The sequence below is a fragment of the Anguilla rostrata genome, chromosome 3 (genome assembly GCF_018555375.3).
Source record: "Anguilla rostrata isolate EN2019 chromosome 3, ASM1855537v3, whole genome shotgun sequence".
In the NCBI taxonomy this organism is placed as follows: domain Eukaryota; kingdom Metazoa; phylum Chordata; class Actinopteri; order Anguilliformes; family Anguillidae; genus Anguilla; species Anguilla rostrata.
The window spans coordinates 49,569,432-49,691,327 of record NC_057935.1 but is presented as its reverse complement, the minus strand read 5'-3'; the positions used below and the strand labels follow the sequence as shown (position 1 = coordinate 49,691,327).

At 45.8% G+C, this 121,896-nt stretch overlaps 3 protein-coding genes across 8 annotated transcripts; 1 reads left to right on the top strand and 2 right to left on the bottom strand.

The window, feature by feature from the left end:
* Positions 1–22,792: 22,792 nt before the first annotated feature.
* Positions 22,793–38,144, bottom strand: slc26a2 (solute carrier family 26 member 2). Of its 3 annotated transcripts, none has more exons than XM_064328050.1 (4): positions 37,996–38,144; positions 28,391–29,007; positions 27,301–28,040; positions 22,793–26,765 (listed from the first exon to the last, which is right to left on the bottom strand). In XM_064328050.1, exons 2-4 carry the CDS (start codon positions 28,982–28,984, stop codon positions 25,964–25,966), a joined length of 2,136 nt encoding a protein of 711 aa, XP_064184120.1. In that variant the 5' UTR covers positions 28,985–29,007; positions 37,996–38,144; the 3' UTR covers positions 22,793–25,963. The 3 variants fall into 3 exon arrangements, with proteins under 3 accessions (XP_064184120.1, XP_064184118.1, XP_064184119.1); XM_064328048.1 differs by lacking the exon at positions 37,996–38,144 and adding an exon at positions 37,450–37,603; XM_064328049.1 differs by lacking the exon at positions 37,996–38,144 and adding an exon at positions 29,130–29,245.
* Positions 38,145–40,222: 2,078 nt separating this feature from the next.
* pde6a (phosphodiesterase 6A, cGMP-specific, rod, alpha) lies at positions 40,223–58,162 on the top strand. 3 transcript variants are annotated; one of them, XM_064328046.1, is made up of 23 exons: positions 40,243–40,298; positions 40,389–40,877; positions 43,395–43,547; positions 44,051–44,140; positions 44,385–44,525; positions 45,634–45,708; positions 45,997–46,061; positions 46,251–46,317; positions 46,587–46,634; positions 47,071–47,220; positions 47,711–47,854; positions 48,372–48,437; positions 48,526–48,672; positions 49,740–49,847; positions 51,546–51,655; positions 51,930–52,017; positions 52,279–52,379; positions 52,833–52,940; positions 53,316–53,379; positions 55,389–55,463; positions 55,920–56,003; positions 56,300–56,465; positions 57,580–58,162. In XM_064328046.1, the coding sequence occupies exons 2-23, from the start codon at positions 40,404–40,406 to the stop codon at positions 57,627–57,629; spliced, it is 2,574 nt and encodes an 857-aa protein (XP_064184116.1). In that variant the 5' UTR covers positions 40,243–40,298; positions 40,389–40,403; the 3' UTR covers positions 57,630–58,162. The 3 variants fall into 3 exon arrangements, with proteins under 3 accessions (XP_064184115.1, XP_064184116.1, XP_064184117.1); XM_064328045.1 differs by having other exon boundaries at positions 40,223–40,877; XM_064328047.1 differs by lacking the exons at positions 40,243–40,298; positions 40,389–40,877; positions 43,395–43,547; ... (4 more) ...; positions 46,251–46,317; positions 46,587–46,634 and adding an exon at positions 46,699–46,800.
* A 3,447-nt stretch (positions 58,163–61,609) lies between these two features.
* On the bottom strand, positions 61,610–118,562 carry ppargc1b (peroxisome proliferator-activated receptor gamma, coactivator 1 beta). 2 transcript variants are annotated; one of them, XM_064328043.1, is made up of 12 exons: positions 118,404–118,562; positions 76,885–77,070; positions 75,700–75,924; positions 73,027–73,149; positions 71,162–72,101; positions 70,843–70,888; positions 70,266–70,330; positions 68,856–69,405; positions 68,446–68,497; positions 68,029–68,147; positions 67,788–67,918; positions 61,610–67,386 (listed from the first exon to the last, which is right to left on the bottom strand). In XM_064328043.1, the coding sequence occupies exons 1-12, from the start codon at positions 118,482–118,484 to the stop codon at positions 67,295–67,297; spliced, it is 2,610 nt and encodes an 869-aa protein (XP_064184113.1). In that variant the 5' UTR covers positions 118,485–118,562; the 3' UTR covers positions 61,610–67,294. The 2 variants fall into 2 exon arrangements, with proteins under 2 accessions (XP_064184113.1, XP_064184114.1); XM_064328044.1 differs by lacking the exon at positions 118,404–118,562 and adding an exon at positions 83,313–88,296.
* Between the last annotated feature and the right edge of the window lie 3,334 nt (positions 118,563–121,896).

The following is a 121,896-nucleotide window of genomic DNA, read 5'->3' as shown; positions in this document are numbered from 1 at the left end:
TTGTTCTAACGTTGAACATATTGAATTTTATGGTTCTCATCTGCCTTCCCTTCACTATTGATAATTGGTGTGATAAATCCTATCATAACCTGTAAGTTTGGCCATGTTTCAATTCTATATGTAAGTATGACCTGGTCCGAGACTGACTTATTTTTGGAGGATTTTGGAATATATGCTTCAGTTAACATGTATTACGTAATGTATGCCATATTTATGACTTTCGTTCAGGAAAATTTAGTTTCTCCTTACCAGTTTTTTCATATTTTTGTTCATAAGTGGAACATTAGCAACCTGGCATTTCTGATCTGGCATATCACTTTCAAGGACAAACAGAAAAGGACATGTGCGAACATTTGTGGCCAATAGAAAATTTGTCACTGGGCACCTTCTATTTAATATGTTATAACCATCTACCCCATGTTTTGTCCACTTAAAAAGGGGGGGGGGAGGTCCTCTGTGGATAAATAAACAATTATAAAGAATAATTTACAAAACAAAATGAACGTGAATTCCAAAAATAAAATAAAAAATCAGTATAAAATAAACAGGTGGAGGCACAAATTTTTCTATTTGTGCTTTATTCTGTATAAAGTAATAAAACACCCAACATTTTGCCTGATTAACTCACAGACCAAAATGTGTAAATCAGTACTAAATCTTAATATTAATGCAGGCTCTCACAATTAACAGATATTTAAATCATCAGTGAACTAAATAATAAATGTAATAATTAAGAAGTCTTAAATACATTGGGTAGATATATGAATATAAATCATACATGGACAATAACAGGTGTTGAGTTTTTCATATTTGAGAGTAACCTTTCAAATAAACAACTGATGTTTGCATGCCAGCACCACAAAATAATTTCAGTTAAAAAGTAAATGAAAAACACAGAATTTGCTGTTCTTGAAGACTGAGGGCTATATTTTAACGATCGAATCGCACGGTCTAAAGCGCATGGCGCAAGTGCATTTAGGGCATGTCCAAATCCACTTTTGCTAGTTTAACGGCAGATGATCTGAGTGCAAAGTAAAGCGCATGGTTCAAATGGGTTGTACTTAGTCTCTTAATTAATCATAGGTGTGTTTTGGGCATAACATGAAATAAACCAATCAGAGTGTCATCTCCCATTCCTTTTAAAAGCTCAGACTCCTACTGTAGAAACAGATGACAACTTAATATCAAAACTGCAAATTAAGATATTTCAATAAAAATTAAGGGGGCAATTACATTTATCAAATTAAATGCATTCATTTAAAGGGTACATCACAGTGCACAGTGCAACTATCACGTAATTAATATTAATCTGACACCTTTGAAAATGAATTTTGTTATTGAGTTAAATTTCTATTTTGCATCTTTAGCAACTGCGCATAACACATTTTTAGGTTATACATGCTTTAGCACCTTTTTTGCACTGCATGTAATTACAGTTTCCCTGTTCTTTCCTGTGGCGTATAGGGTCTCACTGTTTTATTAATTCATTAGTCTGGGAAAAAATATCTGATTGAAAGATGCATCACTCCACCTTTCTGAAGATTCATTATACCTAGTCTTTCAGGTAGATCCAATCTGAGCGTCACAGCTGAACCCGGTTGATCAATGCACTTGCCTACACAGACTATTTTCCCTCCGCGCACTTCATCCAATTTGTTTCCTATTTTTCTTGCAGAAATAAACTTTTTTCCCAGAACCAGAATTGTCAGATGGAACAGAAGTGGAATGCTGTGTGTAGCAATATCCTGTCTTACATTGCCATGGGGTACCATCAATCATTTTGAGTTTGCACTCCCTGCCCTATGCCATTAGGAGCACAGAAAACAGAATCCGTTGAGACAAGGCACTAATGGTAACCACTTGAGTTGTTTTTTTGTTTTTTTTAACCACATAGGCATTTATTAAACCATGTCAAGCGAAACATTGATTTATTTTAGACATTCTCCAAGTGCAAAAACATAATAATCGTGTGTGATATATAGTTTTAAAGCTGAGTTTAGCAATGAAATTGTGACTTTTTATTTTTATTTTTTTATGGTTCACAATTCAACTTTGTTCCATTTTAAATGACACCACAGGTAAATTCTAGATTTATAGACATGGTATCGACTGACATACTGTAAACAAGGCAGTTTGACCACCACATGCAAGCATTACTTTGGAATGGAGATCATGTTTATGCTTTTTCATATATATTTTGGACTCATTTATCTTCATAGATTCATAACTGGAGCGGCAATGCAGTCCTACATTTGTATTTATAGAGGGCTGAAAAGCTAACAAAAGATGATTCATTTATGAAAGGTCAGAGCCCAGATGAATTAATCAACATCAGCAATAACGCAGAGTGCAGCTGGCTGTTTCAGAAATGTGTCCACGGTTGGAAAGAAATCATGTGCGTCACTTGTGTGAGAGCTCAACATGCTAGTAGTGCGGTTCATTGCCCACAAGACTGAAGATAACAAAGAAAAGCCATAGCGGCCATAGCTAGCTAGCGAGTAACAACAGGAGAAGTAAGATTATAAAATGTAAAGCACACTAGACAGATATTTTATAAACTAATTTCCTGAACTACAGTGTTTCCTGCCCCACCACCATCGCCTGCTGCCCACAGTTGTTCACATACACACCTCCTACAATGGAAAAACATTGTATTTCTGCCTGCTACTGTATATCACCCCCTGCTGTCTGCCAGTGGCAAGCTCTGATCAAATGTATGCTAAGCAATTATCTTAAACATCATTCTACCTCCAGCATAAAAACGGTGATGCACAACTGTGCGCGCCTCACTGCAGCATAAAATAAATGAGCATGCATTGTTGCCTTTAATAGTACTAAATTATCAAGAAAATGTGTCAGAGATAAGTGGCTTTACCTTGATCAAAAGCAGCAGGCTATCCCATAGAGTTAAAATTTTGCATATGCATAATTTATTCATTTATGCATCTGAAGTTTTACAGGATCTGTACAATCACATTTAGTTATTACTGTTTATTATTATTAATAAAGCCATTCGAAAAAAAATGTATACTTATCTTTTCCAAACTTATAAAGAGGATAATATAATTTTTTTATTTGAATGTAAAGTAAAATATGTAGAGCAAAGCTGAAAACTGATGTGGTGTTTCCCTTCTGTTAGGAATACTGACTTTTCACTTTTGATAGACACCTCACTAAATGGACTGTTTGTTACTTATAGCAGCTAGCAAAACACAGAGAATCATGTGGAAAATGATTGACATCAACAACACCAAATTAAGAGAAAACTAAGTGCAAAGGATTCCTGAATGACTATTGTGAGTATGTACCTCACAAGCATCTCACTTATAATGTAATGCTGCATTATCATCACCATACATCTGTGTGATCTGCTTTCTTTTTCTTAAAGTTTTCTTTCTGCTGGTGAGCCATGAGATAACATTATGTGGCAAAAACACACTCTTTCCAAAGCCATTCACACCAATCAAATGAAATCCTTCACCAGTGACAGAATACATGGAGTTATGTAACACATTTAACATATGTTAAAGATATGTTATTGTATGTTAATTCAGCTGGTGGGCGGCTCATCCTTAATCGCTACCCTAGTATATATGGTTGGGCCCCATGATCTGGTGTAGAATACAGACTGTACCATTACTGACTATAGCTGCCAGCTCCTCAGGGTGGCACGCAGTTGGATCTAGCTAGCATCATTCAGGTATTGGGAGGTTTCAGTTTGCGGGGATGATAAGGTCTCATTGTGCACCAGCAACCCCTGCTGGCCAGTCAGATATCCGCAAGTCCATCTGTGAAACTGCAGGTGAAGTGTGTTTCTTTAACTCATGCCTGTGTGAGCCTGACCAGCAAAGTGCAGTGTGAGTAGAGGTGGAGGAGTACTGTAAGTGTGGTGGTGTAATAGTGTGGGGAACGTTAGGCCCCTTAACACCAACTAGGCATCATTTAAATGCTGCCGCACACCAAAGCATTGTTGCTGACCACGTGCATCCTTTTATGGCCACAGCCTACCCTTTTTCAAAGGGATACGTCCAGCAAGATAAAGCACACATCATCTCAAGTTGGTTCCACAAACAAGACAGTGACTTCAGTTTGCTCCAATGGCCTGAACAGTCCCCCGAACTCAATCCAATAGAGCACCTTTGGGATGAGGTGGAATGGGAGGTTTGCATCATAAATGTGTGGCCAAAAAAATCTGCCAGAACAGTGTAATGCTATCGAGTCAGCATGGACCAAAATCCCTCATGCTGCAAAGAATTCAGGTTGTTCTGGAGGCAAAAAAACTCAATACTAGATATATGTACCTAATTAAGTGACCACTAAGTGTATACTTTAGGGCCAATGAGATGAATTTTTTTTTTTTAAATTCTGTTGGTTCTTGTAATTCACACTTAAGTACATAAAAGTACATAAGTAAGGCAGGTATTGAGGTTAAGATATTACTGTAGATATATAGAGATTTTAGCTGTAATTCCTGTTTTGAGTTCAGATTGTTTATAAACACTCTCTAGTCTGGCCCACCATATATCTCATACCACAGTTGTTTCTGCAGTTTTGCTTTTGACCTAATAAATGGTATTAGGCCTCATTTTGTATATTAAAATTATTTTATATGAATATGTTTTTTATAGAAACAAAAGATGGCTATATTGAGCTAAGGTGAATGTAAGGATGTAAAAGCATGAAAGATTTAACATAATTTTATTTGTGGCTCATTGTTTTCCAGTCCCTTTTAAAGATAACCCCAGGCCACTGAAAAATCTATTGTTGTATCATTGCAAGGTCACTGGGTTAGTTGGGGATAAATACCCCTTTGGGGTGGCTGCTACCACATTTATTTTTATGGCAAGTTACAGCTGACCTTTTTCAGTTTACCCGTAACTTCATGTTCATGTCCAGGAAGAGAACAAACAAAACGTCAATATCATAGAAGTATCCTCTGAATACCCCAACAAGTGATGGCTTTCCCTCATTTTTATTATTCCCATAGAGAGAACACGCCATATACTTTTTAAGAATGAAAGTTTTGATGTGGGCCAAAATGTGTGGCTCTTGTTTGAACAGTAATTTCACTTCCTTTGTACACTTCCTTTGTTCCTTTGGCTCTACTGTAGTGAAATGGGAAAGGAAAGACATACTATTTCAGAAAATATTGACATAAGAATCCCTCCATCAAGCATTTTCTGTACAAATGGGAACTTGTTAAATGTAATTGAGCACAAAATTTCTGAGGATTGCCAAACATTGTGTGGCTGAGTGGACAATTCTTACCTGATGCGTGATTCCTGTCAAGATTCTGGTTCTTCCCTTTACATATAGACAGAAAACCCTCAGTATTTTGGTTGAACAGCCTGCTAAAGCCTCTACTCACCATCCTCATTTTAAAAACACTTTGAAATACATACCCACGTTATCACCTATTGAATATTTACGGTATAGTATGACCTTGTGATTCCCATTTTTTTTTTTATATGCCAATATTTTGAGTGTTCAAGCTTCACATATCTAAGGTTATATCGCTGTTATCTAATTTAATTTAACTTACATTCAACCTGTTGGGAGAAACAGCTTTTAGAATGATATTAATGCAGGGGAATCAACCTCAGCAAATGACTTTTGTACAGTACATACAGCATTGTTGAATACTCATTGAGATCACTCTTTTGGAGGAAAACCATTGCAAAGTGTAGTATGTGTAATAACATTATTTGCTGGTACAGTGTATGGAAGGGTAATATGCTTGCAAAGCATACATGCATAATAAAAATCTGAGTGTGCATCCACGTAAATGTGATACCAGCAATACAGTTTACCCGATGAATCAGCTAGAACTTCAAAAGGGCCCTGTCCTGCTCTATAGTCAATGAATAAGTGTAGTTACAGATCTTGCTCTTGCTTTGTTTTTCTGTAAAGTTGAGAAATGTAGCGACAACCCTTACTTTAAAATGCAGCACTACAGTCATTAATCTCATTTATGCTTGTGAACTACAAACAGAAGAAGCAGAGAACTAAAAACCAATAATGGCCCTGGATTAGCTGTTCATCCACTTACCAGTTTCTGTCAGAATCAGCACATCACCAGCTCATTCCTTATTCAAGGTGTCTAATGTGGTGACCCTACTTCTGCAAACTTTAAATGCTTGTCATTCTTACATGGACTGTATTGCATTATGGTGATCATAATAGAAGTTATATATATATATTTATTTTATTTCTTTAAATTATTAATTCATTCATTTTTGATGCACAATTAATTGCTCAAATACGCAACTTCCAGATGCAATGGAAGAGAAGGGGCAATGCTTATTTAAACCATGTGTGTGTTGTTTCAGACCGCCGAAGGAAACCTCGGAATACGTATCTCGTAAAGTTAAGTTTTCTTTGTCTTACATTTCAAGCTCTCCAGACATCAATGTTCTCAAAAACAGAGCTATCATTACTTGAATGGTCTCGTGTGATCAATATTCCCCCCGGTCCGCTCCATCCCGATGCCACATGATGCAGCGGCAAACTAGGCCCCATGTGAAGCACTGACAGCAGGTGACAGAGTGGTCTCTTGCCAGTCGCTGGGATGGATTCGTGCTGAAAATATATTGACAGGGAATCATGTTTTTCGTCGGCTTTAGGGGACCTGACAGTGGAACTTTGGGGGTTCAGTCTCTGTAATTACTGTAGCTTGAAAGGGCAATTGCGTGCTGGATCTCTTGTGGCCGTTTCTCATACTGAGATTCATCTCGTCAGAACAAGAATTGGAATAATTCCAAACAAAGATATATTATATATATATATATATATATCCAGCTTAAGGAAATTATGTGTATCACACTGCAATCATTGAACATTGCAGTGACCCTCGCAGCCAAGCAATACAATTTCTGTTAACCCAGGATCATGATTGTAATTTTACATATCCCAGAGGTTTAAATATGGCAGATCACATGTACTCTTGGTGGGGAAATCACTGATGTAATTTGAAAATATGCTAAAAAGTTTAAAGCAAATAAAATAAGAGAACTTGGTGAAAATTAACATTGTTTGTTGTTATAAATAATTGCTTTGTTCTGTCCTCTGAAGCTCACACACCTCTGTTTGTGTGGCATTATGTAAAATAGACTGACACTTTCACAGGCTTCCCAGGTCTATAATCACTAATGTTCATAGTTAATCGGTAAAAGATGTGTATGTATAATTAAACAGATATCTGAACTGCCACTCCACTGTGAAATCTCCCATGTTAATATCTCCCATGTTAATAATGCAAACACATGTTTCCACTGGTCTATACATTTCTTGTGAGGAGTTCTAAAAACTCTGTCACGTGGCTCACATGCTAATGCCACATGCAGCTAGTGGAATGTACATAATTCCATATTCATGAGACTGATTTTTATTTAACTTGCCAGTGTAAATGCTGCTTGCTCTACTTATTAGAGTGGCTTTCTGTGACAGACTGTGGGTGATCTCTGAGTGAGAATTTCGCACACAGGATGATAGAAATACTCATTGGCTTATTTACCATGCATAAAATCAAGCTGTAAATAGCTATAAAATCATAGAATAGTACAAAGCAGCTGTGAGCAGCGACATAGAAAATATATATTTACAAAAACAAAAAACATGTTCTGCACTATCAGTATAAATAACTCTGTCAATCTTCGAAATGGCTTCTAAATGGCAAGTGAAAGAGAAAAAATGATCAATTATCTGACTATCGCTTCCTGTTTGTGCAGCCCATATGTCAAGAGACACTCCCTCAAGATGTTAGGAATATGCTGTGCGTTGACATCATCGCCAGGAAGGGACAGTTAGCCCCAGCCCCTAAAATATGTCCTCGCTATGCAGAAACACACCTGAGAGTCCCCGGAAAGCTGTCTCTTTGTCAGGAGGGGGACCTGATGGTGCTTTCTTCCTCACGGTTGCTGTCAACATAAGTCACTAAGCTGCTGCTTTCATTTACATATAAACGACCCCTGCCTACTGCGCTGGGCCACAAGATAATTGGGACAGAAATAACACACCACCCTGAGAAGGGGGCAGATCATGGGGCTGTCTTACTGAGAGCTTGTCTATAATCACAAATTACCCGGTGTCTATATATATTCTGCACATTTTGAAGTGAACCATTCAAGATGATTAATCTTCCAGTGTTTTGGCATTTGGTAGTCTTTGCCACGCCAGGCAGCCACAGTGCATCAATCATAGACGGAATTTATCCTGCTAAATTGGATGCATTTAAAATTTTGCCTCAAATAGCCCCTGTTAATTCAGGCATGCATTTTACGGGGAAGGGTTTTTGCCAGGAAAATAATTGCACCTTGACCTAACTATTCATAGTTCTCAGACTCTAAAAAGAAAAGTCTGACACTGACAGTGTGACTAAACGGTACATTTCCTTCGAAGGTAAATGAATAAGGTCGGCCGCTGACTGTTTTTCTGCAAATGGAACCCACGGGCTAGAGGATGACAGCACTCCCAGTCCAAGCGCTCCAGGTCGGTGATGTGGGTCCAGCGACATTCACTTTGCACCGTGCTCCGGAGGAAACAGAGGTGTAAATGCAGGCTGTGGTGGCCTGACCTTTTTGCAACTTACTCGGTCATCTGCAGGAAGGGTAGAAGCCCAGTCATGGCCGGCAGTAAATTAGCCAGGGTTCACAGAGGACCCTGCCGTAGTCAGCTCAGGAGGCGTGGCCACGCCAGGAAACTCGGTCTGCCAAAGAGCCGACCCAACAGGCCACACCAGGGCTTATGCACAACTCAGTGCTCAAGTGCACATCGGGATAATTTCGTGCACATGGAACAGTGTGTGCGCACAATAGAGTGCCAGCTCCTCAAGGGAAGGAAGTTTAAAATCCTGAAGGTTTTCTCTGATCCATGAAAGGCCAGAATTACTCTGCATGCTCCCTGAATACCTGAGCCGATCTTATCTTACCGCTTACAGAGGAGTTCTCTCCCCGCCAGCTTCCTTTACACAAGAAGTCTTAGTATCCATGGAAACAGCTTGAACTCCTTGCTACCCAAAAGTGGTATGACGCAAAAACCCTCCCTCTCCAGGCCAGTGTAATCTGCCACCTCATTCCGTCAGGAGAAAAAACGGTCTTTGTGGAACTGGTAATTTATTTTGCCCTCAAAGGCAGAATTATGTAGTGAGGGGTGGATTGTGGCAGTGGAAACGGTCTTTTTAATTTCAATGGTTCAGAAGAAGAATAAATGAGGACGAGACCATGAACTTTTAAAGGGCCATGACCCTGCCTGGAAAATATTCTCTCTAACACAAAACCTGAATAAATGTGTCATTTTTTTGAGAAGGCACACAACAGGGAAAAGAAAACCTTGGCTCTCTACTGCATTGTGACGCATTAGCAGGCCAACCATTTATGCCTACAGTAAGCACAGAGGGAAATCCAGCCAAATCCAGTTTGGGTGTGCCCAAGTCAAACAATGGACCAGTTAAGGCAGAAATGGTTGAGAAGAGGTTACAAATACCTGTGCTGTAGCATAAGGGGTCACATTGCACGTAAAACTGTTCCTACTTTACTTTATTTTTTACTTTTCCATAACTCGCCCAAGGTCACTCAGTTCTTCATATTTACCACTGGATGTTTCTGTGGCAGGAATTGGACCCACATTGCCATGTAGTAACAGTCTAGGGTCATTCCATGGTGACTGAACAATGGGTACAAAGGGACACATCTTACAACTCCCGAGAGATCATAGTGAAAATGCATCTGTACAAAGCAAACGGGGCATTTCTCAAAGGTCCTGCTGTTACAGTGTTACATTATTTCAGGCAAGTTGAACCGAGTGTGAATGGGCTCACACTGATTCCCTCACTGTGGGCCGGGAAGAAGTGGGTAGAGGGACAAGTCTGGTGTTGGGTGATGGTTGCACAAAGTAGCACTGACAGTTGTCTCCTTGGAGTCTCAACCATGGCTCTCTTGTCATAAACGACGATGCATATTTGAGTTGGTGTCTGAGTAACGCAGTCCATCACATGGGCTGCGTACAGTATGCACAACTGTGAAGACAAAACTGTCATTTTCAAAAGACTTTGTTTACTTATTGCCAATTTCACTCAAAATAGACACATAATATGTAATGTGAGTCCCATGTACACAAATGGTGATTCTATAGTTTATTAACCTCCTTCCAATACTTATTTTTGGATTAGTGAGTCATAAGAATGGCTTTTCTCTTCAGAAGTAACTTATTAAATTATTTCTTAGCCAGTGCTGATGTTCAAAATAAACCAGAGGCCTCTTTAAGGCTAGAATTACAGATGAACAATTTCACTTATGAAAACTGGACATTCTGCATTATTTCTACCAGAAAAAAAGTCAGGTTGAGTCAGATTCCCCTCTAAATCTTTGCTTACTTCCAGTGAACCGAGAGCTGAGGCAACGTGAAAAACCTCTGTGGCCTTATAGGCATGGGGCTGCTCAGCCATGCTTTCTACAAATGATTTAAACTGACTTCAGTCTAGGTAATTAAATTATAATAATTAAAATTGCTTTAACAATAAGGTTTGTAAAACATTGAAAGGAAATGCACTGGTATGATGTTAAAGGTCAATAATTGAAAATAAATTGCAGGTGAAAAAACTGATTGAGGCTGAGTACTACTAATAGGCATATCGCGTGTTAATGGGATTTTCTAATTGTTTACACTCACACCATAGAAACACCCTTCTGTTTTTGCTAAAGGCTTGAATGCTATGACTAATTTATTTTTGGAGCCACAAACATTGCCAAAACATTTATTGTTTCACTATACCTAGTGTATTATTTGATCATCCACAGCATTCTTGTTAAAAAGCTCTTTTTTATATTTTTCATCTCTCTTTTGGCAAAGTGGCAACTGAATTCAAGGTGGCCACTTCATGTAATTACCGAATAACACTCAAAGCATCTTTACAGATGGCTCATGCTTCTGAAGCACATACAGTAGATCAGGATCCCGGACAGTAAAATGTGTTTTTCTATTATTTGCACTTTATGTTCTTTTCTGGAAATCCTTTTGGCTTTTATGAGCACTATGTGGTGATTTAAGGATCAAGCCCGAGGTCTTTGCCAAGCTTGATAATGTCTGACTCACAGATTTCTATCCCGTGAAGGCCACACATTGAAGTGGATGACACATCTCCTGTGCTTTTGACGTTGATTGGCAATTCAGCTGCTGAGACAAATGTGAGCCAGGAAGTAAATGATGTGACTTTTTACCAAGGTTTACCTTGGCTGCCCAATCAGATGATGTTACAGAATGTGCCCACCTGAGGCTGGTGTTAAAACATGCAGCCTCACAGGCAGGTAATTAGTCAAATTATGACTTGATGGCTGATGCTCATTTTTTGTGGAAGAGGCTGGAGACATGCGATGGGGGGGGGGGGGGGGTTGCCTTCTATACTGCAGCCTCAGAGTCCACTATCAGGACAAGAAATGCATGTTGTTGATAACCCATAGCTGGATTTGCTGTCAACCACAACTGTAAGAAACCCAAAGTAGCCCCACAGTTATGCCTTATCCATATCCAGCTCTGATGCAAAGAGGCAAGAATTACACCTGAACGGCATGGTGCCACAATGGTTAGCGCTGTGGTCCCACAAGAATGTGGTCCTGGGTTCAGGTCCTCCCTGTGTGGTGTTCTCCCCATGTTCACGTGGGTTTCCTCCGGGTACTCCGGTTTCCTCCCACACTGACATGCATGTCATTGGCCTCAGAACTAGAGTCGGTCCCTGGACACTGCACCGTGGCTGCCCACTGCTTCTAAGTAACTAGGATGGGTTAATACTGAAGTCAAATTACCACACGGGGTTCAATAAAGTATATCTTATCTTACTTTATATATGATGAGAAATCCATATAATTCTGTAAATCCTGTATGTCCATATAATTTGAAAAATGGACATTCTATCGAGATTGCTCCGAGTTACTGCAGCACATTTTTTGGACAAAAAATTGCTGCGGGTTTTGTTCACTGGATCCTTGCCGTGAAAAAGACAGCGAATTTACAGTGATTCGTGTTGTGTTGGATTTCCAAAATGTATAGTTGGTCAGGATCCCTCAAGCTTGTTTTGCCACCCCACATGTAATAGTACGAAATAACGAACCGTTGTCGCTAAAACATTGGCACTGTAAAATATTTTCTAGAGATAGAACAGTGAGTTTTAATACTTTTAACTGGTACATTACGTGACTAGACTGAGGTTAAAACTAAAATTAATTTTGTAACATCTGCCAGCAACCTCAAGCCTGACAATATTTGCCTCCTGTTTAAATTATAAATACATTATTTGCAATATAATTAGTGAATGTGTATGGTGATTTTCTGCAGCAAGCATTTATGTCAAGCATACGGCAAATTTAATTTACCACAGAAAAAAATTATTTAATGGTTGCTTATTTCTGCTCTGGTCCTCATCGTTCTAACCATGGATGTCAGCAATATCTGTTTGTTGAAGACGTATGACGTAAATAACATTAGGAGCATCACTGTAGGCTTCCCTGACCAGAGGAGAGTCGAAAAAAAGAGCAGAGAGAACAAAGAAGGAAGGAAGGGGGCAGGTGTATGGTGCGAGAGAGAAGAGGAGATGACAGAGGCAGGGTAGAGGGTAGAGGGAGAATGAGAGAGGGGCTTTGAGAGAAGCAGGTCAAGGGGAGAGCAGGATGGGATGAAGAGACAGTTTCAGTGGCACTACAACTACCAGAGGTCAGCACAGGTATGCCGCACGACCCAATCTTGAGTTTATTTCCAATATACCCAGGCCAAACCCTCCCTCCTCCCCACCCCAAATCTGCCTCCCTGTCCTCTGAGGACAGACAGCTGTTACACTCTTCCCAATGGGCCAGAGCTGGCCAGCTGGAGAGAACACCCTGAGCCCCACAGCCATGGGGAATTACAGAAAACACCGCTGCTGCCCACATCTCCCATCATGCAGTGCAAGCAGACCTCAGATGTTGTAGGCAGACAGAAATTACAAAAACACACATGCTTCAGTCACTGTGGGGCATATGGCTCAGTACAGCTTCACCCTGATCAATCTGCTTTGTTGAGAGCAGGAGGGTAAGGGTGTTCGGGTTAACATCTCAGTGTTTGAGAATGCGCCATCCAAGGTGCTCTGTTATTTTCCACCTTATCTCTCGCCATATTAAATATTTATGAGTAGACATTAATGTGCGAAAACTCACCCAAGTAGAATAGTATTAGCAGTATATTTCCTCAACCCAAAGCCCTTAGCCTGTCAATAACAAAATAAATAAATGCATAAATAAACAAAATAGTAAAAATAATGACAGCAAATGATAAGGAAATGCAATGGAGCTGGTGCTGGTACTCCAAATGAAAATGTCATAATGTCAATGACTTGTATGGTTGTGGAGCAGACAGTTCAATTACAGAGTTCTCCAGAATGGTTTGGTTTAATGAAACAGATGTCACTGTTGTGAAATTTGAGTCATGGTCCCACTTTCTTATGCCCTGTAGTCCTCATTGGGATTTTGCATTGCAAATAGAGTGGCACAATATCAAAATATGACAATATGAATGGCCATATAACAAACATTAGGATGAACAACCATGTACTTTTGACACATTCAGTAGGCCTACTTTTTATGTAGATCGCAGGAACTAAAACCTGTAGTACACTTAATGGGTACAAATATTAATTGAAAAAAAAAATGTACTTTATTGAACTATCAGGTCTGTTTGCTTAGAGCTTGACAATACTGCATGTTACAACAGCAGTCATTACCTGGAATGTACATAACACAATAAATAAATCTTCAATAACTGAAAAGCTTACTTGCCACAAAATTATATGAAATTAACATTATCCAGATATAAATGAAACCTTAACTCAAAAGCATAATTTCCACAGAATAATCTGCAATAAAAACTGCATGACAAGAATGAGAAAAGTCATTCATGATTTAATTGGTGCCAAAAGAAATGTGTTTTAGGTTACTTCCAGTATTTTGACTACAGAGGTTGATAGTGCCAGTGATATGGGAATTTAAATGTAACCTGGTTATAGGGAAGTTATAAAAGGCTTAACAGATTTAATAACTGCTTATTAAGGCTTAATGTACCTATTCAATGTAAACATGTTGCATTGCACCATGCAAAATAGTTGACTAGTATCAACACAGAGCCAACTACCAATTGCCTAAAAGGTGGCCCAACACCTGACTCTGCAGAAATGTAACACAGCCCAGTGACTTCTGTTAGACTTCTGTTTTGCTGACAGTGTATTGTATTCTGTTAGAGGAGTTTTACTTCTGTTTGTTTTCATCTTTTTTTCCATTACCCTATTATTAAGCAATATCTATTTCCTTTACTTAGCTAGGTAGAGCTAATGTAAGCTAATTAACACACACATTAACGTTACCGTATAATTAGTAGCAGAAAGCCAGCAATACAGTTTTAGCTTTTTTGTAAAAGGTACTTAGTAGTCAAATAGAACATTATTGTGCTTCAAGGGTACATTTGTGAAATCTGTTCCTTAAAGAACAAAAATATACATCCAGGGTTCCTTCATTCCTGAGAGTGTACTACAGTATATTTCTATTTTCTGGTGTCGCTAGGAACTTTTAAGTCTAGGTTGAGGGATTTGATGTTTTATTTAAACTGCTTGCCCCTGCGTGGTCCTGTACTGGAATGATGGGTTTCCAATTTTTCTGTTGTGTTTTCTCCTGGTTTTAATATATTTACCTTGTGTTCTGTCATTTTTATTGTCTGTCATTTTTTGTCAGTCTGCAACCATGTTGTATGTGCTACTGCTTGTCTTGGAAATGACACTCATGAAAAAAAAGATTTGTAATCTCAATGAGGTTTCACTGGTTAAATAAATGTTGAATTAAATAAATAAATAAAATACATTTTTTTAAAAAAGCATGACCCCTCATTTTAATTCTTAAAATATGCTCTGTTTGCCAGAGCCAGCCACTAAAGTAAAAATATTCCACGGATAAGACATTGCATGTGATTTTCATGTCTACCCATAGTCTATGTCTGTGTGTAAGACTTGCCTGTTGTGTCATATTGCGTTTGCAAACATAGTGCGCAGTAGAGAAACCTGGAAGCAGCAAGCCTCCTGAGTGTATGTTCTTTTGAAGTGCTGCCAGTTTGATTCATGGGTTCTTACATTTCGTATAGAGATGGGACTTATGGGAAATCTTAAAAGACTTGTAAAGGCATCTTTCATCATCTTCAGTGCAGCAGCAAAATTAAGATTACATTTTTGAGACAGGAGATTTCTACATGTTCACAACCAGATTGATGTTCTGGTGCATTTGAATTGACTGCATCCCACCTAAACCAGGGAGAAAAATATGTATCTTCTCAATTAACTGAGATTTGCCTGAACCTCGTATTTTTTACGATTGAGGACAGGGGGAAATGAATGGTTATGTTGTTCAACTTTATATAAAGTTATCTGTCACTTGAACATAGACTGATTTTGGGCACATGCCTTTTGTTTGCAGTTGATGAATATGATAAAGGAAACAATCATAACAATCATAAGCACAGTGATGTGCTTGCCTTACTGAATTTACTCAGGTGTGATGCCTCAGGTAGTGAATGTGTTGCATGGAATCAGAATTCAAAAGGTTAAGGATTCCTTGAAACCAAACAGCTCAGAGCATAAAATGTAATATCCCTACAAAAAACTTCAAAATTATTACACAACACTTCCAGTTCCAAGAAAAGAAGTCCTTTACAACTCTTAATTGCCATAATCACCCCCTTGCTGGTATGCATGAATGCTGGAACCTAAATACATAAATAACATTAAAAGGATTCTGTAATGAATATCCAAAATAAATGGCTATTAAGAAGTTTTGCTGAATAAGTGGTCTGAATTTTAAAGAGTTTCAAGCAACAAACATTTGCTGATTTCAGCTATTCGTTTCTAAACTCATTTTAAAACTTAAACCTTGCCGCTTTTTGCCAGAGCCAACCGCAAACATGATGAATATTCCAGGGATAAGGCAGTGCATGATATTTATGAATCTGTCCTGGTGATGCCTGTGGGTCCAGCTGGCCACATACAGTAGTTATCCGATTGGCAGGTGTCTGAAATATTAATCTGTCATTGAATTAAATTATTAACAAGAATTCAAATACACCCCTTCTTAACCTATGATTCTAATGCAACACAGAAGAACAACGTTGGTAAAGTCTGTAGGCAGCAGAGTTTACATACAGCATTAAGCTCCCAAATACAGAATTATTGGTTATTTTGGAGCTACTTATGTGGTGTACAGACTTTATTACCATTACCTATATCATAATACTTTGAAGAAAATATTTGCCGCAAACAACATATCTGTCCCACATACATCAAGGATTAGCTACAAGGTTGATTGTAGCCTACGACAAACATCTCATTCCTTCACTTTTTTAATTTTGTTGTTCCTTGTGGTGTCTTCCGGTTCTGGCGGCCAACACTGTTTATTGATGGTTTTTCTTGATTACAGGTTGAATTTGTTGATTAATTTAAAGTGCATTAAAAGCTAATCCTGTTCAGTAATCAAATTATATGCTTCATTTTAGTCTAAGCATTAAAAGTGTATTCTGTTCAGTAATCAATTAATCATGCTTTTATTTTAGTCAGTTATCATCATATGAATATTATAATCAGAATTGAAATATTCACATAAAAACTGAAAAAGTTTTTATTTGTGACATATTATTATGGTCAACAACTCCTTTGTCTATTGGAGATTAATAATATTGTATCACTTAGTGAGTGAAGATACAAAATATCAATTTTCTTTTTTTACCTATTATACTTGTTGTATTCTTTCTTTCAAAATGGAGGTGCCCTTTCCTATAGCGAGGTAGATGAGGTTTGTGCTGGAAGAGTTGAAAACAGAAAAAAAAAGATACACCTGCATTGCTGATGTGGAAACTCAGCAAATATAAGTATTCAACTTCGGTGAAAAGCTAAGTCACCAATTAAAAACTGGCTGCAACTTCTAAAATGGAACCAGGAAGGAAGTGCTTAGACTGTGGACTAGTCTCCCTAGTGATAAATGGTCTCTAGGGGAACTGTAGTGTGATTTGCTTTGATGGGGGAGACAGAAGAAAGGAAGCCACTCATCAAGGCAACCCCCTGATGTGAAATTATGGGCTGCACTTTGTGTTTTATTTTTTGAACAATGTTCTGAAACTATGATTCAGAAAATCACGGCAGTACTGTATATACTCATCGGAACAATAGCTTTGGTGTGCTATTGGTCCCAGTGCATGCCTATTTGAGAATGAAGTGTCTGTGCTGGAGGAAAGAACTGTGCTTCATACTGGTTCTCTTGCAATGATCAATGAAATCCACTGGGTAATTTCAGAGCGAAAGACTCGAAATTCAGCTGAGGAGATCACTCTCACGGTTCTTTCACAAAATCAGCCCAAGAGATTTGGAGCAGCTGTTTAAAGTATCTGAGACAATAGCCGGTAATTCATTGAGTAATCAACTGTTGTTAAACGGCTCGGCGAAGGCACATCTGCAGCTCAAATGGAAGACACAGCACAGCCTTGATATTGAGATTAATTTGTCACTTTTAAGTAGGACACATTGTGCTCTCTGTTTGGGAACAGTTTATAAATTCAAAATGATATACAGGTGTGTCATACATATACAAACACGAGAGCAGAAACGTCAGGGTAGTTCGAGCCTCCAGTGAAAGTTTCCGACAAAGTGTGCAAGACAGCGATATCCATGTCAGCATTCGAAAAAATATGGCTTGGCAGACATGGACAGGATGGAATATCCTACCCTGTTACCGAGAACGGGAGACAGTCACTATCTCTCCACACACCTGCTGATGCCAATGAGGCTCTAGGAACGTGAAAGAGTGACAGTCACAGGTAGTGTCTGAGATGGTGGGAAATTAAGGAGTCTCCTGACAGCCAACAAACTTGTCTATACTTTTTTATGGCATTGTGAAGTGTGAAGGAGCTGCAAACGCGTGCTGAACACTAAGCTTGATCAGAAAAAAACCGCTAGGCAGAGTGTTTAAGGAAATGAATATACGTCCATGATGACTAGAAGCAGCTATAGCGTTATATGATAATATGTTAATAATATTGTTTTTCTCTAATATGCGTATAAAAAATAATATTTATTGTCACACACTGCATGACACCTCTAGGAGGGACAGAATAGGAGGACACAGAGCCTTGGTAATTCTTGGTAAATCTTCACTGTTCACCTTGACAGGATCCAGGCCGGCACAAATAATGAATTCTATTTACAAAGGCAAAATAAACTAAAACACCACAAAAGCTTTTCAGTTTTCAGCTCAGTTTCTGTGTCTTGCACTCTCTGCGTGTGAATGCTGGTCTTAGACACCTACTGTGAAAAGAAGCACACTTTTAAAGCTTGGGTAGATTAGCTAACACAAGTCTGGTTCCAATTGCCCTGATTTCCACTCCAAGACAAAGCCCTGCCATAATTATGCAATCAAAACATCTCTTGAATTAATTGTACATTTAAATATATCTAATGGGGTCGACTAGATCACAAATATTGTTTCTGGTTGAAGAGTGTCATTATTTCAAGATCTCTGAAAATTTTTAAACAGTGCAAAGGTCTACACTTTTGAAAACCACTGTGTGTGTGCTTGTGTGTGTCTGTCTGTGTACAGCCTAAAAGTATTAGGCCACCTGTGGTTTAAAAAATAAAAAAAATAAAAAAACTTAAGTATAGAAGAATTCAAAGTACAAACATTATTTTTTTTTCAAGTTGTACCTACAATAACACAAAAAGATGAGTTTTACTTAAAAATCTTAGACATGGCTTTTATCAAAATAGCCTCCTTTGGCTTTCATTACAATTAAAGAAATTATTGTAAGTTTATCTAATCATTTTGTACATGTAGAGCGGGAGGGAGGAGGAGGTGCAGTTTAATTAAATGAAATGTTATCTACCTAAGTTTTTCTTTTATATTAACCTCAGCAAGCCTAATCCCATTGGCTTGTAGTGCAAGTAAAATAGCATTAAAGAAAGCAGTGCAAGAAATATGGCAAAGAAGGTAGCATTAGGCTTAGATGTGAGAGGCCAAGTGAACACATTGTGGCAAGGTTATTCCCTGCAAGAAATAGTAAAGAAGCTTAAGATTTCCAGGTGCAGTGTTCTGTACACACTCAGAAGGGCCCAGCTGGTGGGCAGTAATGTTAACAGGAGAAGACCAGGAAGATCAAGAGGCAGTAGACAAATATCTTGTGGGGTCTGGCATTAGAAACCGCTGTAAAATTGCACCATAACTACAGAAAGAACTATTGAGAGAAACCAGTTCCCCCGACTACAGGGAAACAGCAGCTGGTCTGAAAAGATCTGCTGGTCTAAAAGGATGTGCATCTGCCTTTTCCCAATCTTTTTGGCCCAGTGGTGATGGGGCTTTGCCCACTGGAGTCTTTTCTTCTTGTTAACAGTACAGAGCAAGGGCTTTTTCACAGATACACATCCTTTTAGACCAGCAGATCGTACATGTAGTTGACGTTTCACTGTAGTCATGGGGACTGGTGTCTTTCTAGTTTCATTGAGTTCTTCCTGTAGTTGATGGTGTCTCTTGCTAGACAACACAAGATATTTGTCTTCTGCCTCTTGATCTTCCTGGTCTTCTCCTATTAACATTACTCCCTATCAGCTGGAGTCTTATGGGTAAGTACTGAACACAGCACCTGGAAATCTTAAACTTATTTGCAGTTTCTCATTGGGAATAACCTTCTTGCCAAAATCTTTACTTGGCCCGTCTAAGCCTAACTCCTTTTTGACGTGTTTATTGCAAATTTAGTTCCTGTTTTACTTGTACTACTGGCTAAAGGTATTAGGCTACCTAGGTTTTTTTTTTTTAAACTTAAGGTAGATAATATAATTGCCCCTCCATCTCCCTCCCACCCATCCAACTCCCACTTTCCAAAATGATTGGATAGACTTCTAATAATTAATTTAATTGTAATTAAAGCCAAAGGAGGCTTTTTTGAGGAAATTCGTGTCTAAGGTTAATTTTATGTAAAACTCATCTTTTTGTGTTATTGTTGGTAGTAACTGAAATAAGTTAGTATATATGAATTAAGGTGGCCTAATACTTTTGGCCTGTACTGTGTATATATTTAGACAAAACATTTTTTGTTTTTGGCTTTGCTCTGTACACCAGCAAATCGGATTTGAACAATAAATACGAGGTTAAAGTGCAGACTGTCAGCTTTTAGTATCAAAAAAGCTCAAAAGCAAACAAAACAAACAAAAATAAGAAAAAATAAAACAGTAATAAGCCAAACCATAGGCTCACCAAAATCAACTGTTTGGAACATCATTAAGAAGAACTCCCAAGCACCCGCTTGACAGATCCGAAACACTCTTCAGGAGGCAGGAGTGGATGCTTCAGTGAGTTCACTTTACAGTATATGTATATATGCAACACTGCTGCAGTGCCTCCATGATTGCTGTCCCAGTTTGAAGAGATCCAGGAGAGAGAGGCACACAGAGCTCATCTGTTTCCCCTGTGGCATCACACATTTTCTGCCCTCATGCAGGGGTCTCCATGTGACAGTCATCTGCTTTGAGTTCAGCTATTAAACATGCACTACATGGCCAAAAGTATGTGTATGCCTGTTCATCCAAGATCTCATTCAAAATTATGGCCATTAATATGGAGTTGGTCCACCCGTTGCTGATATAACAACCTCTATTCTTCTGGGAAGGCTTTATACTAGGTGCTGGAGCATTGCTGCAGGGATTTGCTTCCATTCTGCCAGAAGAGCATTAGCGAGGTCGGGCACTGATTGGCAGATTTGGCTTGGCTCGCAGTTGGTTTTCAAATTGATCCCAAAGGTGTTGGATGGGGTTGAGGTCAGGGCTCTGTGCAGGGCAGTCAAGTTCTTCAACACTGATTGTTGACAAATTTACATATGTAACGATGTGGTCAATGCAGTTTTTCGTTTTTCAACACCTTGAAATGATTGTTTTTAATGTATTGTCTTCAGTGTAAAGTGAAAATCAATTTATATTTACTGTTTATAGCCCCAAGCAAATTCTGTCTATTTTAACTATAACAATGCAACAAGCGTGAATTGGTAGATAAAGAAAATGTCAGGAGCGATTTTAAATCATCCTGGCCTGGCACACACACGCATACACACACACAGATCACAGCTCATGTTTTATGAACATTTTTCATTTTAAAAAGTTTACAAAATGGAGTTTACAAAATGGAGACACTGCATACACGTACACTCAGTTTCAATAGTGGGTTGATTTTACAGTAAATTCTGCGTACCTGAATGATTATAACTTGTTCGGCCATCCTCAGAATCATGGCGCACTCTGGTGGTAAGACTAGATCATTACAAGAATGAAAATGACATTAGTCAACTAGGGTCCTAGTTGAGTTCATATATAAGTACTATATAAATGTAGTACTTCGGTGAATTATTTAGGAAAATTATTTATTTTGTGGAAATATTGTGAGGTTCTGCTGGGACATGCTGTACATCAGCTGAGCAGCTTGGGCTTCTCTATTCCTTTAAACCAATAATGGAGGACATTAAAAGGGTAAATGTACATTCCACTCTGCACCCAGGTAACAACACTGTCTCTGTGTGTTTAAGAGTGTTAAGCCAGTAATTAAACTCAAACAATTACAAGTGGATAACATCGACTCCTTTAATTAGAGCCAAACAACTGGAGCCCCGAGCAGGCTGAGGAGACGGTTAGTATTCAGAACTCCAGGCTCTGCTGTGAGGAGACAGCACCAGGTGTCTGTGAGGGACAACTGAGAGAGGGTAAGGAGATCTCAAGATGTCCTCACCGCTGCCTCCACACCCTTGGGTCTCTTCTGCTGAGCACAAATGCAGTGACATATCCATGGGAAGCATTGTACATTGTGAAGAATCTACATAAGATTATCCTCTCTTACCTGGTATACAGTATCCTGCAATAAGGACGTTCACGTTGAGAATAAGGCTGGAAGCATACTTGATTTAAATTACGCAAAAGTGTACGCGAAATGGCTGTCATGCGTATCCTGCGTTCATTCAGAGCGTCCTTTGTGCATGTCCTCAAAAATTAGCACGATGATTCCGTAAGGTGCAATACCCACGTAAACCTCAAGGGCAGTATACATCTTATGCCTAGTGATGTGACTGGCGCTGGGAAGCCAGGAAGGATGGCTAAATCATTTGACAAGAAGCCATGATCTGCCTCCTAGTGGGTGTATCTTTTAAACTTCCAGTGAGACAGAAAGTAAGCAGACAAGTATGTAAACAATGTCACCTGGAACGCAACCATTTCACGTAGCATAAGATTATTCATGTTTCCAGCCTAAGCCTTTCCTAGTGTGATCAACACAGGCAAAAAACTGTTTCTAAACTTAAGTGTTTCAGTGAGGCATTTCCAAGATTGATGAAAGAGAACGTATTTTAATCATAAACTAGTAGGTCTACGCATGAAAGTAAGCCGTGTGCTGGATATTAAAGAGTTTAGTCAGTATTTATTCCACTTCACCCTATGAGACAAAAAATGAGAAGGCATGATGTGTGAAATGGCTGGTATAGTAAAGTATGTGTCCACAGCAATATACAGGGAGCTCCATAATGTTTGGGACAATATGTAAAATTGTGGAGTACAGGGTTATATCAAGAAAAAATATGTCTTTGTACCAAATTTTATGCAGCTCACGGTATATTTTAATTTAGTGTTTTCTGTCTTTACTGACTTGTCTAAAAAATGTAAAATATAGCAGTATAGTGGTCCCAGTGGCAGACTTAATTAAAAGTGTCAGGAAAAAAAGACTGTCAGTTGTTATCTGAAGCAGACAGATTTGCTTTATTTGCCAAAAGTGGAAGAAGAAATACCACAAAGTGTACAGCACTTGCATCATGAGGCATTGCACAGTATTTGAGTAAACTGCTCTTATGCAAGGGAACAAAAATCATTTCACAAATGTAACTTCCCATAATCATGGAAAATTGCCTCAAGTAAACCGATGTGCAAATCTCATTTTGTGAAAGGCGAAAGGTCACAAATTAAGCCAGAAAATAATTGGGAGGAACAACACACAAGATTCAGAATTCAGAACCCCCATCGGCCACACGCACCCTACTGAGACAAAGCCAGTAGCATTCCACTGCTGTAGACTCCCAATCAGAGCTGGCTAACGACACAGCCCAGGCTCAAAGCTGTGCTGTTTATGCTGTAGGGCCCAGCCTGTGTTCACACCAAACACCATCACCAACTGAGCCACTCAGGAGGCTGAAATTGTGCGTTTTCTTTGATTGGTTCCCTTAAAATAGATATTTCACTCACATCCAAGAACAGGTTTTTGACTGCCTTTGTTTTTTGTTTGTTGGTTTGTTTGTTTGCTTGTGTTGGCAAAAAAAGTTACCATACAGGAACAGTGATTACTGATCCTTAATAAGATTAGTCTTATCACATACCTCAAACTATACATGACTACTATTATTTTTTGGTTTAAAAAAAAGGCACACAGCAGTAAAATAACAAACGCTGAGGTATAGTAAGCCCACACACAGGGGCTGATGGGTAATGACCCATGGATATAAGCTACATCCAGCTCATCAGGAAAGTTGTGATTCACATTGTAATGGCAAAGAAAGTCATTGTACTGTAACAGAAATTATAGCAGAGATCATTCATGAGCCAGAAGCTCTGCTTTAAAAGTGGCCAAACTGCCTCTCCTTCTACTAAGCCTACACATGCATTTTACTGGACGGAGTCACCAGCTCTGGAAGAGCTGTGATAGGACGGAAACTTTATCCAAGTTACGCTTTAGGATTTTTTTTTAAAGATGGCTTCGAGGATTAAACACAAAACATTGTCTGCAGCTAAAATTTACATGACAGATTTACCAGTTTATCCACCCTCTTCCGTGACTACTCTCCAGGAAAGTCGATAACCTGGTTATCTGTTCCCATCACAAAAACCTTTCTGGCTGCTGCACACTAGTCTGCCCACATGACTAAATGCAAAGTTGTTAACTTTTGGCCTCCTTGAATAGGTACAATTTCAATATAAACCGCCATTTAGTGACTTACGAAAAACTACATTTCTGAATAACTGAAATGCCAAAACGAGGGCAGGGACACATCTACAGTGCCATATAACCGGTCATCGTGTATAACTGAATTAAATATCACAACGCTACACTACACACTATAACACTAGTACACAGACAATGGGTGGAATTCAGTTAACAACTTTGCTCAACTGTGAGAAAGCGCATGAGTTTCTTTATTTCTAAACTCACGGAACCATTTGTGAGGAAAAACAAACACTGAAAATGAAACACTCAAACAAAATCGAAATGAAATACAAATGTTGATGGAGCCCAGGCCATACCGCTTAAAAGAGTCCAGCAAGCCTGGAAATCTACCCTCCTCCTCCAGGCGATGATGTGAGCTGGCCTGTTGATAAGCTTAGACTTCCTCTTCTCCGGTCAATTACTGAGCTCAGTAATTATGTGGAAGAATTTCCTGCGAACTTAGAAATCTGGTGTTCATGTGTGGGGACAATTGTTCCTTTAACAGGTGTTAAAACCAAGCGATTCTCTATTGACTATTATTGTAACACTTCTATTATAACACTAATATTATCACTTCTCAACGTCCAAATTCTCATTGGTTGCTTTTTCATAGTCTCAATCTATTCAGATAGTTACTGTATACCCATAGTGTGCTTTTATAATTTTGTGTTTAAGTGTTCAAAGAACTATCTGTGGGAAAAAAACTGGGCTGTTTTATGCCAGCATTTGAATTTCAATAGCCTGCTGAAATCTCTCATTGGTAGTAAAGTCAGCTTGCATATATTGGAGAATGTTGTGGTTCTCAGCTAGCACGTGGCTTAGAATGTCCCATTGTCCATGGAAGCACAAGCCTCTCCCTTTGAGTAAACATCTACCTTTGCATAGTCATGAGCTATAACGCTCCTACATGAAAGAGCAGCTCTTACTTCCTTTTTAAAGTTTAATCAAGGCTGCCGCTGGGCAAGTACCATTCTCAGATCCTCAGCAATATTTTGATCGGTTTAGAGCTTTTAGAAGACATTAGACAAAGCAGGCGTAAAGTCAGCTCCTTCCAAGGCAAGGCCATGTAACAGCTAAAGCAATAAGGCACTTCTTTTCAAGCCTGGTATAAAAATATGACCAACTGCATAGTACAAGCCTAGTAGGCAAATATACATGAAACTGTGTAACTGTGTAAAAATAGCTTACGTAAAAAAAACTAAATACAAATTCTATCTCTACACTAAAAAATAATAGTCATATCCCATTATATTGATTAAAATAACATATAAAAGGCAAATGACTAATTATTTGATCAAGAAATCAAGCAGATAACAGGCTTCTGTTTAAATACAGAAAAGACTTAAAGGCTATATATTCCCTTTTGGCTTTAACAAGATTACATTTGTCATAAATATCAAAAAGATTCCTGATTTTTCTCGACTAATCTACTGAGCCACAGTGGACTCTGTTCTACGTACATTCAGCATAGTAATGAGGTCAACTACATCTCGCTTTCAGCGACTTTCCTTTGGGTTTTAAGAGGCTGCCTAATGAGGGAACCTCAAAAGACTACACAAACAAGTTTCAAACAAGAGGAGATGATTATCAAAGAGCACGATGATGAAGTAACAGACCGACACCGTCTTTAAATAAAGCTGCCTGATTCAATAGCAATTAGTGACCGCTGCCCTAATGGAGTAAAGAAGAGGAGGCACTGCTGCAGTGAACCAGCCCTTTCAGTTTCACTGAAACCAGGAAACATCTCAGATGTCAGCTCAAACCGCCAACCTCATACCGCCAACAAATTCACATTCATTTTTTTAGGAATCAGATCCTTCAATGACACAACACAGAAGCTACAGTAATAACAACTCGCACTTTTGGAAATAGCCAGTGATATTGACAAATCAAAAACACAAGTACATTTCCCCGTTTTCCAACCCCCTTCACAAAAGAGATGCATCGCAGTCTCCGTTCTGACAGGGAAGGCTACGGGCGTAGCCGACGGCGTCGTCGATGGTGAAGAACACCTTCTCCGCGTCGCCGCCGGCGCGCTCCAGGTAGCCCCCCCTGTGAAGCGAGTCCAGCACCGAGGTATTGCACCGGGCCAACAGCATCCGCACGCCCAGCTCCCTGTAGTCCTTCTGCAGCTCCTTCATCGCGCCCACCCCGGCCGTGTCCAGGAAGAGGACGGGCCCGCAGTCTATCACCAGCGTGTGCAAGCCAGCGCCCTGGGGGAGGAAGATTTTGGTGGACACCTGCGCGTCGCCGCCCTGCGCGTCCACGTTCCCGGACTCCGCGTTGGTGTCCGCCTCCCGCTTCCTCTTCTGCTTCTCCTGCTTCCTGCGCCTGGCCTTCTCCTGGACCGGGTCCAGGCCCGCGCAGCGGTACAGGGCCTTCTTGAACAGCGTCTGGTTGGCGTAGTAGACCGGCGCCTCGTAGCGGAACACCAGGATTCCCGGGAGGGTCTTCAGGTCTTTGTAGGCGGCCGTGTCCTCGTACAGGTCCAGGTGTCCCGTCTGGCCCAGCTGCAGGGCGGGGGCCCGCTGGGTGCGCCCCAGGACGCAGAACGCCGAAAACAGCACCCCCACCAGCAGGCCCAGCTCCGTGTTCACCAGGGCCGACGTTCCCATGGTCACCAGCCAGATGGTGGCGTCCACGTGGTTCTCCCTCCACATGCGGGGGATGTCAGCGAACTTGCGCAGCGCCCCCCGGAGATTGACAACAATAATGACAGCCAGCACACACCTACAAATAAGAAAAACACTAGCTAAAGTATTGGGTAGCTAAAGTATCGACCAGATAACAAAGCATACGGCTTCTCAGTTTCCCAAGCCAAAACAGTTAATGTACTGTTGCTAGCTAATGTAAAGAAGTTACTGGTGTGGCAGTGGAGAAAATCTGATTTTGAATTTATACAATATGTTGTCAAGTAACATCCTATTAGGAAAATTGACGTCAGCAGCAGCGCGCTTTGGAATCAACCCCAAATTGTAATAAATATTCATATTTATTCAAGTTCAATGTTGACTTGTAAGACTGTGAAAACCTCTAGACTGGTTGTTTTAAGACCAGTACCCTAGTTTTATGATTTGGGGTACAAATAAATAAATGCTAACGATATTCATTCATTACATGGTATTAATTCACTCATGACTAAAAAAACTTATTTGACAAGGGTATCCATTCCAACCAACACCATTTTTGGGCAGCAGTCAAAAACAGAGTGAACATCCATAAAAAAACACAAAATGGCAACTGTGCCTAGGAGGGATATACTTACTTCTGCAGTGAATAGAAGAGGGGGGCGATAACCAACAGGACCAGAAGCAGCACCAGTGCGGTCACCAATCCCGACACCTGAGTCTGGCAGCCGGTGGACTCCTTGACCAGCGTCTTGGTCAGCGCGGCGCTGGTGGTGAAACAGCGGAAGAAGGACGGCAGGATGTTGCAGAAGCCGATGGCGTACATCTCCTGGTTGGCGTCCACCAAGTAGCCGTGCTTCTTGGCGAACATCTCGGAGAGGGAGACGGTGATGGCGAAGCCCACGATGGCTATGGAGAGGGCGTCCAGCGCCACGTTGGGGATGAGCGACCAGCTGGGGAGCTGGGGCGGCAGGAAGCCGGTGGGGATGGTGCCGGACACGTCGGAGCCGAAGCGCTCCTGGAAGCGGCCGTAGTGCGAGGCCAGCGTGGCGCCGATGACCACGAAGAGCTCGAAGGGGATGGGCGCCTTCAGACGGGCCTTGAAGCGGTCGTTCAGCTCCTTGCTGGGCACCAGCACCAGCAGGCACACCAGGCTGGTGACCAGGTCGCACACGTTGGTCTGCCCGATGTTCCGGAACAGGCTGACCCAGGTCTGCACCAGCGAGCCCAGGCCATGGGCGCGAGGTAGCTTGAGCCCCAGCAGGTACTTCACCTGGGAGGTGAGGATTGTGAGGGAGGCCCCCGTGGCGAAGCCGCTGAGCAGGGAGTCCGACAGGTACACGGACACGAAGCCCACCTGGAGGAGTCCCATCAACACCTGCGGGGAAAGGTGGCCGCGTTCCAATTACCACCAGACCAAAGTTTTCCTACGCCTTAACTACCTAAAATGTTGCATTCTAGCAACATTTTTTTTCTCACAAAAACAACTGGCAACTGTACAAATGTTATCATAATTAGGTCTTTGAGATTTCAGGCATCACAACTCCAAGCATAAGTGAGAATATAGAACACTATTTTAATCATTTGTTATATTAAATAAATAGCAGAATGGGAACCTTTAAAATGTCCTTATTAAGATGTAAATGCCTAAAAAAAAACCAAAGACTTTGGTTCTGATCCATTATATATTTTTGAATTGAAACACTCGAGACTTCAGCCAGTTCCTACCTGATAGACCCCGGCGGTGAAGGTGACGGTGGCCCCCACCATGATGGCGTAGCAGCTTCGGTCGCAGATTGGCCCGGTCAGGTTCCCCGCCCCAGCCAGGGCCGTCTGATTGGTTTCGCCGAGGTAGCCTGCCAGCATGAGCTCCCTGTCCACCACCTGCCCCACCAGCAGACAGAGGACCCCGAAGATGCCCACAGAGATGTGCCTGGAGGTGCCCAGGAGGGTGTAGATGATGCTGGAGAAGAAGGAGGTGTAGAGGCCGTACACGGGGTCCTGGCCCGCCAGCAGGGAGTACGCGATGGACTGGGGCACCAGCAGGATGCCCACGATGAGCCCCGACATCATGTCGCCCACCAGCCAGTCCCTCGGCCGGTAGCCGGGGAGCCAGCTCAGGATGGGGAAGAAGCCCAGCACCAGAGCCTTGGCTCGGTCCGCGCTGCACGCGCACCGCTTCCCCGCCTCCCGCCGGGCCAGCTTCTTCCAGCCCTCCCTCCTCTTCTCCCGCTCCTCCAAAACGAACGGCACGTACGCGCCAGGCACCGCCGGGCTCTCCGCCGGGCTCTCCGCCAGAGCCTCGCTCTCCTCTCCGGCCATCTTACCCCGCTCCCGAAGTCTTCCTGGCAAAAAAAGAGAGAGAGGCGATGAGGAACACAAAGTTCTGATCGCACAGCTGCGCCCCGCTAACAGGTGGCAGTGAGCATATCTCATCACAGGCTGACAGTTTTACCGCGTACCCTACCTGCTGTTGTACCTATGGCTCTGCGAGCGGTCAAATATGAAGGTCGCAGTCCTCTCAGCCAACAAAGCTATTACTGCATCGCCCGAGTCACTCAGTTATAGCAAGACCAGCACCTTGTGCAATATCCACAATTACAACGAAAACAGAAGTGACAGGACTCCTACGTGAAATGTGATGAAATACGTGACTTTGTTTGCATAATAAATAAATACATAGTAAAAATGATAAATGAAATAATAAATACATGTATTTTTTAAAAAGTGAAATACTGTGGAGAAAATATTCCGGTGGCAGGCAGAATGGAAAAGACACATCACATACACCTCTTAAAATACAGTATGTTCCTCAATTCAATCACAGCCTATTCTTCAGTACACAAAGCCACAGAACTACTCTCACTGTAAAAGAGCCTTCTTAGACCTCTGTTCCTGGCAACACCCAATATTTTCTTCATAATTATCATTAATGATCTGTTAAAACACGGGTCCAAGTTCAAAAAATGACTCGCGAGTTGAAAGAAAGTACCTATACGTGGATAATTCCACAACTGTGCTAACATGAAGAAAGAAAGCCATTGATTTTCTGGATGTTTGGAAGTAAGGTTACTAATCTGATGATGCGCTGAAATGAAAATGTCACCCATCGTTTTTTAGGTCTAATGATAATGAAATTCACACTTGTCCACTACATCTACAAATAGTGGGCTACAGTTAGACACTGCTTCCTCAATATTTCAAGGGTACTCTTTTTAAAGGGCACATTACATCTACAAAAAATATAGTTTAGTTTTAAAACTAAATAATTCATAATAATCATGATAACGATTCATTAATTAATAATCAATGATAAATTATTTAAAAAATGATTTATGTAAAATATTCAAATTAATGTAACAATTACAAAGGGGCTTATTAGTTGAAATCATAATTTATTATAAATCATGGCAGAGTGATCTCTATATGCCTTTGAGGAGCTTGTTATCTGAGGTCCTAGTTGTTTTTACTATATTCCTAAGAGCTAAGTCCTTTATTAGTGTGGTTGCCTTAGGGCAACTACACTATTATTATTGCACATATTATTTATTTATTATTATTATTATTCCACCCATTTTTTGGACCGCTACTCCTCCCAGAGTTTTCGCACCACATACATGTGCAATATGTCAAATCGAGCGGCCTGATCGGGAATGGTGTGCTATTACTTTGTGGAAAGTTTGGGTGAACGGTTTTTGAAATATTTGAATTTTTGTGGGCAATTTTTCCCATAGAGAATGAATGGCGGAATGTTCACCTTTGTGATGTCACAATGCTCTATCTTCTCACCCTTGTGATGTCACAATGGTCTGTCTTCTAGCAGCAGTACTCTGGTCTCTCTCTAGATTTGAATATTCTGCCATTCATATCTATAGGGAAAAAATGTCCACAAATTGTGCAATGCCTCATTGGCCATGGTAGAAAGTCCCATGTCCATTGGTGTAGATCAGCCTCGCCCCCCTTCCTGATTGGCCGATGTTTGATATTCCATATCTTTTGATCCGTTTATCATAGAGAACTATGGGTCACGACTTTGGACTCAGTAAAGACCTAGCAACCGCCTCAAACTCCATAGCAACCCCCTAGCAATATCCTAGCAACCGGCTCGAACTCCATAGCAACGACCTAGCAACACCATAACAACCAGCTAGAAGACCCTAGCAACCGTCTAGAATTCCATAGCAACCACCTGGAACACCATAGCAAATGCCTAGCAATGCCCTAGCAACCGGCTATAACTCCATAGCAACCACCTAGCAACATCCTAGCAACCACTTAGAATACCCTAGCAAGCACCTAGCAACACCCTAGCAACCACCAGGAACACCATAGCAACCACCTAGCAACACCCTAGCAACAATCTGGAACACCATAACAACTGCCTAGCAACACCCTTGCAACCACATGGAACACCATAGCAACGACCTAGCAACAACCTAGCAACCACCTAGAACTCCATAGCAACCACCTAGCAACACCCTAGCAACCGCCTAGAACTCCATAGCAACCACCTAGCAACACCATAGCAACCGCCTAGAACTCCATAGCAACCACCTAGCAACACCCTAGCAACCACCTAGAACTCCATAGCAACCACCTAGCAACACCCTAGCAACCGCCTAGAACTCCATAGCAACCACCTAGAAACACCCTAGCAACCGCCTAGAACTCCATAGCAACCGCCTAGCAACACCCTAGCAACCACCTAGAACTCCATAGCAACCACCTAGCAACACCCTAGCAACCGCCTAGAACTCCATAGCAACCACCTAGCAACACCCTACCAACACCCTAGCAACCACCTAGAACTCCATAGCAACCACCTAGCAACACACTAGCAACGGCCTAGAACTCCATAGCAACCACCTAGCAACACCATAGCAACCACCTAGAACTCCATAGCAACCACCTAGCAACATCCTAGCAACCACTTCGAATACCCTAGCAACCCCGTAGCAACACCCTAGCGAACACCTAGAACTCCATAGCAACCACCTAGCAACACCCTAGCAACCGCCTAGAACTCCATAGCAACCACCTAGCAACACCATAGCAACCGCCTAGAACTCCATAGCAACCACCTAGCAACACCCTAGCAACCACCTAGAACTCCATAGCAACCACCTAGCAACACCCTAGCAACCGCCTAGAACTCCATAGCAACCACCTAGCAAAACCATAGCAACTGCCTAGAACTCCATAGCAACCACCTAGCAACCCATAGCAACGGCCTAGAACTCCATAGCAACCACCTAGCAACACCCTAGCAACCACCTAGCAACACCATAGCAACCACCTAGAACTCCATAGCAACCACCTAGCAACACCCTAGCAACCACCTGGAACACCATAGCAACCACCTAGCAACACCCTAGCAACCACCTGTAACACCAGAACAACTGCCTAGCAACACTATAGCAACAACCTAGCAACATGCTAGCAACCACCTAGCAACACCCTAGCAACACCCTAGCAACCGCCTATAACTCCATAGCAACCACCTAGCAACATCCTAGCAGCCACCTGGAATACCCTAGCAACACCCTAGCAACTGCCTATAACTCCATAGCAAACCATAGCAACAACCTAGCAACATGCTAGCAACCACCTAGCAACACCCTAGCAACACCCTAGCAACCGCCTAAAACTCCATAGCAACCACCTAGCAACATCCTGGCAGCCACCTGGAATACCCTAGCAACACCCTAGCAACTGCCTATAACTCCATAGCACCATAACAACTGCCTAGCAACACCCTAGCAACCGCCTATAACTCCATAGCAACCACCTACCAACCACTTAGCATACCCTAGCAACCACCTAGCAATGCCCTAGCAACCACCTGGAGCTCATTAGCAACCACCTGAAACTCCATAGCAACCACCTAGCACCACCCTAGCGACCGCCTAGAATTCCATGAAACCACTTAGAACTCCATAGAACCACCTAGCAAAACCCTAGCAACTGCCTCAGACATCATAGCAACTACCTACCACTGTTCACTCCGTTCAGCACAAAGTCGACTTTTCGTTGGCGGCAACCACACTTCACAATTTCTGCAGGAATTGTCTAGTTGGTATTACTTCAGTTTCAAGGTGTGTTTACATTTTGTGTGTGTGATTACAGATATTTAGATAATTCAAGTTTCACAATGGCTGGTGTAGGGGCACAAATGAGTTTGTGGTTAAAATAAAATACACTTAAGATAACTCAAAATCAGACTGAACAGTGATGGCATGTCTCCAGCGGTTGTATATCACCCAGCAGGCTCAGGTGAAGGTCAGGGACCAAATCATTAGCAGCAATAAAATGTTAGATTTGGACAAGGGATGATGTGTGGGAACAATTCTTTATAAAATTAATTGGGCCAAAATGGCAGCGGGGTAAGTTCCTTGCTACGTCAGGCTTCCAGGCCACCGGTGAACACTGCAGCAAAGTACCTGCTGGATGATTCAGACAGGATTGTTCAGAGCCACCAGATGGTTAGCATTAACACCGATTAGGGGCTAGAGGACATTTCCCCAGTAAGGAAACTGGGGAGCAAACATAAATATGTCACCTGTCAAAGTTACGGAGCACTGAAGTGACAGCATAATTTCCATCCTGCAATCTGCCTACACTTCCTCCTTTTTCTCTCTCATCTTCCTCTTTTTCATCCTTTATTTCCCACACTGCTACCAATGCAACAACAGCGTTTACCAACATAAATATCACAGTTGCATTATAACAAAGTGTACCTATGTAAACATAAAGGTCACATCACCTAAAAGGCCATCTTTGTAAAATGAGACTACTCCCTTCTGTTTTCTGGGACAAACCCCCAGGATATCCTTCACAGCTGACTAATGGCTATTGATTCTGAGTTTAGATAGAGGGGATCAACAACACATTCTGATTATGAGCTGTGCCTGAAAGATTTACCATTCCACTAAAATAGGGCCTGGGTGTATTTTATGGTGGGTCCACAGCGATGCACTGTCCAATTTCTACTTTGTATTTGACTTTGTACCTGAACTATCCAATGCTCTTATCTTCAACTCGCTGCTCATTATAACCTGTAATCATGCATTGCGAAAATGAATCATAATCCAATTATTCTGTAATGGGGACAGCCGTAGGTAGCCTCAGTGCAATGAACCCTGGGATAATGGTCTGCAGATTTTTTTTTTTGTTTTTAGCACCGCCCACAAAATATTCAGCACAAAATCTGTCTTTTTGTCTTATCTTAGGTCCTGACTGACTTTCAATCTCAACAGTTAAGGGTTAATTTATTTAACTAATGGGTTATTCATAAAAATAACATCTGCATCAATTCACTGCAAAAAATATGAGAATGAATAACAATGTCTATGCTTACCAATTTACTGTATTAAGGTGTTTATAGCAAATGTGCATAAATGCTTAAACTGGACTTAATCCAAATGTCTCAGAAATCGAAAAGAAAACAAAGATTTGAATGTTAAATGATAAAATGGAGTGCTCGGTTTATTCCCAGACATTCAGGTGGCTGCTGTTTATTTTGTGCCAGACAGACAGCAATCTCCCTTGTTATACGGAGAAGATTAGTGGATCTTAAAACTCCTTTAAGAGTCTTTCAGGGATTTAGGCAGGTAGTGTGTTAGAAGTAACCTCAATACAAAATGATTTAACCCAATAGTTTACAAAAATGCCTACTTTATGTAGTTTTCAGCTTTGTCCTGAATTAGCAAGAGAAAAAATAACCACACTTAGAAACAAGGTTGATTATAAAGTGATTCCATGTCGGGTAAAAAAATACTGCTCTGTCCTCTGTGCTCTAAAACTGCAACAGGGGATGTCAAACCTTATGAGGGTTGTTCTCATTCCGTAACACCCTCATATCAAATCAGATAAATATTGGTAGGTTTATACACTTGAGCATCAGACTTTATTTGTGGTTTTTGAACACAATCCTTAATGATTTGTGTTGTCAAGATATTTGTGCAGTTTGTAAGATATGGGATCTCAGTTTAAATTCAATATAGCCCCTTTAATTGTCATATATCTCATAGGTAATACAATATAAGAGTACATTTTCAGGGTAGCCAAGATTGGCACATAGACCTCATAAATACAAAAATATCAATCCAGTTATAAACAAATCATGGTAACAATATTTTTGGTGATATTCACAAGAAAAATCACATGTTGAGATAGGAAAGTAGTTCAGTCTGAGAACTTTCATATTTTAAGACATTGTAGTAGACTTGCAAATGTTATCTCATTGTGAAATGCTTTCAAATGATTTTTTTCAATCATAATACATTTTCAATGCATATTTTAATCTACACTTTGGACACTTGAGGCGGTGTAATTTAAGAGAGCTTCAGAGGTGATATGCTATTAGTACTTCTGTTTAAATAACTTATCTATCCAATTTGAGCAGTTACTTGTAGTTTAATTGAACAACATCCTTTCTTGCAATGACTAGTAGACCTTTATGAAAGTTGTTCTGAGAAGTAATTTGGATTATACCGATTACACAGTTGTTATGTTAACAGCATTATCAAATGCCAACATGGTCACATTGAGCTCATAAATAAAAGAATATCCCTTTATAGATAGATATCCCTTTATAGATAGACAGACCACAATACTTCACATGCAATATAATCATGCGACACCACATTATTAGCACTTAGACTTTTATCCATTCTTTATATTAAAAAGTTTCATTTTTGTGCATTGACTCCTATAATTGCTAGTCACAATAAGCATGGCATTGCAAATTGTTGCATTAATGTTGTCTTAATGGCTTAGTTTTGGCACAATGCAAATACACTATATGACCAAAAGTATCTGGACACCCCTCGGTCTGAGGCGGTTGGGAAAGGCACATGATTCAGCATGACAGTGCCTCCAAGCACACAGCAAGGTCCATATAGAAATGGTTCTGTTGAGAACAGTGAGGAAGATCTTGGTCTGCACAGAGCCCTGACCCATCCTGACCCCATCCAACACCTTTGGGATCAATTGGAAAGCCAACTGCGAGCCAGGCCTAATCGCCCAATCAGTGCCAAACCTCACTAATGCTCTTCTGGCTGAATGGAAGCAAATCCCTGCAGCAGTGCTCCAACATCTAGTAAAAAGTCTTCCCAGAAGAGTGAAGGTTGTAATAGCAGCACAGAGTGGACCAACTCCATATTAATGGCCAGAATTTTGGATGAGATGTTGGATGTCAAGTGTCCACACACTTTTGGCCATGTAGTGTATCTTGAAATATCAGCCTAATGCTGATTCTAGTATGTTACATTTTTTCTGACTTAATTTATGCACCATTTGAATATTCTATGCTACAGTTTGCGATTATGAAGCACTGACCCTGCCACAATAGATGTACAGTATGCTATGAAATCTAAACAAAATGCATACTTTACTATTTGCTCCAATATAGAGCTTTTATTATGATACAAGGTTAAAAGTAAAATACCGGGGATGTAAATACGCAGTTTGTCCAGAACAAACATGACATGTTTGATATGATTCTTATATGATGAGCCAGTGGGTGAAATCATAATCAAAGCATAAGAATCCAAATTGTCCTAAATGAATTATATCTGATTGTATATGCAATATTTGATAGTGATCATTTTTATCAATGAGCAAGACAGACCAAGAAGCAAGCAACAGCTCCAATGTGCCTTGGCATAGATTCTACAAGTCTCTGGAACTCTACTGGAGGGATGGAACACCATTCTTCCTAAATATATTCATTTGGTGTTTTGATGTTGGTGGTGGAGAGAGCTGTCTAACACGTTGGTCCAAAATCTCCCATAGGTGTTCAATTGGGTTGAGATCTGGTGACTGCAAAGGCCATAGCATATGACTCACATCATATCATGCACATCATAATTAATTGTTTTAACATTGTGAAAAGCCGTGAGTATTAAGTCATGAAATCACCCAAACAAGTAAAGAAAATCATTAGTTTCTAGTTTCCAAATTAAGTTTCCAGATATCATTAACCAACAGAGTGGTAATATTTATTAACCAAAAGGTCCTTCAGGAACCAAGTGGAAAATCTTCTTTAGGTTTACGTGTATTTAAATTATCTTCTAAGTGTCGTTTTTATGTAGTCATCGATTAATAAGAAATTTGGCAAAACATTAGATAAGATTGTCCAAAGATTCAATGTTTGGTTTCTGCAAAATTAAAATGAGTAAAGCAGGACGTAGGCCTGGTAATGTTCCCCAAATGTAATTCTACCAGGATAAAACCGTCTCTACCAAAATGTTCATGAGCCAAAATAGTCTATCACAAAGCCAGACTGTATTACCGTGCCGCATGACAGCGTACAGCCCATTTTGGGAGTTCCGTACAGTAAATTACGCAGACGGGAGGGGGCGTTCAAAACAGACTGATATTTATATTCCAAGACAGAGGTACTATTCAGCAGTCTGTTTAAGACTTGTAGTGATTTATTCACTGTCAAGCCGTTACTTGAGCTAGCTAAGTTAGCTAAGAAACTAAAATCACCCAATGGTTTATTTTTTAGGTCTAACGTTTTCCAATGAGTAAACTCTGTGAACATCGGGCGTGTTGTCTGGAAACTACACTAGATTTAACTCACTACTTTGTTACCTGTCAAACTGGTATACTTGACAGATCACGAACTGTAGATAGCCAGCTATCTAGCGTTTGCAACCCTGCAACGTGTACAACTTTGTTCCTGCTTGCTGTTAGCTAGTATGTATTAAGGATGCTCCCAAAATCGCTCCAAAAATCGTAACTTTACCTATGTCGGTTGAAGACAGTTGGTGGTAACTCACCTCCGTCTTTATGCTGTTACAGTTTGATGATTAACTTTTCGGAAATAAAGTCATTGGCTACTTTATTTCAATCCACCGTATCATCACTGTGCCGACCATACAGCGTATGGTGTTGACTCCACTACTGTCGAACACGAAATCAGTGACAGCTGAAGTAAACTCGGAAATACCCCTATCACGTGATATGAGTGTTCACATAAACAAAGACCTGCCAACTTTTAACTTACCTTTTCACGTATCCTACAACCAAAGAATTCAAATGGGATACCTCCGCTTCTTTCTCTCTAGTACAATGTAAAATAGAACAGTAGTGTGACGAGTTTTTTTGGAAAGATCTAAATGAACGAAACGACATTAATGTAGCACATTAACGTAAAAATAGATATTTTTAGTGTTGAAAGAAAATAGCATTTATGAACATAATATTTCTCAAATCGGACAATAATAAAAAAGGAAATGTATATGCAGAATACCGTAATTTATTACGTGATTTTCAGAAAGGTTTTGTCTTGTTTTGCTCCCAAGAACGGGCAGCCGTGTATTTACCTGTAGCTATTAGCCTGCTGACGTTGTTTTGAACCAATGAAGAACATAGTTCAGCGCGACCTTAAACCCAATGTTTCAGATATCAGATGTCAAAATGTCCATCTGTCAGTCACCGCCGAGCTCTTGCCTCAACCCCATTTCAGTACTTCCGAGAATGCAAGGATGCAGGTGGTCAAAGGGTAGGCAACATTAAATTATCCTCCTGGGGCTGACACATGGAGTTATAACTCTACCCTGTATTATTAACTATGTTCATTAATTTGGGGGTGTGTGTCACTGAAATGTACTGTTAACGTATTCCGTGTACAATTCAGACACTGTTAAATAAAATGATCGCTGCAATATCACAGGCAATGCCACTTTTAGAACCTTGTAAAGTTAGTAATAGGAATATTGTCATGTTCCTGTCTGCGTTTTCCCTGTTGGGCCGCCAGATGGCGGCACTTCTGTTTTGTGTCATGCTCCCCCTGTGTTAATTGTATTATTGTTTCCAATTGTCCAATCATGTTCATGTTACGTTTCCTTCCCTCTGTGACCTGATTTCATGGTGCTCCTTCTCGTCATGACTTTTATTAAGTTTCCTCCTTGATCAGGTCGATCCTTGTGTTATTTTGATTGTTTGTCAATAATCCATGTGTTCTACTTATGCCACTGTGTTCTGGTGTTTTTGAGTTTGCATTTTCTTGTTCTGTGTTGTAATTTCCTTGTTTGTTGAAGTCGCCATAGGTTTGTTTCCCTTTGTCCCTTTTCAAGTAAGTCTTGTTTCCATTTTGGTTTTTGATTTGACTGTGCTACCACGATCACAATGCTTGCAGACACAACTTAGTTGTGGGGCAAATGAACTATGGAGTGGCTACTTATAGCATGAACAACATGCATGGCCTTAAGTTGCATTTACAAATGGTTGTAAGTCTTGCATTGACTATATGCCAAATATGTTATTGATTTCCAGGACTATATAATAGGTTTTCAAGACAGACTAATGGCATCGGGCATGAATTTCCATTTATTGTTTCTGCAGCCATATTATATATGTCATATGACAATAGCATTTTTTATATTACCTACTGCAAAGGGTTGTCTAACAAAGGAAGTATGGTTAATATAAATAAAAAAAACCTATCTGAGAATCCTGAAAGAATACCAGTCCTGGCCATCCACAGAAAGATGAACGGTTATAGCAATGCTTTAACCAACACCCTGGTCCAAAATAAACAGACACAATGGAGGTGTTAGGGTGGCTAAATGTAGCAGGGTTGAAAGTTCTCTTCATGCCAGAACGAAGGATACATTTTATGAACAAAGATATATTGTCCCCACTCTGTCTGCCTTGCTTAGTCTGATTGTGTAGCTGTTGAAGCTGTAATAACAACTGTAATGTGAATATCACTGCCATAGTTTACATAAGCTTTGACAAGAAAACCTTATCCAACATATAGTACATAATTCAGTTAATTTCAGACTCAACGCATTGTTTTGAACGCCATAGGGATCTGAGATGTGATGTTTTACACTTGATTGATAGGTCCAAAATAAAAAGAACAGAAATCAGCCAGGTGTCTGTGCATGCATAAAAAACATATAGGGCATGATTTACTTAGAGCTTTAGCATGTGCAAAAATCTCTAGTTCATGTAAAACAAACAACATGACCAGTGGCCATGGTATTTGGTATTTATCTTGCACTAATCATTGGTTGTGTTATTCGTTTTGTGTGTGCTAAAAGGATTTGCACACGCAAACGCTCTTAGTAAATCAGGCCCATAGTAGGAAAATAGATAAATAAATAAAGGGGAAGGGGTGAAAGAAACTTCAATTTTTTATCTGCTTCATGAAAGTCATTTTCTCTTTCATCTTTCTGAGTAGTATTTTTAAGTGATCACATTTATCATTCATTTTTGTACTGAAAGAATAATTATACTTAATTACCTTCCTGTTCATCTTTTTTATTTTATTTTATTCTTTAAACCACCTCTGCTGTGGCAGTGTTATTTCACAGCTATAGATGATAGATGATAGCAACATTTCCACCCTGCACAACCTCCCCCCCCCCCCCCCCCCCACCGCACCTCCCACCAACTCCTTGCTTTTCAAGTGTTCCAATTTTGATTAGCACTGTGAATTCAATAATCCAAATACAGTATGTAATTAGATACAGGATTATAAACCCACATGACCATGCTAAAACAATCCCTTTAATCCCGGCTCTCTGTCAGCTACCTGCATACTAGGTGCTGAGAATAACACAGAGAGATGATCAGAGTGAGCAACTGAATACAGTGGCTGCTCTTGGGAAGAATCAGGGTTTGTTGGGAGATATATTTGTGGTGTGTTTCACTGTCATTTTCCACCTCCGTATTTAAATTCCATATTCGAACTATTTATTTTGAGCAGCAGCTACTCCAAAAAATGGCAGCAGTGGACAAAGACGTGGCGGAGAAGTTTTTGGACAGCAACCCTGCCTTCGCCAAGGAGTACTACGATCTCAAATTCAGGCCGAAGATCATCTCAGATCTCCTGGGGAGCAGACGGTCGGAGGTGGACATCAGCCAGTTCCACAACCTGACCAGCGTGGAGGAGAGCGAGATCATGTTCGACCTGGTGCGGGACCTCCAGGAGAACCTGCAGATGGAGCGGGCCATCTTCAACCTCATGCGCCACCTCAGCTTCATGATGCGGGCCGACCGCATGAGCCTCTTCATGTACCGCATGCGGAACGGCACGGCCGAGCTGGCCACGCGCCTCTTCAACGTCCACAAGGACGCCGCGCTCGACGAGTGCCTGGTGCCGCCCGACAGCGAGATCGTCTACCCGCTGGACACCGGGATCGTGGGCCACGTGGCCTGCACCAAGAAGACCGTCAACGTGCCCGATGTGACACAGGTAACCGCTCTTAGATTCCGACAGTGGATGTATCTCACTTTGCAGCCTGGTGGACATTTTTTACTGTCGGGGACACATTTTAATCAGGTTTACAAGTCTATGTATACATACATACATACATGCATACATATTACTATGAAATTTATTTTATTGAATAGTGGATTATAGATGACAATCTGAAACGATTTTGCTGGTAATTATGGACTTATTCAGCAATTCAGTGCTCTGCCGCCAGGAGACAGCATAGTCCCACTAGGATTCTGAGTTCCTGCAAAGCCAAGATAATCTCATTACTCCCAGCAGCTACGCTGTATGAAGAGAGATGTGCATGGGCACATTTAACAATATACTGGTTCATTACGGCCATTACGTACACTTTACTGCACCCTCATAACATTTGGGTTCATCACACTGCATGTCTTCACCATAAAATATTGCCAGGGGGACTCTGATTACCGTGTCTGACAGGGATTCTCCCACAGCAATGTTACGAGTGCTCTACTGTGAGAAAAAAGCCTTTCCAGCAGGTCGTTTAGGATTAGTGACATCATTGCCTTCTTCGTCCAGATAAGCATCATACAGGTATCATCATTGCTGAAGAGGAGAGGGTGTTGGGGGTCGGGGGAAGGGGTGAAACTGTTTCTTTATGAGAGATTTATTTTATTACATTCCAAACGTTAATGTTATTTAATGGGAACCTAAAAGGAGAAAATTGATTTCTTAGAAATAAAACACAGTGTGGAAAAAAGGAAGAGGATTTGTTTGAGGAAATAATTTATTTCTTGCATAAGAATTATATTACACAAAGTTGGCAGTCTTCACCAGTGTGTTTTGATTCAGTTGGCAATAGAAGTCCAGCCCAAGATGTGTTAATCTCCCGTGCTTACTGAACTGGTCTAACTTAAAGCCACAAATAATGATGGAGGGCATGTAAGCCTGTGGCGTTTTTGCCCATGTTTCACACCCTGGTTTCTCACTGGAAAATCAAAAATTATTTTTCATTGTTTCAGTATATATATTAAAAATTGTAGAAAATGAATAGGCCTATCCCCTAAAACCCAAGGAAGCACAAAGCATGTCTTTTTCTCCATCCTTCCTCTGACAGAGGGTGATTTATGAGATGAAAACCACTCCCATTCTAAATTCTGAAATTACCGTTTGTCATCGTTTGTGCAGTGGGGTGACAGTTTCTCAAAGTATTACCCATCTCTATTTCAGGGCTTTAACCAAAATCTTCAGGTATTTATGAAGCATATGATTGGGCCTATTTAAATTGTACCGTGCCTTGAATATGTTTTTTGTGTTATAAATGTGTGTATGATAAATATCCATCGGAGAAATCTTGGATAGGCACTATTCTCCACCTCTAAAGGTTGATTTCTGTTTCATTTTCAGTCAGCTGCACTACAATTAACCTCCTATCATTTATTTGACAAACAGTGCATCTGTGAAGATCCAGTGTCAATATTACAAAATATTCAACCCCACTAGGTGAAGCGAAAGAGGCAAATAAGAAAAAGCCGTCTGTTTACATGGATACAAAACACAGTGTTCACAGACTATAGCATGTGATTTAATCAGGCATACCTTTAAAACCAATTATTATTGATTTATGATTCTTTTCACAGTACCGCCCTTGACCCTGAGCCCAAACGTCCTGTCCAAGCACTCACAAGAAAATAAAAGGTTCCATTATGAGGCTTTTAAAAACACTGTGCCCACGAATTGGATCTGTGCCATCCTAGCATTGGCTCCATCAGCGTTAATGTTTTCATGCTAATAGAGATGCACAGTTCCGAGCGATGTTTTAAAAGTCTTGTAAAGGTTCCTACTGAATATTCAATTAGATACATTTCCTAGTAAATGAGAAAAGGTAATAGAGTCTTAGTCCTCCATATTTTCCCACTCTTGTGGACTAGCATGGCAGTAGCAATAGTCCATCTGCAAGCCCGGCAGGATTAAATTGTGTCACTCCCCCACCCCCAAATGCCTTCTGGGAAACTGGGTGTTACTGGGAAGGCTGGGGATTACTGTCCCCATAATCTCAGTTGAATTAGAGTGATCCGGGATTATTTCTAAAGGTCACTCCTATGTTTCACGTCAGCAGAACACCGCATCTCACATGTTCACTCATTCCACTGTAATAAAACTTAGCAAAGAAGAGACAGACATATTAAGTCCGAGTCTGTGTACAGAAAAATGTAATATCACAATATCATCAAATGAAATGACATTAAATTCAGTAAGAATATTAGTTGTATTGTATAGGTACAAATATTCTAACCACGATTGTTGCATTTTTTCGTTTTTCTTTTATTTGCCTATTTTTATTTTTGAATACACTTATGGGATTACGGGACTCAAATACCAATTACCCAGACTCTGGAGGATGCAAAGCATTCTTTGAAAATATCTTTTAAGTGTTACTCAGTGTAAGTTCTATGTCCCATTTTGGACTCTATGGCATAATCAGTTAGCCCAGAGAGTAAGGGTTTTTGACACGTCTTTGTTTTTCAGAATAGCAACTTCAGCGATTTTGTGGACACACTCACGGAATATCAGACCAAGAATGTCCTGGCCACGCCCATCATGAATGGAAAAGACATGGTGGCTGTCATCATGGCTGTGAACAAGATTGGGGGGCCACACTTCACCAAACAGGATGAGGAGGTACTATTCTAATGAGGCCCCCACCCCTCCCCCCAACTCTCACCACAACCCACTGATGCCAACCCCAACCCCAGACTGCATGTGTTTGCTGTGTGTTCCACAGAATCCCTCCTTATTTTTTCCCCATGCCAGAGCAAAACAACTATTCCAAGAATGTCCCGGTCATGTCCGTCGGCTTTCAGTTTTCATTGTGAATGAAATATGTTTCATCAGATGAAAAAAAACAAAACATTTCTGGCTTAAATGTGTGGCTGCTGGCTTAAAATAATATGATTGCCAAGAAATGTGTGACAATTACTTAGAGGAAAATACAATACATTTTTAATTGGTAGAATGTGCTAAGTACAGATAAACAACTTCATTGCAAAGTTCTGCTATATGGCAGTCTTTGTTACAACAGACAATGTTACATTTTGCCATTAAAATGAATGTCCACTTGTCCACTAATTAACATTGAGTAGATGAGGACCGAAATTGTAAGAAGGCTTTGTTGTCCCTTATAGACCCTGATGAAGTACATTAATTTTGCCAATCTGGTGCTGAGAGTCTTCCACCTCAATTACCTTCACAACTGTGAGACCAGAAGAGGGCAGGTAAGATGCTTCTTTATTGTTGCAACTAGTCACCAAAGAAAATGTGAATTTATCATTCAAGGCCATGCTTTGGAAAGTGGATGAATACGTTCATATTAAAAAATTGCATCAAGTATGCATTATAATATGGATGGATGCAATGTTTCTGAGCAGAGTGGCAGAAATATTGTGATATATGTGATATATCATGATATACGCCATGTTGCTTTGAACTTTGGGCTGCTTGGCGCTTCGTCCTCCGCAGGTGCTGCTGTGGTCTGCCAGCAAGGTGTTCGAGGAGCTGACCGACATCGAGCGACAGTTCCACAAGGCCCTCTACACAGTCAGAGCCTTCCTCAACTGTGAGCGCTATTCCGTAGGACTCCTGGACATGACCAAGACAAAGGTGACTGCGTCTCAACAGTACTTGCAGTCTGGCTGCCAGCGATGGTCGGGTATCCATGGCAGCAATCCAGAATCGAATCCTCAAAATAATGAATCACCGCAGTACGCGGCAGAAAGTCAGTGCTGTGCGTTTCGGTGCACTTTCAAATCTACCATCACTCCTCTCAGCCACTCCCGTATATGGAAACTTCAGAGAAGACAGACATGAATTTATCTGCTTCACAAAAGCATGAGCAGCGTCCCTCCAAAAAAATCATTCAGATTCGATTGTTATTTTGGCATCTTTTAGACATTTGCCCTATTATTTATTTGCTTTAACTTAAAACTGTTATTTTGTCAAGAAATTGTATCGGCTGATCTGTCCTATGAAAGCCAATAAGGTTCAGCATTGTTTTTTTCTTGAAAAAATCTACTGTTAAATCGACTGGAATGGGGTGAATTTTATGTAATTTTTTCTTTTTGCATTTAAGACCTGCATTCGAAATGTTAAAAATGTGAAAGAAAACTATTCACTTCACAGAATCCCTTACCTACAGTATAAGCACTGTTATTAGGGTTAGGAAAACTAACATATGACTGAAGTTAAAGGGAAAACACTACCATCATTTAAAAATGGTGTGAATAATGTGATAGTGTCTGTGCTGTGCTGTGCTGTGTGTGTGTGTGTGCGAGTTTATTTTATTTATACTGTTAAAAAATCTCCATTGAGATTGGCATCTCTTTTTCACAGTTGAGGTGGCAAGAAAGCAGCATACAAATACATAAATGCACAAGACTCCAGACAACAATATTTGAAATGACAATACAGTAAAATAGTGACACGAAAATGAATCAAATAAACCTTAGGCTCTCATGTGTGAAAACAGCTACACTCCTCAATTCATATTCCATGAATGAATCATTTGAAATCAGTAAAAGGTATTTGTAGGGCCAGTTTTATCTTATCTTGTAAAACATTCCAACGCCAAGGCGCACAATAAGTACAAGCTGTTAATCATTCAGAAACGAAGATGTTAAAAAGGTAAGTGTGTATGTCTGCGCCTTAATGTGTGTGCGTGCAGGTCTGTGTGTGTCTTGGTATCCCTCTAACATCCCTTGTGTGTTCACAGGAATTCTTTGACCTCTGGCCAGTGTTGATGGGGGAGGTTCCTCCCTATGATGGGCCTAAGACTCCGGATGGCAGAGTGAGTGATTCTTTCCTCCTCACTCACTGACTGTAAATGAACATGCACATTCATTTAACTTAATGATCATGGAAGGTATTTTACTCCATCTATGCGTTTTGCTCTTAGGCATAACCCTACATCGTAACACAAATAATGATACAATAAATTTAAAAAGTGGATATTTCCAATGCTATAATGTGGAGGTGTCTGTCAATCTAGAGAACCACTACCACTGTTCCAATTCAATATTTGAAATGCACTGGATAGAGACCAGTTTTGACTTACACAAAATAAATTTCCTTTCAGGAAATTATATTCTACAAAGTAATCGATTACATATTGCATGGAAAAGAGGAGATCAAAGTCATTCCGTGAGTCATCAAATAGTATTTGCCGTTATCATTTTCTGATCGTATTCTCTTGCTGTTTAATTAAAGTTCAGTAGATGTATGTTGTGCCCCTTAAGCCTCCGGTAATTAGTTGTCTGCCCTGGCCGGTGCTTAAATCTTGATATCCTTTTTTTCTTCGGTACCAATAGGCTGTTCTCTTGTGGTTTTCAGGAGCCCCCCAGCGGACCACTGGGCCCTGTGCAGCGGCCTGCCCACATACGTGGCCGAGAATGGACTGGTGAGAGGCGTCCCCGGCGGGAGGAGCGCTCTCTGAACGCAGCCTGACAGGGCGGCCTCACGGTCTGACGGCCGTAACAGGCCATTATGCAGCCGTCAGGCGCGCAGAGCTGGGAAACGGCGTGCGCTCGCCCAAACCGAAATCGTAGATAATTGCAAAATTTCTGAATGCTGTAATTAATTTTTCCTTCTTTTTTTTTCTTTTTCTTTTTCTCAGAGTGTGCTTAATCACAGACTTCTCCTTTTTTTCTTCCTGTTTCTGCACCGCAGATTTGCAACATAATGAATGCCGGGCAGGACGATTTCTTTGAATTTCAAGTAATGTCCTCAGACATCCCGTTCTCCTCCACACGCCATTGATTCGGCTCTGTAATCCACTCTCGACCAATGATTGAAAGAAAGGGCCAGGTCTAAAGTGTTCTCAGAGGCAAACAACGCAGCTGTGCAGACCCAAAATAAAACAATGTTCCTCTCAACAATTCTGGTCAGAATAATTAGAAGTGCTGCAGAGAACAAATCGATCAACGAGGCTTATGTTAGTCCCATAAAATAAGAGGAATTAAATACATTCTCAGAACACCATTTGGCCAATATTGATATTGTGGCTTCAGTCACAACACCTCAACTATGGACATTAGATAAACTGAGGTGTAAAATCCATACATGCCTAAGTGAGACAAGGCTGTTGCATAGAAATGAATTGTGATGAAATGTGGGTGAAGTGGCATTTAGTGAGCGACTCTCCTCTCATCAGAAAGGACCTCTGGAGGACTCAGGCTGGACCATTAAGAATGTGCTGTCTTTGCCCATCGTCAACAAGAAAGAAGAGATTGTGGGCGTGGCCACCTTTTACAACAGGAAGGATGGGAAGCCCTTTGATGAGATGGATGAAACACTCATGGAGGTGCTTCAGTGATACTGACAACATGCAGTCATTGGTCCTCACATACAAAAATTGATACATAAATTAGGCACCCATTTTTACTACATAATAGTATTGATTGTACCCATCTTTGATAAACTATATGACCAAAAGTATCTGGATACCCCTTGGTCTGGGGCTGTTTTTCATGGTTTGGGTTAGGCCTGTAGGTTTGCATTTCAAATGTAAATTGGCACTCCTGATTCTACTATTTAGCAGCTCAACAAGATCTCTATTTGTTCAATGAGGTGTGCTCTGTTTTGGTTGGAGTGAAAACCTACAGGACAGTAGATCTCCAGGAATCAAGGTTGGGTAGCCTTGCTCTATATAAACATTTAGCAGAGGGCAATGGAATAGTCACTTTCAAATATCCTTCCCATCACATGTTGTTCTGTTTTTTGACCCGTGGTCAGAGGACCAGATTTCTGTGAGGTAAACTTTTAGAAAACTCACAGTGTTCTTGTCGTTTCAGTCTCTGACACAGTTCCTTGGCTGGTCGGTGCTGAACACGGACACGTATGATAAGATGAATAAACTGGAAAATCGCAAGGACATCTTCCAGGACATGGTCCTCTATCATGTCAAGTGCAGGAAAGATGAGATTCAGAACATCCTGGTAGGTTAATTTGTAAAGCGTATATTGCACAATGGATAGTACCATGTCATTTCTGCTGATTTAATGTTACCTTGAACATATAATGCATTCATAAATTCCCCCACACTGTCAATGGTGTAAAGATAACATGCGGAATTATGATTGAACACATAAAATTAAAGATAATCCAGGGTTTGGCAGACAGGAAATTCAAACAGTCTGAAAACAAAATGTGATTCAGTTGAGCTGCCAGCTGTCCTGTATTAGCCGAGATGTCCCACGTTTCGGAGTGTCCACGTGGGACATCCTTCTGTCACGTGTTTTGTTTTTTTTTAGCTTTGGACTTTCCAAATTTGGGAAACAATTAATTTTCTGAACAACCAGCATTTCCTCATATCGGTTGAGTGACATTACCCATAATCTGCCTCCCTAATGGTCACAATATTGTCACCCTTGTATGCTATTTAGTGTCCCATAATTGGGCAACAGAAACTGGCAACCCCAGGGACAAAGCTAATTGTGTGTCACCTGTATCTAGAATACAAGAGAGTTGTACAACAAGGAGCCTAATGACTGCGAAGAAGATGAGCTTGAAGCAATCTTGGTAAGGGATGTTTGCAACTGCTTCACATCTGCAATTTGCCTCAACCTCCCCCACAGACCATGCCAAACTAATTTTCATCCTTCCCCAGGAAGAACAGCTTCCAGATTCAGAAGAGTCAGAGATCTTTGAGTTCCATTTCTGTGACTTTGACTTCACGGAGCTGGACCTGGTCAAGTGCGGAATTAAGATGTACTACGAACTGGGCGTAGTGGACAAGTTCCATATCCCTAGAGAGGTGAGGTGAGGTTGGGGTGTCAGTGAATATGTGTCCTGTTTGCAGTCTGGGACTCAGACTAATCCTGCCTACACGTTTCACTTCTGGCACCAAAACAAGGCAGGTGTTGGATAATGTTATTAGAGATCTGCACTATGGTTGGCTAAGGCTTTCACAACCTGCCAATTGCTAGGCAACCATTACTGTCTTGCACTATAGGAAAAATATTTTGAGATCAAAATATCACCTCATTACTGAAAGGGAGTCAGTCCTTCAAATCATACTGAACAGTATTTCACCTTTTCTTTTGCATATATATATATATATATATATATACACACTCACCGGCCACTTCATTAGGTGACAGGAGTGGCACCCAGTGTGGTCTTCTGCTGCTGTAGTCCATCTGCTTCAAGGTTTGACGTGGTGTGTGTTCAGAGATGCTCTTTTGCATACCTTGGTTGTAACGAGTGGTTATTTGAGTTACTGTTGCCTTTCTATCAGCTCGAACCAGTCTGGCCATTCTCCTCTGACCTCTGCCATCAACAAGGCATTTTCGCCCAGAGAACTGCCGCTCACTGGATATTTTCTCTTTTTCGGACCATTCTCTGTAAACCCTAGAGATGGTTGTGCGTGAAAATCCCAGTAGATCAGCAGTTTCTGAAATACTCAAACCAGCCGGTCTGGCACCAACAACCATGCCACGTTCAAAGTCACTTAAATCACCTTTCTTCCCCATTCTGATGCTTGGTTTGAACTTCAGCAGATCGTCTTGACCATGTCTACATGCCTAAATGCATTGAGTTGCTGCCATGTGATTGGCTGATTAGATATTTGTGTTAATGGGTGCAGTTTACAGTTGAACAGGTGTACCTAATGAAGTGACCGGTGAGTGTATATATATATATACATAGTTTCTTGTCTGAGATTTAGTTTTTTTCCGGAAAGTATTTGAATCTCATAACTGTCAAGGAAGTTTTTAGGTGGTAATATGACAATATGCATGTTAATATGCTTCAGGAGATGGTCAGTTTCAAGAATGAGAAATCTGTGTGGTTGTTGATGCTGAGAGACTGTGCTTCCCTCAGACTCTGGTGAGGTTCATGTACTCCCTCAGCAAGGGCTACAGGAAGATCACCTACCACAACTGGAGGCATGGTTTCAACGTGGGGCAGACCATGTTCACGCTGCTTATGGTAAGTTGAACCTCCATGCAGCCTTCTGGGGTTACCCTCTCATGTCTGTAAGACTGTGAGGGTGGCTGACAGATCTTTTGGACTTTCTTGTTACTTAAACTCCCCTGTCCCACCGGAAAGGACAAAAATACACTAAATTGTATTTTGTTACAAAATGCAAAACACTCAAAAATGTATCCATGAGCGACAATAAAAAATGGTAGGAGCATAGGTTGCTTGGCAGGTTGCACAGAGGAATGAACCACACAAAAAAGATACTGTACATGCACATAAATATTTCAAATACATTTGTGTGTACATGTATTTTAAATCCTCCCAGTCTGGAAAGACTTTGAGCACAAGCTGAGCCCTTCAGCTTAATAATAGCTAGATTTTTTAAAACTGATTTTAACCGTGCCTCTGTACTGGAGAGGTAACTGCAGGTCTTCAACCTGTCTGAATTTATACACTTTTTAACTTTTTAAAACTCCTCACTGGTTTCTTGTGGCTGCTTGCATTCAATTCAGTTCACACCGATTGGCATGCCAAGTTGCAAATGGTACTTCCCCTTTCTATCTTCAGACAATGATACCCTGTACCCTCCAATCAATTCTGTCCTTTCAGCATCCTCTTGCCAGCTGCCTGTCCCCATCTCTTTGAGCGCCTGCCAGCCACCCCTTGCCGTGCCCGCTGTTCTCTGCCCTGATCCCCTGATGGTGGAATGACTTTCCCCATCAGTCACAAAGGCAGATTCACTGGATGTTTTCTGCAAATATCTAAAAAACTCACCTTCTCAGGCAACTCCTCAATGTTTCTATTTAGGGCTAACTTTATCTCATTGGTTTTGACACACATGCACAATGAAGGTGGCACTTATATGATTGTAACTTTACATATCTGTAGGTCTTATGGAGTTGGCTTACCATGTGAAATGCACTATTGTAAGTCACTTGGGCTAAAAGCATCTGAATGACTAAATTGTGAATTAATTTTTTTTACAGCCAACTGGCTCCCTCCTGCCAGTATAGAGTGGGCTTAAGCTGGCTAGGGCTGGTGTTATGTGACATAAGCACTCCGAGCTGCTCTCCAGACACCTGTCATCAGTGTAATGCGCCTCTCCTCAGCACTTGCTTACCTGGCGTGCTGCGTGTCTTGCAGTGTGGAAAGGTCACTGGCACAGACTCATTGGTCATCCCTGTGTGGGAGCAAGGTTCACAGTGCAAGGACAGCATAGTTCAATTGATGTTTCTTTAAACAAGAGAGAAGAGGGAATAAGCATCGGGGCCGACTGCCTGGCACACAAGTGTTACAGGTGGTCGTATCGTCTGTGGCAGGCTGGGATTCTGCGCCATGTTCTCCGTGTCGTATTGCCGCAGAAATCAAGAGCACCCTCACCTCATGACCTCTCGAGTAATTCCAGGCTGGAACACTTCCTTCCTCTCGATCTGGGCTTTATTTTCTTCCTCTCCTAATAACTCACCGAGGATGTAACAGGGACAGGCTCATTATGAACACCCTGCTGCTGTGATACCATGCTTCATTTGGCATAACGAGCTCTCTGGAGGAACTGTGTGTGTGTGTGTGTGTGCATGTGTGTGTGTGTGTGTGTGTGAGAGAGAGAGAGAGAGAGGGGTACAGGCCCGGCTCTCATGGCGAGTCTCAGGTGCACCTCCATACTGATCTGTGGGGGCCTCCATCACTCTTGCCTCTTTTCATTAGACAGGCGACCTGAAGCGTTACTACACTGACCTGGAGGCCATGGCCATGGTTACTGCCGGTTTCTGCCATGACATTGACCACCGAGGAACAAATAACCTCTATCAGATGAAGTAAGCAGGGGACCCTAATGTTCACTAATAGAATGCCCTATGATTCTACCTTAGCCTGCGCATTCAGTAAGAAATGTGCTTTTAATCATGTCTTATCATCACTGATATATGGCACTCTCATATCTCGAATCCAGGTGTGTTTTAGCTGAGCACATAAAACCCCCCACCTCTGACATTAACTGACCTCTTCAAAAAAAAACTTTCAGTGATGAGTTTTAATCTTTCATTAATCCAATGCGAGCTCTGCCCCACCCCATGTTTTCTGTTTCCACAGATCCGGAAACCCCCTGGCAAAACTTCACGGCTCCTCCATCTTAGAGAGACACCACCTGGAGTTTGGGAAAACACTGCTGAGAGATGATGTAAGGCTGTAGTTCGACAACACTAGCACTGGATGCTGGATAAGTTACCATCCCCCAGTGAATGATTTGAAAATCAGCCGAGCCACCACTCACCCCATCTTTGAGGCTAAACAGACAAACGAGAACGCCGTGTCTCTAACCATAGTAATGAATTACAGTGTCTCTATCCGCAATTCAAAATAAGCTGCAAATGTTTCATTTGTAAATAAATCATATTATGTGAATAGCATATTATAATCTATATTTGAATGTTTATTTCAGGACTTAAACATTTACCAGAATCTGAACAGACGACAGCACGAGCATGTCATCCATTTGATGGACATCGCCATCATTGCAACTGACTTGGCTCTATATTTCAAGTAAGCTCTAAGTGGTTATACAGGTTCTGGCCAAAATAATAATAAGAATAATCATTCTTAAAATCTGTGGAATCAATGTGGAAAACAACAGCAAGTGCTGCAAGAAACCAGTTAATGGCTCCACAACATTGCATAGTGCTTATTACAAAAATATGTCTGATGAATGTGCGTGGTCTAACAGCCACTACATCTCCATATGTGAGGGTACTGGGAAAATATCCTCACGTCTGAAACAAAAATGTGTTGAGCCTGCAGTACAGCTGGTAATTGACATGACACCAGTTAAGGTACCACAGTGCATTGGACACTCGCTCTGTTGGTGTTGGAAGATGGAACAGGTCAAAAGAAATGTCCGGAAAAACTCATGGCTAAACGCATAAGGTATATAGAGTATAGGCAGCAGCAATGAGAAAGTAATTGGTGAACGGGTTGCTTCTTCTTATCAACCTGCAGGAAAAGAGCCATGTTCCAGAAAATTGTGGACCTGTCCAAAACCTATGAGGATTGGGACACCTGGACCAAATTCATGATGCTTGAGACCACCAGAAAGGAGATAGTCATGTGAGTGTAACCCTCCATCCAACTCCACCACCATCAGCCACCTTCCATCGTCCAAACCCCCACTGGAACACAATAGTGGCCCATAGTAAGTCAGGACTTTTAAAAATAATGACCACTAATGTAATAGGGTTTGTAGGTAAATGGACATCCAACACCACATTGCCAATGTCCTCTAGGCAAGGAGTTCATTGCAGTGTAAACTTTACACAATTCTTCTACTCCCCCCCCCCCCAAAAAAAAAAAAATAGTAACAATAAATAAATACAATGCACTCAGATCTAAAGAAGGCACCTGGCACACAGAGCATTGTTTGTTATTTCCCCATAGCGAGGTATTGATGACACTAAACATTGTTTCTATGGTTTTTCATTATAGGGCCATGATGATGACTGCCTGTGACTTGTCTGCTATTGCCAAACCCTGGGAGATCCAGAGCAAGGTAATCCTGTTCTTGAAAAGTATGTTGTGTGCTCCCACAATGCATCTCTGAGTGACCCTGTACTAGTGCTAGCCTGCCAGGTGGCTCCATAGTCCTGTGAGTGTAATGGACCCCGTGGAGAATCGCATGAACAGCAGAGGGATATATGAGGTGATAGTTGCGTGTGTCCTGACAAACACCAGCAATTAGAGTGCTTACTATCTGGCAGATCAGAGCAGCAGAGGACTATACCTTTTAAATCAGATTAGGGAATGTGGCCAGCGGGTGTATGTGTGCCACTGGCCACGGGTGGGTAAGAGTTTGAAGATGTTAAGATTAATTGCTGAATAAGGAAGATCAAGCAACAAGGCTTCTGGGTGTTGATTGACTTGTAACTAAAAATATGACTTTATTAACAACTATTTGCTCCCTTTTTCTTTTTTGCCCCAATTTCATGTTTGCAGCCAGCTGTTGCTTCTTTTCCCTTAATAATCTGCCAGTTGAGCCGTGCAGTTACAGCTCCTGAACAACTGGCACAGCTGGCAGCTGCTGGAGGTCCAGGCCAGCAGGAAGTGAATATCCTCACCACTGATCCCCTCTCTCCAAGGGGTGACATCACATATATTATCATACTGACCAGACGATCAGCTTGATATTCTAAAAATTTGTTTTTATGGGGCCCCCGTTCATTATGGGGGCATGGCCAAGTATAATGCAGCTGCAATGGATGTTTGGAAACACCAGACAGTCCTGTTATGAACCTTCTTAAATTAAGGAAAGGGGAGGATGGAACAAATGTAGGAGCTGACCACCTGCTAGCTTATCAGGGTATCTGTGTTGATACTGGATAATTACGTGCACCCAGGCCACAGTCAACACTGGCACTGCCAGCCCAGTTCAGTCCAGACCCTAGGGTGTGTGGGACCTCTAATTCACCATTCTAGGCCTGTTCTGGGTCCTAAGAAACTTCAAAGGACTCGGCCAGCGTGGTCTGGAGATTAGACACAGAGAGCAGGACCTGGAAGGGCAGCCATTTGAGGTGTAAATGTGTGTGTGTGTGTGTCAACAGGGGTGGCCTAGCAAACGCCATACTCAAGGCTGGCATTCCTCATACTCATAGGATTCTGTACCTTTAAAATTGGTTAATACACCAACAACTGTTTTGGATAGTCTGGGTCAGGCCATACCAGAATAAAACAGAAGCCAGAGTGTCTGTCCGTACTGGGTTTATAACTTAGTATCTCACAAATATTTACAAACATTCTCCAAAATATCAAAAAATATTAATATTTAATGTTACCACTATGTTCACTTGGAGATGGTCAATTTCCTTATAACCTTAAAAAGATTTTTTGTATTGTAGATTGACCTGAACCAATAGTAATATATAGAAAAGGGAAGAAATCAGTACTACTTGGATCCTCCCCGATCATTAAGTATGCATGGGCCATGAGAAGAAGGGGTAGCCCCTCCCCCCTTCGACTAGATAAAATGCAGACCTTTCTTTTAGTTTTGGAGTAAGTTGTAAGTTGGGATCTGAGTGCTGCATCTAGGTCTGGTATTCTATATTTCATCCCTAGCTGTTTGGAATATTCTTCTGTTTGAACCCTGGTCTTGGCACAAACTTGAGATTGTGTTGGGAGAGACAAGCTGTGGTTTGGCATCTTCTTCCATTAATTTCTTTTGTGACTATAACATGTCTATGTCTATAACATATATTGTTTAAGGTAAATGAGAAGTGAGAGAAGTATAGAACATTCATATATAAAACAGAGGAATCCAAGGAAAATGTGGGTGCTGTTTCAGCCCAACAAATTTAGAAAAAGTTTTTATTTTATTTTATATAGCATTTAAACTAAATTCAGTATAAATCTTTAACTTTTTTTTTTTTAAGATAATACTAACAATGGACTACTATGGCCCAGTACACAGCAAACAGGACAAAAGTACACAATAATGCTGTGAATGATAGTGTGTGATTAATGTGCCACTGCTCAGTGATCAGTGATCATAACACTCTGCTCCTGCAGGTGGCGTTGTCCGTAGCGGCGGAGTTCTGGGAACAGGGTGACCTGGAAAGGACCGTGCTGGAGCAACAGCCCATTGTAAGACAGACAGCTAGACCAATGAGGGAGGAGAAGGAACAAAGGGGAGGGGGGTAGGGAGGGATGGGGAGATTGGTAGCAGGGTGAGGGGGTGTTCCTGTGAGGCATTTTGAGACAAATTACCCATTATGTGGTGCACTGAATCAGAAAGAGCGGTCAGGCTGGCCCAGTCAGCTGGGCTGCACCCCTGCCTCCAAGGCTGCTGTCAGCCTGCAAACACATGAGATGTGAGATGTATGCTGCAAGCTACCGCGGCGGTGTCTGCAGACACATTAACATCAGACCACCGATTTCAGACCCGCTCATATTATCTCCTCCTGTTAGATTTATCCTTCAGCTGTGCGTGTCTTATCCTGGCCACCTGCGGGGACCGTCACAGATTTATCCTTCCTTGCATTACCTGACTAATGGGAGCGTCCATTTTGTTTCCCCCCCCCCCTCCCCGTCCCTCCTTAGCCCATGATGGACCGGAACAAAGCGGCTGAACTTCCCAAGCTGCAGTGCGGTTTCATCGATTTTGTCTGCGCGTTCGTATACAAGGTGAGCCCGGCTGGCCTGCTTCCTGCTGCGTCAGTCAGCAAGAGATCCCATCATTTTCTAAATGGAAAAAGCACACGTGCTGTCAAAGGAATTACTGGTCTGCTCATGTACAGGAACCCGCCTGCTTGTCTCACTCACCTGAGTAATTATATTTCACCCTAATGACTAATGACAGGTCAGCTTTTAGACAGAAAGAGGCTCTGTGAGCTGAATTCTCAGTACAACTCAAGTAGCTCTGTTTCTCACTCCTCTCTCCTCGTCTTCTCCCTGCCCTTCCCCTGCCTCGTCCTGCCCAGGAGTTCTCTCGTTTCCATGTGGAGATCACCCCCATGTTAGAGCGTCTGCTGAACAACAGGAAGGAGTGGAACGCACTGAAGGAGGAGTACGAGGCCAAGTTGGCCTCACTGGAGGGGGCCAAGACGCAAAAGGAGGAGCCTGCGGCGACCACGGCCTCCAAGGGGGGTAAGGGAGGGAGACGGGGCTGAGAACCGCTGTGAATTACGGTCAATGAAACTTAGCAGTGGACCGCGACATGGCCTGGGAAGAGCTGTCTTCAGGACCATCTTTATGAGCTCGGAATTAAGGCAATTCAGCACGCCACTCGACCGTGTCTTGTTCCTAATGGAAGGCGCTGGAACGGAGCGCTCTGCCTGTAATTGCCAAGAACAAGACTGCCCATTAAATACCTCACACCGTAACACAGCCAAGGTGTGGGCTAAGTTCATATAGTTGTGGGTAAGAGTAGTAAACAAAGAAATGGAAACAACTATTTTAAGTCGCGTAATAGAGTGTTTGTTGCCTACCAATACGGCCTGTATGTGCCATGACATAGAATGAGTCAGCATCAAGAATTCCACAGGAGGAATACAACACCACTGTTCTACAGGAAAGTCAATCCATTGTGTTCATCAACCATATCAGTGTGAAGACATTGTCCTGGATTCAATCAATATTTGTCTGTAACTTTGTGTTACAATTGAATTTACAACTTCTTAGTGAAATGAGAAGGTGCTGTTGTGATTTTACAGTGATCACATTGCTGTAGCCAATGATGTGGGACTTCCAGCCACAGTTATTACTGGCATAGACAACTGTTCACACAAGAAAACAAAAACTACTAGTTGCTGCTTGCATCATCACTGGTGATGACCTACAAGGCCCTCAAAAGTGCAGCTCCTCCCTACCTCCAGTGCGTCTCCTAAATACCAAAATGTAATTGTTGTAATTGGACCGATATTTATAGTGACTCAGAGTAGGAGTGCTGATCTATGGTCTGTTTTACCTTTTATCTTATGAAGCAGGGGTCCCAATCTTATCCAAAATGGGCCGGTGTGGGCTCAGGTTTTTGTTTATAGGCAGGAGAAGTCTTATCTGACATCGGTACTTCTGCACTGAGACGGCTTATGAACATGGGTGCTGAACTGAGGGACTAAAATGTTTGTGTTAAGCAAAATTCTGGCATCATCTCTGTGTCTACTGCTAATCTAGAGATCTGTCCCACTGAATGCTGGGAATGTAATGTATTGTATCCCTTAGGACATGCATCACAACTAAACTCTTGGTCCATGTCTTACAGCGAACCAGGCCCCGAGTCAATCCCAGTCCAAGACCTGCGTCATCAACTAGATGGAAGAACAAGCCAGGGCACTTCATTAGTCTGAGAACAAGAAGTATTCTTGCCTCACAATTGACTTGTCTTTTCCCCAAACATTTCATTAGCTTTCTCACTCTTCCTGACCTCCAGATCTCTTAGGCCAGGCTTCAATCAGCAATGATGAAGCTTAACTTTGTTATGGAGTGGTTGGTGCATGATAGAAAAAAGGAAACCTGCATCTGAGCACTGAGCATAATTATGAAGTATTCCTGCATGTTCAAGAGATTTGATGGCAGATATTATTTATCACTGTACAATCATAGTATGATATAATTTTGTTTCCTGTGTGTTAGAGCCTGTATTTGAAATTCATGGGTTGGATTTTGTATATCTTGCCATCCCGTAGGTCATCAGATATCAAATTATGTGTCTGATAATACAGATTACAGAGAAGTGTTTACATTTTAGCAAACCTGTCATTTTTTTCACTGAATTCTAAAGATGCAGACAGAATAAACATAGGGCATAATTCAATATGAAAAATAAAATGTTTTACTAAAATGCATATGTTATCATTGTTAAAATCTGTTCATGCATTAAATAGCACACATGTACGCGCACACACACACACACACACACCCACGCACCATTCCCAAACATTACATTGTGTGCCACATGTACTTGCGTTTTTATCTGCTTTTTCGTCTCTTGCATGATGCTGAAAGAAATGTAGGACCCTGCTACAATGGAATAGTAAGCTTCCAGGATATACTGTACGCATGGCATGTACTCTAACTAACCAGTGGGACCATATGTATTAGTCTGACAGAGTCTGACAGAACAGGGAAAAATGCTTGCTAGGCGTTCTATTAGCTAATCGGCTGGAAGAGAAGGCAGCGATGACGGATGGGGGACTACTGCGTCAAAATTCGCACGCAGTTTGAAACGTCAGCATTGTGGCGTCACGAGTGACGCTCTACTTCCTATTGCCCATGCGAAGAGCTGCAGTGTCTACAAATAGGACAGCGCGCGTCTATGAAGTGTTACGCAATCGAATTGCAAGATAAAAGCTCAGCGGGACTTCACACAGAAACAGAGAACAAGAGCTTTCCGGTTACAGTCGTTCTCTCTGACAGTTGAATCAGAAAGCACTGGAGCATAAAATTGGCGGTGGCTCTCTAAAGACACACCATTAACCAGAGTGAACCGTAATCAGTATCCGCTAGCCACCTAGCAGGGGAAACCGCTGAGGTCGCTATAGCCGAGCAGTTCCCTGCAGTTTGGTCTGAGAGAGCTAACAGCAGCTAATGTCAATTCTAGTTGCGACGAATACAAACATTTGTCTATCATACATTCTATCGGTGCGTGTAAGCACAAACATCTGTAACAAGCAGATGTCAAGCAGCAAATATTAAATAGACTACCTGTAACGAAATGTATCTCCAGATTATAGCCACTTCTAAAATCCATAAAACCCTGAAGCAGGGTGCATAATCTGTGTCTGTTAAATTATTTTTTCGGTGTCTAATGAAATATTGCTTACCAATATTGCCATTGACATAAATTGCACAATTCATTTGTAGCCGATGATAGGCAGTTTAACGGGGAAATTCGCTTTGTTTATTTTCTTCTTTTGTTTTCTTTTTCTATCTCACTGTTTGATTTGGTTTTCATTTGGCCCCGACAGCCTTGTGTGTTAGATAGCCTATTTACAAGACTGCTGCACTCAGAGAGGTACCACGACATAAAATATACTTGTTTATAACTGGTAAATGTTATAAAAAACGAACCTGTTCTTATGCACAGCCTAAAAAGAAACATACATTTCAGAAGCTTATAGGCTACATTTCATACATTGGAGAGGCTTGAAGTGAATTTTCTAATTATCTAATGTGCTGTAATTATCCATCCGTAAAGCCTGCAGGTCATCAGAAACTAATGTAAATATCAAATGTGCTTTATTACACACAAAAAGTGTGTGTGTGTGTGCACAGTTAATTGTACAGGATCGTGACTTTTTTTATTGTTGTTATTTTGGTACTGTACACCAGGATGGATTTGGATTTGAAATGAATGAATACAAAGTTAAACTGCATACTAGCTGTCAGCTTTAATTTTATGATATTCATATCTGGTGAACCGTTTAGGAATTACAGCCGTTTTTATAAATAGTTCCCCCATTTTAGTTTTAATATTACCAAAAATAATTGGACAAAATTGGATAATCTTAAATAAAATAATCATATTTTGTACTTGGTTATTAATGCTTTGCATTCGATGATTACCTGAAGTCTGCGACCCATAGACATCATCAGACGCTGGGTATGGTCCCTGTTCATGCTCTGCCAGGGCTAGACAGCATCATTTTCATTTCCTGTTTGTTTTGGGGGCTTTTTGCCTTCAGTCTTATCTTCAAGAAGTGAAAGGTATGTTCAGTTGGATTCAGGTCAGGTGATTGATTTGGCCAATCAAGAACATTCCACTTTTTGGTGCTGAAAAACTCCTTGGTTGCTTTCACTATATATTTTGGGACCATTGCCCTGCTGCAATGTGAAGAACCATCCAACGAGTTTTGAGGCATTTGGCTGGATCTGTGCCAATAAAATGTTTCTGTGCACAGAATTCATCCTGCTGCTGACATCAGCAGTCACCTCATCAATGAAGACAAGTCGTAAGCCAGTTCCAGTGGCAGCCATGTTTGCACAAGCCGTAGCAGTACCTCCACCATGTTTCACAGATGAGGTGGGGGAGCTTTGGATCAGGAGCGCTTCCTTCCTTTCTGCACTTTCCCCTTTCCATCAGTCTGGTACAGGTTAATACTCATCACATCTGTCCATTAGACATTGTTCCAAAACTCTACAGTTTTTAATGCACTTTTTATGTAACTCTAACCTGGCCAATCTGTTCTTGAGGCTTACCAGTGGTTTGCATCTTCGGGTGAACTCTCTGAGGTTGTACTGGTGTAGTCTTCTCTTTATGGTAACCTTTGTCACATATATGCCTACATCCTGGAGGGTGTTCTTGATCTGCTCGGCAGTCGAAAAGGGGTTTTTCTTCAGAGTGGAAAGTACTATTCGGTCATCGACTACGGTGGACGCCTGTGGTTTACCAGGGTTTTGCTATGCTCAACAGTGCATTCTTGCTTCTTAACAATATTTTGGCTATGTCTCTGATCAAATTATTCTTATTAATCCACAAATGCAAATGCCACACCAAGAATCAATTGTTAACCATTTGTTAGTTTTCTTGTGTATGATTTAATGACGCAACAACACACAGGTGACCAAGCCAATTGTCCAATTACTTTTGTTCCCCTAATATGGGGGAACTAGAGGGCAGTTATTCCTATGAGTCACCCAATATGGATTTACATACCTGCAAATTAAACAACAAAAAAGTGTCACTGTCCAAATACAGACTGCATGCAACTGCCAAACAAAATAAAGGGTTTCCGCACAGGTGGGGCTCCAAAGTTAATTAAGCATCCCCAGTTGTGTATTAAGAATCCTGGGCAGGGAGGCCCAGTTGCCCATTATTTTGCCTACCATAGCGAGAGATCTGTTACATTGAAAGAGGAGTAATTATTTGGGCAGGGTTGGCAGGAGCTTCAGTGATTAAGGCTGTATTTCCTAGGTAACAGTGTCTCATTTGATGCAGGCACTGAAGTCCAAGAGAAAGAAAATATCAACTCGGGGTGACTGTAGTCAAAAGCAGATCCTCTTCGACCATGCATCAGCTTAAGAAGCAATGTAAAAGAGACACGGCACAAGCAGGCAGTTTAATCAAGAGTGGTCCATCAAACTTTACAGACGGACACTGGCTGGTGTGGGGTTTCATTTATTTTGGTTACAGATATATAACACAGACACACTCACAAATTTACTTGTGTTATTCAAAATACAGCAGAGGCCTTGAAAATCCATGTGAAAACAAGTAATTTGTGTGTATGCTTGAAACCACTTGCAAACTCATGCTTGTAAAAGGTTCTTAGAACATGACTACAAGACAGGTATGTTGTTCATTAGGATTTTTATTTTTTTGGAGGCAAATCAATGAATATATGTACTTTTTACAGTATATGAGGAACATTTCTACAGTTTAATAATGTAAACAATCTCTCAAGAGAAATGTATTCAGTTTAAAAGGAAGCCATAGTTCTCTTTTTTAAAGTATTTACATGAATTAAAATATAATTTATAACATCAGATAATTTCAGCTATTTTGGTAAAATTATCTATGAAACTAGATTTTAACAATTCAAAAATACTGAAATGCATTTTGTCTCCACAATCTCAAGACATATGAAATCACACGATACAGAGAAGGAACACCATTAAAAGACATCCAAGCTAAGTGGCATATAAATAAAAAAATAAAACCAAATAAAACCAACTTATGTAAAAATATAAAATTTTACTAACTAAATACAGTATACCAAAAAAAGTTAAAAAAGGAAAATCAGGTTGTGAATTTGATAGTCATTAGATGTAAATAGACAAAAAAAAAAAGATAAAAGTGGAAAAACAATATATGCCCTTCATTGTTGATTTTGTTTAAACTAAAGACTTGGTCTGTAAGTCGCGGTATCCAAGACCATGGCAGTCTCTAGCAGTTAGGGGGTTCAAAGACAAGGGTACAATAGATATCATAAGAAACGTACCCCAGTGTGTGAGAAAGTGTTCGCTACACGCTTCAGGGTAGCACAGACATTTTCAAGCAATTCACATTTGGAAAGCTGTGATTAGCAGGGAATGGGATAAAATAGCCATTCCAATATTGCAAGACCTTCCACGTGTCCACAGGGGAAATACTTAAAATTGTGTTTTATTTTATGTGATTATGAACATTTCATTGTAGTAATTACAAAAAAATAAAATGAGGGTCAATCAGTTTGATTGCAATGCTCACAAATAGATTTATGTGGCACTCATATTTGGTGCCAAAATCAAAGGGTGTTTTTGGTCAGCTTGTCTCAACTTGTTTCTTGTAATTTCTGAAGTGAAAAGTGGAGAGACATTTTGCATTTGAGGAGGGTTCCCTTTGGAAGTATTTAGATTTGGATTCGTTCTTGACCTACACTCTGCAGATCGATGGTAGTTATTGAAATGTGTTTAAGTTCCTTAAAACACAGAAGAAAATGGTCAACATCAAAGTTTTCTATAAGAAATTATATATTCATCTATATCTATCTACACACACACAAATATATATATTTATATATATACGTATATACTGTTTATAATATGGCTGTATTGAAAAAAGTATAATTATTTCAGTAATTAATAAAACATACGGTTTTTTAAAGATTTAACTGTACCGATAAAAGCTACGGATAGCTTTCTTTCCCCCTATTATTATTATTATTATTACTATTAAGGCTTTCCTTGAGAGATTCTCATCTGTCCTTTGTATTCTCAAGTTTCCTGATGGAACTTCATAACCTCTCTAGCCAGGCGAAAAGCACGAGAACTGTTTTCTTCAGCTTGAAAAAGCGATGTTCTCTCAAGAGACCACGCGAGATACCAGCGACCACTAAAAATGAAGCCAAAAGGAATCAACTCAACCTCGTATGCCATCACGCGTGGCAAAAATTTACCAAGACTGAAATCATTTTTAAAAAAGCATTTCCCACTCTTTAGAAGAGGCGTTAAATATTTTTTTGTTTTGAGTTTTTTTAAAACTTTGTTTTGAGGTGTGAACTATATGGCATGACCCCATTTTATTTTAATTTTCTTCAGTATCTACAGCAGTCTATAACTTACAGTACAAGATCTGTTCTGAATCTTTTCAAATGTAACCTTCCGCCCATACGAAAGGCCTACTTTATATAGATCACGTATTGCATTTTGATTGCTTTTTTAAAAATAAAAAAAAACTAAATCTCTTTCTAAAAATATAAACTCATAAAAAGAAATAAGCTAATATTTGTAAAGGGTTAATTTTTTATTAATTTTTTTTTTTTTTTTAACACCAGTGTTCGACTTGTGAAGCCTATTAAAATTATATTCCCTTCAGTTATTCTCGGTATCGAACGTTTTCCCCTTGCTTTTCCAAAATGATTCCTTTCTGCTCTCTTTGATTAATATAACCCTGATCCATCACCTTTACACGCTGAAATCTACAAATTGATGTAGAGCATGACACACTTCATGTTAACTCTTGGCATAGTTCTATATACATACCACATATATAAGCCATTACAACAAGATTAAATCATGTAAACCAGCACATTCTCTCACTATTTAGAAGTATACATACTAAGCACAAATAGTCATTCAGCCCTGTATGTGATCCATATTGATTTAGATGACACCACTCATCCGTTTACAGTATGTATAACACTAAATATTTGTGTTTTGCTTTTAGTTAAGTTTAGTAACCTACAAGGGTAAGCCAGGAAGGCACATCCTGATAGGGTACTCCTAACACTGAATAAGGCGCCTTTGTACTTAGTGTGCGTTCTAGTAAAGTAGAAGGAGAATCCGTTGATGTAAACATTCAATTTGTATACAGTCAGGTCCATAAGTATTTGGACAGTGACACAATTTCCATCATTTTGGCTCTGTACGCCACCACAATGGATTTGAAATGAAACAATCAAGGTGTGATTTAAGTGTAGACTTTCAGCTTTAATTTAAGGGTTTCGTCAAAAATATTGTATGAACAATGTAGGAATTACAACCATTTTTATACATAGCCCCCCCCCCCAATTTTAGGGGCTCAAAAGTAATTGGACAAACTAACAATCATAAATTAAATTGTCATTTTTACTACTTGGTTGCAAATCGTCCGCAGTCAATCACTGCCTGAAGTCTTGAACCCATATACATCACCAGACGCTGGGTTTCTTCCCTGGTGATGCTCTGCCAGGCCTCTACTGCAGCTGTCGCCAGTTCCTGCTTGTTCTTAGGGCGTTTTGCCTTCAGTTTTGCCTTCAGCAAGTGAAATGCATGCCCAATTGCATTCAGGTCAGGTGATTGACCTGGCCATTGAAGAACATTCCACCTCTTTGCCTTAAAAAAGTCTTGGGTTGCTTTCGCAGTATGCTTCGGGTCATTGTCCATCTGCATTGTGAAGCGCCGTCCAATGAGTTTTGAAGCATTTGGCAGAATCTGAGCAGATAATATAGCCCTATACACTTCACAACTCATCCTGCTGCTTTTGTCAGTAGTCACATCGTCAATAAATACAAGGGAACCAATTCCAGTGGCAGCCATACACGCCCATGCCATAACACTACCTCCACCATGCTTCGCAGATGAGGTGGTATGCCTTGGATAATGAGCAGTTCCCTTCTCCATACTCTTCTCTTCCCATCATTCTGGTACAAGTTGACCTTTGTCCCATCTGTCCATAGGATGTCGTTCCAGAACTGTACAGGCTTTTTTAGATGTTTTTTGGCAAACTATAATCTGGTCTTCCTGTTTTTGAGGCTTACCAATGGTTTACATCTTGTGGTAAACCCTCTGTATTTACTCTGATTAAGTTTTCTCTTGATTGTTGACTTTGACACAGATACACCTACCTCCTGGAGGGTGTTCTTGATCTGGCCAACTGTTGTGAAGGGGTATTTCCTCACCAGGGAAAGTATTCTTCTGTCATCCACTACAGTTGATATTGAGAGTTAACAGCAACAGATTCCAGAGGAAAATGCCACACTTGAAATCAATTCTAGACCTTTTGTCTGCTTACTTGTAAATGAAATAATGAGGGAATAACACACACCTGGCCATGGAACAGCTGAGCAGCCAATTGTCCAATTACCTTTGGTCCTTTAAAAAGGGGGGGACCACATATAAAAAGTGCTGTAATTCCTACACCGTTCACCCGTTTTGTAAATACCTTCAAATTAAAGCTGAAGGTCTGCACTCTGAGCTCATATTCATTATTGAATTTCAACTCCAATATGCTGTGGTAGACAGCTAAAATAACAGTAACTTTGTCAATGTCCAAATATTTATGAACCTGACTGTATGTTTTCTGTAGAGGAAACTGGATGGGGGAAAATGGGGAAAGACAGGGTACGTCAGTCAGAGAAGCTGGCTGTTTAAAATGGCCCCACATGCAGGGCTGGACTGTGCAGAACTGAGGAGTCAGAGGGGGTTTACAGGGACGGGTTCGTGAAGAGAAAACAAACCAAACAAAACAACAAAAACAGAAAAGGGGGGGGAGGGAAAATGTATTCTCTCCCACCACACTACAGGGTTTGAATTCCCCTGGTTCCCTAGCAACAGCAGCACCCCGACACACCACAAGACACAGACAACACTTGGATACACCTGGTTATAAGGTTGAGAGTCAAAAAACAGACAACGGACACAGTTAAGATTTTAGCCACAAAGCAAGTGCTTATGAGCAAAGACAAAAAAAAAGCTGTCTTTCACCCATCAAGAAGAAAGAGCTTGGAAATGAGAAAGAGAGATAGAGAGAGAGGCTGTAAACGAGGTAGAGACACCACTCTGATTCCTAACAGAGGGCATTCTAGACTCAGAAGTTCTGGAAACAGTCTAGCATTCCAAGTTTACCACCACCCGCAGTCATCTCTAGGATGCAGTGTGTCCTCTAAGTCAGCCAAATCAGAAGAGAAAGTAGTACCACTGTAAAAGGGCTGTGGAGGCTCCGCCCCCTGGCCTGTGCTGCTGGATGTGTTTCAGGAAGAGGCTCTGAAGCAGGGCGAATGCACCACAGACAAGGAAGTCTGGGTAATAACCAAATGCAGGGACTATACATTCAGAACAATGTAACATTCCAATCAACCAAGGTATGCAGGTTTTCTTTTTAGATAACCAGAGGAGAAAAATGCCTTTGGGCATTTTATTGTAATGACTAATCTGAGGCCCTGAATTATCCGGTAAAAATAAGTTATTATTTTTATTATTATTATGAAAGGATGCACTGCTTTCAAAGGCAGTTTAAAATACAGGCTAAATCCAGACTGAATTGTAGTTCTCCCAGAATCCAGTATTGCTAATTGAAACTACAAGAGGGAACACTGGTCCTGGGTTTCATTTGCCCCTCAAGATACAGTCCACAGCAGCCAGCAGGAGAGCCAATCGCACGTCAATCACAGGTGGAAACAAGAAAGAACATTACCTCGTTACAAGTGCATAGATGAAATCAAGGAAGCACTAAAATTACAAGATTTTTTTTTCCTTTTAAACTTGTAAACTAAGTTCTCATTAATTTTTTTGTTGTTTTTAACTTTTCTCATTTTCAGCACACACAGAATTACATCCACAATTTGCTATGATAAAGCCGTTTTTGTTTTTGTTTTTGTCACATACTATACGACTAAATGGCGAACGTGGCTTGCAGCTCCACCAGTAGTTACCAAGGGATACAAAAAAAACACACGCACGCTCACTCACACAAACACACACACACACACACATCACAACAGCCAGTGGGAGGAGCAAGGTTTGCTACGTAGCCCCGCCCTCCCTTAGCAGGGCGGTGATGTCATAAACACACAGGGAAGCAGCTTCTGTGTTCAGAGTGCATTTTTTTCTTTTTGTTTCTAGATTCTTTTTTTTTTGTAGTTGTTATTGTTCTGGAACCCTCCCCCTCCTCAAATCCTCAGTTGAAAGAGACAAGGTCTGCTTCTTATTCCAATGTTAAAAATGTAAACAGTAAGAGAGGTGCCTTGGTTGAGGTACTGAGGCGAGTCCCAGGGCCGGGACCATAAGGCGCTCTCCTCTCAGCGATGCAGGCTCCTCTGCGCCTCCTTCAGGAGGGTGTCGAAATCCAGGGCGTCGTACTTGCTCTTCACCGGGCCTGGACCTGCCTCGTCTGGAGAAACACATACACACACACACACACACATGCAACGGTCAGCATTGCTACCTCATTGCTTCGTCTCTCCTGTCACTCATCACAACACAGCTCCGCCCACTCATCGCATCATCGCTCATTAGCGAAGGCTGTCTGATCAAACTGTGCGCTGGTGGGCGTCAATTATGATCCTTTCCTGTGTTCCACACACAAGCATTACAGCAGCAATTAAATTAATTTTCACAACTCAAGACAGATGATTTAAGCTGTCGTGAACTTTGTAGGGAGGCAAAAAAAAAAGGAAAGGTAATTTTTTAATTGGCCATGCTCAAGCGAGACCTCGGACTCAATCATTTTTTCTGAAACTCGCGGCCCCGTCGGTGATTTACCGCCGCCCTCCTGACCCGTAAAAGCCATACCCAGGTCTATGTAGCGCTTCCTGCAGAACCGCCGCGGGCCACTCCGGGCATTCTGCGCGGGTGGGTCCCGCCTGCGCCGCAGCCCCTGGCCACTAGGGGGCCCGAGGAAGGTGATGACGCCACAGCGCTCGCTGCAAGGACAACAGAGGGAGAGATTTAACGCGGGCCGCGCTTCCTCCTCGCTCCGTTAGCGCGCGGGGGGGGGGTGTGACCAGGACGCAGGGGGCGGAGCAGAACCTACTCGTTCTTAGTGATGATCTTGCAGTCGTCCGGCTCGCCGAAGGCCTGGAAGCGTCTGCGCAGCATCGCCTGGGTGACGCCGCTCGGCAGGTTGTGGATGTAGAACACGCGGCAGTCCTCCTGGGCAACGGAACCACGGAAACCGTCGGTCAGGACAGACCGCACTGCACGGAGCATGACTCGGCTTCTTCATACGGACACCATGACATACAACCCTCACGCAATGGAACATTCCGGAAAGCCCACGGCAGCTTTAACTCATTACACTACACACATTACATTGTCGCATTACACGTGACTATCTGACATGCACGTTTTTGAACGCGTGGCAAATTGCTGGTCAGAAATTTCCCCCAAACTTTCGATTTGCCTCGTTCGATGTGCTGTCGAAGCCCCACGCTTTGTCAGTCGGACTTACGTTAACTTTACTCCTCAGCTTGTCCCCGTAGCAGGTCCCCAGGTTCTCACAGCTGCTGAGACAAAAAGGAGACGGTTAGCGGTGTTTACTGGCAACCGCCAGCGGGAGACGGTAAACAATTATCCTGTTTAACTGACCGTAGCCCTGAGGCAAACGGTGAACACTTCTGGTCTTTGAGGGACGGACTCCCACAGGGGTTTAGTGTTATCTTTCAATTAGCTACTACTCCGGGCTTACGGCCTGAACACCCACTGAGTCAAATTCAACTGAGAAAGAAAGAGCTATGGCAGAACACCAGCAGACTCCCCCCCCCCACAGGACTTTAATGGTTCGCTCCAGTTTTATATGGAGAACAAAGCCTTTGAGTGTTAAATACACACAGAAGTGAGTGAGAGGGGGGTTTTCTGTACCTGAAACTGAGCTTGCTGCTGGAGGAGTGGGGCAGACAGCAGGACGTGCAGGGGGCGTGGAGGTTCGGGGAGGAGGGCCGCGGGGAGCACCCTGCGCTCTCCTCCGTGTTGCGGGGCGATAAGGCTTGGGGCGACGCCGAGCGGGGGGACGCCGTCCCGCCCCCCTGGCCGCACAGGTAATCCGGGAGCTTGGAGAAGAGCTTCTCCTCGCTCAGGCAGCCGCCCGCCCAGCTCCCCTCCTCCTCCTCCTCCTCCTCCTCCTCCTCCTCCTCCCCGCAGGAGGGGGCGGGTCTCTTGCGGCTCTCCCCCAGGCCCTGCAGGCAGTAGTCGTGGTCCCCGAACGCCCGGCGCGCCGCGCCCTTGGCCTCCCGCTCGCTGGCCTGGCCCATCCGCCGCAGCTGGGCGTACAGCTCCGTCTGCTCCGGAAGCTTCCGGGAGGCCGGCGCCCGAGACGCCCAGAAACCCTTGGGGGGGGACTCCCCCTTCCCCTCCGGCTTGAAGAGCTCGTCCTCGGCGGGCTTGTGCGGGGGGGTGGTGGGAGGAGTCAGCCCTGAAAATACAATCCCGACATCAAGTCAGCCTCCTGCCCCTTCACCGAGCCGCGTCGCCACGCAGTGCCGTCAAAAACGCCGTTCGGCACATCCAGAACCAGTCCTAACACGTTATTTTTTTTGTTAACGTCTTTGTTTAATTTTTTTGGCACCAGAAACTGAGCAAAATGATGAAAAGACAAGAAGCTATTTTTCTGTTTCTCAAGGTTTTCGAAATGCGAAAATAAAAAGTATCACCACTGTAACAAAAATAAAACACACATTTATCGCACTGGAACGGTTCTCTGCATGATAACACTGCACATACGCTCTCACAGAACGGATGAGAGGAGCACATGCACTGCCTTGCTGCTCAGATGCACTCCTACTCAGCTTTCACAGACAAAACGTCTCAATACCCTCCTATCCGTTCAGAGGAGTTAAATGCCTCAGTGCTTCCTATCATGCCCCTTGCATACAATGCAAAACATCTTATGGATAAGTGCATATGTCCTTTTTAAAGCAGGGGTTCATATGTAAATAAATGTCCTTCATCCAAAGCCTCGTATGTCCAGATATCCCCGATTCTCAACATTTACGGTTTTCTTACAGGAAGTGCAAGAAAACGAACGGGGTATCCATTTCAAACGCGTGCAACCAATCGGACACGGTACAGTAGCACGGCAGCTAGCATTTCTGTCCCTAAACAAAGCTTTCGTCGCAGCTAAGCCCCCTCTGAATGGAGCTGAGAGGGTATTAAGTTGCAGCTGAGCCGGGGCAGGTGATGCGGGTTTAAACCCGGCTCAGGAACATCGGACCGGTTGTCAGGGGAGGGGATGGCAGGCGCAGCAATCAACACCGACTCAAAGCACAACATTACCTGCTGTGCCACACAGCTCCACGCTGAGCGTCTGCTCAAAGGCCTTGTTGGCAAACTGTGTGTCTCTGATCATGGGGAAAGAGAGAGAGATTGCAGAGTCATCATCACGGGTTCGAGGACTGGCGAGAGAAAGGAAAATTCTAACTGCTGCTACTTTTGCGGCATACTGAAGCTTTTCTGAGGGGGGGTTGGGGAGGTGGAGGGAGGGGGGGGGGTAATTTAGTCTCTGTCTGTCTTTAGTTATTATCACAGCGATGAGCATCAGAATTATTTTAACAGGAGCCAGTGACTAGCGGTGAGGTCTGCTTACATCACCCAGCCCTACGTCGCTGTGAAAGGCTAGCGGCGCGCTCGGGGACGCTACAAACGCCCGCGGGCAAAATACCTGCCTGCGGGCACGAAGCCGTCGTTTACTTTACAATCACGCGGCGTATAGCGTGGAACCCCAACCGCTACAATTTTGTACATGTGGGGATAAGAGGGGAAGGGAAAGGGGGGGGGTGGGGGGGGGTTCCACAATTTCACATGAGCAGTGCGTTTAGCATGGCTAAAGTACTGGAGGAGCATGGACACAAACCCTGTTGATTTGGGAGTCAGCGGCAGACAGAGGCAGGCACGTTTCTCTGCAATCAGAACAACAGAAGAGTCATTGGCACGGCCGTCCGAGCTACATGCATGGTCAGAGATCAGCACAGTAGGAATCAGCCAAAGGCGTGCAAACACCACGCCTTTGTGGCCGCTGCTCCGCACGGAGCGCAGGAAAGCAGCGGCTCAACTGATGTCTCAGGTCGTAAGGTAAATAACAAATGGAGCCATGTACGGAAGTCTGGTTTAGACTGACTGGCCTGCTGGTGTGTGTGGGGGGGGGGGGGGGGGAGACGGGCGGGCGCTTTTACCGTTGAGGCTCCAGGGCGGCTCGGTCGCTGCCGTCTTCCGGTCGTCGGCCTTGCAGGGCGTCCTGCCGTGGACCGCCTCCTCCGCTGGGTGACGCCGGGCGGTCTCCGCCTCCGCGCCGTGTCGCCAGGAGACGAGCTCCGCCCCCGCCCGGCCCCTCTTGGAGAAGCGGCCGGGGAAGGACGCCAGGCGGCGCGAGCGGCGCACAGAGAAGGTGGTGTCCCCCGCCTCCGGCTCTCTGGCCGCTTTGGGCCCGTCGGGGCCCGCCCCCGGGGCCCCGCCGTCCCGCGGGCCCGTGGGGCCGGAGTCTTTGAGCTCCGGTTTGCCCGGGCGGGGCACCGGCTCCCCCCGCCCCTCCTGGGCCCCCGCCCCCCCGCAGCGGGAGTACGGGGGGCTGTGGAGCCTGTAAGGCTTGCTGACGTCGAAGGAGTCGACCGTCTCCAGCAGCTCCCGGAGGAGAGAGTGCCCTTTGACCTCGCGTCTGCGCGCGAAGGCCGGGCGGGGGCGGGGGGCGGCGGCCCTGTGGCAGGCGGGGGCGGGGCCGGGCCGGGAGGGCGGGGCCTCGGGCCTGGCCCGCCGGGCGAAGCCCTGGCACTCGCGGTCCCTGCGGTCCCAGCCGGCCTGCTTGCGGGTGGGCAGGCAGTACGTGTGCATGTACGTGATGAGCTCCACCACCGAGCGGAGCTCCTTCTCCGAGGAGAACTGAGGCGCGCCCGCCGCCGCCACCGCCGCCGCCGAGCTCTCGTCCTCGCTGGCCGACTCATCCCCTTCCTCTTCCTCCTCCTCCTCGTCGTCGTCCTCCTCCGAGTCGCTCTCGTCCTCGGTGTCGGCGGGGGGCGTGTCCTCGGCGTCCGCCGTGGTGGTCAGGTGACGGTGGAGCTCTGTGCAGGGGCGGCCCGCCGGCCTGACCGCGCGGGGCTTGCGCTCCTGCGTGCGCTCGCACTGAGAGAGAGAGAGAGAGCGGCGCGTCACGCACACACGCCTCCGCGCGCCCAGCCATCCGCTGGGCTCTGCGTTTTCCCATGAGCACCACAGCAGCTACGAGGATAACAACATCACCCCTACGCTTTCACTGTAAGCTATCAATTCCCCAATTACCATGCTGAAGAAGCGGCAGGGCATGACTACAGCGGATTCACGCCCAAACACTACACTACCCCAAAGCCCCAGCGCACTTTCATTAACGTTGAGTCACCGCGAGGCTTGCGGTGTGGGAGGGCTCTTCCGTTTCACCTGAACTGAACCAGGGTGAAGAGAGAGGGGCGGAGCCATAACATGGCCCCTCCTTCACCTGCAATTCAAACCACGGGCTGCGGGGTCCGCCCTCCTTCGGCCTATTAGAGTTAGAGGCTACAGCCATCTGCTGCAGGATCGGCCTATCGGAGTTAGAGGCTGCAGCCATCTGCTGCAGGAAAGCCCCGGGCAGCTGTAATGTCGCACATTTTCCGCGTCCATCACAACAGGCAGGAGAGCAGGGAAGAAACAGGAACACAGGAGCCAGCGAGTCTCTGCATTTAAAATCTGCTTCCCCCCTCTCCCTCCGCCCCCCCCCCCCACAGCTAATGCAGCAGGCCTCCCAACACACAGAACACCGTCACGCTGCCCGTGACTGAAATGTGAAACCGCGGAGGTTTTTTCCCTGTGCTTCCGCGTCTTTCTCCCGTAGTTTTGCCTGTTCAGGTAACTGCAGGCCACGCCGGGCCACCCGAGGCCAGGGGACGGGGCAGAACGCTCTCCGCAGCAACAGAGACAATCGAACAGATAAGACCCTGGCCCGCCAATCAATACCTCCCCGTTTATGATTAGGAACGCGTTTCCCCGGTGGCGCTCTCCGCCCTGACGGGAGCGGGGCGGTTTCCCAACTCACCTTAACCAAAGGTCTCAGCGGCTTAAGGTACTGGCTCCTGTTGCTATGGCGATGCGTGCCGCCCTCTTTGTGCATTTCAATGCTCACAGGCACGTTTGGGGGGGACAGCAGGAGCTTTTTCAGCTGCAAAGGGAAGGGGGGGGGGGGGGTGAGGGGGAGGAAGGAGAAGGTTCGGGACAACTGTAATTAACGGGCCTGTCGGTCCTGGTCGCAGTGCATTGCATCAACAACACGTCTCCGCAGAGCAAACGGCACGTAGCGCGACACCCCTAGCCTACACTGCGCTAAAGGTCAGAGGTCGTATAGCCCTCTCCAGACACCTTCCTGTGTATTTCATTTGATTGCAAAACGCCTCTTTCAAAACGTCGAGGCTCCCTAAGGTTCCGAGTCTGCTTAAGAAAAAGGGGAAGACGTAATTCAGCTCCGATCGGTGAGTTCGGCACACCGGCATACATGTAAAAAATGGAGAAGTGCCCTCTGTCCGCCAGACTGACGCGAGCATATGGAAGAAGAAGAGAAGCCGAATGTTTGCAGTATTCCATCCGGCCATTACAAGCCGGCGGGCGCTTTAACAGCTCGAGGGTCAGCTCTAAGATGTTTCTGGATAAACGAGAGGGGGGGGGGACAGAATAACGCAGATTGAACTGGCGCACATGTGCCAACTTGGCAGGCCGCTCAATGGCGCGTCTCAGCGTCCATTGAGAAATGTGAAGGGCGCGGAGGGGCTTTCAAACTCGGCGCACAAAACGGTTTGGCAGGCCGGGGAAACGCAAAGAAAGCCGGCGCTTGGCTGGTCTGCTTCCTGCTCTTCCCCCCCCCGCTCAATGCCCTCCTTGTTCCGCGAGCACTCTGACCTCAGCCCGGGAGCTGCCCGGCAATTATAGCTGCGGGCAGCAGGGGGCGCCGTGAGTCACTAACGACGCTGCTCGAGCCCCTGGAGCGGCAGGACGGCGGCGGTCCGTGAAGCGGGGAAAGCCGGCGGTGGACGGGCGCTCGCTGCGCAATTATGCTCGTCAACTGAGGGAAGAATACATCGACGTGTGTGTGTGTGTGTGCGTGTGCGTGTGCATGTGTGTGTTGTACACACGTGTGTGTACCTGTGTGCATCTGTCTCAGAGTGAGAGAGGGGGCATTTCTTCTAAAACACTAAAAAGATACTGACATCCTATCCTGAGTTTTAACCTCAATCTCTTCCAATATAGCTTAAAAAACATATTAACAAATGCAACAAAAAAAAACATCATCCAAAGAAGTCAATTATAATGAGACAAGCTGAAGGAACACTTTGGGCATGTCCGTTGTGCTTCTACTGTCAGAAAGTATATTCTTTATAAAGTTCTGAAGGCAAATTGAAAAATTTGAGGTAGGTACTCTTGTCTCAAACTCTTGCCTTGCCTCTTAACAGTTCTGACTGAACCACTGCAAGTACAGATTGCAGACAAGTTCCTTTATTTGGCATAAATTGTCTCATTCTCCTAGTACCAACAACTGTTTTAGCACAATGCACTGTTTTATGTGGCTTTTTTCACTCAGTTGAAAAAGATTACTCTTTTCTGAGCTTTTCCCCTGTTGTTTCTCATTTCTTAATGCTTACCTCTCATTATAGCTTTTTCTCCTGTTCCTTTTATGACCAAATAAGCTGCTAAATATCAGTGGTGAAAATGTAGGTAGGCAGCTACAGTGCTGGATTCATGGCTGAGACACAAAGAAGGCTTTGTAACCTTTAAACAATGTGCTTCACTGCAGGCCTTTTGATCAAATCCCAAGTTTGCAGCCTACTTTTGAAAATGAAGTACCAATTTGAAACTACATTACTTCAATGTTGACCACACTGCTACAAGAGGAATGAGACAATAGTAGCACAAGGGATCATGGGAAAGCATTATATCACATTGGCGATCTGGGTTAAAACAATATGCAAAAACATTTTTTCCATGTTACGTAAGAACGCGAAATGTTTCTCAGTTGTTAATTGAAAACACTAGCAAACATATATAGAGGGAGGGTCAGGAAAAAAACAATATAAATCTCTTTATTTTCCCTGGAAGTGAGATTCTGAGAAGTGATACAGGAGAGACAGAGAAAGATGGGGGGCCCCCCACAGAGCGCTGAGAACTCCGCTGGGGGAACAAGGGGGGGGGGGGGGCAGCGTGAGAGGGGGGTCAGGCAGGAGGCAGGGACCAAAGGACGGGGAACAAGGCTACTCTGCAGCAGCTGAGAACTGCACTGTCACCAATGGAGGAAAACTGGGACCTAGAAGCAGAAGCAAATGGCAAGAGACAGAAAAAGGAAGAGAGAGAGAGGGATACAGAACGGAAGAGAGGAGACAAGAGTACGCAAGAGAGGTTGAAAGAGGGAGAAAGAAAAAGAGAGAGGGTGAGAAAGAGGGGAAGAAAGAGTTATGGGGAACAAAAAGACTGCTACAGGTCAAAGAGTTAGGTCCCTTGCCTACAAGGGTCAAGAGAGAAGTGGGTAGAGGGAGTGGGGGGGTTGGTTCACTGGGGTGATCCGGTTACCTGCCTGAAAAAAGGGATCTTATTAGAGCGATTGCTAAAAGAATAAAATAAGGCCAAAATGAGAAAAATTCAGACCTTTGTTGCCTATCATACCCATGCTGTGGGGTAGTCAGAGGCCCATCCAATTCCACCTTAAACAGGAAGGAAGGGTTCTTACTAGAGACGGGTCTTCTGTCTCTGGACTGAGGGACCCTGGAAAGAGCTCACTTCCCAGGGGGAGGTCTTCCTCCTCCTCCTCCTCCTCATTCTCCTCCTCATCCTCATCATCAGGACCCTCCCCCAGCGAGGGGAACACAGACAGACCCCCCACCTCGTCCTCCACCATCTCGTCCAGGCTGTCTGTAAGTGCAGCCAGCAGTGCTGCATTTTCTTCCTCTTCTATCTGCAGGGGGCGAGAGAGAGCAACAGGGGACTGTGAGGCACTAACCACAAACATGCCGTGTGGGGGCAGACGGGGGGGTGGATCTTTTGGAATCAGGCGAGTCGCACTGGCAGCAGCGCCATCGCGAGGGGTCGAGGGAGGGCAGGGGGACGGGGCAGAACAGGGGCAGGACGTCTTCACACCGACGGGCTGAATGAGGGCGCCTTGCATCGCAGTTTGCGGCCCCGTGTGGAGGTGGTCTAAGCAAAGGTGTGGTTTATCTCGTATAGTTTAGTAACGTTCTGAAGGTTAATTGAATCAGGCTTTCGGATCGATGGCTTCCCGCCGTCATCCTAAAACAAGACCCTGTGGGAATATATCTCATTCAGATTCTCCCAAGAAATCAATCGCGAAGGGAGATTCTGAAGAAGAGGCTGGAAGCGAAGGGGCGTCAATGGCCTCAAAGACGAGAAGCCACACTAATATTCAACCCTGAGAAATTTCTGATCAATACAAAGCGTCAACTCGATAAGTAGCTCAAGTTCCATGAAGACAAGGGCAGAAATGAATTTCGTCTACATGGATGCTACATGGATATTGGTTAGCCTCTGCCTTATACATGAGTTAATTTGCTTGTCCACAAGCAACAGTTTAAAGCTGGCACTGAACACAGGCACTAACCTACATAATACATGCATAGGTTAATCCAATCATCTGTACCCCCCATCCCCCCAAACTATCCAGATGAAGACCAGTGGACCTATGCACACTGCAGAGAGGCATCAAACTAAGACACTGCCATTAGACAGCAGAACTTTTGAAAACAATTAGAGACCACTTCCTCCTGTGCTTTTGTAGAAGAATGTGTCAAAGCTATGACCTTTCAGTGGACAGGACCTATCGTCTACTGATCCTAACAAGTTCCAAAATGAAATTACAGGGGACGGATGAGCATTCCGGAACATTCCAGCCCACTCTTACCTCTAAGAACTCAGGGTCTCCTGTGCTGTACTGGATGGAGGCAGGGGAGGCGTCTGACTGGTCATTGCACCAGGGGAGCTCGCTGAGACAGTTGACGGAATCAAAATCACTGGCGTACAGCTGAGAGAGGTCGATGTCGGGGAAGTCAGTATCCAGATGGTCAGAACTGACCTCCTCCTCCCCATACTGCGAGAGAGAGAGAGAGAAAGGGAGAAGAGAGAGAGAGAGAGGGGGGGAGAGAGAAGGAGAGGTGAGATTAACGCCCATAACCCGTCCATCATCATGTTCTTTCAACCCAGCTGGCTGCCAAAACTTTAGTTTAAGGGAACATTCTCCTCAGTAACAGCAAGAAATGAATTCGTAAACTTTTTGAAAAACTACAGGAGACCGTGTGATATATTCTGGCTGCCAGTGTCTGATGTGGAAAGCATGATATGAAAGTCACTGCTGACTACTGTAAGCATAAGGAGATGTACAATGTGCAAACACTGTCTGGTGGACTCTAAGGTCAATGTGTTGCAATAAAAGTCTCTTGGTGCTGTGTCAGGGAAATCGCTTGGCAGGCCAGTTGGCAAGGCACCAACGACCTAGTCGCCTGGGCAGAGGCATTAAGTGTCATCACCGATGGCATGAAAGACCTTAGCCCCGCCCCCTCCCCTGACAGAACATCCGAGCAATCTTGACCCTTCCACATGATTTCAGTAAAATTAGACCCGTTGGACCGCTTGTTCAAACAATCCGCACGTCGGTCTGAGTAACTGAGGATGACAAACTGAAACAAGGCCAAAAGCTGTGTCACGTTCCGTGGACAAGAGTTGCTCATTGGCTGGGAGACGGCAGCTAGAATTTGAGGTTATTTCAGCGTACGGAAAATCGTCTGCATTCAGACCGAGAAGAGGAACTACGTCTGGCCTCCAGAGGAAGAGACAAAACCTCGCCTCAAAATGAAAAAAAGGAAATAGCTCAGCTTGCTCCTCGTGCGCCGTTCTTCAACGAGAGGACATTGGACAAATTGCTACAACCCAGGGCAAAGTGCGAAGCTTAAGCTTTTACCACATTATACATTAACGCGCCAGGGTATTAACTGAAGCAATTCAGGTTAAGTATCTTGCTCAAGGGTGAGAAGGCAGGGCTGTGACCCGGGATTCTGCAAGCTCCTGGTCACGAGCCCAGCTCCAAACATCACGCCGCGCTGGCGTCCCGAAGATCTCCAGCAGAACGGGAGTGTGAACAAAGAGCCTCGCACGGGGCTCCCCCGCGCTGGAGGCTCGTAGCGTGGGGCACGGGGGTAACGCACGCAGGGCAAAGGGCATGTTTTTACAGGCCACAGGGGCACAGCAGTCTGCAGGAGGCAACACGCACTCCAGAGCCCCCCCCCCCCATGCAAATTTGATGAAGGTTCGTTCTCAAGCGTCAGCCCCATCTCAGTTACACCCAAACCCATCCAATCCCATTCACTGCATCACAGCAAGGTCAACAGACTTATTTACACCGGCCACTCTCAATTAACTCTGCTATAATGGATGGCTCATTTTCCAGACTGAAAGGCGAATGTAATCGTAGCTTATCAGAAAGAAAATCAAAGATGCTTACACAAGATAAAAAATACTAATATTTTAGAACTGGACAAATCGATAAATTTCAGAACTTTTTTCAAGGCTTTCTAATCACATAAGCATTATATTTCTGTTTGTCCACTATCCCCAGTGCAGTACTAGTAAAGACAGATTTATGGTACGTGAGATTGGTTCACAGATGTAATACACTCGTATAAAAAGAACAGTGGACTGGAGTATGGCCTTAATTATAAACCACAGAGAGCCGATCATTGGCACCATTAATTTAGTTTTTATGTACTGTTTTCACTGCCTACTGTCGTGGTTACACGCGGGTCCGTACACCGGCACGCACAAGAAACAAACAACCCGTTCCCCATGTCTACATTTAGGCTATGGATTAGCAATGCGAGATGTGAGAGGAACACTGTTTTCTTGCTGAGCCAGGCAAAATTATGGTGCAAAAAATCCCTGCGTATGTGTGTGAGCATTTGTGTGTGCATGTGTGCATGAGTGTGTGTGCGTGTGTGTGCGTGTGTGTGTGTCAGCGCGTGTGTGTGTGTGTGCGTGCGTGCGTGCGGCGGTGGCGGTAGGTCAGGTAGCGGACCCCAGCAGGGGGCCCATTGTGGGGCAGAGGGAGGAGCTCCACATCGGCTCCTTCCCTGGTGACCTGCTGTTAGCAGTCCTCTCACATATCCCTCACGTGCCTCTGACTCATCCTCCTCTCCGAGGGGCACCCCTCGCCTCCCCCCCACGGGCCAGCCCACCCCCCACCCGCAGCACGCCCCCCCGACTCCTCCTCCTCCTCCTCCTTCTCCTCCTCCCAGGAAAAACAGAGCTCCCGCTAAATCAATTCTGGCACATTCCACACAGCTTTCCACATTGGCTCTGTATTTCTCCATCCTTTCCCCCCCTCCCATCCCCACCCCCCCCCACCTTTTTCTGCCACGGGATGCCTCGTTAAAAATCGATAAAGACATCCTTGGCTTGTGAAGGTTCGAGGTCAAAGGCACCCGCCCGCGGACACAGGCTTACACACAGCACATGTACTGGCACACAAAGCCTAGCCACCGAAACTTTAAACAGGGCCCCTCGGCAGCCATAACGTTTAAACTAATCAGCACAGTGACCTTTCGAACTTTTGAACCTCCCATGCCTTTGACCTTGAAAAGATAATGGCATAAGATATCCCTCTGGTTTTAAATGGGAAGATCCATCAAGCGGTGCAATGGCAGATAAAGGCATACTAAGGACCACATTATATTACAAATGATAATGACTACGTATCTCATAAATAACAAATGCGATTATAAACCGAGTCTACAGTGCTGCTTCTGGTGGGGCAAAAATCACTTAAATTAAAATATTAAACGCATTGCAAGCTGTAAGCCCTCAGAGTACCGTGTGACATCGCATTCTGTGACACCGTAGTCTCGTGATGCCGTCCCTGACGAGCCATTCATGCCTCTGGTTAAGTGCACTGACATTTACACGGCGCTGTGAATGTTAGCCACGCCCCCCCACCAAACACACAGACGCACAGATGCACACACACACTCACACTCAGACACGCAGACGCACATGCACTTAGACACACACTCGCACTCACAAGGCCACCCGCACCGTGAACACAGGCTTTGCCGTCTGAACTGTGCGTCTCGGCTAACGCCCACCCCCCCCCCACCCCAACCCCCACCCCGTGCGCCAAACAGGACGACCTCCAAACGGAACCTGCACATTACCACCCATCACAATGCCTGGCCTTATTTCAAGAGGCTCTGCCCCCGCTGACCTCGTCACGCCGGTAAGAAATCATGTGATTCACGGGCGGCCGGAGCGGCGCGGCTCTCCCTCACGAGAGCGCGGTATCTCGATCGGCCCGCCGCCCCGCCGCCCCCGCTCACCTTGGGACGGACCCGCGCGTTCGTCCGGGCCAGCGGCGGCCTGCCGCCGGAGCGCCGGCCGCATGAAGGCTTGCCGCGCGCGCTAATCTGCCGCTATCTCAAAGACGCCGCCGATGCACTTTGAACGGATGTTTTTAAGTGGGGATTTTAAACCGAAAAAAACAGAAAAAGCAGCGATAACGGGGGCCAGATAAAGAGAGAGGCCTGTAAGAACAGCGGGGCCAATGAATAAAACATCACCTGCTGATATTGAATGATGGGGGGGGCTCGCGGGTTTCTGCGATACAGAGACGTGATGGTGTTCCTGTGTCCATTAGGGGTAAAAAATGAGTTCCTGTCACGATCACTTCAAACTGCACACTTGTTAGACGGGTGAAAATAACGTCTAGTGCAGCGGACACTTACGGGAGATTCGAGCGGAGATAATTGTTAATCCATGTACAGACTGCAAAGGGTTCCTATTGCTCCGGTAAAGAGGCTAAAGCTCCACTCTGGGCCAATTACGAATTTCAATTTCCCCCGCAAAATCGTTTCACCAAAGCACTGTGAGGAAGGGCTCCAAGTGCCTATATAATGTCTCTCTCTCCGAGTCAGGTGACCAGAAAGGAGAGCACTTTAGAAATAAGTCAGACTGCCCCGAGCAAAACAGACCATGCATTGCCAAGGTGAGCAAATAAAAAAGCCTTTATTTTACCATCAGCTCTACTGCTTTTAAAATGAAGTTTAAAATAAACCAGAGAAGGCTTTATCTAAACTGAAAAAATCTATGTTCAGCAAACTGAATAAGGAACAGTAAAGTATAAAACACAAGCGAAAGAGGCGCAGTTTAGTACTCTCTGTGACTTTTCATACCCTGGCGGTCAACACTTTTACTGAAGGAGCCACACAGTCAGTCAGGCAGCGAGGAACAACCGGCGCTGATCCTAGAACCTCACCCTCCGGCCAGAGGCCAGACGGGGGGGGGACAAAAAAAACACGGCTTTCTTCACCGTTACGTGTACGTGTGCTCAACCAAGCCACCCCTCTCCTGCCTCTACTGTGTCAAAAACAGGCCCGAGCGCCAAGATATCCACAAAGAATATCCAGTTGCAGCCCCCCCCCCCTCCGCGGAGAGATCGCTGTACCGCGGCGTTACGCAAAACGCCGCTGGGGATGGAGTCATGTGATGCGGTCCTGCTGACCGAGGCGGCGGCGTGGAGGTCAGGCAGCGCGGTTAACCTTTAGGGCTGCCTGAAGGACACCGGTGGGCCACCGAGGACCGCAGCGCCAACTCAAAGAATTCCGCCTGCGATGAAAGGGGTTGGGGTGGGGGGGGTGCTTGGGTGGTCGCCAAAGGGCCACGAGAAATACATCTGCGGATTTAAAAAAGGGGGGGGGGGCAGGAGAGACACCCGAGACAGCCGGGTTATGTCCCGTCCCGTGCTCTCCGTCGGTCCGACCGGCTCGGATCTGGGCCCGGGCACGAGGGAGGGAATGCAGGAACCCTGCTCGGGTCTCACACCCGGGGGGCCTGGGGTGGTGGGGGGGGGGGCTGGGGGGCGGTTTCTTCTGTTGAGAGGGACAATTTTGCATACTGAGTATTGAGCCTTAATAAGCTTGGAGGCTGCTCATTTATCTCGAGCACTTGCCAGCTAATAGGCTCTTATCGGAGTGCCCTGTTCTCTTTGAGCCCGCTGCTATCTAAGGTATGTTATATATAGCCGTTATCCCGGGTCTTATGACTGCCTCTTACACAAGCTGCTTGTGACGGGCCGGGGTTTAAATGCTGGGGATGCCAGACGCAGATGGGCCCTGCTTTCCAGCCCCGAGTCCGCCGTCCCCCCCCCGTCCCCCCCCCCCCCCCAGGCCGCGCGCACACAGACACACGCATGTTTAAGCCCGGCTAACAGGATGCCTGTCCATAAATGCACTGCGCCGCGCTCCCCCGTCCGCTCGACGCCGCGGCGGTACAGGGCCAGCGTGCGCCGGGCCCGGCGGAGAGCATCCGCGTGGTCAACCCCTCACGAGACGTGGTCTTCTGCAGCCGGGAGCACTTTAACGCCACGGGCATCGCCCGGAATATTCCGCAAGTTCCGCGGGTCGCCAAGGACAAATTTCGACGCCCTTTCTCTCGACCAACAGCAAAAACCTGACCTCCTGGAGAAAGGTCACCGATCTAAAATCAGATCACCTATCTTATTTTTCCCTTCTGTTTTTCTGAATGAAATTCAACATTGTCAGATTAAATTCCCTTGTCATTATATGTTCCCTTGTAAGGAGTGTCCTTAAATTGAATTTAAATTTGACTCTGCCCCCCCTGCACCACCCACCCATTCCTCTCCTGCCCTTACCTCTCCACCCCAGCAGGGATCTAAATTAATTGCAGACTGGTGGAAGTAGGGCAGTAGAGGGAAGAACTGGGGCATTTGGCGGCTGGTAGCCTCGCAACTAGAATGCGTACTTCAGCGTCGACATTGTGCTGTTCAAACGGATTGATAAAAAGGAACTGAAAGAGGTTAAAGCTGTAATAATTTGCAGCGCTTTTATGACACAGCACAGTCCCGAAACGAAGCCCTTTAATGCTGCTCCAGACACGTGAGCCTCTATTCTCTCCTGATCCGAGTGAGCTGGGGTGCATCAAATTTGCATCTTTTTGAATCCCCGAATTAATATGTTAAGAGGTCCTCGGAAAATAGCAGGAAGCACAGCAACACTGAAGCTTGCTAGCCAGAAGTCTCCCAACGATCACGATTTCTTCAAACCGCTAATTAACCAGGTTTAAAAAAATAAATAAATAAGGCTATTTAATGTGGAGCTGGGACACTATGCTTTAGGAGAGCGGAACACTTCATACTAATCACAGATAACACCTCGGTTTTATCTGCGACTAGTGTAAATGAACCATGTCATTGAGTTCAGCACTGCAATCATCGTTTCCTAAACGGTTCATTTCCCTGAGGCGAGGACTAACGAACTCTCGGTAACGCACCCAAAACCGCAGGTTACTGCCCTGCCAGCTTCCTTATTAGTGGGGCTGGGCCTTGTCTTCAGGCACAGCTTTGCACTACAATGAAAAGAAAAAAAAAAAAGGTCTTAACATCTTAGATGGAGGAACAAACGCTGATAAAATGTCAAGCTGTCCTTTAAGAAGAACAGCGGAAGGTGCAGGTGGCTTGCCGTGTGCCTGCAGAAGGGTCGCAATGTCCTAAGAGGGCAAAAGTGAATTGAATAAGGCCTATCTGTACGTGTGTACGTGGTGCATTACTGCAGTGGCAGTAAACACACAAAGAAAAGAGAATAAACTATATGTTCAATAAACTATTGGGCATTTAGACAAACCAAAGCAAAGTAAAAAAAAACAGCACAAAGTGAAGATATTTATCTATTTACTGATTTAGCAACATGGCGGTTTCACTAGGGACTCTGGTTTAACGGTTTGTGTTTTCAATAAACTATTGGGCATTTAGACAAACCAAAAGCAGAGTAATAACAACACAAAGTGAAGATATTTCTCTATTTACCGATTTAGCAACATGGCAGCAGTGCCTGTTGAAACTGCAGAAAACATAACTTAATAGCTGTCGAGTGCACAAAGAAAGCGCAGCAAAATATATCCTTACAAATGAACTGGCTGATTAAAAGAGTAAAAGCTGCATATGGATAATTATCCAAACAGTCCACAAACAAGACAATAGGTACAATAAATCACAGTTAATGACCGTCTTGGTCGAGCACTCTCATGCAGCTCAATAGTGGGGACTCCATTGTGGCTCAAAATAGGCTATTGCATTTCCCTTTTGTTAAATGCAATCAATCCTGAAAATGAGCAGCAACACACTGTTCGGTCTAATCACCAAAACATAACCGTACAAATGCACTCCAATCCTCAGTAATTCTAAGGACTGGTGAAGTCCCAAGGTGATGGGTCTGGTGTAACCCCCTACGCTCTATGTTTCCAGTGCTTGCAGACTCCATCTCAGCCCTCAGAGCTCACTGCCCGGTCCACTAGCACCAAGTCTGTGCGACACCACCCCTTTCACTCCCTATATCCTTAGGAGCAGAGCATCCATCACACCTAACGGACAGTGACCAACATCACCACGTCGCAGTCACTCATTAATCTATGCAAAGGTTAGGCAAAGAGCAGAGACGATACCAAGCTAACAGCATTAGCGCCGAGAGCAGCAGGCCTGGCCGCATCATGTTAAATGCATTTGATAAGTACCCTTGGCTAAAAGTGTCAGTTAAATGACTAAATTTTAAAATTGCAGTAGTTAGATGAGCACACTGCGAAACGTTAACACCACCGCTACCGCTAAGCCGCCGCCAGGACCGCCGTGCGCACAGGAACACCAGCACCGCAGACGCCCTAAACGGCAAACTGGACATAAACCAGATTTTAAACGCGTTCAATTACGTGCAGATCAGTGCTCATATTAGTCCTACCATGTTGAGTGGCATACCATGCGACGCACGGACAGGGATGACCGAGAGGAGCGCAAGACTAGCACCCAGGAGACAACCGCCTACCGCAGAGACAGGGCAGTAATGGGATCCGACTAGAAAGAGGCCGCACTCGGAAAATGGGCTTCGGTCGTCTGCCAGTTCCTCCAAGGGATATCTTTGCATTACACCCACTATACAAAATTGGTTACATGTAAAGAGATTGAGGTGGCACTGTGCCTGCTCCCCTCTTCTTCCACCTTCCCTTAGTCTGAAATATGCTGCTTCGGCCATCTTGTCAGGCTGCCAAAGTCGCGCATAAACTGATGGCGAAGATGACTGTTAACCTCAGTCTCAGTCCATTACTGCATAATAAAGGAGCAGTTACTTGGAAGCATTAACCAAGATGGAGGTTCTTTGGCTGCACAGGATGTCTTTCTGAAGCCCACATGCACATTCAAGATGGTGGAAGACAGTCGGTTCGCAGCAGAGAACATATAATGGGGAGTTTTTGCCTCTGAGGTCACATGTCTCATCTTAAGCATGATGGCTATCCTTCTAATTGTTTCCAACTGCCATTACTTAACTTCCCTTGGGGCTCTTAAGTTGTGACTGTACGCATATTCTGCACATGACTGTAGTGTATCATGAGATAATGTATTTATGTATTTCTTTAAAGTTGGTGGAGGGCCAAAATCACAATTTCCTTTTTTAAATGTAAAGACCAGTGCTTCTTGAAGGCTATATATGGATGTGAAAGTATGGATTTTGAAGTTTTAACCTTCAAAAAACACAATACTGTTTTTGCCCAGTCTTTGCTTGCAGAGATGCAAGCTACTGCAGAGAGATGAGAGGAAAAATTCAGGAAAATTCTCAGAGATGCTAACAGATGACTTTCTAAAACTTGGTAGTTTCATGATAAAACGTTGCTGTCCAGTCTCGTTACATTACAAAAATAGGCAAAATACGTAATGAGTCCTTTTAAGGCTGTTTGCTATCGCTTTAAAATACACATTCAAAAATGGATCGCTAATTAAAGTTATCTACTATGATAGCCGCAAAGCTAGCCTTGGATATAAATGCTAGGACCATATGGCTAAAAGCAGGAGTGACTGCCATGACATAGCCATCCGCTCGAACCTCGCACTGAAATGCAGAGATGAAAGGAATGACAACTGTTGCGATATAATGAAATGCTGGCTGGAAAACGCTACCTCAGCTTTCATTTAGACTACTTTTTGAAATGTGAAGGTGAGTTGAGATCGGTTTCATTTGATAGTCTATATTTTGTGTCTTTTTAGTCTATATTTTCTATTATTTTGAATCGTTACTACAATGCTGATGATGGCAATCACTGAAAAGGCTTTGTGTCGTGTCAAAATATTTTGGTTGTTTATGCTGATAAAGGTATCAGGTATTGCTCAATGGTTCAACTGTACATGGCTCGCGGTCCTGAGACAATTAATTTTCTAACTTGGCATAGATACGTATCAAAATGTGGCTAAGTAAGCTAGCGCTTGCGTAATGTACAAACAAACAAGAAGAACAAGATGCATGGAGCCGGGTTCTTAAAGATACGTCCCAAAGCAACTAATCAATAAACAGATGCACTCAATAAAAGATGAAAATGCCATTAAGCAACCTAAGCAAGAACTTGATCACATACCTCGGCAACTTTCTGGCTCTCACCTCACACACCCCTGTGTAGACCATAAATCCCTTCCTTTTCCTGTCTTAATCAATATCAGTTTCGGGTCTTGAAATCTTCCCTCAATTGCCTAAACTTGCGTCCAATTTGGCTCAGAAACAACACTGACATTTGCCCTGAATCCTACCCTCCCCAAGCCCCGGTACGTCCATTTTGGATCTAACAGGCATCCCCCCGCATGGGCCCCCAAATCCTTCCGCCCTCTTGTCTGAGCTTAATGGAAGCTGATTAATTCCCACTGCCAGCTACCAAACAAAGGCACAGCATTGCACACGCTGGGTTACTACTATAGACTTTCAATGGGTAATACAGCGAAATGAAAGGTGTGAAGTGAACAGCTACAGAACTTTAATTCAAAAGACCAGCAACTGTGAGGTAAATGGAAGGAAGTTGTGCTTAAAGCCAGGAGGTGGCATCAGCAGAGGTCACAACCCTGTAGATAAGCAACGCTGTGGCACTGGGGCATGTCCAAATACCTGTCAGTTAATTGGTAACATGTAAAGCCAGCTTTGCAACTATACTTCCTGAAAGAAAAGAACAGTGTGCTGTATCTGGTCTCCAATAAAGACTCAGCACAGTGCTGCTATGAAACAATCCCTGAGACACCATTATGTATGCAGGACATGAGCCTGTGCTCTGGTGAAACTACCCTGGATACCCATTTCAAGGTCCAATAAATTACATCTCCCTCATCTCAGAAAGTGCTATTCACTTTCTCTAAATTAGCTTGTTTCCCTTTTTTTTGTTGGAAAAAAGATACGCATCCGTGTTTACATTCCTGTGTGTGTGTGTGTGTGTGTGTGTGTGTTTGTGTGTGTGAGCGTGTGTGTGTGTCTGCAATATATGTACATGATTTTTCTTCTCTCTTCTGTTGGGAGGGGGGTCCATCCTCAACATTTTACAGCAGTTAGCGCAACGCTAGTTTTACGCTTGTACACCGGTGATTAATGAGCCACTAACAGCCCGTGACCTCAGTCAGTGCTTCATTTCTGATTCGCTGTTGGTCTCCAGATCGGGCTGCGACGCCCAGTGACGCCCCCACTCGGCTTCCCAGAGGGCGATCGCACCCTTCTCTCAGTCCTCCTGGTTGCTCGGCTCACAGCCTCAGACCAAAGTCACAAGCTGGTAGTTTTTTTTTTTCGTTTTTTTTCTGCTGGTCAGATTCCGTTCTGTACCGTGGAATCTTATCTTTCCTGGAATTGAATGCCACTCAGTCACACAGAAACTCCGCCTCTCAAGGTCACTGAGAATTACACTGAATTTGCAGATTGTGAAGAGCCCTGCATGAAGGACGAACAAGCCCGCACAACAGTAGTAATGATAATAACAAGACTATTATTATCACTAGGAGTAGTAGTAGTAGTAGTAGTAGCAGCAGCATTGTTAGTAATATCTATTGTATTAATCTATTGAAACTCTAAACCACTCCACAGTGAATTAAAAGGCTGTTATGATTGAGACCGCATAAATACACTGCATATAATGGGCGTCTGTACGTGATTCAGAGCTGTTAGGGGATAAAGGATCAGCTGCAGACAGAGGGAGAAGTCAGCGCTTCTGGGCTCCTGCAGCCGTATCCGTTTCGCCGAAACAAAAAGGAGCCCGTCTCTCATTACCCCGGCTGAGGAGGTTTACAGGTGAACACTCCCAAAGCCATGCACTTTATGCACAGGCTCGTATCACTGGTGCTGCAGTTTAACACCCCCCCCCCCCCCCCAGCTCGAGTAACCGCCATCCGTACCCTAACCCAAACCGGGAGCGTATTACCGCCATTTCGGTCCATTTATACGGCTTCTTATGAGACGGGGGAATTAAACAGTGGAGAGCGTTCAGCCTGGTCCCTGCCTCTGCAGTGGCCGGCAGGGGGGGGGGGAGCTGGGAGGTGTGATTCACTGCAGTCGTGACTGTCACAAACCAGGACGGGGGGGGGGGGGGGCACCGGGCAGGTGCGCGTCTGCGAGACAGAGCAAGAGAGAAGAAAAACCTGGCGAGGCGGGGGAAGCACCTCCCGTTCCTGTCCATCGGCGGCCCTGAACGAAAACCGCAACGGCGAGAAGCTGGGGACGCGGCGAAATGGAGAGGGACCCGCGAGCTCAGAGCTTCACGGCAGGCTAATTTCACGGGCAGACCAATACGGTTAGGCAGCCCCGAGTCCCTAAACCCGACGCCCGTGTGTCTGCGTCTTCCTGTCCGTCTCTTCCTTTGCTTCACAGCTGCAGCAGGAAGACGGAGGTGCGCGTGGGCCCCCGGGGCCCTGGCGTACGCGTGAGACAGGGCAGAGTGTGAATCGAGGACAGAAGGGGCGGAGAGGAGCGACGTCACGCCAGACCCCTCGCACGCAGGGAACCAGCGGCCGTCCCGGGGCCAGACTTAGAAGGTGGCGGCGCGGTAATCGAATAAAAAAAGCTTTTTCTGCCCCTTCTGTTCCTGCCGTCCTGGGCGAGCGAGGGCGGGGGGGGGGGGGGGGCGGCTGCTCTCCCGGTTTGCCCTTGCCGCGCTCTCCTTGAGCCGGCGCGCCTGGCCTGGCCCGGCCCGGCCCGGCCTGGGACCCAGCGCGGGCAGGGGAACGCCGACCTCTCGGGGAAATGTCACGCCCTTCGCTTCGAATGGCGAGCGCTGGGAAGGGGAGGCGGCGGGTGGGGGGGGGGGGGCCACGGCGTCCGCGGAAAGCATTTCACTCACGCGGAGCCAGAGGGGGCCGTTCCAGGGGACGCACGAGGTCAACAGCGCCCGCAGCAGACCCGGTACACAGAAAGGGCAGGGAAGCCATAAAGCCCTGTGCACAGACCGGGTCAACGGTCTAAACCTTTAAAGAGTAGGTTATTTTGAAATGTTTTTTTCAAAGTTCTAAGTCAGTGTCCTAGAACTGCGTTGTTTTAAATTAACATTAGTGATTGCTACATCGGCATTGGAATTTTTAGTTAAGTTAAATTTTAATCACCTGTTTGCAAACTTTCACCTTAATTGCACTCTAGACCACATATTTGTTAAGCTGTAATGATCAGATGCTTATAACGAAACATTATAATCCTTGCCGTTATTTCAACATTTCTGAAATAATATCATTTGGCAGCAAAAACTGGTAGAACCTTTTTCCTACATTTCAAATTTTCTTTCTGTCCCCAGTTGTGATGTCAGAGTCAATGAAGATATCCAGCCAGAAAATTGGTGCCGTTCACAAATTCGTCCATTTACTTTTTAATATGACGCAACACTGCTCGCACCTGATTGGCTGGATTGGTTTTGGCCCAACATTTTCAAACCAGAAAAACACTGTATCGTATTCATGAACTTTCTCGTATTCCACCTAACCAGTCGACTAAAATATGTTTCTGAAAACATTTGAGCAGGGAAATAGGCCATGCAAATTGCTGAATCTTGATTCATATTTGATCTGCAAGTAACACCCAGTTTTAGAGTTTGATCATGATCAGAGTTTTATGAGCCAGGTGCAGCTCTGCTGTACAAAGTCACTTGCATAGAGAATACATTATGCAAATGAGTAGAGCACACCTATTCCACCCACCCTAGAAAGCTGTGCGTTTTTCAAAGCTGTGCAGAAGGCGGGGCCAGGTTGAAACAGCAATTGCTGTTGCTCATGAAAGTAGGTTTTTTAGAATGATTTTTGGAAAAAAAAAAAAAATTGTTTTCAATTACCCGTAGTGATTAGTAACATTCAGTAAATGACATAATATGACTAATATATTTGCAATCGTACATCTTAAAGGGTTAAAGACCTCCTGACTCAGTCTGCTTGCCAGGCTTCAAGGCACGGGTCCTACAGTGTTGAAGGTTCGATCGCCGCTCTCGCACTGCCGCTAGGAGCCAGCGAGCTGGTCGCCATCCCCGGCGAGCTCTTTGCAGCGCGCCAAAGCACATTCAGTCCGACGGTAATTCAGTTCATCCCAATGGCGCTGCAGCGCTAGCTTACCGCCGCTCTCATGTCCGCGTACACAGAGCCCGGAGCTGAAAGCACAGGCAGGCATTTCGGGCTCTTTCTCAAACCGTCCTGCCGCCGCAGACCGCCCCGTCGCGCAGCGGCGTGCCTCTCTCAGTCTAAATATGGTCATAGTTTCTGCAGCGGCGCGCTTGTTCTTGCTCCCCACCTCTCCCCGAGGAAAATGTTCCTCCGCACTGGCACAAAAATAGGAAGCAGTCAGAGGACGAGAGTTTTTTTTCCACGGGCTGAACCCGATTTCCTAGGTTCACCCCGATTAACCGGCTTATTCCTACACTGAACCCGCTAAAGTCTTTGCGAACGCACACGCGATCACAGAGCCTCACGTACTTCCGAGTCGCACTCTCGCGTGAAAGAGGACGGCAAAGAGAATCAATGCGGGAAAGATATTCTGGGAGATAGAAACTTTAATTACGCTTCAATTTAAAACATTTGTATAATCCATATTCCCTGCAGCCTTGTTATTTCCTAACCAGTTCATTAAAGACTTCCTTTAATACCGTGCGAGCAAAGCTGTGAGGATACTGTGGGACAAAATAAATATCAAACATGAGCAAAAAAAAAATAACAACGCATAAATACTGCTGACACAATTAACACCGCTCCACGTGAACGCGCGTCACGGCGTCCTGTTCACACGTTCCGTGACGCGGTGTTTGAACACAGGCTCGCGCGTCTCGCGCGGACGCCGACGCTTGGATTGGCCGGTTTCCGGCGCGTGGCGAGAAGCAGGCGAAACGGCTCCGCGCTGAACGGCAGGCGAGCCGCTGAAAGGAGGCCCGTAAAACTGCCACTCGCCGTTTGAAACCCGTATCAAACTAAGCTCAGCGCAGCCACCGGAGACAAACGTCTTTCTGGAAAGCTCACCGCTGTAATGCTAGCTTTGAGCGGGGAGATTATGCGCTCATCTGCTCGGGAAGCACATTTTCAAGGGAAACGGCCTACTTCAGAATGTAGCCCGGCTACAGCAAATCTGATAAGGTAGCGGAAACCTGCGTGGCCCACAACAGAACCCGCGATAAATCTGACTGTTTTTCACATACGTTATTTGACACACGAACAGTCTAAATGCTGACATTGCTACAATGACTTCCTCAGGAGTTATGGCTGAAACACTTTGAGTAGCTGGTAACTAACATTACCCAAAGTTGTATAGTACATGTTGTAACGCAGCCAAAATGGTTGTCACGGTGTCGTGGTCATCGGTCTTCACTTCTATCCTCAGGGGTTGTAGATTATAAGGCCGATATTGAAATTTTAAAAAGTGCTATCGATCAATAGAGCCCTTATCAAACAGTCACAGATACACACTACTTTACAAAGTGCGATATGGGTCAAGTGTCAAGGAAAGGGCGGCAAGCGAGAGTCATGACCGCTGTCATATATCCTGGTCTCCGGTTTCTTCCATCGCCGTTTGTTGGCAGCCATGAAATCAAGGTAAAAAATATTCCTCGGGTCTATTTCAGGGTGGAGGGGGCGGGAGCGGAGAAGAGTGGGGTGGGGGGGGGAGAGGGGACGAGGTTTGTTTTGAAACCCGAAACCTGAGCGAAGTGTGAAGCTGACCTTTGTTTGGGAATTCAAAGGTCAAAAGGACAGCGCTGACTCGGGAGGCACAGCTGCTCCGGTGGCACAGGCCTGGGACGAGGCCTTCGCTGTGCTCTCAAACACACACTGCATTGGGTTACGCTATTTTAGGAGGCCCGAGGAAGCCGTTTCCCAGGCTCCTGCCGTAAATCTGCCCTGCGTTAGCATGCCTCTGCCACAGATTGACATTTGTGAGTCTGATTAACCAGGGCACAGCAGCAGCGGCCCCACTTCCTGGTTTCTGCCAGCACGGAATGTCCTTTTCCCTAACCACTGCTCCGCTCTATTCAGGAACCTAAACTACATCTGAATATGTCTGATCAAAAGCTACAGTCAGGTGACAGAACTACTGCAAGCCCGGGCGTATCAACAAAGAAGCGACGAGGACGTGGTGATTTACCGATACAGCTCTACATCAAAATCAAAATCGCAAACAAGAACTCAGAAGAAGTCCTGCAGCTTTTTCCAAGGAGACGGTAAATATCGTTAAAATCCTGTTTCATTTGCACTGATGCCGGCAGATCAAGGGTCCCGTGATCCGCGTTACAGCGCTCAGATAGCATTTTAAACAATACAAGCTCAGAAAGGCCAGCTGACGTGCGACAACACAGAGGACTGTGCGCACGGTTGCCACGACGCAAATCCACGCCCAGCAGGCAGTCCTGAGCCCCGCCCACTTCGAGTCAACCAAAACGATGCCGTCTCAAACCACAGGCCCCACGCGAGTGCGGAGGGACGTCTCAGAGATAAGGAAGTTAGCACTGTACAGGAACCGCTTAGATCACAAATAACCCCCCCCCCCCCCTCCTCACACCAGCCTAATAAATTCCCACTTAAGTGAGCGAGGTTTTGGCAAATCTATGAGTAGCCCAAACGATTCCCTGGAAGCAGATGAATGGAAACCACCGGGCCAAATGGCATTATTTACAACCGCAGGCTCGGCAGTGAATACGTCAGGGGTCCATTAATCTGCTATTAAATGAAAGGAGGACGAAACACTCTAATCAGCAGTGCCCCGAACAGACATTCTGCATCGCTGTACGCTTACCCGACGAGCGGCGCGGCAGGAAATGCTGTGGGTTTTATTTTTTTTTTTTACTGTTATATTTTCCGCATCGAGCGGCAGTCGAAGTACTGTAACAGCACTCCGGTAAGTTCCGGCTCTCTCTGAGCCGCACGGCGCGTCCACCGACGCCGGCACGTTCAGCTGGACCCCGCGCGCCGGCAAAGGGAGCGGTCGCGGGCGGTTTCCGCGAGTTTCGCGGCCCCCCGGCCTGCGCGGGCGAGCTCTTCCGGGGCGAGCGTTTGAAGTCGCCGATGACTCACCGCCGAACTCCCGGCGCCCAAACAGAAGGCCGCGCCATCTGCCGGGGCCCCCCTGCTCGAGCCCATTGCCGGCGAAGGTGCGGCGTGCGGCGTGCGGCCGCGCCGAGCCGGACCAGGTGCACCAGGACCCGCTGTCCTCTCGCCTCCGCGCCATAACTCTCACCCGACGGTGCCGAGCGTCCAATAACTCAATCTCGCCACCGCGGTTCCAGACAGATTTATTTTCTCTCGGGCTCCGCAGCAGATATTGCTCTCCTGGATACAGGCGAGACCCTCATTTTTTCTTTTTTTTGCTTAAGGAGATCTGTGGTGTGCTTATCAGCGGGGGGGACCTGGGAGAGCGCGGAGACCGTAGCTACGGTTACCGGGGTCAGCCGAGTGCAGTTTCCCTCGCCCCGACCGGTTCCCGGCGCCTAACGAACCTATCGGGATGAGGCGTCGGTTACGGTCATTAGAGGTGATTAAGGAAAGGTGTTATTTTCCCACCGCAGCCTCTCCCCCCCCTCCTCATCCAGAGGAAGTAAATGTCAGGAGAAGGACACGCCACCCGCCCTTTAAGAGCGTGCCAGGCGCAGCGCGGCGCACCCTCCGTTTTAAAGGTAACCCCAGGTCGCGACCGCGGAGCGGCGGAATGGCGGCCCGAGGGTGGCGTTTGACTTTCGAGGTCAAACGCCGACCGGAGCGCCGAGCGCCAACCCCCCCCCCCCCCCCCCCCCATCGGGGAGACTCGAATCCACGCGCAGCGCCCCTCCCGCGGACTCCTCTGTAGCTCTCGCTCTTTGTTCTGAACCCGCGCGCGTCTGGTCCTCCCGTAATCTCGTTTGTCGCCCGCATGCTCCCTGTGATGTTCTGCATCACAGTCGGGTGGTTTTTATTCGCTTTATGCGCTGAAAACAAACAGCGCCGGCAGGGACAGGAAAGATTAGAAAGGAAGGGTAATGGCGGACCGGCGGGAGCCTGAAACGGGGGGGGCGCGTTCTCCTCGTGTTCTAGGGCCCAGCTCCCAGACAACGGCCCTCAGGTCTCTCAGGAGCACCTTTCACCAGCTCTGTCATCTCAGCCGGTCCTCACCTCAGTACTCAAGGGGGCACTCCACATCACCAACAGCTTCTGCATCCCACAAAATAATGCTGCTCTACCAGTACTGCGACTAACATTCACAAATACAGGGCTTTTGCTGGCTCGAAACAGGGCTTAGGTGGTGACTCTGTGTGACAGCGACTGCGGTCGGCTTTACCGCCACCATCAACTCGACGCGTCGACTCCCTGCATGAAGCTACAGGGTAGAACATAGAATGTAAAGCTCTGTAAAGTCTTCAAGAGACCACCACAGCGCTTTGAGACGTAGGCTATAAAGAATGAAACGTGAGACAAACATAATAAAAACTGGAAAAACCCTGCGTGTACTGGTATACCTCCCGGTTCGGGATGTCCGGACACGCACGCAGTAAAAGTGAAGGAACACCGAACGCACGCGCGTGACAGCTCAATATTAACAGACGTTCCTCTCGGGTACGCCGTGCTCTGGTTCCCTGACCTCCAAACTCTGTGCCTGCAGACCTGGCCTCTGAAGATTAGCGAGTGCGGCGGGCGCTCGGGCGGGGCTCCAAAAGGAGACCACAATAACGCTTTATCGCACGGAGTAACCGCCGCAGTTCAAATCTCTACCCTCCGGATTAAAAAAAGAAACAAAATCAATCTTCGGTTGGCGAAGCGTGATTCATTCCTGCCCTGGCAGGCCACCAGGTGGGCGCCTTTCCTCCCAAACGGTGCGGCGTTTTTACAGTCGGGATTCGGAGAGCAGTAGCCTGCGAGGGGGGCGACGATAGCTATGGCGACGGGGAAACGAAATACACTTGACCTCACGTGCCGTCACCTCCAGCGGGGGGGGCGGGAACGCGGGCTTCGGCGACGCGAGCTTCGCAAGCTTCGCGCCTGCCGCGCCCGCAGCGCGAGCGACAGGAAGTGGTCGACGCGAGGGCGGACTCAGAAAGCCTTCGGCGCGCTTTCGCGCTTTCATCAGCTCGACGTTGGAGCTGACACCGGAGCTCTCGGCCGCTGACTGACGCAATGCATTATGGAGAGTGAAAGCCCTGCCAGGACCGCCTTCAAAATGACAAGCGCGGCACCAGTCCAAGGACAATCTGGAGAGGAGCAGCCTGTGCTCTCTCTCCCCTCAGCGCGCTGCACATTAAGAACATATTCAGAAACATTCAGACACGGTGTCAGCTGGCCAGTTCAATAAAAATAAGACCTAATCAAAAACCTGTTCAATGCACTGAATATATAGCTATATGTGCAATATGTGCATGCGAGTACACACATGCATCAGCACACACACACACACACCTGCAGATGTGTATTTTATAAACACATACACACACACACACTCAGATACATACAATAAACTCACACACACACACACACACACACACACACAGGACATATATTTAATAAACACACATGCACACACACATATATAATAAACACACACACAGATATATATTTATTAAACACATGCGCACACACACACAGGTACATATTTAATAAACACACGCGCACACACACACACAGGTACATATTTAATAAACACGCGCGCACACACACACACACAGTTACATATTTAATAAACACACACGCACACACGCACACACACACACACACACACAGGTACATATTTAATAAACACACGCGCGCACACACACATTGTTGAAAGCGCGCGTGTGTGCTGGGAATGCTCCAGTGTTGGGAAAGGTTGCCAGCGTCTCGCAGGATCCCCCGCCATGCGTCCCTCAGCACCCCGCCTCTCTGAAAGGTCAGGCCTCTTTGTTTCCAAAGACAGTATAAATATCAGGGGTGCGCAGGGGACCCCATTCCCAAACACAGCGTCTCCCTCATCCCCCCCAGGAACGGCCCGGAAACAAGACGCAAACCACCGCACCCCCCCCCCCCCCCACCACTCCACCACCACCACCACCAGCGCCCCATCCCAGCTGCCCCCACGTCTTATTCTCCCCTCCATCGCTCCCTCCTTCCCTGTGCAGTGTCACATTAACACCAGCTCTCCCTCTCCCCGGGAGCATGAATGATTTAGAGCTGCTAAAAGTGGAGAGCGGCAGGGGTGTGGCTGGGTGCGGAGTTTCTGTCACAGCCCCGGCCACAAGCCCCGGTCCAGCCAATCCGCTGCTCAACAAACAAAGCAAACGAGGGGTTTAATGAGCCAAAATGTCTTTATTTTTAAAGACGCGCTCCGTGATTTGGGTGTGGGCAGCAGCAGCGACAGGGACCGCGTAATTGGACCGCGTAATTGGACTCCTGACCGCGCGGTCGACAATCGTATCCGATCGCCTGCCTCCGTACCTTGGGTCTGCGCTAACCTCCGCACGAAACGTGTCCTCCACCCCTCCAGAAGGCCCTGATCCCACCCCTACCCCCGTAACCTTACCGTCGAAACACCCCCAAAAACAAACAACAAAAAAGAAATGACCAACCTCGAGTACAGCAGCCATCTTAGCGTGTCACTGTATTCACCAATCCCCCGAGAGGGACACGTGGAACGCGGAAGAGGCTGCCAATCTACTGAGCCAGCGAGCGATCCATTAGGACGGGGGCGCGACGGGAAATGCATTAGCCCTTTGTGTCGGGACGGCGCGGTGAGCGCACCTCACGGAACGCCTCGCCCTTGATTGATTTCACACCAGGACAAGAGTGAAAAGGCACACGGCGAAAGCCCTTTCATTTATCAACGGGCGAATTTAATTAAGCGCAGAGGAAAGCCATTAGCCTGAGAGGCTCCCGCCGTCGTCCGCCGCCGCAAACTTCCATTAAGGCCCCGCCTGACGAGCGGAAGCGGAAATCCCGGACGAACCCGCGCGCCCTAACCCGCCTTTCCGAACTTCCGGCCCTCGCCGGCGAAATGAAGGGGTAGCCGGCCCAAAGCACGCCGTCCGGGACAGGAGCAGTGATTGGCCGAGACTGGGGGGGGGGGGTTTGAACCCGGCTCAGACCGGCGCTCAGACTGGCGTCAGGTGGCGCGACCCGTTCTTGGGGCGACGCCACCTCCTCGTGACTGCGTGCGCTCGGCTCCAAGGACTCCGAAGCACTGCTTAGAAACGGGACAATGCTCCCGCTGAGCTCAGCGCAGCACGCGACTGCAACGGTAAACAAAGCTGGTCGACACCCCTGACGCTTTCCAGACAATGGTGGCCGTTTGTAAAGTCGCTAAAACGAAGCCGGGATTGATCTCTGCCAGATCCATCTTTTTCATAAAAATGAAATATCGGTGAAGTATGAAAAATGAAGTATGAGGGATCCACACGAAGCAAAAAAACTGCGCAGATTGACCTCCGGGGACTCCAGCCTGCACACGGGCTGACTTAACACCAGGCTGGAGGAGGAGGAGGAGGAGGAGGAGGAGGAGGCGGTGTTAACGAGGGGCCATTAACGCCGGTTTAATTATCGAGATGGACGAGGAGCTCTCGCCCGCCGTCCTTCGGCCTCGGGCCCCGCCTCCCGGCTCGCGATACGAAACGCGGGGCGAACCGCCGCCTCGCGCCCCCCCCCCCCCCGGGCTCGCCCAATCGGAGGAGGCGGGCGGCGAGGTGGAGGCGCTTTCGTCCTCCTCTCCGCTTTCGTCTATTCATGCGTTTCGCTTTGAGCCGGCGAGCGGGGGAGCAGGGGGAGCAGGAAGTGAGCCCTTCTGCGCAGCGCTGTCCTGAACTGACCCTGCTCATGTGACTGAAGCCAGCGCTGAGCGTGCAGGCGGGGGGGGGGGGGGAGGAGCGCGAGCATCGGAAACACGCAGAGAGGAAGAGAGAGCGGGGGTTAGAAGAAAAGAGAGGGGGGAGGGAACGTGAGACTGACAGAGCGTGCACAGGAGGGAGGGAGGGAGGGAGGGAGAGAGAGAGAGAGAGAGAGAGAGGAAGTAAGATGGAGGGATACAGAGGGAGGGAAAGAAGGCTAGAAGGACATTCGGTTCCTTCTGTTCTGCTGCTGCGGTCGAAATGAAAGGTTTTTTTAAAGGTCCCCCCCCCTTTCTCTCCTGCAGAAAGCGGCCGTTCTCCCCCCCGTCCCGTCCATTGTAACGTCAGTCACGACTCTCTCTCCCTCCCTCCTCCCTTCCTCACCGCTCTCTCTCTCCGTCCCCCTTTCTCCGCGGCTGAACCGCTACACGCTTTGCCGCTCCCGCTTCAGTTCCTGCCCCACGCCGCTGGTCCGTGGCAGATAACGGGGTGGGGGGGGGAGGGGGGAGGGAGGGGGGGCGGGGGAGATGCCTTAAGGGAATTAAAAACGAACGGTGGGCAGGTTCTGTGACGGAAACGTGACCGGTGAAAGTCATGCACCTTTCCCATCCGGCCCGAAACTGCTGACACAGCCCCCCCCAAGCCAAGGTCATCCCCCGAGCGCAAGGACGCCCGGCTGCCGGGAGGGGAGGGCGGAGCCAAAGGCACCGGCCATCCTGAGGGAGGCAATCGAAATGCTACGAAAGTGTTCCTCGTCCCCGAGGCCCGGTACAACCGCATGGCCCAGATTTGCATGCACGGCAGAGGTGTCCACACACACACACACACGCACGCACACACACACGCACACGCACACACACACACACACACAGCGCACTTCCTTTAATTGGGTTTTCACCGGCAGGGCTTTAATAAGCGGCCAGGGTCCACACACACACTCACTCACACGCACGAATGTCACTCCATTTTCTGACTGATAATTGAGCTGATTAATATGCAGCTTCGGTCCTCGCACATCCGCGGCTGTGAAGACGGAGAGCGGCTGTGACATAAGCGCTTGTGTAACAGGCTGGCAGGGAGAGCTCGCGACGGGGGAAGCGAAGCACCAGAGGCCCCGCGGACGTCGCGCGTTATTCAACCCGTTTCGGAAAAAAAACGTTTACGCGAGAAGGATGGCGTCGGACGGTACGTCGAGCGCTGACGCCGCTCGGCGTCCCGCGGATCCATTCGCGGAGCCCCCTGATGCAACGCTGGGAGGACGTGTTTGTTTGGCCGTAAAATCCAGGCAGCACGCTATGTGACCGTTATCGGTCCTGCCGCTCTTCCACCGTTCGGTCCCGGGCTCCCGTTCTCGGCCTGCGCTCCTGGTCGAGCGTAGCTACCGCTCAGCTAGCGCCTCGATTCATTAAATGAAGTGCCCTTCCACACAGCATTTTTACAGCTTCGCTACTCAGCACCGTCCCTGGACCCGAAAAGCAAATAGTCTGCAATACTTCATCAGTCCCAGCATTCAAACTGCAATACGCTAGCGATTAGCTGTTAGCGCAAAAATACTGCACCCTCCCCCCCCTCCCCCCGCCAGCTGGTAGACTCAAACCTAGAAAGTCCAACAGCGATTTGCAGAAGCGGCAGATTCAGACAGGTAAGCGTGCAAAGGGGAAGTCCGCGCAGTGTAGCGGTCGCTAGCTTTCGCTTTCTAACCTTTGTCCAGGTTATCCGAGGTGGACTTTGCCCTCGCTCAGCAGTAAAGAGCCCGTTGCAAAGTCAACCGTGTCAGCTATTTCCACAAACAAGACAGGACGTCCGCGCCGGCACGGGAAAACACGACTTTACAGCCGCACGTGATCAGAGCGCTCGAGTTACTCTTCTTTTCTTTTTGCTTTCGCGGAGATAAACTACGGAAATAACGGCCGTACAGCGAGGATGCGTGTCGCTCGCTCGCACGCACGCACGCACACACGCACACGCACGCACGCACACGCAGGAGTTCTGCGAAAGCTTCGGCGGGCCTCTCCCCTTCCCCCTCCGAAAGGCTATAGCCCCGTGTGCGTGTGTGTGTGTGTGAGTGTGTGTGTGTGTGTGTGTGTCTGCGTGTGTGTGCGCGCCCGTGTGCCCGTGGTGTAATGAATCCCGAAGGGGGGCGGGTTTGAGGGTTCAGCGAGGTCGGAGCCGAGCGCCGCGCTCCCTCCCGTCCAGCGCCGCGCGTTTATCACCGCCAAGGTCTGCCGGGCCGACGGACAGCTGGAGCCGTCAAAGGGGCTCCCCGCCCTCGCCCCGCCCCGTCACTGAGAGCGGCGGAATGGGTCATCCGGCGTGTCGCGGTTTCGCGCTCTCCCTCCCCAGTCCCGCCCCTCCCACCGCGCTGAGTTACGGACCTGTCGTGTGTACTGCATGTGACAGCAGGAGGCTGAATGTGACATGATGTATGTGTTATTGTCATGCAGCCTGTGTTTTTTTTTTCTATTCAAGGATTCGATATCACCCGACACCCAGGCCCCCCAACGCACATGCGCACACACAGACCCTCACACACGCACGCGAACACGCACACACGCACATGCGTTCACACACACACACACGCTCAGACACACACAGACCCTCACACACGCACGCGAACACGCACATGCGTTCACACACACACGCTCAGACACACACAGACCCTCGCACACGCACACACGCACATGCACACACACAAACACAAACACACAAAAACACACACCTGCAATTTCCTTCTCCCAGCTGTGATTATTATTAATGTTACGATCTGCTGTAGGCCACTCTTCGCAACAATTCATTCATTCACCCACCCCCTCCCTAGCACAACATGACATCTGTGTTGTTTTCTACTCGACTGCATTAAGAGGCTCTAACCACTTAACTACCCTGCTAGCAGAACCACATTCTGAGGACATACTCGCAGAGTATGCACAACATATAACACAATGAAGACCACACCCACAATCTGTTAGCTCCACAGAGATATTATTAGCAGTAAGTGGATTTACAAGATTGCGAAAATGCCAAAGAGTTGCTGTGTCATGGACCGTACAGATATCTAGGCCGAGAACCAAGATCTGAAGTTTATTGAATTGTATAAGTACTTACTTGTGAAAAAATGGCTAGCTAACTTAGTACAATAAATTTTCCTTGATTCAGGATTCAGGAGTTTTCTTCCTTTCTCCTCACATCCAACGACCTGAATCCACATTTTTTTCTCCTCATTGGCTTGGCCTTTTTTCACATGAGGAGAAATTTTAAATCATCAATACGATACCAATACTAACTATGGATCCCAATGGAGTGTTTTCCGCCATTGTGGCCTATTTTTGCACTGTCTCTATTGGAATATTTTCACTAAATAGGATGTGCCTAGGTTCAAATAAACTACATTCCCCAAGAAGCACTGCACTGTTTTGCTAAGCAGCTGCTATAAATCTACTAAATAAAAATGAAGTGCTGCAAGTATGCCAAAAGACATTTGTAATCTGCTGCTGTGAAGCCTGTCACAAAACATATACACAGTGTATATAACTCTGCAAATCTCACATTAATTACGGTAAAGCGGTCATTTGAGTTTACATAATCACATTTATTGTGCGGATGAGTGTTTTGCAGTGATGTGCAGCCATGTTGATTCCACCACGTTGATATATGTGTTTTGACATCCCAGCCACCGCTTCAGGACGAATGGATTTAGGTGTGCTCAGTTTACAGTTTACAGTCTCATACCCCCACCCCCACCCCCACCCCCAGCCCTGCCTGGGCCTCGGCCAATCCAATCAGCAGCGCTGTCCTTGAGAGCCACGGCAGGAGTGAGGGACGCCTCTGTGGCACGCTGCCACCGCGCTCCCGCCCCCATTACTCATGCCCCTCCACCAACCACATCTCGCTAAATCACCCCGACCCCAACCCACAATGCACCGGGCTCCCGCACTTCCTCAATCTCCAATCAACACCGTCAACGTGTGAATAAATACAGGGGGAGATTTATGCCGCGTGGGCCAGAGCCGCGGTGATGGACCATCCGCACACCGCCACCTATACCCCCCCCCCCCCCCCCCCACCAAACCCCCACCCCCCCCACACCACCCCCAAGACCGGCTACAATGATCCTTCAACCGCACACCATCCCCCACCCCACCCCCACCTTCGCTGCGTCTGTGCGGAGTGATAAGGGAAGAGGAAATGACACCGCTCTCTGCACCTTTCTGATTCCACTTCCAAGCGACTGTCTCCTCGATTGCTTTTCAGTGCGGAGACGGAGGCTCTGCGGCTCCCTCCGGCGATGCAGAGGGAGCGCCGTCCCGCCGCTCGTGCTAACCGGCACGGGTTAGCCAAGGCTTCCTGAGCACCACGGCTCTGCCCGCACGCCACTCTGACACGCAATGTCCACAGCCACCAAGCTCACAAAGAACCGCCATACATACATATACATACATACATACATTCATATACATACATACATACATTCATATACATACATACATACATACATACATACATACATACATACATACATTCATATACATACATACATACATACATACATTCATACATACATTCATATACATACATACATACATTCATACATAATTCTGCACATAATTCTGCAGACTGAATTGAAGTCTCACTGGAAGGACGCAATGAGCTTCGAGCTGTTTGAGACAGTTGGCTAGAAAACCTACTTTACGTGCTAAAATTAGGGCAGAAGCCGCAGAGTCGAAGGCCACAAGTCGAAAGGTCAAAAGCTGAAGATCGAGTGTATCCGAATGCCTCCAGAGCTTCTGAGGGACCCGCGGGGCGGCGGACAGAAGGCCCGCAGGCCCGTCCTCCCTCCTGGTCACCGCTGATTTGTGTCAGGCGATGGCCTTTTTGACACCCGGAGCTTTTTTTGTGAGCCTCCTTTCCAGGCACCATTTCGGGCACCAAAAGAGAAGCGGGCAAAAGGGCAGCGGGGGTTGGCGCTCCATGTCAAAACAGCAGGTGCAAACGGCAGGCGGGGATTAATCAAGCACAGGAAGATAAGTTGGCTTAGGACCCGAGCTCTTGCTGTAAGCTGGCCCACTAAAAACCACACCCACACTTACTACTTGCTTGCATAAGAAACGCGATCTGATAGCGCGGTGACGTCGCTACCTTCTGCAGCGGGAAGGTGCAGCATCTGGAGCAGGACGGTTTGACGATCTCTCCCGTTGAGAATTGGTAATGAGCGGAAAAGGTCAACGAGGTCTCAGCGCAGGGCTTTAAAAAAGAAAAAAAAAGATCAGCTTTTAAGATGCTGAAAACGCCCAGGCTAATTCGTGTGCCGAAAGCGTGCTAGGTCCCGCGCGAGCACGTGTCCCCCGCTCCGGCCCCCGCGGCGCGCAGCGGCGCTAAAGCACCGAGCGAGCATTACCAGCCGATGCGGGGGCCTCCCATGTCCGATATTTCCGGCGCGCTAATGGGAGGGGGGTGGCGGCGGCCGCGTGGCGCTCTGGCGGGGGGAGAGCCCCGTTAGCGCGGCGGTAAAAGCAGCCCTGGGGCCCTGGACCGCACGTGACGCCGGTGTTTACACGTCGCCGTGGCCATATTTGGCCTAAACGCCTCGCAGGCCTGGACGGGCAGCGGTGGAGCACAGCTGCGACCGGCCCTTGTTAGCTTCTCAGTGTGAGAGCAGACAGCACTCTCTTGCACGCGTCGACTTCTATGATGATTCAAAATGATTCGCAGCGCAATTTCTTTCAGGCTAACGAAAGTAGCGTACCGAAGCTGCAATTCACATTGGATACCTCGTTGAATTTGAATTTGGGGGGGGGTTGATGTTTTTGTTCATTGATCAGACGCGACGGTAGTCCTTTGAACATCACAGGCGTGGGATCAAACAGGATGTTCCTTTCAGACCCCCTACGAAACACCTGGCCTCACCCCCCTTCGAATCGACGCCCCCCCCTCGCCCCCTCCGCGGATACAAAAACCACCGAGTCCGAGGAGCAGCGTCCCACACACATGTAAATCCCGCTCAGGTCTACAGGTCCGCGGATACCGCCGAGATTATGAGCGGGTGAACAGCAACGCGCTCTCGCGCCACCGTTCGTTTACCCGCCATCAAAGAGTCAGCAGAGCCTCGCTCTCCGCCAGACAGAAAGCAATTATTCAGCCCGTGACATCACCTGACCCGGGCCACGAGCCGGAGAAGGCCCCGGGATTCCGCGTGTCCCGCAGACCAATTCCTTTTTTCAAATTAGCCTAAATCTCTTTCTATCCCTCCCACCCGAATATAAATCCAGAGCTGCATCAAACCTTCATTTTCCATCACAGTGGCTCCCAAACCACTCCTCGAGTACCCCCCAGCCACATCCAGGTATTTGATGTTCTCCATCTCAAGAACACCTGATGCAGTTAACAGAGTCCTTAATTAGTAGTATCAGGTGTGCTTGAGATGGAAGATGGAACACACCTAATACCTTGATTCAGCTGGGGGGTACCCAAGGAGCGCTTTTGGAACCTCAAATTTGCAGCGAATCTCTGGCAGCTAGTTTAAGGCTCAACTGTCCGTCCGCAACCCCCCCCCCCCTCACGCCACCCACCCCCCTGTAGATGGAGGCCCCCGGTGCCCCGCGAGCCCGTTTGCTGAGGCGCGGTAAATAACGGTGCCCTAGCCTTTCAGGCACGTGCCGGCGAGCGATGCCCGTGTCCTCTCTCTCTCTCTCTCGGCCGTGGAAACGCCACTCGGGCTGTTTCAGAAGCGGGCGGCCGCCCGTCGCTGATCGATGGAGCCGGCGGCGCACACTGTGGGAGCTCCCCCCCCCCGTGCGGGTCGAGTCGATCGCTGGCCCTGGGGCAGGACTAAAATGGCAACCATCGATGGGAGTCCTCCAGTGTAATGCCCACGTTGGGCAAATTAGGGAGGGTTAAGTACTGCCTCAAACGCCTTCATCCATTTTTAAAACTTATTAGCAGCTACTCCGGTACTCACAGATAACCAGTGTGGTGTGCTGTGTGTAGACTCTGCAGGTCAATGCTCTCTGCATCACCTCAGCTTTAATGTTAAGGCTTTATTTGGTATTTGTGAAAACCCAACACATAATACAGTGGTTACATTGAAGAATGATGGCAGACAACACAATGGCCATTTCATATAAAGGATGCATGCAGTATGCATTTTGGTCCATAAGACAGGGCTTCGCAACCAATCAGAAAGCGCCTTATAAATTAATGGCAGCGATACCAGCATGAAGCTGGAGGGAGAGCTAGAATCTATTCAGTGCAATAATAGCACCCCAGAGAAAATATTACCCTAAAATGGGCGGTTGGGTTGGGGTTTATTTACAGCCCCAATCATCTTGTTCCTGTGCTTTTACTGCCAGGCAGAATAGAAATCTCCTGTTCAGGTGAAATGAGTCATATGCAAACTCAATGCAGGATGTGAAATAAAGACATCAGCCTCTATTTTCAGTCATTGCAAAAAAGCCATACTCATATTACAGGAAAAGGTATAGATGAGGTAGACACTCATGAGGTAGATACTCAAGATCATATAGGCATACAAATACAGTCTCACTAGAGCGTGGGTAAAATGGCTCTCTCTGAACTTCAGTTACCCGCATTTGAACGGTTTTGCCCACAAACAGCAGGTGAGCACAGGGAAGAGGTCCACAGTTGTGCAAGCAACAGGAGTACGGACTTTGAGCCACGTGGGGGGGGTGGGGTTAGGGGGCTGAGGGGGTGCAGTTTGCCAGACCTGCACAAGCTGACCCACCATCGCTCTGGCGTGCGTATGACCTGGGCACGGCTGCTGAGGATGGTAGCGTCGCTCTGCTGGAGCGACAGCGCTAGCCAGTTCAGCTAACGACTGACCCGGGCCCAAACAGCCAGCCACGAGAACGCCCTCCGCACTCCCACACCGCGAGCGCAAAAAGAGAACAGCTTCCACCAGACATCGGCAGCGGAGAGAGAGGCTACATTAAAGAGATCTGCATACCGGCAGGACAAAAAGCCTCCGAAATACCTGCAAATGCGCCTCTGTACAGCTGCTCAGAACAGAAAGTATTCTGGGAGCGGCGTGGGTGTCAAGGAGGGCTGAGCTCGAGGGCTCGCGCGGCGCTACGATTCTGTGGGCGTTCACGCGGGGGCGTGAGATGCGTTTATGTAAGCGGCGGGCGACGGCGACGGGAACAGGCTTACTCACTCCGCCAACCGCTCCGCCTCCTCTCGCGCAACCCGTTCCCTGAACCCGCCGCGTTTCCTGCTCGGGCCGGTTCGCACGAGAAGGGCTCGCTCTGCCGGAAAAGTTCGCGCGACCTAAGTCTGCGCGGCTAGCGCTAGCGCTAGCTCCGGCCCGCAGAGGCCGATGAAGCCCTCCGAGCGTTCGAAGGAGCGTGGGCTCGGGACAGGCCCTCGGGACAGGCCCGCGCCGGACCGCCTTAACACGAGCGCCGTCAGCTGAGCCCCGTCAGCTGAGCCCCCTCGCCCGTGGGCGCTCGCCAAACCCGCGAGGCGTGCGCTACCAGAACGTTCCGCGAACAGCTTTTCCCCCCAACAATCCCGACTCTGTTCGGCCTTTGAGACGAGGGCCGAGCCTCTGGCACGAAACTCACAGCCCCAGAGCGTCCCTCCCATTCTAATGACCCTCCAGAAAAGGGACGGCCCCCGAAAAAAAAGGAAAAGCATTCAGCCCGCACCGTGGGGCCACCGCTACATCAGAGGACAATCGCGTTGTGACACCGCCCACCGCCCGGCCATATTCTCCCCATGAAAGGACAACAAAGTGGCCTCGTCGTGAACGGACTTCTGAGCAGGCCGCCTCGCAAGCGGCAGGCCAGCGATCCGGCGAACAAAAAAAAACCAAAATAAATAAATAAAATGTAAAAAGTGTCCAGAACATGCGCCTGGCCTTTTGAATCCCACCGGCCTGACAGGATGTCAGATTCTTATTCCCATCCGCAGACCGACTGATGTTTTCTGGCGGGGCAGGCGTGGGGTGGGGGTCGGGGGTGGGCGGGTGCACGAGCCCTCTGTGCGTTCCCGCGGAGCTCGAACCCGGCCCGGCTCACGCGGTTCCCACAGCTGGGACGGGGGGGGACGGGAAGAGGGGCCGTGAACCCGGGGCTCCTCCACAGATGTGCGGGTCGCTTGGCTCTCCTTTAAACTCAGCAGAAGCCCGGCGCCATCGCTGACGCTGAGCAGGACCTGAGCCCGCACACGCACACTCCCCCCCCCCCCCCCCCCCAAACGCACGCTAGCCTGGGTTACGGCGAGAGACGCAGAAACCATGCAGGGGTGGCCACGGCAAAACAGCCCCCCCCCTCCGCCCCTCTCTAACACACCACCGCTCCGCCTCCCCTCCCATTGCCGGTACAGAGGGTCTGAGCGCCAGACATTTTCGATTCCCTAAAAGCACCTGAAGACAAGTATCTACAGGGAAATCAATAAGCCATCAGCAGCGGTGCAGATCACCTTCTACGCCGCCTCACCAATGTTTGTGCTTCTCATCTGAGAGTTTGCCCAGACTGATTGTGCCCTGACACCCTTACCAGACACACGATGAACAAACTGGGATAATCCACCGGATGAGCTAATGGTGTGTGTGTGTGTGTGTGTGTGTGTGTGTGTATGTGTGTGTGTGTGTGTGTGTGTGTGTGTGTGTGTGTATGTGTGTGTGTGTGTGTGTGTGTGTGTATGTGCTCTGTGTATGTCTAATCTGTGCATGCATATGCGTGTATGTGTGTGTATGTGTGTCTCTGTGTCCGTGTGTGTGTGTATGTTTGTCTGCCTGCGTGTGATTGTGCATGTATGTGTGTACACACATGTAGTCTGTGCATGCGTATGAGTGTGTGTGTCTCCATGTCTGTCTGTGTGTGTGTGTCCCTGCGGCTCTGTGTGTGTTTCGGTGTGTAGCTCACCATTAAACCTTTACAATGCACCCCCTTTTTGTTTGTGGCTATAAATTGAATGAGCGTTCGAGGAAACTTAACAAGGGACTCGATTTAGAAGGAGAAGAAAAAAGAGGCGATCCTCCTTCAGGGAAGAATACAGTCTGACCACAGCCTTAAATCTGAGCTCACTGCTCAGAGCCGACTCCCCCCATCAGGATGGATGTCCGGCTAATTTATTAAGCGACCCAGCCGCTGGGAGCATGCAAATGAAGGAGTGTAGTCCGCCAGTTAAGACCATTCACTTTTTTCCCTTTTTGTCCAGAATGTTTTTTTTCTGGGTGTTGCAGAGACTGAGAATAAGGTCAGACAACAGACAGTACTGCAGCAGCACAGCCACAGAACAGCACAGCACAGCACTAGCACAGCCACAGAACAGCACACAGCACACATCACTGCACTAGCACAGCTACAGAACAGTGCACAGCACACAGTACTGTACTAGCAGCCACAGAACACCACAGCACTGTACTAGTACAGCCACGGAACAGAATAGAGTACAGTTCTAGCACAGCCACAGAACAGAACACAATACTGGACTAGCAGCCACAGAACAGCACACAGTACTGTACTAGAACAGTCACAGAACAGCACACAGCACTGTACTAGTACAGCCACGGAACAGAATAGAGTACAGTTCTAGCACAGCCACAGAACAGAACACAATACTGGACTAGCAGCCACAGAATAGCACACAGCACTGCAGTAGCACAGCCACAGAACAGAACACAGTACTGCAATAGCAGCCACAGAACAGCACACAGTACTGCAATAGCACAGTCACAGAACAGCACACAGTACTGCAATAGCACAGTCACAGAACAGCACACAGTACTGCAATAGCACAGTCACAGAACAGCACACAGTACTGCAATAGCACAGTCACAGAACAGCACACAGCACTGTACTAGTACAGCCACGGAACAGAATAGAGTACAGTTCTAGCACAGCCACAGAACAGAACACAATACTGGACTAGCAGCCACAGAATAGCACACAGCACACAGTACTGTACTAGCACAGCCACAGAACAGCACACAGCACACAGTATTGTACTAGCAGCCACAGAACAGCACACAGTACTGCAATAGCACAGCCACAGAACAGCACACAGTACTGTACTAGCACAGCCACAGAACAGCACACAGTACTGCACTAGCACAGCCACAGAACAGCACACAGTACTGCAATAGCACAGTCACAGAACAGCACACAGTACTGTACTAGCACAGTCACAGAACAGCACACAGTACTGTACCAGCACAGCCACAGAACAGCACACAGCACACAGTACTGTACTAGCAGCCACAGAACAGCACACAGGGGACTTGAGGGACAAAGCAAGACAGCAAATGGAGGAGGAAAAGGACACATTCTGAGCAGTGTGCAGAATCCCAGGCTCCCGCTCAGCTCAAATGACTCCGGATCTTTCTCCTGCAACAAACTAAAATTCTGCCCACCACGCACACGCAGCACGGTGGTGACAGGGCTCATGTGAGGTGGGGGGAACAAAGGGAGAAAAGGGAAAAAACACCAGCTCTAACGGACCTGGTGAATTCTGCCTTGGAGGGGTTGAACGTTAAGCTGGCAAAAGGGCTGCTTGAGAGCCCTATTTAAGGAAAACTCTGCAAGACAGGAAAATGTATGTCTTTATATGGACAATGTTCCTGCAACTGGTCAGAGGGACCTCAATTCTCATTTCGCAGTATTTTTAACCCACGGAATTGAGAACGCTATCTCGCCAGAGCTCGACCGGCTAAGGAAGAAGACCCTTTGCATCTTTGTTTCCAAATACAGCCAGTGACCCAAGATCAACAGCATTCCCCATCAAAAAAAGCCTTTTGAACTCAAGAAGCCATTACCCATTTAAAAAAGTGTTCTGTTCACATACTGTTATGCACCACAGAACACCTCTTTCCTTCATTCCTCCCCAGTTTTGAAGAGGAAGAAAACATTGTACGGGGGGCGTGGACCATGCCTTTAAACACTATGTAACAGGCAAGTCTATACTGGAGTCAGGCACCCTTCTGTTTCTTAATCCCAGCTCCAGGTTGCTATAATGCAATGTCATTGCGTAAAACGATAGCAATCTCTGCCCCGATGCACAGGGACGCGGAGGGGGGGCCGGCGGGGGAGGGGGCAAAGGCCGCACTACGTAGTGGGGGGGGGGGGGGGGGGGGGGCAGAAGACGGTCAGGACAGGGCGGCGGGGAGGACCGCACTCTGTAACGACGGTGGCACGCGCGTAGCAGCCAGCTGAGCCCGGCTTACACAGGGACGGGCTGCCGGGACGCAGTCACGCTATCAGCGGCTAAGCCTGCGCGCCGAGCCAAAAGTTCACTACCGAAGTAGGTCAGAGACAGAGAGGGGGAGTGGCCACGGGGGGGAGGGGGGGCAGAGAGACGGGGGGGGGGGGGGGGGGGAGGGGGGTGCGTTCACCTGTTGTGATGCTGGTCTGAAGAGAGCCTGTTGCCATCCCAGGCAGCCTCTGTGAAGACAATGGAAATTTCCAGCGTTTTTTTTTTTTTTTTTTTTTCACCGGAGGCTGGAGGGAGGCCCAGAGACTCACAGAAAGTGACAGCACCTCCCCATATCGCCTCCACCCCCCCCCCCCCCGCACCCTCGACCTGCAAGCGACACGGGGGAGATGGAAAACACTTTCCCCAAAAAGCCAATAGTTTTGCGGAGGGTGGAGCCGTCGCCACTAGATTTGGTTAGCCAATCCCCGTGGCCTAGTCCCTTGGGTTACGAGTGGAAAAGTTTCACACAGGCACGCAGGTAGCAGCTTGCACTCCGTAAGCCCTTCAACCGACGTTTTACGATTCGGCCTCCGACGCCGTTGGCCAAACGCTCCCTTCCCGTCGTTTCCCTTTCCCTCTCCGGCTTTTGTCTCGCCATCATGTTCGCTCATTGTTTGCGTTCCGTATTCCGCGGTAATAGTTCTAAGCCGCTATCTTTAGGCCGGGGGGACAATGTTGACTCAAATCATCACAAAATCATATCAACAGGCTCGCATTCTGGCGAATACTCCCCGAATTTACAAAATCAGCGGGTACTGCCATTATTTTAAAACGCGCAGCGGCAATAACCAGTATGACAAGTACACACGAATGATAAAGCTCTTACTCTGAGCAAATAGAGCAGTCCTTGAAAAATGAGGAAACTATTATTCCATTTCATTGCACAGGCTAGCTGGTCCCTTCTTAATCCCACTTAAGTTACTGCACATGACTGCATGTTCCGCACACACAGCCCGGTTAAAAGCGTGTCGCAGCAGTGGGCACACAATTATCAGGAAACAAGCTGTTTTCATCGAGCACGCGACCTCCGCTCGGTAAATTGCACATTTACTTTACTCCGGCATGCCGTGATAGATTTTAGACCTCGGTCGCTGAAGTTGTACCGAATTAACTCAGGCATCGCTTAACATGAACAATGAAATGCCCCTCGGAGCTATTTTTAAAATCGCACGCGTCTTCGTCGTAGCAGAAATGGAAGGAAAACGAGCTAAAAATAAATCGCTGGATTTCTGTCGGGTTCGTAGTGCCAGCTAAGGCTTGGCCTCCGCGTGTCACGACTGATCAGCTTCAAGGAAGCATATCTTGGCAACAGCCTCGAGCTAATTTCACAACTGTACAAAAAGAGTAGGGCGCGAGATTCACACGACTATCCGCCGATGAGCACAGAGGGGCGCGGGGGCCACGGCAGATTCGGCCGTTCCGGATGCGTAGCCCGGCCCTGCCCGACCAGCACTGAATAACCGGACACCGCTGCAGGTACACACAGCGGCATAGCGCTCGAGTGCAGACAGTACAGAAAACCGCTAACTACGATGGCACGAGGGGGGGGGGGGGGGAGAGGGAGAGAGAAGAGAGAAGAGAGAGGAGAAGGGAGAGAGAGAGGAGGGAGAAGGGAGGAGAGAGGAGAGGGAGAGAGGAGAGAGAGAGAGAGAGAGGAGAGAGAGAGAGGAGAAAGGGAGAGAGAGAGAGAGAGGGAAGGGGAGAAAGGGGGGAGAGAAGAGAGAGAGAGAGAGGAGAAGAGGAGAGAAGAGGGAGAAAGGAGAGAGAGAGGGAGAAAGGAGGAGAGAGAGAGAGAGAGAGGAGAGAGAGGGAGAGAGAGGGAGAAAGGGAGAGAGAGAGAGAGAGGGAGAAAGGGAGAGGGAGAGAGAGTGAAAGAGAGGGAGAGAGAGGGAAAAACGGGAGAGAGAGAGAGAGTGCGGTGTGGTTTGGCGTGCCATGGCTCCAGAGAGAAGCACTGCAGGTGAAAGGACGTGTGGAGAGAGCCCCGCCCATCCGCCGCCGCGCTCCCCCTTCGCCGGCCCGGCGCTGGCCAGTCTCAGCTTGCCCTCCCCCGGCTCCGCCGAGGCTGGGGCGTCGCTGGGCAGGGCCGCCGTACTGCACCTCGCTCGCCCCCGCCCATGGAATTTTCCTCTGGCACCGCTTACAACACAAACACAAAGCAGGGGGAGGCGCGCTTCACCTGAGAGGCAAGCCACCTGAGGAGGGGGGGGGGGGGGGTGGCGCATGGCGGACCGGACCGGGCCAAACCGGGCAGACCGAAACGGGGGGCCAGGGCGGCGGGACGGCGCCGGGGCGGCGGGACGGCGCTGCTCCCGTCCCGAGCGTCCGTCCCCGAGGGGCTGAGACGCTGGGCTCCAGAGGCCCCAGCTGTACCCAGTAACTCCCACGATTCTCACCTCACCAACGCACCTCAACACCCCCCACCTCCCAGCCCCACCCCGGTTGCTCCCCTAGAGGGGCCGCAGGCCTTTTCCCACCGCAGGCTTCCTGTCGCTGCAGATGCCACCTGCCCGTCCCTCAGCCTCTCCAGCCACAATAAAAACAAAGCCATTTGCTGCTCTCCTCCTCGTTAATCACTTCATCTCCGCCTATGCGCCACACACGCGGCTCCCCCTCCCCAACGCCACCAAGAGTTTAAGCACCGCACGTGAGACAGATCCAGAGTCACTGCAGCCCAGGCCTGCTGTTTGAACCAGGGAAATTAATCTAACACACACACACACACACACACACACACACACAGTGACACATATACAGTCACACACACACACACACCTCAGACACACACACATACACGCATACACACACACCTCAGACACACACACACACAGTGCACATATACAGTGACACACACACACACACACACAGTGACACATACACACAGACACACACACAGTGGCACATATACAGTGACACACACACACACACACACAGTGACACACACACACAGTGACACTTATACAGTGACACACACACACGCTCTCCCGCTTTTATAGCAACCGGCGCGCAGCTCGGATCTGATTACGCAATGAGTCTCAGGCCCCCTGCTGTGCGATTCGCCGGAGAGCGTTTCCGTGCGAGCAGCTGATGCACGGCTGGACGGCGGCCCGCTCAGGCCCGTCCCTCATTTAGGAAGGAGACCGTGACCGTCCGCGGGGGGCTCGCCTCTCTAAACGCCGGCGCCGCAATCATCCCCTAATCGTCCACGCCTCCGCGCTAATGAATACTGTCGCTGAGGCGCAAGTCGGGCTCTGTTTTCGGTTTTCTCGTTTGGAGGAGCTGATATCCTTTAATTTCTTTGATATTTGTGAGAGGCAATAGCCCATTACTCTTCACCGTCCGCAAACCCATTTTTCCCACGGTGAAGTAAAAGCATCTTTTATTTAGGCAAATGAAGTCAGGGAACGGCGGGGTAAAGCAATGTGAGGTGGCGCCCGGCAAAGCACACCGAAATGAATCAGAGAACCGACCGTTTGAACGAAAGCAGCCGCCACGCGTTCTCTCACTCCAGGAGCTGCAGCCCTTCGTCGCTTCATCCTGCTGGCGAATATGAGATCAGACTGGAGCGCCAAGAGGAAATGAGGCCGAACGCTATCGGGTTTTCTCCAGCGCACACTCAACACCGAAGCGGGCGGCTGGCGACACGGGATGACGGTCATCGTGCAACCGCACACCCATAATCCCCTTTCCTGCGGCACATCAGACAGCGCCACACCGTACGGTCTTAAAAAAATAACGACTTGCCAAACCGGTCATATCCCCAGCAACCCTAACGGTGAAGACCGGGGACAGCGGAGTGGACTTCGACCGCAGCCATCATGCAGACGTTGGCCGGTTACAAATCTCGGCCCGTTTTTTTTATTTCCGGGTTTCGTTTTGCCACATCATCGATGTGACATTGATCCCATTCACAATTCCTCAGACCGCAACGACACGATAACCTCCCTCCTGGTTCTGTGTTTGCGCAGCCATTGTTTGCTTTTATCTCAGAGATAACGTAATTCTAAGGAACTGCCGTGGCATATTCCTTCGCACGGCCTTCATAAAACACCTACGTGATGCAACGGAGGGTCATATTCTTTTATGACCGAGTCGAGAAAGGAGTCCATATTTGCTGCTATTCCTGTGTATGTATCGCTGCATGGCTACGAAGTATAAAACTGACAACTTCAACTCACAGCTACGCAACTTGGACTAAACTGAAGCGACTTCTAGCTGGTTCAATAATTTCAGGACAATGACAGAACCATATAAACAATGAGAACATCCCAAAAAAAAAAAGCAGACACCTTTCTATTGTCTTTGCATCACTGATCTGGGGTTGCCAGGCTACTTGGGTTGCCATATTTGAATAGCAGAGGGAGGGATGCCTCTGTTGCCAAAGCCCGCCTCCTGTAGCACGCCAACGGGAATCAGCTGACAACATCAGGGATAATACAGGTGTGACCCGAGGCGCAAATCTACCCCGGCTATCGAGGTCAGCGCTGGTCAGAGCCAAACTGGGTCTTTACTATAAGCGGGGGGGGGACATCAGCAGCTTTCAGGAGTCAAGCTGGCGGACATATTTACAGCGCATTCGCTCAGCCTAACCTCTGATGCCAGCCCCCGCGACCTGAAAGAACCTCGCCGCGGATCGCTCCGCATTCATTATTGATATCTAACCCCTCGCGCTCCTGATGTTCCGTCCCCGCGGCGGGGAGGAAGTGCTCGCTGCGACGTGACAGCGGGGCCGCATTCCTTCCCCCGATCCCCCCGGGGGAGGAGCCCTGGAGCGCGATGAAGGATCGCCGGCTTTTTTGTGGAAAAAAGGAAGCAGACATTTTAGGAACAGCGGCGGCCGCTCGCCCCGATAAAGGAGGGCAGCAGATCTCCCAAAACGATGCGGCTAATCTCCAATCGGAGCTGGGGGGGGGGGGGGGTTGGGCTGGGAAACAACAAAAAAAAAACCAGAGCTGAGGCACAAGGGCTTTTAGGAAACAGGATGTGTACACGTCACAATAAAATGAGGCCTCCAGCCTAAAGCCTCTCTTTGAAATGTAGGCCTAATTTGCTCCTTTCTTGCTCATGCCCGGCACGTTCACCTGCTTCGGAGCAGCTCTCAGCCAATCACACAAGGTCACCTTCTTAAGTTTGCGCCGCTTCAACTCTGTCATACCAATTTTGCAACATCAAAAAAACGGGTTATTTCAGTACGGTCCCTTTTAAAATTTAACGGTGTGCTCTAACACATCCCAACGTTAAAGCAAACCTCCCTAGAGCGACTTCCCTAGAACTTTCTTTTCAACAGAAAGTCACCATTCTGATTAGAGGACTTTCAGATTCAAAATGTTATCTGATCTAGACACAGGCCTCACCGTCCCTGTACCGAATGCCATACCACGCGCGTCGAAATAAAAGGTCCCCTAATCAAAGACCAAAAATAGAGCAGCGCAGTCCCTCAATGCAGCTGTTAGAACCAGCTAATGATATTCCATCAGGAGGCAGGCAGAACACAGATGATAATTTCATGGACATAATGCCTTTGAGTAACGCACTTACAAGACAGGTGACTCAGCCCGCATCAAGAGCCGGACACACACGGCAATGCGGTGCCTAGCATCACGACAGTCCTCTCTGCCCAGAGATTTACACCAGCCGCACAGCGCAGGCACATTGTTTGCAAGTATTGGGAAACCCAAGACTTCCGTATGCAAGCGTATAGGTTCAGCCCGCGGCTTCAAGTACTGAGCCAGCTGCAAGGGAGCACAACTCGCATTTACTCAAAGGCATTTCGACCACAAACCATCAATATCATCTTGTGTAAAAAAAAATGTTAAAAAACATTTACACAATATGCAGCAAAAAATGAATGAACTAGAAAAAATCTAAATAACAGTATTTCATTAAAACTGTTTCCAGAAATAGCCATAGTATTTAGACATATATCGCTTCCTTTAAAATATATGGCTACTCCTTACTGAAACATCCATCCAAATAATAAACCGGTTTGTCTTTTTTATTATTTTATTTTTTTTAAGTAAAAGCAAATGCCACGCATAGCTTTAAGTTCCTGTCATGCATTGATGGATTTGGGCAAGCAACAAGCACCTCAACAAATCCTCACAAATTAGCCTACAGCTTGTGCTGGATCTGCGCCAAGAATAGTGGGTCAGACGAAGCTCCCACTCGTATAATGGTGGCTAAAATAAGGTGGCAACGACTGATCCTTGGACATTTCTGACCGGACTAGACCGGAGCAGATCTTACAACAGTCGTGATTTGAGTTGGCGGGACCGCGCAGCGGCAGCAGTCACATGAGCTGCAGAGGAGCGGGTGCTGCTGTCGTCCTTTTACGTCACCGTAGCCGCCTCCTTCCTACTACTACAGCAGAGAGCACATGACTGCAGTATCTCAGTCTCCTGTAATGCACTGGTCACGAGGATAGAGTACTATTACCCTGAGTAGCGAGATTAACTTTATAACCCTCTATGTGAGAAATACAATACGTGAACTTCGGTCCAATATTTCCAGCGTACGCCTAGAACTGGCATGCCCTGCTAATGCTTCAACCGCGAACCGCATTCATAGCACGGAGGGAAAGTTTTTTTTAAAATAAACAGTAACACACCGTCAATCTTATATAAACTTGCGTTAAGCGTTCTATAAAGTATACATAAGACCAAAACTGTAGGCTATATTAAATGAGAATGACATCAGATGTAGCACGGTCGTTTTCGGTTCATAAAATAAGTAATTCCCAAAGTAATTATTCTGACAATATTGGGTATTTCGACTATGCATTACGACTTTTGGCATGCCATGCACACCATGCCAACAGCAATGTGGGGTGAATCGCGAATAGCTCAGCTCTTTCGAATCCACAGAAGAATATTTGATGACTAGTGTAAACTTCAACGTATTTTAATTCATATATAGCCATATGTACCAGAATATACAAGAGGCCACGGTGATTTTGTTTAACCCAATTAATCCATGTCACCACTTTACAGGATTCCAACACAATAATCATAGCAAGTACACGTCACATACTGCTAGCTAGCATGCATCTCGTTTCTAGAATACTAGTTATCCAGCAACATTATTAAATCACCGTGAATGGGGTAACCAATTCAAACATTAGAAAAAGGCAATATACCGTATTAAGACTTGCTTACAGCTAAACAACTGGTAAAATGACATTCAGTAGTCATGTCATGCCGTAGAGAATTATATACTGCTCAAGGTTTTGTAACATTTCGCCGCATGTTACGCAAACTGTTACGAAAACACCATTCACTGTTCTTTTCAGAAGGACAAGATCTAGCTAGCAGTGCAAAACATTTCATCATCATTCTCAACCCGTAAAACAGGCATGCCAGCCCACCTTCCCAAAAATGTAGACTATACGGATGTGTTGAACTTCAAAACTGTATGCAAAATACTACCTTAAACTGTACTAATTTTAAAAGCGAATATTAGTTACATTTTGTGTTCGCTTTACAATTTTGTTTGTACCTCGTTAAATATCGAATAAAATGCATGAGATTAAAATATCTAAGACATATCGCATGCCGGTACATTCATTGAGCACAGAAAGTATGAATTATAAGTGACTGATAAGATGGATATTTTATGATCCATCAACAAGTCATCACCACTAAGATTCGCCGAAACTGGTCGTCTAGTTAGTGTGTCCGGTCTCTAATGGTAGACAAGTTCATCGGAGATTAGCTAGATAGCACCCACGTGTCAAAGGCTCCAGAAATCTACAAGAATGCATAAACTAGCTAACTGGCTTAAGTTTTATGTAGTTTGCAAACTAATGTTTGGTCAAATTTAGGGACTATCAAACACAAATTACAAAAATGCATAACATAAATGCATTATCTGATGAGTTCATTATTATTTTGCTAAAAAGATGTTAAGAGTGGGAGTTCACACAACTGACATTTACTACATCTCCACGTGAAGCACAGATGTCAAGCTTAAAGAAGCCGGCAATACACCGCCGACTAGCTATAGATAGTCATACATGTAACTATTTAATTGCGCTTGTGGCATAACATGCAAAAACGATGACCGATCCAAGCAGCTATAGTTCTGCACTCATAGGATACGACCACTACTTACCTGGCTCCCGGAGTTTTCTGTCAGGTAATTGAAGACAAAGGAAGAGAGTTCCTCATCTAGCAATGAAGCGCAGTCCGCCATCTTCTAGAGAATGAGCTGAGAAGTCAGGAGAGCGGAGTATACAGGTCTGCTTGTTTGCAATCTCCATCTCTTGCCGGGAGAGGGCGATGTATTTAACCACAGTACCTTGATCAGACTGCATACAAATAGTACCCAGTTAACTAGTGTATTCGGCTCACTCGTTTGGAAAGTACAGCATTGCTAAATATTGCTTTTCTTGGAGCATTGTAATTAATGCTATTTTATATAGTTAGTTTTTGCATGTAACAGATTCGTACACGTTACATGACCGAAACTGAAAGAAGGATTTTCGGGCTGCCATCAGAATGCAGAATGCATGTAGTCTGAGATAGCCTACTGATGATGACTCATTTATACGGCAAACGCACAGCTCAGCTTCACGGTTTTGTCCATCCGTATGGAGATAATTGTAAAGTTACGGATGAACTGTTTAAATAAATGATATGTTGTGGAGACTCTAAGATGTTTATGATGATGATTATGATAATAATATAATCGCCGTCGTCGTCATCATCTTAGGATCTCCCTAACAAGCTTGTTCTCATGCCATTTTCATTTTGTGTCAAATTATATTGCTAGAAGAGGTCATAATTCCATGATGTGCACCAGCACATTAATCAAAATGTCTTGTGACCATTCTGAAAGAATATGCTAACGTATTCATAACAACATCATTTAAAATATCGTGAATTAATGAAGTAACATGTCAATTAGACTGCCTGTGACAAACAGACATAATATCATGGACAGGACTAATGTGGATATGTGCTAATTGTGATAACAGTGAGGACATGAAGACATGTTAGTATAAAATTTACTGCATAAGCATTAAAAATTGATATGACCAGAATTTATATATTGCAATTTACAAAACTCTTGATTTGACATTCAAATTATTTTTCTTTTTCCTATCCTTCGATTGTTTTGAATGCCAGTCTTCCCCTGCAGACTATGCTTGGCCTTCCTGTTTGACCTCTTTACTGTATGCTCTCGCTTGCAGCCATATTTATTATTAGTTCTAATAGTAGGTCTATTCATGTTATGGCTGAGCATTACAGGATAATCCACTGTACAGTTCTTTACATGATGCATATATGTTTTTTCATTTCATAGTTCACTATGTTGACGTGAAATTTCTATTTTGATAAATGATTATTCTCTTACTTTGTGAACTCACCTGTCACAGCAGAGAAACATTTTTAACTGACAGCTGACAAGAAATGAGGTAACCTATTTTGAAATGGAGCAATGTTCTTGATGTTTTACAGAGAACGTAAGTTACGCGCACACATGCGCACACAGACACACACACAGGTATAAGTCTGCTTCCTGCTTGTCAGCTGTGTGCTGTTGCACCGGCCAGCTGGGCACTGGACACTGTTGGGCTTCTTACAGCACTGCTTGAGACAAGCAGACAGTGTGCAGCATCAGCGTTCCACTCAGCTACCTGACTGCAGGAGCCTGCTCAGCCGTGCACTCTGTATAAACCAAACACCCTGGAACCATTAGCATTTTTCTTCAGAGACAAGCGAAAAGACTACACACTGAAGGCTCTTGGGCTGATGTGCTTCTTTCTTTGATGTGCAAGGTCCATACAGAAAAGCTTTTGTCGAGAACAGTGTGGAAGAATTTGACTGGTGTGCACAGAGCTCTGATCTCAATCCCATCCGACAACTTTGTGATCAATTGGAAAGCCAGCTGTAAGTCAGGCCTAATCACCCAATCAGTGCCCAACATCACTAATGCTCTTCTGGCTGAACGAAAGCAAATCCCTGCAGCAATGCTGCAACATTTAGTATAAGGCCTTCACAGAAGAGTGGTGGTTATTGTTGCAGCAAAAGGGTGGACCGACTCAATATTAATGCCCATAATTTTGGATGAGATGTTGGATGTCAGGTGTCCACATTCTTTAGGCCATGTAGTGTATGTTAACCTTAAAGCTGCAAGTCGGGGTCTTGCAACCAATCCATCCAGTTCACAATTACTATTTAATCATTTGGCAGACACTTTTAGCTTGCCATGTGAAATTACACCATGCATTTCACATGGTAAGCAAACACCACCAGAGCTAGAAATACCCAAAGCTGCACTCACATAAGTAAGTCTTACAATATAAGTCTTTAAAAAATGAAACATTTTAGTTGTAGTCAGAAAAGGTGGGGTTTTATATGTTTTTGGAAAATGCAGTGAATCTGTCCTGACTAATTCCTGACTCAGTAGGGAAGCTGCACCCATCGGGGGGTGGGGGCTTTGGTGAAGGTTGAGAAGAGTGGCTCACACCGGGGGGATAGCTGATGGGTGCTCAAAGGGATGGGACAGCCAGATGCGGAGAGGATTCTGAACGGAGACATCTGGATGGGGTATATGATGTCATCATGGTCTGAACGCAAGAAGGGGCAGTGCCATTTGCAGCTAGATATGCCAGTGTGGGAGATTTAAATTGAATGTGGGCAGCCTCTGGGAGCCAGTGAAGGGTGTTCAGCGGTCCATGGCATGTGGGAATTTAGGCAGGTTGAATTTAGACCAGGTGGGCAGCTGCAGTCTGGACAATTTGCAGTAACCTAATTGTACAGATTCATGTCCTGTTTTTAAATGCTCACATTCTGGTTCCTTAATGGAAGCGACCAGTGCATGCAAAGTAGAGGTAAGCAGAGCAAACCTAACTCTGTAAATATATGATTATCAACAAGCATTGCCTGCATTTTACCATCTACCACACCAAGAGAGAGTTGTCATCTCCCCAGAGCAATAGCTCTACATCTACAGTAAGTAGGATGTTCCAAATATAACCCACACCGGCTGGCATTAGCATCCCATAATCTTAGCCAAGTCTCCAGAAAAGACGGATGAGCTTGTTCAGCATATTGTATTTTGTGACACAAGAACAAGGTGATGATCACTTGTGCAGTACTGCCCATCTTTTGTTTCTAACACACATTACATCTATTGGGCGCATACAATGATCAGTATGAGATGACAGACCATCATAAAATACAGATGCCAATTTCCTCTATTATTGTATAATTGTTACACTGAATGGTTTTAGATTTTTATACAAAATGTATTAGATAAAGGGAAACTGAGTGAATATGAAACACATTTATTAAATTTTTGTTCCGTTTATTTAATTTAAAAAGTAATCGAACACCCACATCACCCATGAAAAAAAGTAATTGCCCCCTTAGTCACTAAATAAACCAATTCCCCAAATTTAATTGATTCCGCTGATTGAACGCAGCCAGGCTTGATTGCAGCCAGCCTGGTTGAATCTAAACTTCACTCATAATTGAACCTTACTATCAAAGTAGTAGTGAAGTAGTCACCACAAAGTCTCTGCGAGCACACTATGCCACACTCAAATAAAATTCTCAAAGAGATGAGAAAAGGAGTTGTTGAAATATATAATACTCTG

What these genes read in the sequence shown, in the direction of transcription:
- slc26a2 (XM_064328050.1), bottom strand. Translation starts at nt 28,984, where the DNA reads ATGGCCGGAGAGGAGAGCGAGGCTCTGGCGGAGAGCCCGGCGGAGAGC. An exon ending in TCACCGCCGGGGTCTATCAG is followed by an intron (nt 28,041 to 28,390) that starts GTAGGAACTGGC and finishes CTTTCCCCGCAG; the next exon opens with GTGTTGATGGGACTCCTCCA. An exon ending in CTCTTCTATTCACTGCAGAA is followed by an intron (nt 26,766 to 27,300) that starts GTAAGTATATCC and finishes TCTTATTTGTAG; the next exon opens with GTGTGTGCTGGCTGTCATTA.
- pde6a (XM_064328045.1), top strand. Translation starts at nt 40,404, where the DNA reads ATGGCAGCAGTGGACAAAGACGTGGCGGAGAAGTTTTTGGACAGCAAC. An exon ending in ATGAGCTTGAAGCAATCTTG is followed by an intron (nt 48,438 to 48,525) that starts GTAAGGGATGTT and finishes ATCCTTCCCCAG; the next exon opens with GAAGAACAGCTTCCAGATTC. An exon ending in TGCTGGAGCAACAGCCCATT is followed by an intron (nt 55,464 to 55,919) that starts GTAAGACAGACA and finishes GTCCCTCCTTAG; the next exon opens with CCCATGATGGACCGGAACAA.
- ppargc1b (XM_064328043.1), bottom strand. Translation starts at nt 118,484, where the DNA reads ATGGCGGACTGCGCTTCATTGCTAGATGAGGAACTCTCTTCCTTTGTC. An exon ending in CAGAAAACTCCGGGAGCCAG is followed by an intron (nt 77,071 to 118,403) that starts GTAAGTAGTGGT and finishes TCTCTCTCGCAG; the next exon opens with TATGGGGAGGAGGAGGTCAG. An exon ending in AGCAGCAAGCTCAGTTTCAG is followed by an intron (nt 68,498 to 68,855) that starts GTACAGAAAACC and finishes TTGTCTCAGCAG; the next exon opens with CTGTGAGAACCTGGGGACCT.